Here is a 143,706-nt window from a genome sequence, read left to right as displayed (position 1 = left end):
TACTGGCAATCACACCTGCTTGCCTTACCTGTGTGAACAGCCGCGCAGATTGCCATGCCACGCCCTGAGAGTCGTGCCATGCCCTCATAGCTGTGACACATCCTCAGACTTATGTCATGTTCCTGTTTGCTTGTCCTGTCTGCCATGCTCTCAGAGCCTTCTTTTTACCACCCCTCTGATGGCCAGAGGAAGCCCTGCCCTGTGCCTGCATGGCTAGTGAGAAGGTCCCACTCAGCTATCCCTGCTTCAGTGTCAGAAACTTCTACAGTCAGGGCTTGGTAGCAGAAACCTCTAAGAGTGGAGCAGGAGAGGTAAGCTACATCCTCTCTGAAGTTCACAGTGAATCCCCCACAGCCCCCTTCTTCCCACAGCTAGTTATCTGACCACTTGGCTGGGACTGATTTCAGAGGCTTCCTTCATGTCTCACTTTGGAGACAAGTTTAGGAGAACACTCTGGAATTAATGTTTCCTCTTACAAAAAATGGGCCTCCAACAATCCCTCTCTGCCAATGAGAAGATGAACACTAGTGGATGAAAGTGAAAAAAATCCCAGCCATTTATTGAGAGTGCCAACACGGCATGGGAAAAAAATGAGTAAATGCTATATATTGAATTGTCAGAATCTTACCTGCCCTCCTCCACCCCTCCTCCTCCAAACACACGCATATCCGCACGGTGATGCCTTAAGTTTTAAGTTATCCTGTTCTGCTTAGGTGTGCTTTTCTGTTGTGTTTGGGTAGTGTAGACAAAACAGTTGTATTCCAGTTGGGTACTTAAGGACAACTTCTTCAAACTTCAGGCCCTAAACATAAACAATGTGAAAAGAGGAGGGTGAGCGAGCAAGCAGGCAAGGAGGAAGAAACTTCATTATTTGAGGCTGTTAATTGGACAGTTGACTCCTACATGCAACTGTGGGAGTACAACTAGAGAGCAGAACTGCTAGTACTGCTCAGCTTGTCACTACTGATGTGGATCTGTTAGCCATAGTAGGCCACAAGCCTTGGCAAGAGTGAGTAGGCCCAAACCTTGGCAGAAGAAAGCAGGATTTTGGAGAAGGAATGCAAAAGGTAAGAAGGTGCTTGGTACAGAGTGCTTAGCCTGCAGTTTTTATGGGGATTTACGGGAAATATTGTATCTACCTGGCTAGCTTAGACGAGGCCTAGATTGAGCAATGTTATCTAGTTACAAGTAAGCAATATACCTTAGTTACACGAATATTATTGGTGTGCTATTTTTAGCAACAATAGAAAAAGTATATAAACTTTGCTTTGTGGATCAATAAATGGTTTCATGGCACCTTGCAAATCATGAAGACCCCGTCCCTTCTTTTACACCACTGTCATGCAACTGGACTAAAACCTATAAAAATGTGAGCTCTTGTGACCAAGCTGCCTTTTGCTTCTATCTTGGAGCCATCTGGGCAGGGGCCGCTTCTGTGCCACTGGTACTGCCAGGGTGAGGTCTTTGAAGGTCCCTCAATAAATATCCATTTTATTTTTCTCAACTCTGTCTAGCCTTTCTTCCAGCTTCTCTAGGCATCACTGAAACAAACAAAAAAACCCATCCCAAAATGCCAGGGAAAGAAAAAAAAAACAATGGCTGACCACATGGCAGGGAGGAGGGGGAAAAATGATGATGGCTTTTGTCTCAGGGAAGAAAAATAACCAAAATTTTCAGGCATCAGTTCAGGAAAAAATTAGATTAATCTGGTGAATCTCTGTTGTTGATCTTCTCTTCGCAGCAGATGAAGCTGGTGGTTTTAGGGTCTTGTCTTTCACTGGATCAGCTTTTCTGAGGTCTGGAGCCAGCTAGAGCCAGTGACTGCTCAGGTCCCTACAAGTCCCCTGCTTATCCCATCAATAGACTTCTTCAGCCTCAGACCAAACCAAACTGAACAGTTCAGGAAAAAAACAAGAATAAAGGCCCCCAAAGGATCGTTTTCAGAGTCTCCAAGGACAGGGAAAAGGAAAAAAAATATTTTGCCTGAACTAACAAAAACCCAAGCAACAAAGAGAGCCCAGTCCACCCAGCACCATGGCTGTTTGGGGAGCAAGGCTTTGAAAAGGCCCATGCAAGAACCCTAAGGCTCCCCTCTGCACTGGACCCACCTTAAAGCTACAGCAGCCACTTCTGGGCATAGAGCAGACAATCATGGGGATAGAAAACCACCCCAAGACACTCCACCACCATTTCCGGCCTCCTGACCAACATTCTACTTCAGTATTATTACTACCAGGTAAAACTGAACAGAATTTCAAAGAACAAGACAGGAATGTGGAAAAGATCTGAGGATGGACCAGTTCTCATCTGAGGAAAGGCCAAGACAGCTTGTTCAGACTGCAGAAGAACAGGCCCTGGGAAGAGCTTATTCCCACCCTTCAAGACATCATGATCTACCTGAACCTGATCTACTTGAAGAAGTCCCTACTTATGGCAGGCAGGTTGAACTAGATGACCTTCACAGTGCCAACACAAAAAACAGTTTAAGATCCTATTTTGTTTTCATTGGAAAAGCATCAAGACAGGATATCAGTCTGAAGGGAGGCCACCTGATGCCTTGGAGTGTAACTGATGAGCAAACCTTACACCAGACAACTGTGTTGCCTGCAGACGCTCCACAGTTTACCTGCAGAAGTTCCTTAGTAGCCCCTTGCCTGTCCTAGGCTATTATTTATAATATTAGACATAACCATTGTTTATAATATTAAATCATTTATCTGATAATCTATAGGCAAGAACAAGACCTTGCTTGATTTTGAGATTTCTTCTGTGTTGCACTTCCATTTTAAGAATGTTGCTCATTCTTTCTTTGGTACATAATATGTAGTTTTCAGCATAGCTGCAGGCTTCACTAGCCCTCACCTCTACTCACTCCACAAAATATGATGGGGTGTTACGCTTAGTCCCACTAAATACTGGGTTTTCACCTTGTAGTGGTCAAGAAAAATGCACAGTTGAATTAATAGCTTCACATATAAAACCAGATTTATTTCTGAGCTTAATCGGACTATAGTTCTGCAGTTCAGAGGTGCACCTGATACATCACTACCACTGTGTGCATGCCAAAAAAAACCTCGTAGTGCTTGGGAATGAAACAAATGTGCCAGTGCAAGGGGACTGGGGTGAAACATAAAGAGCTTTTCCTGAATGATTATATGATGTATTTGTTTGACCTTCATGTATTTTATATATATCCCATTTTTGACTTGCATCTGAAAACAATCTGAAATAATTTTGCATACTATGAATTGCAGAAATAGTACAGTGTGCTCTTTCTTTACAGTCTTATCCTCATGGTTCCTCTCCTTCACTTACCCTCCCTGACATGCTGTTCCAGGATAGGCCAATGCCTGCAGTACCTCCCCACGCCAAGCACTGCTGGGATGTACTGCCAGGAGACTGTAAACTTATTGAAAGCACTAAGATCTCAATTTTTACTATCTCACAATCATTCCTCCTGAAAAATACTCCCTGCCATGAGACCTTTCCTGATGTTTGGAAATTCCTCATTTAGAACCAAAGAATCATAGAATTGTTCAAGATGGAAAAGACCACCAAGATCATAAAATCCAGTCTTCCACCAAACATCACAATGTCAGTTAAATCATAGCACTAAAAATATAAATATAAATATAAATATAAATATAAATATAAATATAAATATAAATATAAATATAAATATAAATATAAATATAAATAGAAATAGAAATAGAAATAGAAATAGAAATAGAAATAGAAATAGAAGTAGAAATGTATAAATACATAAATATATAAAAAAAATATATATATAAATTTTTTTAAAGTAAGCAGTATAATCATTAACTCTACCTAAAAAACTTTGTTATCTTAAGCATCCAAAATTATATTCAGCTGCTCAAACTGGGAGTAAAGAATGTAAACTGGGTGAGCTACCAATTCCATCGTTAAATTTCCGGTTATTCCCTTACACCAGGTCGACACTGAGATGGTGGGCCCCGTCGAGCCTGGGGAGGGGCTGAGCAAAGCCAGAGTTGCTGATTGCTTGTCTCACAGTGGCACCGGGTGGTTGTTCATCCTCAGCACAGCTCCAAACAACAGCATCGAGCTTGGGTTGCAGGATGGTTCCAGGTGCAACTGTTGACATGGCTTTTCCATGTCACCCAGTTTGGGAAAACAGGGTGCAAGTGCTCTTTAATTCATGAAATACATTAAATTGGTGCCCAACTTCAACAATCTTAAAAAGCAGATCTCTTGCACATCCTAGTAGGGTGGGGAGTTCTCTCTTGTGAGGCATCTTGCAAATGGCCTCTTCAATGGCACCACGTCCCAGGGTAAGTGCTTCTCGAAGCATTGGCTTTGTTTTTTCGAGGCTCAGGAAGGTCACCTTGCTGCAACCCAAGTGTTACCTCCAGCAGGATGGTTCTACATGAAGTTGTTAGCCAGAGCTTAAGAGAACACCTGGAGGGCAGTCCTGTTAGATGGTAGTGTCTCTATAGATTATAAACGTGCCAAGGTGAATTTTACAATAACTGGAACCAGAGGGTGGTCTTCTGCATGACAAGGTATGGGTTGGTACAGAGAGTACCAGGGAGACTGGGACCCTGATCTTTCCTCAGCTCCTACTCAGGGAGGTGGAGGAATGACAGCATGTTCTTCAGCAGCTGGTCCCTCATGCAGGGACACAGCAGTTTCATGGAGAGGAGGAATGATACTATACAGGTAGCTTTCCATGGGTGTTCAGCTGCAGGTGAAAGGAGTACTTACAACAGTGATTTAGACACTCCAGCAGGTGGTAGACAGAGACAGCATAATCCTTAAAAGGAAAATGTCTTTCCTATTGTGAGGGCCCCAAAACAACCCAGGATTTGAGCTGCAGTGTCACTAAGCACCCTGTACAGGGGGGCAATCACTTCCCTGGTTTTGCTGTTCACAGTATTTCTGACACAGGCTAGGACGCCATTGGCCTTTTGGGCCACGTGGGCATATGGCTGTCTCATGTTCTGCTGGCTGTTGATCAGCACCCCTAGGTCCTTTTCCATGGGGCAACCTTCCTGACTCATTTCTCCACAGCTGGAGGGTTGCCTAGGGTTGCTATGAGTTGTGGCTGAGCACCTGATAGGGCAGGCAGGGGAATCATGCTTGTTCATGTCTTTGTGCTACTGGTGGCAGCAATGCTGACAGGACATTTAATGAATTCTGGTCTTCAACGTGCTTAGAACATAATGGGTGGCTCAGTTGCTGATAGGGCAACTACAGGAACCTCTCAGTTGTGCTGGTGCTTGTGATGTTACATGAGGCAGAGTTCCTCATAGTGCATACATAGGAACCTGGCTTGTGCTGGTGTTTATGTCACTGTTGGATGACATAGTAATACAGTACTACGTAGAACTTGGTCATGCTGGTGCTTGATAATACCACACTTGGCAGAGGAACTGATGGAGAAGGTGAGGGAACAGCTAGACTTCATGTCTTGCCGTACTTCACTTCAGGCTCACTAAAGAGCAACAAACATCACATTAAAATGGTGTGCCTGTGAACTGGAAAACCCAATCTCACATTCAAGTGAGTGAAGGTGCCTTGAAAAATAATTTGAGAAGTGGTTTTGAAACCCAAAGATGCAAGATAGCCAAATTATAGGACAAGATAACAGTGTGAAAGTGAAATCTGTCTTGCCAGGAAAATTACTTCATTCTAAAAATATCACCGTAAGGACATCTAGAGACAATCTGAGTTGTCTCCAAACTGCAGTCACCACTCTTCCCTTGAGCAGTGATGTTGCTTGAGTTTAGAAACACTTTACCTGAGATGAAAAGATTGTTTCTTATCCAAGGTAGAAAGATCCTTCTTCTGGGAATTCCCCACATTCTCCTTCCAACCCTCTTGTAAATGGGCATATTTGCCAATCTTAAGTCAACTGTGATTTTCCTGGATAGCTCCAAATAGAAAATGATTAAAAGGTCCCTACTGAGAAAGTCTACCATCTACTACACAAGCTGTTGCCATGAGGTCCCATATATTCTGTGTATCTAAACGACAGCAGGTAAACAGACCATTGCCCAGTGGATTATAGGTGGTTCACTCTGCTCCCAATCCATGAATGACAGCTTAGGAGACAGCAAAACACTAGAAAAACTGTCATGCTAGTGAGCCGATGTCTATCTTACTATCAGATGCTAGATAGAGAAAAAAACCAGATATTTTTCATGTACATAAAGATCTCCCTTCCCTTCCCTTCCCTTCCCTTCCCTTCCCTTCCCTTCCCTTCCCTTCCCTTCCCTTCCCTTCCCTTCCCTTCCCTTCCCTTCCCTTCCCTTCCCTTCCCTTCCCTTCCCTTCCCTTCCCTTCCCTTCCCTTCCCTTCCCTTCCCTTCCCTTCCCTTCCCTTCCCTTCCCTTCCCTTCCCTTCCCTTCCCTTCCCTTCCCTTCCCTTCCCTTCCCTTCCCTTCCCTTCCCGGAACTTCCCTTCCCGGAACTTCCCTTCCTTCCCTTCCCTTCCCTTCCCTTCCCTTCCCTTCCCTTCCCTTCCCTTCCCTTCCCTTCCCTTCCCTTCCCTTCCCTTCCCTTCCCTTCCCTTCCCTTCCCTTCCCTTCCCTTCCCTTCCCTTCCCTTCCCTGCCCTTCCCTTCCCTTCCCTTCCCTTCCCTTCCCTTCCCTTCCCTTCCCTTCCCTTCCCTTCCCTTCCCTTCCCTTCCCTTCCCTTCCCTTCCCTTCCCTTCCCTTCCCTTCCCTTCCCTTCCCTTCCCTTCCTTCCTTCCCTTCCCTTCCCTTCCCTTCCCTTCCCTTCCCTTCCCTTCCCTTCCCGGAACTTCCCGGAACTTCCCTTCCCTTCCCGGAACTTCCCTTCCCGGAACTTCCCTTCCCGGAACTTCCCTTCCCTTCCCGGAACTTCCCTTCCCTTCCCGGAACTTCCCTTCCCTTCCCTTCCCTTCCCTTCCCTTCCCTTCCCTTCCCTTCCCTTCCCTTCCCTTCCCTGAAACTTCCCTTCCCTTCCCTTCCCTTCCCTTCCCTTCCCTTCCCTTCCCTTCCCTTCCCTTCCCTTCCCTTCCCTTCCCTTCCCTTCCCTTCCCTTCCCTTCCCTTCCCTTCCCTTCCCTTCCCTTCCCTTCCCTTCCCTTCCCTTCCCTTCCCTTCCCTTCCCTTCCCTTCCCTTCCCTTCCCTTCCCTTCCCTTCCCTTCCCTTCCCTTCCCTTCCCTTCCCTTCCCTTCCCTTCCCTTCCCTTCCCTTCCCTTCCCTTCCCTTCCCTAAACTTCCCTTCCCGGAACTTCCCTTCCCTTCCCTTCCCTTCCCTTCCCTTCCCTTCCCTTCCCTTCCCTTCCCTTCCCTTCCCTTCCCTTCCCTTCCCTTCCCTTCCCTTCCCTTCCCTTCCCTTCCCTTCCCTTCCCTTCCCTTCCCTTCCCTTCCCTTCCCTTCCCTTCCCTTCCCTTCCCTTCCCTTCCCTTCCCGGAACTTCCCTTCCCTTCCCGGAACTTCCCTTCCCTTCCCTTCCCGGAGCTTCCCTTCCCTTCCCTTCCCTTCCCTTCCCTTCCCTTCCCTTCCCTTCCCTTCCCTTCCCTTCCCTTCCCTTCCCTTCCCTTCCCTTCCCTTCCCTTCCCTTCCCTTCCCTTCCCTTCCCTTCCCTTCCCTTCCCTTCCCTTCCCTTCCCTTCCCTTCCCTTCCCTTCCCTTCCCTTCCCTTCCCTTCCCTTCCCTTCCCTTCCCGGAGCTTCCCTTCCCTTCCCTTCCCTTCCCTTCCCTTCCCTTCCCTTCCCGGAACTTCCTTCCCGGAACTTCCCTTCCCTTCCCTTCCCTTCCCTTCCCTTCCCTTCCCTTCCCTTCCCTTCCCTTCCCTTCCCTTCCCTTCCCTTCCCTTCCCTTCCCTTCCCTTCCCTTCCCTTCCCTTCCCTTCCCTTCCCTTCCCTTCCCTTCCCTTCCCTTCCCTTCCCTTCCCTTCCCTTCCCTTCCCTTCCCTTCCCTTCCCTTCCCTTCCCTGAAACTTCCCTTCCCTGAAACTTCCCTTCCCTGAAACTTCCCTTCCCTGAAACTTCCCTTCCCTGAAACTTCCCTTCCCTTCCCTTCCCTTCCCTTCCCTTCCCTTCCCTTCCCTTCCCTTCCCTTCCCTTCCCTTCCCTGAAACTTCCCTTCCCTGAAACTTCCCTTCCCTGAAACTTCCCTGAAACTTCCCTTCCCTGAAACTTCCCTGAAACTTCCCTGAAACTTCCCTGAAACTTCCCTGAAACTTCCCTGAAACTTCCCTGAAACTTCCCGGAACTTCCCGGAACTTCCCGGAACTTCCCGGAACTTCCCTTCCCTTCCCTTCCCTTCCTTTCCCGAAAGTTCCCTTCCCTTCCCGGAACTTCCCTTCCCGGAACTTCCCTTCCCTTCCCTTCCCTTCCCTTCCCTTCCCTTCCCTTCCCTTCCCTTCCCTTCCCTTCCCTTCCCTTCCCTTCCCTTCCCTTCCCTTCCCTTCCCTTCCCTTCCCTTCCCTTCCCTTCCCTTCCTTCCCTTCCCTTCCCTTCCCTTCCCTTCCCTTCCCTTCCCTTCCCTTCCCTTCCCTTCCCTTCCCTTCCCTTCCCTTCCCTTCCCTTCCCTTCCCTTCCCTTCCCTTCCCTTCCCTTCCCTTCCCTTCCCTTCCCTTCCCGGAACTTCCCGGAACTTCCCGGAACTTCCCTTCCCTTCCCGGAACTTCCCTTCCCGGAACTTCCCTTCCCGGAACTTCCCTTCCCTTCCCGGAACTTCCCTTCCCTTCCCGGAACTTCCCTTCCCTTCCCTTCCCTTCCCTTCCCTTCCCTTCCCTTCCCTTCCCTTCCCTTCCCTTCCCTTCCCTTCCCTTCCCTTCCCTTCCCTTCCCTTCCCTTCCCTTCCCTTCCCTTCCCTTCCCTTCCCTTCCCTTCCCTTCCCTTCCCTTCCCTTCCCTTCCCTTCCCTTCCCTTCCCTTCCCTTCCCTTCCCTTCCCTTCCCTTCCCTTCCCTTCCCTTCCCTTCCCTAAACTTCCCTTCCCGGAACTTCCCTTCCCGGAACTTCCCTTCCCTTCCCTTCCCTTCCCTTCCCTTCCCTTCCCTTCCCTTCCCTTCCCTTCCCTTCCCTTCCCTTCCCTTCCCTTCCCTTCCCTTCCCTTCCCTTCCCTTCCCTTCCCTTCCCTTCCTTCCCTTCCCTTCCCTTCCCTTCCCTTCCCTTCCCTTCCCTTCCCTTCCCTTCCCTTCCCTTCCCTTCCCTTCCCTTCCCGGAACTTCCCTTCCCGGAACTTCCCTTCCCTTCCCTTCCCGGAGCTTCCCTTCCCTTCCCGGAGCTTCCCTTCCCTTCCCTTCCCTTCCTTCCCTTCCCTTCCCTTCCCTTCCACGAAACTTCCACTTCCTTCCCGGACTTCCCTTCCCTTCCCTTCCCTTCCCTTCCCTTCCCTTCCCTTCCCTTCCCTTCCCTTCCCTTCCCTTCCTTCCTTCCCTTTCCCTTCCCTTCCCTTCCCTTCCCTTTCCCTTCCCTTCCCTTCCCTTCCCTTCCCTTCCCTTCCTTCCTTCCCTTCCCTTCCTCCCTTCCCTTCCACTTCCCTTCCTTCCCTTCCCTTCCCCGAAACTTCCCTTCCCTTCCCTTTCCCTTCCGCTTACCCTTCCCTTCCCTTCCTCCCTTCCCTTCCATTTACCTTCCCTTCCCTTCCCTCCATTCCCTTCACTTCCCTTCCCTTCCCTTCCCTTCCCTTCCCTTCCCTTCCCCTTCCCTTCCTTCCCTTCCCTTCCCTTCCCTTCGCCTTCCCATTCCCTTCCCTTCCTTCCCTTCCCTTCCCTTCCCTTCCCTTCCCTTCCCTTCCCTTCCCTTCCCTTCCCTTCCCTTCCCTTCCCTTCCCTTCCCTTCCCTTCCCTTCCCTTCCCTTCCCTTCCCTTCCCTTCCCTTCCCTTCCCTTCCCTTCCCTTCCCTTCCCTTCCCTTCCCTTCCCTTCCCTTCCCTTCCCTTCCCTTCCCTTCCCTTCCCTTCCCTTCCCTTCCCTTCCCTTCCCTTCCCTTCCCTTCCCTTCCCTTCCCTTCCCTTCCCTTCCCTTCCCTTCCCTTCCCTTCCCTTCCCTTCCCTTCCCGAAACTTCCCTTCCCGAAACTTCCCTTCCCGAAACTTCCCTTCCCTTCCCTTCCCTTCCCGAAACTTCCCTTCCCGAAACTTCCCTTCCCTTCCCGGAACTTCCCTTCCCGGAACTTCCCTTCCCGGAACTTCCCTTCCCGGAACTTCCCTTCCCGGAACTTCCCTTCCCGGAACATCCCTTCCCGGAACTTCCCTTCCCTTCCCGGAACTCCCCTTCCCTTCCCTTCCCAAAACTTCCCTTCCCTTCCCTTCCCTTCCCTTCCCTTCCCTTCCCTTCCCTTCCCTTCCCTTCCCTTCCCTTCCCTTCCCTTCCCTTCCCTTCCCTTCCCTTCCCTTCCCTTCCTTCCCTTCCCTTCCCTTCCTTCCCTTCCCTTCCCTTCCCTTCCCTTCCCTTCCCTTCCCTTCCCTTCCCTTCCCTTCCCTTCCCTTCCCTTCCCTTCCCTTCCCTTCCCTTCCCGGAACTTCCCGGAACTTCCCTTCCCTTCCCGGAACTTCCCTTCCCTTCCCGGAACTTCCCTTCCCTTCCCGGCACTTCCCTTCCCTTCCCTTCCCTTCCCTTCCCTTCCCTTCCCTTCCCTTCCCTTCCCTTCCCTTCCCTTCCCGGAACTTCCCTTCCCTTCCCTTCCCTTCCCTTCCCTTCCCTTCCCTTCCCTTCCCTTCCCTTCCCTTCCCTTCCCTTCCCTTCCCTTCCCTTCCCTTCCCTTCCCTTCCCTTCCCTTCCCTTCCCTTCCCTTCCCTTCCCTTCCCTTCCCTTCCCTTCCCTTCCCTTCCCTTCCCTTCCCTTCCCTTCCCTTCCCTTCCCTTCCCTTCCCTTCCCTTCCCGAAACTTCCCTTCCCGAAACTTCCCTTCCCGAAACTTCCCTTCCCGAAACTTCCCTTCCCTTCCCTTCCCTTCCCGAAACTTCCCTTCCCTTCCCTTCCCTTCCCTTCCCTTCCCTTCCCTTCCCTTCCCTTCCCTTCCCTTCCCTTCCCTTCCCTTCCCTTCCCTTCCCTTCCCTTCCCTTCCCTTCCCTTCCCTTCCCTTCCCTTCCCTTCCCTTCCCTTCCCTTCCCTTCCCTTCCCTTCCCTTCCCTTCCCGAACTTCCCTTCCCTTCCCTTCCCTTCCCTTCCCTTCCCTTCCCTTCCCTTCCCGACCCTTCCCTTCCCTTCCCTTCCCTTCCCTTCCCTTCCCTTCCCTTCCCTTCCCTTCCCTTCCCTTCCCTTCCCTTCCCTTCCCTTCCCTTCCCTTCCCTTCCCTTCCCTTCCCTTCCCTTCCCTTCCCTTCCCTTCCCTTCCCTTCCCTTCCCTTCCCTTCCCTTCCCTTCCCTTCCCGGAACTTCCCTTCCCTGCACTTCCCTTCCCGGAACTTCCCTTCCCTTCCCTTCCCTTCCCTTCCCTTCCCTTCCCTTCCCTTCCCTTCCCTTCCCGGAACTTCCCGGAACTTCCCGGAACTTCCCGGAACTTCCCGGAACTTCCCGGAACTTCCCGGAACTTCCCGGAACTTCCCGGAACTTCCCTTCCTGGAACTTCCCTTCCCTTCCCTTCCCTTCCCTTCCCTTCCCTTCCCTTCCCTTCCCTTCCCTTCCCTTCCCGGAACTTCCCTTCCCTTCCCTTCCCTTCCCTTCCCTTCCCTTCCCTTCCCTTCCCTTCCCTTCCCTTCCCTTCCCTTCCCTTCCCTTCCCTTCCCTTCCCTTCCCTTCCCTTCCCTTCCCTTCCCTTCCCTTCCCTTCCCTTCCCTTCCCTTCCCTTCCCTTCCCTTCCCTTCCCTTCCCTTCCCTTCCCTTCCCTTCCTTCCCTGAAACTTCCCTTCCCTTCCCTGAAACTTCCCTTCCCTTCCCGGAACTTCCCTTCCCGGAACTTCCCGGAACTTCCCGGAACTTCCCGGACCTTCCCTTCCCTTCCCTTCCCGGAACTTCCCTTCCCGGAACTTCCCTTCCCTTCCCTTCCCGGAACTTCCCTTCCCGGAACTTCCCTTCCCTTCCCTTCCCTTCCCTTCCCTTCCCTTCCCTTCCCTTCCCTTCCCTTCCCTTCCCTTCCCCTTCCCTTCCCTTCCCTTCCCTTCCCTTCCCGAAACTTCCCTTCCCTTCCCTTCCCTTCCCGAAACTTCCCATTTCTTCCCGAAACTTCATCCCTTCCCGAAATTCCCTTCCCTTCCCGAACTTCCCTCCTTCCCGAAACTTCCCTTCCCGAAACTTCCCTTCCTTCCCGAACTTCCCTCCCTTCCCTTCCCTGAAACTTCCCTTCCCGAAACTTCCCCTTCCCTTCCCTTCCCTTCCCTTCCCTTCCCTTCCCTTCCCTTCCCTTCCCTTCCCTTCCCTTCCCTTCCCTTCCCTTCCTTCCCTTCCCTTCCCTTTCCCTTCCCTTCCCTTCCCTTCCCGAAACTTCCCTTCCCGAAACTTCCCTTCCCGAAACTTCCCTTCCCGAAACTTCCCTTCCCTTCCCTTCCCTTCCCTTCCCGAAACTTCCCTTCCCGAAACTTCCCTTCCCTTCCCTTCCCTTCCCTTCCCTTCCCTTCCCTTCCCTTCCCTTCCCTTCCCTTCCCTTCCCGAAACTTCCCTTCCCTTCCCTTCCCTTCCCTTCCCTTCCCTTCCCTTCCCTTCCCTTCCCTTCCCTTCCCTTCCCTTCCCTTCCCTTCCCTTCCCTTCCCTTCCCTTCCCTTCCCTTCCCTTCCCTTCCCTTCCCTTCCCTTCCCTTCCCTTCCCTTCCCATTCTCTTCCCTTCCCTTCCCTTCCCTTCCCGGAACTTCCCTTCCCTTCCCTTCCCTTCCCTTCCCTTCCCTTCCCTTCCCTTCCCTTCCCTTCCCGGAACTTCCCTTCCCTTCCCTTCCCTTCCCGGAACTTCCCTTCCCTTCCCTTCCCTTCCCTTCCCTTCCCTTCCCTTCCCTTCCCTTCCCGAAACTTCCCTTCCCGAAACTTCCCTTCCCGAACTTCCCTTCCCTTCCCTTCCCTTCCCTTCCCTTCCCTTCCCTTCCCTTCCCTTCCCTTCCCTTCCCTTCCCTTCCTTCCCTTCCCTTCCCTTCCCTTCCCTTCCCTTCCCTTCCCTTCCCTTCCCTTCCCTTCCCTTCCCTTCCCTTCCCTTCCCTTCCCTTCCCTTCCCTTCCCTTCCCTTCCCTTCCCTTCCCTTCCCGGAACTTCCCTTCCCGGAACTTCCCTTCCCGGAACTTCCCTTCCCTTCCCTTCCCTTCCCGGAACTTCCCTTCCCTTCCCTTCCCGGAACTTCCCTTCCCTTCCCTTCCCTTCCCTTCCCTTCCCTTCCCTTCCCTTCCCTTCCCTTCCCTTCCCTTCCCTTCCCTTCCCTTCCCTTCCCTTCCCTTCCCTTCCCTTCCCTTCCCTTCCCTTCCCTTCCCTTCCCTTCCCTTCCCTTCCCTTCCCTTCCCTTCCCTTCCCTTCCCTTCCCTTCCCTTCCCGGAACTTCCCTTCCCTTCCCTTCCCTTCCCTTCCCTTCCCTTCCCTTCCCTTCCCTTCCCTTCCCTTCCCTTCCCTTCCCTTCCCTTCCCTTCCCTTCCCTTCCCTTCCCTTCCCTTCCCTTCCCTTCCCTTCCCTTCCCTTCCCTTCCCTTCCCTTCCGTTCCCTTCCCTGAAACTTCCCTTCCCTTCCCTGAAACTTCCCTTCCCTTCCCTTCCCTTCCCTTCCCTTCCCTTCCCTTCCCTTCCCTTCCCTTCCCTTCCCTTCCCTTCCCTTCCCTTCCCTTCCCTTCCCTTCCCTTCCCTTCCCTTCCCTTCCCTTCCCTTCCCGGAACTTCCCTTCCCTTCCCGGAACTTCCCTTCCCGGAACTTCCCTTCCCTTCCCTTCCCGAAACTTCCCTGAAACTTCCCTGAAACTTCCCTGAAACTTCCCTGAAACTTCCCTTCCCTTCCCTTCCCTTCCCTTCCCTTCCCTTCCCTTCCCTTCCCTTCCCTTCCCTTCCCTTCCCTTCCCTTCCCTTCCCTTCCCTTCCCTTCCCTTCCCTTCCCTTCCCTTCCCGGAACTTCCCTTCCCGGAACTTCCCTTCCCTTCCCTTCCCTTCCCTTCCCGGAACTTCCCTTCCCTTCCCGGAACTTCCCTTCCCTTCCCTTCCCTTCCCTTCCCTTCCCTTCCCTTCCCTTCCCTTCCCTTCCCTTCCCTTCCCTTCCCTTCCCTTCCCTTCCCTTCCCTTCCCTTCCCTTCCCTTCCCTTCCCGGAACTTCCCTTCCCTTCCCGGAACTTCCCGGAACTTCCCGGAACTTCCCGGAACTTCCCTTCCCTTCCCGGAACTTCCCTTCCCGGAACTTCCCTTCCCTTCCCGGAACTTCCCTTCCCTTCCCTTCCCGGAACTTCCCTTCCCGGAACTTCCCTTCCATTCCCTTCCCGGAACTTCCCTTTCCGAAACTTCCCTTCCCTTCCCTTCCCTTCCCTTCCCCTTCCCTTCTCTTTCCCTTCCCGGAACTTCTCGGAACTTCCCGGAACTTCCCTGCCCGGAACTTCCCTGCCCGGAACTTCCCTTCCCGGAACTTCCCTTTCTGGAACGGCTCAGAGCTGTGGCAGGGAGCAGCCCGGCTTAGGGCTGCGGCACAGAGCAGCTCGGCTCGAGGCTGCAGCCTGGGGCGGCCCGGTTCAAGTTTGCAGCATTCTGACACTTCCGCGTTGGCCTATTTCTGAACTTTTTCCATATATAAGGCACTCCGTGGTATAAGGTACACTTCTTGTTTTGGACCAAACTTTTAATCAAAATTGTGTGGGAGTGGTAACTACCGGTGAAAAAATTGTCACTAAAATCAAATCCTTACACTGAATTCAAAGAAATTATAGTGGAATGATCCATGGCACTTTCCAAAATAATGCAAATTCAAAACAAAATCTAACTTTGATTCATTATTCTAAAAATTATAGTCTCTTTTGGAGAGACAATTTGAATTTCAAGGTAAAGTGGCAGAAGTACTTACAGTAATTTCACGACCATAAGGCGCACTGGACTATAAGGTGCACCCCTCGGGAGACGGCACATTTTGCAACTTTGTAGATCAGATAAGGCGCTCCGGACTATAAGGCGCACCTTTTTGTTGCAGCGAGGCTCTTCCTCCAGCTACCCCCGCGTGCTTCCTGTCCGAGGCCCCGCCTCAACCCGGCAGCCATTGGCTCCCGGGCCTGCCTGTACCCAGCAGGGCCGGGCTATGCCCACCGCTGCTCCGTGCAGCATCCCCAGGGCCCCGTTCTTCCGGGAGTTCCCTGGTGCTCTGGGTGACCCAATGCCGGCAGCCTTGCCCCATGCCGCCGCTGCCCCAATTCCAGCTGCTTGCTCCCTCACCACGTGGCAGCCGCTCCGATTCCGACGACTTTCCTCCTCTCCGCACGGCGGCCGCTCCAATTCTGGCAGCTTTCCCCCTTGCCACGCGGCAGTCGCTGTGATGCCGGCGGCTTTCCCCCTTCCCGCGTGGCAGCTGATCCGAGTCCGGCTTTCGTCCCCCCCGCGCAGCAGCCGCTGTTATTCCGGTGGCTTTCGCCCCCCCCACGCGGTGGCCACTGTGATTCCGGCGGCTTTCGTTCCCCCCGCGCGGTGGCCGATCCGATTCCAGCGGCTTTCGCCCCCCCCGCACGGGGGCCATCCCGATGTCAGCAGCGAGGCCCTGATGCCGGCGGGCCGGCCCCGCGCGAGGGACGCCCCGATGCTGGCGGGCCAGCCCCGCGCAGGGGACACCCCGATGCCGGTGGGCCCGCCCCGCGCTGGGGAGGCCCTGATGCCGGCGAGGACGCCCCGATGCCGGCGGGCCAGCCCCGCGCGGGAGACACCCCGATGCCGGCGGGCCCGCCCCTCGCGAGGGCCATCCCGATGCTGGCGGGCTCGCACTTCCGGGGTGGCAAATGTCACAACTTTGTAGATCAGATAAGGCGCACCAGACTATAAGGCGCACTTCCGGTTTTGGGGGGAGATTTTAGTCAAAAGGGTGCGCCTTATAGTCGTGAAATTACTGTATTTTCTTCTGAAAATATAATTAGATTTTAGGCTTGCCAACAGCCATGTCTTTTATGGTTTTTCTCATGTTTTTAGAAGACATTCCAAAAAGAGGTGAGGAGGTGGTATCATATACTTTTTGTTTATTAATTAGTTAACTTGTGGTTAATTTTGTGTTTTAAAAATCAGTTAAAATAAAGAGATTTGCATTTTAGAAAAGATCTGCTTTGTAACTGTGAATGCAAGATGGTACACTATTTTAGATGCCGTGTTTCTTCTGCTACTTCTTAGCTTTGCCATTTATGAAATATTTTTGAAGTGCCTTTGTAGCTCAGTCTGTGACACATATTTCAGGAAATCCTATTTTTATGTATAGAAATCAAATATGAGAAACTTAAACTACTGAGATTTAACCAATATATCATAGAAATTATCCCATTCTAGTGTACTTTAAGTATACTAGTATACTATAAGCCTGACCAAGAAGATATAAGTTAAGAATAAACGTTCCTGCTAACCTAACACCAAAGGTACCTAAACAGCAGATGTAGGATCAGTATTTATTTTTAAGTTGCTTAAAATGTTTTTTATGGAACATTGGGCTATTAGGGGAAATTACAGGGATTAAACAGTGTGAAAGACTTATTTGCAGAGGGTTTGTTCTTTCTACTGTTGCAGCAGCTGGTGCTTAGTCTTTTGAAGTTCAGCTGTTTTCTAGTACCCCCCAGTATAGTCAACAACAGAAATATTTTAAAGGATTGCAAAGCAAACTAAGATAGAAAATCAGTCACTCAAGGTAAAGGGGAATTTAGTGGGATACTGTGTTTCAATCTCAGAAAGAAATGAGTTGTAGAATTAAAGTGAAACTAAAAAAGGACTTTGAGAGTGAAATAATTTTAAGAACTGAGCCAGAACCAGCCAGGACACAGCGGAAAGCCATACTTCAATACAGCATATGACACTTCCCTTATGCTGAGGTTACTTCAATAATCTTAAAGCCTTTTTTATTTGTAATATTTGGCCCTGCTTTTCTTCTTCCTCAGCAGAATTCTTTGCAGATTCAGAGTTTTGAATATACAGTAATTTCATGACCATAAGGCACACCGGACTATAAGGCGCAACCCCCGGGAGTCGGCAAAATTCGCAACTTTGTAGATCAGATAAGGCACACTGGACTATAAGGCACACTTGTTTTTTTTTGCAGTGAGGCTCTGCCCCCAGCTCCCCCTGCGCAGTTGCTGGACGAGGCCCCACCTCAGCCTGGCAGCCATTGGCCCCCAGGCCTGCCTGTACCCGGCGAGGCCGGGCTATGCATGCTGCTGCTCTGTGCAGCGTCCCTGGGGCTGGGGCATGCCCACCGCTGCTCCGTGGAGTGTCCCCGGGGCCCCACTGCTCCAGGAGTTCCCTGGTGCTCTGGGTGTCACACACCCCCCTGGCGCTCTGGGAACCCCTCACTGCACGGGCACTCCGGGAGTCCTCTGGTCCTCCGGCTGTCCCGCACCCCCCTGGTGCTCCAGGAACCCCGTGCTGCCCATGCGCTCCGGGTGTCCCCTGGTGCTCTGGGAACCCCGCCCTGCATGGGCGGTCCAAGAGTCCCGTGGTGCTCTGGGTGCCCTGATGCTGGCAGGCTCGCCTTGCACTGCCACTGCCCCAATTCCGGCAGCTTCCCCCACCCCGGGCGGCAGCTGCCCCAATGCCGGTGGGCCCGCCCCGCGGGGTTGCCTCCCCAATGCCGGTGGCTTTGCCCCCCTCGCCTGGGCTGCGCCGCCGCTCTTTCCACCCCACATGTGGCCACTGCCCTGATGCCGGCGGGCCCACCCTGTGGGGCCACCTCCCTGATGCTGGTGGGCCTGCGCTGGGCCACGGCTGCCCTGATGCGGGTGGCTTTGCCCCCTCGCCCGGGCTGCGCCACCGCTCTTTCCCCCTCCCCACGTGCGGGCCACCCCGATGCCAGCGAGTCCGCCCTGTGCGGCCACCTCCCCGATGCAGGTGGCTTTGCTCCCCTGCCCAGGCTGTGCCGCCACCCTTTCCCCACCCCATGTAGCTGCTGCCCCGATGCCGGTGGGCTCACCCCAGCCCAGCGTTGGCCTGATGCCACTGCTGGGCGGGATCTGCTTGGTTGGGGACTGTTGCGGGCTCGCACTTCCGGGGTGGCAAATGTTGCAACTTTGTACATCAGATAAGGCGCACCGGACTATAAGGCGCACTTCCGGGTTCTGGGGAAAATTTTAGTCAAAATGGTGCACCTTATAGTTGTGAAATTACTGTACTTTCTGACATTAAATCCTTTAAGAATGATAAATTTACATTTCCAAATAGAAGAATAAGCACTTATTAACCATTGCAGCATTGCCTACACCAGAAACATCAGAAACTACTTAAAAAAATTTAAAAACTGAAAAGTAACTGGAAGGCCAGAACCAGCTAGAACAAGAGCTGACACTTAGATGGGTGAGATATGGCAGATCTCAGCTTGTTCCTGCTGCTGTTTTATGTTTAGAAACTAAAGGAAAACTACAGACATACATTAATTTCCTGGAATCTCTCACTTTCACTGGGTAATTTCACAGTAAGTATAAAGTCAGAAGCTGCCACACATTTAATGTCAATGTCAGATAGTGGAATAAAGGCATTTGGTTTACATTATATCTTAACAGAAGTCTATTGAAGCTGTCAGCTCTTCATCTTTCTTTCCTTTTTTCCTATCTTTTAGTCTCTGCTAGAAGGTAGATATAGAGAAACCATTTACCTATCCATGTTAAAGTATTTTATCAGGATATTGAGAAAAAATGCTTTACCAGATCACCTAGGAAAATCCTAGTTTACTTTTGCATGTCTTTTCCATGCCTGACACTTTCAAAATGTACGCACAACTTTCTTGTAGTGTTTTCTTGTGCACCAGTAAAGCTATTTGAGAAAAGTAACCTGTAGAGGATATCTTGGATTTTTTTTACTGTGAACACAAAGCAGAAATCTTCAGAACAGACTCAAATCTTTAAGGCTGAATAGAAGATATTTTAACTTAGCTGAAAAGAGTCACAAATGGAAAACATAGATTATATATGTCAGGCATACCATATAATTTGTCAGGAGCTGTTCCTTTGAGGTCCCTTTGTGGTATTCCTCTTTTTAAAAACCTTACAACTCTTCCTGGCTTAATAAAAAATCTGCACATTTCCTCAATGTGGTGTTTGTTCTGCTTTCTGGAAGCCTAATGAAGTTATTGAATAAGGCCATACCTTTTACTACTGACTAATGTCCCACAGTTTGCCTATCTACAGAAATTAGTGTGTTGTAAACATAGGTGTGAATTAACTTAATGATAATTGTATTATATCCTTCTCTAGACAGATGTAAAATAAAGATATATTATGCTGATTTCTAAGTCAGGGTTTGGCTGTTATACTGAACATATCCTTTCTTACTGGCTCCACAGTTTGTAGCTAAGCACAATGCCTGCAGACTTTTTTACAGGATATTTTTAGAAGAAACAATTGAGAACTGTAGGATTGCTTGAACTTGATGTCTACACCTCTAGCATGCACAGGAAATGATGGAAATAGAATGGGATGAGTATCTCAGAAATAGAGTAATGAACTTTGCCTGATATTCTCTGATGGTTATGGGTCAGGTTGAACTGCTGGAGGGAACCAACAGGATATTGCTAAAAATTACAGTAATTTCATGATTATAAGCCACACTATTTTGACTAAAATTTTGGTCGGAACCCGGAAGTACGGTTTATAATCAGCTGTGGCTTATATATGGACAAAGAACAAAAAGTTGCTGTTTTAGTTTGGAGGACAGGTGTCTGCTGAGAAAGGCAGGAGCTTCTCTTTGAAACAGAGAATGTAAACCCCCTCCATCCAAATTATTGTAATTTTGAAATCAAGGAGCTTTCAGGCAAAAATATGGGAATTAGGAATAACAGTTCTTCAGTTCTTTACTAGGGAAATTAAAATAGAAATACAGTACTACAAAGAAACAAACAAACCCCAAACTCTGACAAAGTCAGAGTACAACCTGGCACCCTGTCAGGCAGGGTGTTGGCAGCAGTCCCATTAAATGGCGGCTGCAGTCCTCTTGCAGTGACAGATGTGGTTCAGTTGAAGCAGTGTTCCTGTAGAAGGTGCAGTTTCCCTCTAAAGGTCCAGTGGTGATGTGCAGAAATTCAGTTTTCCCCTGGAGTCCACTGGAGAAAGGGCTACCTTAGTGATACCGAAATAACGAGAAAAAAGAACTAATGTAGATATAGCAATAGCAGTAGTTATGCTAAGGCTTAGAAAGCAGCAGTTCACAAGCAGGCCCTAAGAAACAGGCCTGGACAGGCCCTGGGAATGTACTAAGAACCACAAACTAATAATTAAAGGATCTAGTAGGGCATGCAGAACACAGTGAAATAAATAATTAAAGGATCTAGTAGAGCATGCAGAACACAGTGAAATAATAAATGATAAAGGTTAATGTATAATCAATGATAAAGGGTTCTGGTGGTGGGATGACAAGCAAGGGGGATTAAAGGGGGGTAACCTATAGTTTTGAGTAGACAAGCGTGTAGAATTTATGACTTTTAGAAATAATATCTACGAGATTTATGTAACTGTATTGTCTTGAAGAATGTGTACTATTGTATGTAGATCACTTTGTAAAAGGATATAAAAACCTGTCGAAAAAGGGGAACGGTGGGCTCTGACTTTGGACGCTAGTCCTCAGACCCCAGGGCCCTCAATAAAGCACCGCACTAAACAACCTAGTTGTTTCGTGTCTCTCTGTCGGGCAACAGTTTTCTGGCGACCGCGGCAGGACTCCGAGGGCTGCTGGGGCGGTTCGCGTCCTGATCCACTCCACGCCGGCACCGAGTGATTCTCGGGGAGTCATCGGTTCGTGCCCGACCCCGCGCCTGTCGGACAACTGCAGGAGGTAAGCCCGAAGGTGCTTTATTTTTTGTGGTATTGGGTGCCTGCCCGTAAGACGAAGCATCGGCTCCGCTGGGTTGGGCTAAAGACGTCTTGGGTAAAGCCTAGGCGCCGGCTGTAAGACGCGGCGAAAGCTTCGCTGGTCCGGCACTTGTTCCCCCGCGGCGTCGGAGGGTGACAAGTTGGTTGGTTGGTTGGTCTATTCTTCTATTTGCATAGATTTTCTTTCTTTTCCTGTCTATTCTGTTTGGGAATGATGCCTTTGAAAACGTTTAAAACTCTAGCAAGTTCCGGGATAGAAATCCCGGACGATTCGCCTTTGGGCTGTTTATTACAACATTGGAATGCGGGGAATTTTGGTCAAGAACTAAGTAAAAGGAAATTGATTGATTTTTGTAATAATGTGTGGCCTTTATATGAACCCGATGGTATGCAATGGCCTAGAAATGGTACACTGAATCCTGACATTATTACACCTTTGATGCATTTCCTACAAAGTAATGAAAAATGGGATGAAATACCGTATTTAGACCTCTTCTATTATTTGAAAGACAAACCAGAGTGGCAAAAGGAGTGCGGAATCATGGTTTTGAAAACATTAAAGGTGAATTGTGAAGGATGTAAGGGATGGCAGAAAGAGAAGGAATGCTCGGTTAGGTTTTCGGAACCTGAGGAGGATGTTTCTTTGTTGGTAGCCCCTAGTGCCCCTCCAATGGAGGAACGTGACTCTGGAGAAAGTATGCCAGAGGTAGAAAGGGAGGATCGGGAAGCAAAAGTAGAAACCGCAGATATACCACGAACCCCCTTAAGTGAAAGAACTCGGAGAGGGCGGTGGGAGGTAGAAAGAAAGAAAAAGGAAGAGGGTGCTCATTTAATGGTTCCGCTGCGTGAAGCAGTCGGGCCGCATGGGGAACGGGTTGTAGTGAAAGTTCCCTTTTCTCCGAATGATTTGCTAATCTGGAAACAATCAGCGGGGGCGTATCGGGAGGATCCTGAACGGACTGCGCGGGTGGTAAAGATGGTAATTAAGACTCAGAACCCGGACTGGAATGATTTACAAGTTTTGTTAGACACAATAATGGATTCTACTGAAAAGGAAATGGTGTTTAAAGCTATGACAGAGAAAGCACGAGAAATGATTAGGTTACGGCTTGTGGATGGTACAGTAAATGATTTAGTACCTAGGGAAGATCCGGAGTGGGATCCCAACTCGACGGGCGGGTCTCGGAGACTTAAAGCTTATCAGGAATTGTTAACGGAAGGAATACGGAATGGAATACCAAAAACTTTGAATTGGTCTAAGTTGTATTCGGTCAGGCAGGAAAAGAATGAGTCTCCGTCAACCTTTTTAGAGCGGCTTAAGGAGACAGCTCGTAGATACACTAATTTAGAAGTTGAAGGAGAGTCGGGAAAATTACAGCTAGCATTAATTTTTATGGGGCAGTCCCAGGAAGATATTAGAAAGAAACTACAGAAATTGGAGGGAGAAGATACTCGGAATTTAGATAAGCTATTGGAAGTTGCGTGGAAGGTATATAATAATAGGGAAAAAGAAACGGCCAGGAAACAGCAGGCTACTATGTTAGCAGTGTTACAGCAAGCGGCTGGAAACAATATGAGAGGAGGGAGCCGAGGACGTGGACTAAGAGGGGGAAGAGGGATAGCAAGGGGGGGGAGGCTGATGGGTACGGGAGGACTTATGGGTCAATTGAATATGGGAAGAGGAAGAATGCAGCTAGGGATAGATCAATGTGCTCTATGTAAAAATAGAGGGCATTGGAAAAATGAGTGTCCTCTCAACCAAGGAATGGATTTTGGGGGAGGAATTATAGCTAGTGGGGATGGAAATCAGGGAATGATGAATAATACAGGTGCTTTCCCGGGAAATCCACAAGGTGTCGCCCAAGCCTTTATGATGAGGAATTATCAAAATTCAAGTTGACTAGATGAGGACCTGAAAGTAGTAATGGAAGTAGATGGGGAACCGTTAGAATTTAGAGTAGATACGGGGGCATCATACTCAGCTGTTAACACTAAGCTAGGACCTTTGAGTGATTCTACTATCCAAGTAGTGGGGGTTACGGGACAAGTTGAGGAACGAACGTTTTTGCGACCATTAGATATAAAATTTGGGGGGAAAGAATTTGACCATCAATTTTTATATATGCCAAATAGCCCAGAATCGCTATTCGGGAGGGATCTATTGTCAATGTTACAGGCAAAGATAATATTTGAAAAAGGTAGAGTAAGATTGGAATTTCCCGAGGAGAATATTGCTAAGTTGTTCGTAATAAAAGAAGTTGAGGCAGCAGAAATACCACAAGAAATAGAGCAAGCTGTAGTACCATGGGTATGGGAAACAGGAGTACCTGGAAAATCAAAAGCGGCACAACCGGTTGTAATAGAACTAAAGGAAGGAGCCTCCCCAGTAAGGGTAAGACAATATCCTTTGAAATTGGAAGCACGGATAGGAATAGCACCCATGATTGAACAATTTCTTAGCTTGGGAATTTTACAGGAATGTGAGTCAGAATTCAATACTCCGATATTCCCAGTCAGAAAGCCAAATGGTAAGTATAGATTAGTTCAAGATTTAAGAGCAATTAATAACATCACTAAAGATATACACCCAGTTGTAGCTAATCCGTATACATTGTTGACAGCTGTGTCGGAAAAGTTTAAGTGGTTCACAGTGATTGATTTGAAAGATGCATTTTTCTGTATCCCCTTGGCACTTGAAAGTAGGAGATACTTTGCCTTTGAGTGGGAGAACCCAGACACAGGACGCAAGAAGCAGCTCACCTGGACGCGTCTACCACAAGGATTCAAAAACTCACCAACTATTTTTGGAAATCAATTGGCTCGAGAGTTAGAAGAATGGAAGACGACTCAGGTAAAAGAACCACCTTTCTTATTTGCTCTCCTACAATATGTTGATGACATCTTTATAGCTTCCACAGAAAAGGATGTTTGCCTCAGACTCACTATTGGATTACTTAATATGCTGGGACAAGCTGGATACCGAGTATCGAAAGAAAAAGCTCAGCTGGTAAGAACCCAGGTAATTTACCTAGGCTGCGAAATTTCACAAGGGGTGCGAAAGTTAGGAGTTAATCGAATACAAGCAATTTGCACCATACCCACACCACGAAATCCGCAAGAGTTAAGATCCTTTTTGGGCATGGTAGGGTGGTGCCGCTTGTGGATCCCGGAATTTGGACTAAAAGCAAAACCCCTGTATGAGGCAGCCAAAAGCCCTGTGTTTCAGTGGGGACAAACGCAAGAAAAGGCATTCCAGAGTTTGAAACAAGCCTTAAAGGAAGCCCCAGCACTAGGATTGCCAGATCTTACAAAACCTTTTCAACTATATGTAAATGAGAGACAGAGACTGGCAATAGGGGTTCTCACCCAAAAACTGGGCTCATGGAAACGCCCGGTAGGGTACTTCTCAAAACAGCTAGACACTGTAAGCGCCGGATGGCCTGGTTGTCTTAGAGCTGTGGCAGCAACAGTGCTCCTAATTCGGGAAGCCAGAAAATTGACTCTGGGAAAAAGGATGGAAGTATTTGTTCCCCACATGGTCATTGCAGTTTTGGAACAAAAAGGGGGGCATTGGCTCTCGTCAAGCCGCATGTTACAATACCAGGCACTTCTCCGAGAACAGGACGACATTGAATTAAAAACAACTAATCATCTTAATCCAGCAGAATTTCTTAGGAGCAGCAGCCAGGGAGAAGGAGGCGAATTGACGCATGATTGCGTGGAAATCATTGAACAGGTGTATGCCAGCCGGAAAGACCTGAAAGATGAGCCTTTGGAAAATCCGGAATGGGAACTGTTTACAGACGGATCCAGCTTTGTGGAAAACGGAACCAGGTATGCGGGATACGCAGTAGTGACTTTGACACAAATAATAGAAGCTCGAGCCTTAACCCCGGGAACTTCAGCCCAGAAGGCCGAGATACAAGCTCTGGTAAGAGCCTTAGAATTGAGTCAAGGGAAAAGAGTAAATATTTGGACTGATTCAAAATATGCCTTTGGAGTAATACATGTACATGGAGCTCTGTGGAAAGAAAGAGGACTGTTAAATTCTCAAGGATCAGAAATTAAGCACAAAGAACAAATATTAGCACTATTGGAAGCAGTGCATAAACCTCAGGCAGTAGCAGTGATGCATGTAAGAGGACATCAAAATGAAGAAGGAAAAGCGTTCCAAGGAAACCAGTTGGCTGACAGAGTTGCCAAACAGGTTGCCCGAGAGGTATGGACACAATTAGCTTTATTACCAGCGCGATTTAACCCTGCCACTTCTTTTCTTGAGCAGAAACCATGGTATACACATGAAGATGAGAAACTTGCTCAATTTCTCCAGGCCCAGAAGAATGAAAAAGGATGGTATGTCACAGCTGTAGGTCAGGTTGTATTGCCAACAAAGGTAATGAAAACAGTTTTAGAAATCGAACATAACAAGTGCCATTGGGGGGCAGAAGCATTAGTACAATTTTTAAAACATGAGGTGATTTCCAACCAGATGTTAACAATGGCAAAACGGATTAACGCCACGTGTCCAGTCTGTATTAAAAACAATCCAGTGACACGAAGGCAAATACAACTAGGAAAGTTACGAGTAGGGCCGCAACCAGGAGACTATTGGCAAATAGATTTCTCAGAGCTACCAAAAGCACAAGGGTACCGTTATTTACTGGTGTATGTGTGTACTTTTTCAGGGTGGCCGGAAGCTTTCCCATGCAGGACTAACCAGGCAAAGGAAGTAATTAAAACCTTACTACGAGAGATTATTCCTAGATTTGGGATCCCATTAGGAATGTCCTCAGATAGGGGACCTCACTTTGTAGCTGGAGTAGTCCAAGAGGTAGCCAGAGTATTAGGGATAGCTTGGGATCTCCATACGCCCTGGAGACCACAATCTAGCGGCCAGGTAGAACGGATGAATCAGACATTAAAAGGGCAGATTAAGAAAATTTGTCAGGAAGCGAAGATACAGTGGCCTCAGGCACTACCTCTAGCCTTGCTAAGAATCAGGATTAAACCCAGAGAAAGGATAGGAGTAAGTCCATACGAAATTTTGTATGGCAAGCCATATCATGCTGCAACCTACAAAGGGGACCCTCACTTAGTAGGAGATCAAGTATTGCTAAGTTACATTTTGTCTCTAAATAAAGTCCTTACAGCGCTGCGAGGAGCATTGCAGTGGAACCGGCCTCTGCCCTTGGAAAATCCTGTCCATGACATCCAGCCAGGAGATCAAGTATATGTGAAGAACTGGAATACGGAACCCTTGAAAGAAGTATGGGACGGTCCTCACCAGGTGATCATGACTACCTACACGGCAGTGAAAGTCCAAGGGATCGAAAATTGGATTCACTACACTCGAATCAAGAAGGTCCCGCCAAGATGGGAAGTACAGCCTCTGTCAGCAACAAAAATGGTGTTCAGGGCAAGGCCTTAGTTCTTTTAACATTAGTCTGCATAATGCAGGTGGGAGAAGCGTTTGTTAAAATCATAGTTCCGGAGCCAGATGTAATAGTGCCGGAAGGTGCGGGAGTAAATTTAACCTGTCTGTTTTCTAGCAACCAGAGAGCTGGATTAAAAGAAGTAAATGCAGCCTGGAAACAAATCACCACAGACGAAGTATTTACAGAAGGGATCGTGACACTTTGGGATATGGAACAGCAAAGAGGTAGCACCACATTGATGATATCTCATATGCAAGCTGATCAGGTAGGACAATTCTCATGTGTTGTGTGGATTAGAGAAAGCTTTGACTACGGAAAAATAAATGTAGATATTCTAAAAGAGAATAGGAGAGTACGACAGGTGACAGAAGTTGGAAAAACACAACAAGAATTGGGACAAGAAAACTTAATAGTGGGATTAGTTAGAGATTTTGGGCAAGTACAAAATACTACGTCCATCACTGCATGTTTACCTTTACCTAAAGCGGCGGGAGATCCAATACCATGGGGCATCATTCCCGTTGGGGAAATGCCTCCAGAAACCATAAATGGGACAAAAAGATGTAATAAAGTAATGCAGAACCATACTAAGATGATAGAGGAAACCTATACAGTTCGAGAGCAATGGTCATCGCCGGGACAAAGGAGTGAATGCCTAAAATTACCAAATGCAGTTTATTCAAAAATTGGGCGGTTCAAGGATGTAGGATGGTGTTCTTATGACATAAAGAAAAAAAGACAAAAACCAGTCACTGAATATTCTTATGAGATAGTATGTCAAGAAGGGAGGGAAGAATGGGAACAGTGGAAAACGATTTGGGGTCCCAGCTTGTTAGAATCTTACAGCTACATAGGACCAGTACATTGGTGTATCGAATGGTCAGGCCAAAGGGAACAAGAACATTTAAGAATGTTAGGGACTGAAGTGGTAAGACGGGATCGAATGACCCCCACACCTAGCTGGAATTGTAGCAAAATCATCACATGTGATACCCCTGAATCCCAAATTGGTTTAGTGCCAGTCCGGATACTACTAAAATGGGGCTGTGAATGTCAAAGATATAATCATACAATAACAGGAGAAATAAAGGGGGCTTGGAAAGATTGTCAGGCGACTACCGTCAGGAGTCCAGGGCATTCGGTGTGGGTAATGGGGCACGGACAATGGACTACCCATATGCCCATTAACGGCCCAGTCACGCAGATTACGTTAGGGGTCCCTACGCTCTGCCCTCTCTGGAAACAGTCTAAATTAACACAAAGAGAGATACAGTCACGAACAAAGAGAGAAACAAATGAGGTGGCAGAAGAACTAGGAGATGAAGATGAGTGGCATGAACCCTCATCAGGAGTTAAATTTGGATGGGTACTGGAATCCCTGTTTGCACAAATTTCTACATATAGAAACCGGGAGATGCTGTACAAATTATTGGGACAAACTGAGAGGTTAGCCGCAGTTACAAAGAAAGGATTTAGGGATCTAAACTTACAGTTGCAAGCAACAACAAGAATGACAGTCCAAAATAGAATGGCATTAGATTTGCTCTTATTAAAAGAACACGGAGTCTGTGGATACCTCCAAGGAAAGGTTGATCATTGCTGTGTACATATCCCAAATGTCACAGAAGAAGTAGAAAAGGACATAAGTCAATTGGAACAAATTGAAACAAAAGTGCATGAAGTCCAGGAAGAAGCTGAACATAATTGGGTAGGAGCACTATTTAGCTCCCTAGGAATCCAGGTCTCTGGTTGGATATCATCAATTGTACAATATGTAATAATGATTGTATTGATTATTGTAGTCTGCATGATTATGTATAGATGTCTTTTAGGAATGATTGCCAGAGAAGGAACTCATACTCGACGTGTCATGAGAGCACTAACCCGGAAAGAAGTAATCCTACCAAGTCAAAGAGAAGACCCACCATCCTACTTAGAAACCATTACTTGAAGAATTGAGCATCCTTGCAGAAAATCTGAAGAATGCTCAAAAGGGGGGAGTTGATACCGAAATAACGAGAAAAAGAACTAATGTAGATATAGCAATAGCAGTAGTTATGCTAAGGCTTAGAAAGCAGCAGTTCACAAGCAGGCCCTAAGAAACAGGCCTGGACAGGCCCTGGGAATGTACTAAGAACCACAAACTAATAATTAAAGGATCTAGTAGAGCATGCAGAACACAGTGAAATAAATAATTAAAGGATCTAGTAGAGCATGCAGAACACAGTGGAATAATAAATGATAAAGGTTAATGTATAATCAATGATAAAGGGTTCTGGTGGTGGGATGACAAGCAAGGGGGATTAAAGGGGGGTAACCTATAGTTTTGAGTAGACAAGCGTGTAGAATTTATGACTTTTAGAAATAATATCTACGAGATTTATGTAACTGTATTGTCTTGAAGAATGTGTACTATTGTATGTAGATCACTTTGTAAAAGGATATAAAAACCTGTCGAAAAAGGGGAACGATGGGCTCTGACTTTGGACGCTAGTCCTCAGACCCCAGGGCCCTCAATAAAGCACCGCACTAAACAACCTAGTTGTTTCGTGTCTCTCTGTCGGGCAACATTAGTGTCCCAAAACCTCTGTTTTTATCTTGGTAAGAAATGTTGGGCCCTTCCCCCTGGCTGGAGCAACTTCCAATGAAGTGAAGTAATTTTATCAGTCACACAGTGGGACTCAATGGGCCATTAGCAGAAAATGACTCGCTGGAGGAAGATGGGTTGTGAAAAGATAAAGAACAATGCCCCGCCTGGTTTCAATGGATGGCCCATTAGCAGAATATCTCCCACAGAGATAAGGATCACTGCCCCCACCCTCAACAGATGGTGATAGAATAGATACCTTTTATCACATCTATATTGTAACCCGAGACAGTTGTCAACACCTGGACATAATCGTGAAATTACAGTAGGTTCAAACCGAGAGAAACTGACTTTAAATATGTATAAAGAGACTGATGAAACTATTTCTAAATTTTAGATTGAAATGTTTACAGTTTGTCTCAACATATTTAATATGTAAAGTGGTGGAAAAGTTAAAAATGTGACTTGAACATAAAAGTGAGATAGCCTGCATCTCTGAACATCAGGTCACAGCAGGTTCCTGAAAAACACTCAGTGTGCTACATTGACCACTCACTTCACAGTCTAGGTAATGGTGGCATTGTACATTCTGCATCAGGACACTAGTAGCCTGTGTGAGTAGGCTTTGCTAGGAAACTAAAAATATTCTGCTATTAGATTGGAACTCCAAATGTCTGCAAGAGGGAGGCTTCCAATGTAAATTCCAGCGCTGGAACACCTGGCTATTTGATACCTTTAGGTCAGACCTAATCACAGTCGATGTTTACATCACTGGAGACTGTCCCACAGCAGAATTTTCCTTTATCTAACACTGATATCTGTGATCCCATGATGGGATCTTCCAAATAAATTGAACTGGCAGAATCAGAATCAGACCACTGAAATAAGTATCAGCCTATGGAGGACACTGTAAAACTTTCCCCAACTTCTATTAAGAGTATCTTTAAGTACAGTAATTTCACAGCTATAAGGCGCACCGAATTATAAGGCGCACGGGATTATAAAATGCACCTCCAGGTGTCGGCAAATTTCCAAACCTTTTCCATATATAAAGTACACCAGATTATAGGGTGCACTTTTCCTTTTGCAGTGAGGACCCGTGTACAACAAAGTAACCAATAAGTAATGGAATTGTGCTAGCCACGCCAAGCCCCATCGAGACCCGTGGGGCCAAGTGAAACCCGCCAAGATGCACGGGGCTGCATGAGCCCCACCAAGCCCCATGGGACTCTGCAAGCCCAGCCGAGCCCCACTGAGCCCCACTTAGTCCCACTGAGCTGTGTGGCCCCATGTGAGCCCTGCCGAGCCACATGGCCCCATGCGAGCCCCACTGAGCCATGTTGAGCTGTGCAGCCCTGCAAGAGTCCCACCAAGCTGCATGGCTCCGCACGGTTAGCCTTGTTGCTCGCTTCGCAGCTCGCACTTCCAGGTTGTCAGCAAATTTCTGAACTTTGTCCATATATAATCCATACCGGATTATAAGGGTGCACTTCCAGGTTTTCATCAAAATTTTAGGGTGTAAAGGTGTGCCTTATAGTAGTGAAATTACTGTAATTAGTTTTCTTATTTAAATGCATTTCTTTTGGGGCAATCTCAGCTTAGAGATGTTCACAGTAAATGTGGGACTGTGAGTGGGGCTTCAAAAAAAAAAAATCCGTCTCATAATACAGGTTGTATTTCTCACCTACTCAAGTGAGACCCCTTGATCTCAGTGTCCTTCAGACCCAGAGACGCTCACTCATCTTATGACTAGTATTGAATTTTTCTGTGATCTGAGGTCTGGAGCAATTTTGAACAAAGGAAATGTGCACTGTGACCAAATCTGTTCACCAGATGTGATCCAATTTTTTTCTATCAGCTTGAACCACAAACTGTACAGAGCCCTAAAAGTCGAGTAGTGAGCAAAAACAACAAAAAATTATACAGCTTAATTCTCAAGCCACAGCTCTTCTGAACCAAAAAGACAAGTGAGTATTCCTTGCTGGTACACGACAGTATAACGTTTCCAATTTATTAGGCTGACATCAATCACAGTCTAACAACAGGTTACTTTTGTCAAATTACATTAAAAGTTCAGTAGTGAAAGCCCTTGGAGACTGTACACCCAGAAAGGTCATGACACAGTACAATGCACTGCAGTGCAGCAACACAGAACCATTCCTCTAGAAATATACTTCAATAGGAAACACAGAAGATTTTTACTGGGTTTTGTGTAGCAATATCACACTAGAAGCTATAAAAATATCAAATAATTGCCTGTAATATTGTCTGTTGAATGAAAATTCTATCCAACCTAATGCATGATTTTTGATACTGGTAATACTGTTAACTTTTGTCACTTTAAAGATTTTTTTCCAGTTGAAAAGAAGATAAAGTATTAGCAGAGCAAGATATTAACAGTAGCTACTGAAGCAAACACAACAAGTTTGTATTAAAGCATCCTTAAACCCAAATATAAAGTCTTCTGTGAGTCTGGTTAACCAGTTTGGCTGCCATGCAGGAACCCATTTAAGCAGAGAAAATAAAACTAAGACCTGCATGACTCTCGCTGGGGATTTATTGACACTGTGTACTGGAGAATGACATTCAGCTTTTATGTCTGTATAAAATACCTGCATTTGATATAATTATGGATTGTTTATTTTTCTGCAGTATAATTTCGATTTTATTATGTCCGCTTAGGACTTACACAAATTTCAGCATAAAGATAATATTTAAATAGATGATCACCCGCATAGAAATAAAACCCATAAATCTTTGTGTTATTTCCAAGAGACATCGTTCCAGTCCTTACTTCTCCAAAAAGCCCTTTGTATTTGCATCATGTCCAAACAAAACACCAGAACTTAGAAAACTAAGCAGAAATGTCTTCAGTATCTTTACTATTCCTTTAATATCAATGAATTTCCTCTTCATAGTAGAAACAGAATTGAGGACCACAAATGGCATTCCTTTTCAGGCAAAAACCATAATATAATGTTTATTTTGCAGGCAGCCTATGGTGATTTTAGAGCTTTCAGGCACTCAAACAAAGTGAAAATTGTCTGGTTACTCTAAAAAGGATATGCTCAAGTCCTATGAAAATGGGTGGAATAAATGTTCCTTGGGGGACTAAAACCTGGCCTATGAGAGAAGGAGAAATCTGTGGAAAGTCTGAATACCTGTGAAATGACAAATCAAAACCCAAACTGGGAGTTAAATGCCAGTAAAGAAAGATCAATCTGCTACAATTATTTCTATAGAGAATATTTAAAGGAAAGGAAGTTTGAGTACTAGCATATCAGTATCATAGGTATGAAACTGAGAGAGCTTTTGCTTCTAGGTGGTTTAGATAGAGTATAAGTGAGATAATTAGTGTAATTTTCAGCATACTCTTTGAGGAAATGCCTGCAAAGGCTTGAAAACAATTTCCCATCTAGGAATTTTAAGAAGACTTTTTTCTGAAATAAGTATATTACCTCAAAGAAGGATAAAAGGTTTTGATTGGTAGTATATGTAACCCTTCAATTTAATACAGCAATGATGCAAAATTGTTGTCCATTCAAACTTGCAAGCTCTTTTTAATTTAAATTGTGTAATTCATCATTCTGTGACATTCTATTGGCTTCATGGATACTCAAATCTATTTAAATACAGAAAAAAAGAATAAATTGTTATTCCAGGCACATTTCCAACAACCACAGTCTATAAATAAACAATTAAAGGCACCAAGGTTTCACCATAAGCATCCTAACAAATTATATCCCCATTACAAAATGGCTAGCTATGAGCTAAAACCACACTAACTGCAATAATTTTTGAACCTTAATACCAGGGCAGCTGTGCCAACTCCTTACATAAGTCCAAGACCACCTGCCTTTTCAAACAGAAGACTACAAATTGTTATTGCCACCTGCTGTCTCATTGAATACTATGTGTGCAGCAGATATAGTACAGTTAGTGATAGAATGCACCAAGCCAGGCATATCAGGTTTGTGCTCTATTAAGTCTGACCACTGTGAACATAGAAATTCCCAAAGCAATCTCCACCAATATGTTCTGATGCGGTTTTCTCTTTCGGTCCCTGATGGATTTGGCAGGACCAGAGAGTGCTAACATGTAGGTATCTCTCAGAAAACCAACATTTCATCAGCCAAGAAAGACCGGAGACCTCACTTGACAATTTCCACAAGAGTCTTTATTTTCATGCGAAAGGGTGGTCAGCAGGATTCTCTCGGAACAAAGGGCAGGCAGCTATATTTATAGGTTCAGGGAGGATTCAAACTACAACCAATAAAAGTTTATACAAAGAACAGCATCCAATCCAAGTGAGAAGTTCTAAAGGTAAACTGACCAATTAAACATCCTAATTTCTAACCAATTATCTTCTAAAGTGTTAGGAGAGTGACCAAATTCTTAAGGAATTCGGCTCAACCTTGGTATCTAGGATACTTTATCTATTACAGTAAGTTCCAGGGGCCAGGAGCAGGCGGCTTTGGAGAAATTGTATCATCCACAATTCCTCTCTCTGTATTTACTAAAGAGACACTTTTTGGAACTTTCTTGAAGCATTGAGCAAAGCAAGCAAACATAACTAACACAACAATAACTACAATCAAAATGCACAAAATTCCCTTGACCAAAGATGCAGCCCATCCCATCAGTCCCCATTGACCAAAAAGGTCATGGACCCAGTCAAGTGTGGTTTCCTTTTTCACGTCCTTCAGGAGTTTGTGCAGCTTCTGGATGTTGGCATGGATGGATGTGGAGTGGGATGAGAGGTTGAAACAGCACATCCCTTCAAAGTCCTGGCAGCCATGTCCGTGGGCAAGCAGCAGGAAGTCGATTGCAGCACGGTTTTGCAGAGAGGCATGTCTTGTGGTTTCTTCATCCTTCAAGAGGTCACTCAGGGCAGCAGATGTAGCATTGGCCTGCTTACTAAGCCAGCATCCCAAATGATCAATTTCGCCAAGGGCTTTTGCTGCTGCTACCCAGGGTAGAAACAGGGAGACAGTAACTCTTTTGGGTTTGTTACAATTGTACAGTTTAGGGTCGCAACTTTCCTCATATTCAGTGTAGGATCTTTTTTCACGTTTTGATTCACTATCTTTTCTCCAACTGTGCAACACAGTGATGTTTGGGTTGAGGGTAGAAAGCTTGCCGAGGCTACAGGGTCCTCCCTGAAGGTGGGAGGGAATTCTGGCCCAAACTCGATCACCACAGATAAGAAACATTCCTCTGGGCAAGGTTTTGGGGTGGAGAGAGGATTCTGAAAGTGTGTGGGCAGTGTCATTGCACCAATTCGGGGAATTATAAGCTCTGTTAATGGGTGAGATATCTTTTCGGTATGTGTTTTTTGTCAAATCCAAATCGGCAAAATTTTGTTTTGGGCGTCTAAAGTAAAATTTGACACAAAATGTTGCCTTGGAGGACCCCAACAAATCTAATTCTTGGAGCTCCTCCTTCGCATTTGGCAGCATTTTTGTCCACACATCCCAATTGTCCACTGAATTGGGTCTCTTACCTGTGGTGCGAAGGAGTTCTGAGTTATAAATGGGCCAGTCATCTGCTACCAAAGGAATTCCTACTAAACAGGTGGAAAGTGGGTTATCAAGGTAGCCCATGGATAAACACAGATTATCTTGTTTTAGCGTCTTTGCTAAAGTCATCCAAACATTTTGTTTGGGCTGTGGGGCGATCCAGGTGCAGGCATGCGGTGCAGTGGGAAGCATCCAGGCAGCAGTGAGGGCAACACCAACGGAGATGTTTTTCATCTCTGGACATGGGTGTGGCTTCTGATAGGAACACAAGCAAAATTTTTTAACTTTTTAAGTTGGGAGAGGAGGAATAGGGTTTTTTCGTCCCTATCTCCCGCACCTTTTTCGACTTAACTCTAAGGATAGGGGAGCGAGTAAAGGATTAGGGGTTTGCTAAGGGTTATAAAGAGGGAGCAATGGGGTTTTCAGCAGGATTAACAACATCTAAACATCTGTTCTGTTGCCAGGTTAAGTCTGGCATACAATTTGGCTGAACCAGCAGAAGGTTGTTTAGCTTTTTGTTTCATCTGCTGTCGTGTGACAGGACGATCTGTTTTCTGTTGTGTGGGAGCTTTGCGATGTCTCCTTCTCCAGGCCGAGCTGGTCTGGTTTTGAGGAGGTTTGGTGTTTGACTCAGGAGAACTTTTGTCGGTATTTTTTGGTGTGATTTTTGCAGTACCTAGGTACAGTTTTACATTTTTAAGTTCTAAAGGTAAACTGACCAATTAAACATCCTAATTTCTAACCAATTATCTTCCGAAGTGTTAGGAGAGTGACCAAATTCTTAAGGAATTTGGCTCAACCTTGGCATCTAGGATACTTTATCTATTATAGCAAGTTCCAGGGGCCAGGAGCAGAAGGTTTTGGAGAAATTGTATCATCCACATTCTGAGACAAAACCAACTGAGCCAAAAATATTGCATAACCACACAAGAGATTACGTGTTATTTAATAGAATTAAACACAGGACAATGACTTTTTCTATCAGGCATGTATAAGAGGCTTCTCTGTAATCATTTCCACCTTCAAATAAGGTCACAGATAATAACAAATGTCACTGGGAATAAAGAAGATGGTTATAAGTTGGCTTTAACACTACTCAGCATGTTAATGAGGGTTGCAAAACAGCTCTGTCTGGAGGGAACCTGAAGAGATCATCTGGTACCAACTTTCATGGCAAATGGAACCTAGATGAGCTTGCCTAATACCCTACCTACATCTAGAAAACCTCTTGTGATAGATACTCTTCAGTTCTTATCTTCTTGTCCAACCCTTTGATACACCTGGCTTACCTCATATGCATCAAGCAGCACAGCAAAGGCAAGCTTGGTGCATGTCACCGGGGTGGCTGAAGGCAAGACAGTCCCGTTAGTGACAGAGATATCATCCTTTGATTGTAAGCCTGGACATTTAGGTAGTTGATAGAACATCACCGATGTTCTAACAATGGAGATAGAAATCTTCGCAAATTAAACATAAGTAACTTCTATAAGTAATTTTATTGTCCATAAAATAACTGAGACATGATGTGTGTACAACTTCAAAGTTTTCACTTTCCTGCCTCACAATATGTTTCTAGAGTTGCTACCCCATCACTCTAGGGATTCTGTTCAGTGTATGGATGTCCACAGGCTGCAAATACCCAGCACAAAATTTTTGAGCAGTAACTTTTAACAAGGAAGGCGCTTCCTGCCTATCAACTGCTTGAGGCTTCCGAACACAACAAGGGAAAACAAAGGAATGCATTTCAGAGGTGTGTGTTGATGATAAAATGTTCATGTCATGACTTTTTATGAAATGAAGCAGATATTTATGTATTCTTTGCAGATTACTTCATTAATTAAGCTCCTATGTTTGTGGATTCAATACTTACACTAGGATTGCTATGTTCACATAACTTTGAAAGCAAGCCCTACTGCAAAGTTCAACTGTAATATTCAATACAGCATCAGAAACCATACAATCTCCTCTTCTTACATAAATATCTAAACAGAAATAACTCCTCTTATTTTTTAAACTTTTGTTGTATCTTGTGAGGGAATTCAAATTCAAACCAGAACATGGACAAAGAACAAAAAGTTGCTGTTTTAGTTTGGAGGACAGGTGTCTGCTGAGAAAGGCAGGAACTTCTCTTTAAAATGGAGAATGTAAATTCCTCCCTCCAAAGGGCTTTCAGGCAAAAATATGGGAATTAGGAATAACAGTTCCTTACTAGGGAAATTAAAATAGAAATACAGTACTACAAAGAAACAGACGCCAAGCCCCAACAATGAGTACAACCTGACACCCTGTCAGGCAGGGTGTTGGCAGCAGTGCAATTAAATGGTGGCTATAGTACTTTTGTAGTGACAGATGTGATTCAGTTGAAGCAGTGGTCCTGCAGAAGGTGCAGTTTCCCTCCAGAGGTCCAGTGGTGATGTGGAGAAATCCAGCTTCCCTCTGGAGTCCAGTGGAGAAAGGGGCTCCCTTAGTGTCCCAAAATCTCTGTTTTTATCTTGGTAAGAAATGTTGGGCTCTTCCCCCTGGCTGGAGCAACTTCCAATGGGATGAAGTAATTTTATCAGTCACACAACGGGACTCAATGGGCCATTAGCAGAAAATGACTCGCTGAAGGAAGGATGGGCTGTGAAAAGATAAAGAACAATGCTCTGCCTGGTTTCAATGGATGGCCCATTAGCAGAATATCTCCCACAGAGATAAGGATCACTGCCCCCACCCTCAACAGATGGTGATAGAATAGATACCTTTTATCACACTCTGTATTGTAACCCAAGACAGTTGCCAACACCCGGACGTGCAGCTTATATATGGACAAAGAACGAAAAGTTGCTGGCACCCGAAAGTGCGGCTTATAATCAGGTGCGCCTTATAATCGTGAAATTACTTAGTTTAATGACCTTTGTCATGTGGAGACAGCATGGGTGTTACAGAGTGATAAGGATAAGAAACAAAATGAAAATAATTGACATGGAAGAGTGTCTGACAAAATTTCACTGACAGATGTGACCATTGTTTCAGCTGGTGCCATGAAGTCATTGTTGTCTGTTCTTTGTCACATTTCATAGAAAACTGTTCCCTGTGATCAGTGGCTGTGTAGCTCTTCTGAAGAACCAAATCATGTCACATGGCTGGTATCATATTCTTCTTTATCATTGCTCATGAAGGCCATACTATCTCAAAAATGATGAAAGCACCCAGTGTAGAGGCAACACAGTGGGCAAGGTGATGGTGACACTTCAGCAAGTGATACCCTCCTCACTTCTCAGAGCTGGGGGAAGATTTTCTCCATCTCTGACTCAGGATTGAACACTGACAACAAAGCTGAACCCTGTATAACCAATGAGTACAGTTTATGTGATGTCATAGAGATGTCATTGTGTTATATATCACTTTTAATGTATTTCAGCCCACTCTGGTGTAGCTCCACACCAAATACAGCAAAATAGTCAGTGTAAGAGAGGCATGAAATTGAGATTTATGGAGTCAAAACACATCCTTCTTGCCTCATTACAAGAGGTAAGGAAAAATCAAGTTATTTCACTAGGTGGGAATTAAAATGCAATTTATAGAGCAGGAAAAAAGCATAATATTGAGCAACTGTAAGGCAGGTGAGGTAATCATTAACTGATTCTATTATACTCGCTGCTCCCAACATTAAAGTGGCTTCCCTATAATTTAGAATGAATTATGAAAGTATTTCCTGACTACACCTTTCCTAATGATGCAGAGGATGGTGTTCCCATTCACTTTTGCTTTGTCCTGTAGTGAAACACGTCAGATAAGAAAATCAGTAAGCTGCTCCCATTAGCCATTTTGAACAGTGTATCCCACCCTCACAACAGGTAACTCACAGGTAGGCTGGGAAATATAATCAGCTTTGAGCCCATTATGAACAGGTTTGATGAATTGTTTCTCCACAAATGATATCTGCCTGACAAAGTACCTGGCATGGGTGTCTGTGCATTCCTGTCAAGAGGCAGCTTTGCTGGGTAAGGAATTTAGGACTGGTTTTAGAAGGAACTCAGCTGCCAACATTTTCTTTTGGCATCCCTGTGAATTATCCCAGTTTGAAGCCTTTTATAAAGCTACAAAATCCCCTACATGCCCTAAATGCTCATTTCTGAAAAGTGCTGCAGCTTTCTGGGAAAGGTAGGCTCTGAACAGGAAAAAAAAAAACAAACCACATCTACACTTGCACAGCCCTTGCCATGCTATACCATGCACTGTTGGTTTGTGGATGCCCTTTGTGCCTCTCCAGGGAAACTGTGTTTCCCCACAGGGCAACACTGCCACTCATCTGGTGGCTGCAGCATGCTGTGACCCAAACTGCAGCTCCTGCACTCCAGAAATAGCATCCCGCCTCTAGGAGAGGTCAGCTGTGGCTGACTTCTTCATGGCAGCTCTATCTGCTGTGGAGATTTCCAAACATGCCCTGGCTGATTTCTCACTGCTTTTTTAATTCTCTTTGGGAACCATCTCTCAAGAGGCTCTGCATTACCTCCCCACACCGCTGCCCCAGGGCACGAGACAACATCTGCACAGAGCTGTCACCCTGTCACTTCTAACCCTGGAGAATCCTGTATGTGGGTGAAGTTTCCATAAATCACCCATGGGGAAGTTCCTAGACATCCCCTGCTCCAAATTCGTGGCTCAAGGGAGTTATAAATTTGGTATTTGAGATACATCACTGTGCTACAGGGAACGTCTAAGAGGGCTCTTAAGACTGCAAACACACCCAGACTCAGAGCAAGGGTCTTTTCATCTAACAGCAGTTTTCTGAAAGATTCTTGAGAGTAAAGTGTACAAAAATCTTCTAACAGTTCCTACTAATCTCTATAACCAATGTTTTAAGGAGTTCTTGAGGCTGCATACTTATCACAGTATGTAACAGCTCTTTTCTCCATGAGCTTACACAAGTCCCTTCAAATTAATTTTTCTTTTGGGATAAATGCATTATTCTTTTGACAGTGAGGTTTGGGGATTTCATTTTCCTCCCTCATTTTAATATTTTTGGCATGTGTTACAATAAACAGCCATGACATGAGGATGGCAGGTTGTATTGGAGGGCTGGAGCTCAGCTGTGGATCTACAGGACCATTTCTACCCAGACATGTCCTCCCTCCCTGCCTCCTGAGCTCATCTCATGATCAAACCTAGTGTTCTGCTGTGGTAGCCAGCCACTCCTCATCCTCCTTTTCAAAGCTCTCTGGGGGATAGCAGCAAGGGCAGCAGGTAGGGGTGTGCAGTGAGCCCTGTGTGGGGGCAGTGCTCATTGCTCTCAGCAGTCACTGAGACGGTGGTTTATGTGGTCCATAGGTCTGACACAGATATATACAGTAATTATGTCAAGATGGACTGGACTGGCATCACCACCACTCCATTAGGAAGCTTTTCATGCCTTCTTTCAATGAACATCTTTCCAACAACTCTGACTCCTTCCCTCATAGGCAGCTTCACATATTACTGGCTCCTTTTCTTACAGGCAGCTCCACACAGCTCTGACTCCTTCTCTCCTCTCTGCATGACTAGCTAAACCCCAACCTGTCCCTTACCCGGCCACCTAATCCTGTCTGTACCTCACGCAGCATCTTCTTACCTTGTCTGTCTCTTACCTGCTCACAGCACAGCCAGTAGACTCCATCCCAAACTGCAGCAGACTCTTGATCTCAAGCTCTAACTCAAACCAAACTGGTGGCTAGCTAACCCACTCTTTTCTAACACCCAAACTCATCGGGTAGGCACAGATGTTTCCACTCCTTAGCAATCAGTACAGCTGTAATTCATCAGGAGAGACTGCCTTCTGGACTATCCTTTCAACCTATCTTCCTACAGAAATATAAATGCCTGAGATCAAGCATGTGGACTACACACTAGGAAGTGGGAGCAGAAATTAAATGCCCCATATTCTCCCCAGGACTTCCTCTCTAGAGTTCCCCTCCTTCCCCAAGCCATGCCCGTCCCGTCCCGTCCTGCCCTGCTGCTGACCCAGCCCTGGTGTCCCTCTTTTCTCCTGGAGCTTCGTGGCCCTCCGAAACAGGCTGGGTTGGCCCTGGGGCGTGGCAGGGCAGAAAGTGCAGGTAAGGACAGTGCTGACACTGTGAGCTCTGCAGGGGCTCTGACAACTCCCAGGCAGTTCTGATTTTGCTGCTGACATTGCAGCACAGCTTGGTCTGACTGTGACTGGTGCTGTGTGCTTTCCCCTCACTTCTCCTGCTTATGTGGGGTGTCAGGACTGCTCATCTTCCAGCTTTGGCTGCTCTTCTGTTTGGTGGGTGACTTGTTTTCCAGAAATGTCATCCCAGCAATGTCCATGAGCCTAAATTTCACTTTAAAAAAAATTACAGATGGAAATAGTTAACATGGTTTACCAAGATATATATGAAGTATCACAAAGTCTTCCCTTGAGGAAGACTGCATTTCTCTTTAATGCTTTATGTAGAGTTTAAAGTTATAGTAGAGCAGCTCTTTTTATGAGTGGATCTTGTTTTGTTAGGTGATTTACTAACAGAAAAGTGTCAAGAAAAGCCCACTCTCCACAAGCATTCCACAGTAGGTCCTACATGTGTGTGCTTTGAGAAAAGTCTACTCTCTGTTATCTGAACCACAGCTTTGGCCATTTTTTTTTTTTTTGCTGGAGTAGTAGCAACCATCCCTGAAGCACCTCAGATCCAAGAGCTACACAGATGGTAGAAATAGACACAGCAATTCCATTAAAAATAATAATAGTCAATGTGTGGAGGTCACAGGTGAAAATAATATATTGGACTTGTAAGAAAAGGAAAAGACAAGATGTGAATAAGACTGTTCTGGGAGGACATTTAGACAATCACAGAATAAAAATAGCTGGATGAAGAAAGTCCTTCAAAAAATGGAGCTGGCAAAAGAAAGACATATTTTGAAACTGCAACAAAAGAGTGAATTACGTCTATGAGCTGAGAAGCTGAATGACAGTGCCAAGGTCAATGGGATGATAGTCAATAGCAAGAGAGAGAGTTAAGAGTTTTGTCATTCCCTAACTTGGCTATGAGAAGAGAAAGAAACAAAGAAAAGAAAGAGGAAGGAAGAAAGGAAAGAGTTTTGTCCCTGAACACCAAGGAAGCCAAAGAAAAAATAGGAGGGAATAGAGGGATAGGAAATGGGAATAAACAGCACTACAGGCATCAAGAAACAGCAAGATCTGCAAAACTAGAAATACAGTAATATAAAATCAGTGTCCTTTCTTTTCTCTGAGGCACAAGAACAATTTGATTAGGGGGATTTGAGAAACATACAAGAAGTTTTGCAGGAAAAGAAATGTTTCTCTTACAGCTTGAGAAAAATACACATTTCTGAAAAAAACATGGAAGAAAATATCATTGCTGGTGAAACAAGTGGGAGTGAAAAGAGGAAGACATCTGTATTTTTGATAACCATACATTTTAGAAACTAACATTTGTACTTCGGGACATATGGAAAAATCAATGAGAAATACTATAGATATTATATCAAAGACAAATTAATAATTTGAGTTTTCCTTTAGAAAATCTAATGTTTGATTGTGAACCATATTTCTGAGGGCTACACAGCACACAGAGATAATAAAAAGTATTTTCTCTAAAACCCAAAAATGTCTTTAAACATAAGTTCTAGAGAATTAAGGAAGACAGATACATAGATGCACTTGCCTTGAAAATTAGAAATTCCCTAAATCCTCCATTACATTCAAGCAGTAGTTTTAATCTCCAAGCAGGTTGTAGGTTTTTACTTTCCTCTGATGAAAATTAATAAATTTTTCCCCTCCCATTTCACAACAATTCCCAAGGCAGAATCCACAGGAAGGGCATGCAAACACCTTTGGAAGCAGAAGACCATGAGCAGCTCATTGTGTGGCCGTGGTTTCTACTTCACTGAAAGCTGCAGACTGTGTTTCAGGGTGATGATATCACTCCAGATTGTTGGGGAATCTGGAGCACAAGCCTCTGCCCAAAGCAAGGCACTGCCAGTTTGCTGCTGGCCACACCTGTAGCTCTGCCAGGGCAGGTGCTCATACTCTGAAGATCCACCCATGCTTTGGCCTGAGCTAACTCTCCAGATGCTGCCATCCAGGGAAGAGACAGCTCCTTTCCTACCAAAGCATATGAAACATAGTGAGAAAGACATAAATGATGGTTCTGAACATTTTTCATTCTGAAACAATAGTTTTTACCTATATGGAAATACGGAAACTTCAGTGACAGCAGCTGTGGTTTACAAAGAGAAATGGGCTGCAAGATGATGTTAAAGTTTAAAACCTTGTCCTCACCACAAGAAAGAAAAGATCTCACATCTTCCAGAGTGAGGGTCTGCTGTTTTCTACAGGATATGCCTAGGTAAGAGAATATGGCTCCCAACAGCTATCTCCTACAGCTTTCTTTGATCAAGAGGGAAAGTGTGACTCCCATGTTCTTGTACCCACAAGATACAGCATCCACATCTCCCAGACCCTGCAGTCCCAGGGCATCCCTGCTGGACCCTTGTGGCAAGCATGAGTGATGCCACTAGTGGTGCCCAGCTCTGTATAAATGGATTAAGATGGAACTGCACCAGGTAGGTGAAACACTCCAGAAGCACTGGTGTTTGTCCAAAGAACAGGTTTTTTCTCCTTAGAGAGTCATGGGCCACCTGTGGGTGTCTGAGACAGCCTCATCTTCTAAATTTGCCGAGCTCCTGGCTGTAGCTAGTGGATTTTAATAAATTACTGAAGTTCCAGCAAGTCTCACTCTGCAGATTCCCCATGCATGCTGTGATTATCAATCATTGCAATAATCCCATGTACTAGGAAAAGGCATTTGGTACCTCTATTCAACCCTCTATTGAGCAGTATACCTCTGACTGCTTGGATTTACAGCCTCTTGTCTGACTGAAAACAAATTTACATATGTACAGACTCTCCATTTTCCACTAAGCAGAAGATGACTAATTAAATTCATTGTCTGCACTAACGAGATGAGTACTCATGAATTTTCTGCTCATGCTCCAAAAAATACTTTTGAGTGCAGGTATTTAGAAAATACACCTATCTGGACAACTTTCATCCTGTTTGTCAGACCTTTTGACCAATCATTACAATTCTAGGGGATTAAGTTATAAACCTTGAGGATGCTGCCTGTGAGGGAGCAGTGTGCCACTGCCTTTTCCAAACCAGTAGGTCTGCCCTGACAGGGCATCTCTGTGCATCCCTGCTGTCTGTGGTACAGCAGCCTGTCAGAAAAGCTGTAGGCATCTGAGAACACTGCCAGTGAAATGTTGAGTACTCAAATTTATCTTGAGTACTTATGCTGCCTAAGATAAAAACCTTTGCTATCCTTTCAACAGACTGCTGTCAATTAATTTACTACTGAGGCTATCTAAACTTTCAAATAGTGCTGACATTTTCATTATTTGGCAAACTTGCCCTTCATTATCCTCTTTGCCTCTCATCCAGGCTCCATAAGTAACAGCTAATTGAATACATTTCTCAGTGCAAGAAATATTTTAATCTGCAGAGATCAAATAACAGAATACAGTAATTTCAGGATTATAAGCCACACCATTTTGACTAAAATTTTGGCCCAAACCCAAAGTGCAGCTTATAATCAGGTGCGGCTTATATATGGACAAAGAACAAAAAGTTGCTGTTTTAGTTTGGAGGACAGGTGTCTGTTGAGAAAGGCAGGAACTTCTCTTTGAAATGGAGAATGTCAACCTCCTCCATCAAAATTATTAAAATTTTGAAATTAAGGGGCTTTCAGGCAAAAATATGGGAATTAGGAATAACAGTTCTTTACTAGGGAAATTAAAACAGAAATACAGTAGTACAAAGAAACAAACTCCAAACTCTGACAAAGTCAGAGTACAGCCTGACACCCTGTCAGGCAGGGTGTTGGTAGCAGTTTGACTAAATGGTGGCTGCATCCTCCTGCAGTGACAGATGTGATTCAGTTGAAGCAGTGCTCCCGCAGAAGGTGCAGTTTCCCTCCAGAGGTCCAGTGGTGATGTGGAGAAATCCAGCTTCCCTCTGGAGTCCAGTGGAGAAAGGGGCTCCCTTAGTGTCCCAAAACCTCTGTTTTTATCTTGGTAAGAAATGCTGAGCTCTTCCCCCTGGCTGGAGCAACTTCCAATGGGATGCAGTAATTTTATCAGTCACACAGTGGGACTCAATGGGCCATTAGCAGAAAATGACTCGCTGGAGGAAGGATAGATTGTGAAAAGATAAAGAACAATGCTCTGCCTGATTTCAATGGATGGCCCATTAGCAGAGTATCTCCCATGGAAATAAGGATCACTGCCCCCACCCTCAACAGATGGTGATAGAATAGATACCTTTTATCACACTCTGTATTTTAACGTGCGGTTTACAATCAGGTGCGGCTTATATATGGACAAAGAACGAAAAGTTGCTGGCACCCGGAAGTGCGGCTTATACTCAGTGCAGCTTATAATCGTGAAATTACTGTAAATACATTACACATTTTCTTTCCTACCCCTTCTGCGATTTTATAAATGAAACAATACATTACAGCATTTTGCTCAGACTTGTAAAATCTGATAACATTTGAAATAAAGTTTTTAATTATTATTTGTAAATCCATACCTCAAAATATAAGAAATTACAGTATTGGTCTTGCAGACAGAATAAATATAACCTTCTTTAATGCTGCAGAACTTGTGGAATTTTATTCCCTTGACAGCTCTTTCCTTTCAGCTTAATCTCCCAAAACAGTCAGATGACTGGGTTCTCCCTGTATTTCACTAGAAGCATTAGGTTTTCCCTTGCACTTTTTAAAAGCTGGATCTATTTCCCTCAGAATTACTAGATTTGCTATTTGTATGAACTGATGTTTCAAAATTGTGAATCTGAACTCAAGGTTGAAACACATACTTAGGAAAATAAATGTTTTCCATACAACGAAGAACTTCTAGAGAGGATCTCCTTATCTGCTTCCTTTTTTTGCTTTTCCTTTAAAAAGCAATGATACACATCAAACCAAACCCATGAAACACAAAACACTGAAAGATTGTTAGATAAGCAACTAAACAGTTATATTCAGAAGTGCATGCCTGAATAAATCTCTCCCTTTTCTGTAGTACTAGATGTTATTGGACAAACAGAACACTTAAGTAATGACAATTACCCGGTACTGTAGTAAATGTAAAATACAGACAAACACTTAAAAGCTATGGTCTTTCACGTGCAAATGTTATATCTTTACAGTTGCCCTTAAAACTAAATGGGAGAGAAAACTTTGAATACAAAGACCACTAATTTGTTCATCAGTGAGACACAATGGCATTTTTCTGGAAGATAAGCATAACAAAAAAAATCAAAAACCCCAAACCACTGAGGTTTTCTTCTGAAAAATAATGCCTTTGTTTGATGGCATAATCACTGATGAATGACATCTATGTAGAACATCCAGAATACTTTGTGTTTTTACTGAGGATTACAAAGCTGATTAAAGAGCATTCCCAAATAAGGGAATGAGCTAAGACATTAGCTTTAGTAATGCTTTCCTATACTAAGGGACAGTGTGGGGTATGGTTCTGTCAGATTAATGCCAGAGGGTCAGCAGAAAAAAAAACCTAAACGCCTTTATATCAGTCTCTGCTATTTTTCAGTCCACTAACCTTCTATGCAAGAAAAGTCCACATGCCTCCTCCTTACTTCAATGGAGTAGTGTTTTTGTTTGAAAGACAGGTGTTTGCTAAGAGAGGCAGCAGCCTCTCAATGAAATGGAGAATGTAAAGCCTCTCCCTCTAAATTATTATACTTTTGAAATTAAGGGGCTTTCAGGCAAAGATATGGGAAATAGGAATAACAGTTTATTACATAGGAAAATTTAGATAGAAATACAGTATTACAAAGAACAAACCCAAAACACTGACAGAGTCAGAATACAGCCTGACACCCTGTCAGTCAGGGTGCTGGTAGCAGTCCATTTAAATGGTGGCTGCAGTCCTCCTGGAGTGACAGATGTGTTTCAGTTGAAGCAGTGGTCCTGTAGAAGGGTGCAGTTTTCATCTGAAGGTCCAGTGATAATATTGAAAGGTCTGTTTTTTCTCTGGAATCCAGTGGAAAAAAAGGCTGCTTTGGTGTTCCAAATCTCAATTTTTATCTAAGTAGGAAAGGCTTGGCTCCTCCCCCTGGCTGGAGCATTTTTCAGTGGGTTGATGTAATTTTATCAGTCATACAGTGGGACTCGATGGCCCATTAACAGATGATATCTACCTGTTGGTAGCAGTTTGACTAAATGGTGGCTGCATCCTCCTGCAGTGACAGATGTGATTCAGTTGAAGCAGTGCTCCCGCAGAAGGTGCAGTTTCCCTCCGGAGGTCCAGTGGTGATGTGGAGAAATCCAGCTTCCCTCTGGAGTCCAGTGGAGAAAGGGGCTCCCTTAGTGTCCCAAAACCTCTGTTTTTATCTTGGTAAGAAATGCTGAGCTCTTCCCCCTGGTTGGAGCAACTTCCAATGGGATGAAGTAATTTTATCAGTCACACAGCGGGACTCAATGGGCCATTAGCAGAAAATGACTCGCTGAAGGAAGGATGGGCTGTGAAAAGATAAAGAACAATGCTCTGCCTGGTTTCAATGGATGGCCCATTAGCAGAATATCTCCCATGGAGATAAGGATCACAGCCCCCACCCTCAACAGATGGTGATAGAATAGGTACCTTTTTATCACATCCTGTATTGTAACCCAAGACAGTTTGAAAGACAGGTGTCTGTTACGGAAAGGAGGGCTCTCCCTTGAAATGGAGAAAGTAAACCTCCTCCCTCTGAATTAGTATAATTTGAAATTAAGGAGCTTTCAGACAAAGATATGGGGATAGGAACAGCAGTTCTTTACTAGTATGTATAACAAGGCAAACAAAACAACAACAATGACGGAATTAATAACAAACAGAAAGGGAACCCAGTAACAGTCCTTTTTGGCCATGGGCACTTTCTCCCTTGGTGTGTTTCCCGTCACAGCTAGCAGGGGACACTGCTGGCTCCCAGTGGGTGGGAGAGGTGCGATGATCCTCACGCGAGTGCAGGGGACGCTGTGGTGTGAGCTCGGGGAGCACACGGTGGTGCCGGCTGGGCCCAGACAGGAAGGAATGGAAAAGAGAGGTTTTGCTTTATGAACTCTGGGGCAGTGTCAGTCTTTCTGCTCCAGCAGGATGCTCAAGCACAGCAAGCTGGAATGGTAGGGTGCCCTAGCAGGGCAGGTGTGCTGGGTCCAGCAGCAGCAGCAGAAGGCAGCTCCCAGCTGGGCTATGGCAGTGGTAGCATGGACCCTCCTCCTCCGAAGCCAAGAGCAAGCAAGAGAGAGCAAATGCTCCCACTCTCCTTTTACTTACTTCTAAATCTCAAGGTGTGCCCTCCCTCCGAAAGAAACTCCCAAAACCCAGAGAGGTTTCCCCTCCCGTCTCAAGGACTTAGCCATCAGTGCTTCTTAGCATGTCAATAGGAAAAATTCCACAGGAAAAGAGGAAAAGAAAAAAAAAAAACAACCCCCAACAGGCATGGAGTGACAGGACAAGGGGGAATGGCTTTAAATTGTCAGAAGGCAGGGTTACATTAAATATTAGGAAAACATTCTTCGGTGCAAGGGTATTGAAGCCCTGGCAAAGGTTGTCCAGGGAAGCTGTGGTGGTCCCAACCCTGGCAGTGTTCAAGGTCAGGTTAACAAGTCTTGGAGGAACCTAGGATAGTGGAAGATGTCCTTGACCATGGGAGAAGGGTGGAATTAGATGATCTTTGAGTTCCCTTTTAACCCAAACCATTTTGTGGTTCTGTGATTCCATTAATTGCTGAATTAACTTTCCACATTTTTAATAATTTTCAGTATTTCTATTTGCCATATTGGATACACTTGATTATTGATGAGCTGTTCTTCATTTAAAATAAGGATACAGAAAGATGACATAGGTCTCTTAGTGCCATCTTTGAATTAAAAAATAATTATGGCATGGCATAATTATTTAATTCATAATTGTTTAATTCATCATTATACATGATTCTTAGTATCGAATGATATCTTCACATACAGAATGTGTAAATATCACCTGACACAGTTACTCATTTTGCAGATACATTTTATGTGTCTCACATACAAATACTAGTTTCTGTACAGTCAGTATACATTTACTGAAGATTTGATAGCACCATGTAAGCAGATATGTTAAAATGCAATTAGCTTCACACAGATCTGATGTCCAGGATCTGGCTACATCTTCGACAAAGAAACATCTGATACATTAATTAGCATTTTCTCTCCTTGCTTTTCAGTTTTCAATGACACAATCCATGAAGATGTTAATTTAAAAATGGAGATAAAAAAGAATTTTTAATTTTTTTCCCCCCTAGAAACTTACATGAAAATTCTAAATTCAAAGTAACTTCTACTATTATTACTTTATAAGCTTAATTATATAAACATTCCTTGAAAAGACCAACCTATAGCTTACACATATTCTATATTAAGAAATTGGAACTAATAACCACAAACTGAGAAATTATTTTATAGAAACGAGTGAGAACAATGCATTCCTCAACAGTGTTATTAACTGTTTATTTAAAAATTTCAGAGTACACAGCACAAAAAATTACCCAAATTTGAAATGAACTGCAACGGCTGGGTTTATCCTGTGCAGGTTACATCACCGATCTCAGAGAAAGTTTTCTAGGTGTTAAGAGTGTAGTTATATTTTCCTGTTTGTTCATTCTTATCATGCTGTTTTCCTTTCCCTAGCTGCTCTAGAAGCACCTATTGAAACACATTGAAAGGATATCTAAGCAGCTGCAAAAATACAAAGATGTTTTTCAACATGTAGCTTTTGTCCATCAACAGCCAGAGATATACTGCAGAAACCTAAGCTCCATCATTACTGAGAACCATTATGGAAGTTAGATGTAATTTACTAAGCACGCAAATTATTACATGCAAGTGTTTTCATGTTTAAAATTGAAAAAAATAAAAAGCTGTCCTTTGCTACTCAGTTTTTCATTTCTTCCTATGGAAAAAGCTCAATAACTAAAAAATCTGCTTCCAAAGATGAGGATAACTTTAGTGTTGATTAAAACATAGCATAATTGTTCAGTGTATCTATACATGGAGTCAGTATATACAGGTCCATGGGAGAATCCAAACATGCTTTTTATGAAGGCATAAATTACAAACATATGTAAGTATAAATAGTAAGGTTTCTTTTGCATTTAAACACAGACAATAATACTGAATTTTAATAAAAGGATCACAGCCATTAAGGAAGACTGATAGAACAATCATGTAGTACTTTTTTGTATGCTACTAAAGCTAAAGCAGCGTTGGGTTGACAGGGTGTCATGATCTAAAAGCCCAGCCAGCAGCCAAGCCCCAGTCAGCCACTCGCTTACTGCCCCATCAGTAGGACTAGGGAGAGGATTGAAATGGTAAAAGCTGAAAAACTCATGGGCTGAGATATAGACAGTTCAACAGGGAGAGCAAAAACCATGCACACAAGCAAAACAAGGAATCGATCCACTGCTTCCCCAGGGGGGAAGCCATCACCAGGAGGGAGGGCCCCATCACATGTGATAGTGCAAAAATACATGCCATCACGTTGAGTGTTTTCCCTCCTCCTCCTTCTTATCTCTATTTTATCTACTGAGCTGGATGTCACATGATCTGGAATACCACTTTAGTCAGTTGGGGTCACCTGCCCTGGTTGTGTCTCCTCCCAGTCCCCATGCACCTACAACTTCCTTGACAGCATGGCAAGTGTATGAAAAGCAGAAAAACAATATATGTAGCATGTCAGCTATGCAGGTAGGAAGAAATAGCACTCTGTAACAGTTCCTTTTATACCTGTGGGAGTACAAGGGGAAGAACTGGAGTAGCTGGAGCATTCCAGGATCTTCTTATAGGAATGCTGCTTTCTGTCCTATGACAGAATGACTGAAAATTTCTCTCCTGCTATTAATTTCTGAAATAGGATAACACTTTGGAAAAGTGGAAATAAATTGTGGTCAGGCAGTAGAGAGAAGCAGGAAATAAGGAATGAAAGGGAAGAACTTTGTGGTATTTGTATCTACTATCCAAGCAATACCTTCTCTTTTAATAACTGAAATACTGTGTCACACTTTATGTGGCTTTTCACCTGAATAATCAGGGTGTTCAACAGATTTCAAATGTTGTAAAAAACCCTAATTGATTCTCTGACATATCTGTGAAACAGCTTCTTACTTTACCGATGGAGAAGGAATAACCTTGGTCAAATTACTTGCCCAATGACATACAAATCAATGACAAATCCAACCTGAATACCTGAGCTCCTAATCAGGCATACATCTGCCTGGAATGTCTCCCCCCACCACTGTTCTCACAATATGTACTATTAGCTCAAACTAGGTAACAGGTAAATGCACTTTTCAGGCAATCTAGCCTGACACTATTCTGACACAGCAGGGATGAAGAACTGACTGTCCTAGCGTCATTTATACCAGGAATTTCAGAAAAAGATGTATTTGCAGAAGCTTAAGAAGTATCAAGAAAAATATTGTTACATTTGCTCCTTCATCCAAATACATTCATTTAAAAAAACAGTCCCACGAAGGCTTGTAGCTCTAGTTTTGAGTAGTCCTGAGAGGAGAAGGGAGTTGGACTCAATGATCCTTACAGATCACTTCAAGTCCAAGATATTTCAGGATTCTAAAGATGGAGTAGACTTCCAAGGCTTAGGAAGTGACACAAGGTGATGTGTTGAATCTCCAGCATCAAGTGACTTGGGATGGCAACTTTGCCTACAAAGTGAACACAAAAGGCATGTCATCTGCAGAGAGGTAACAACTCAGCTGACATTACTAGGAGCTCTTTCTTTGCACAACCCTTTTCTAATTTAAAACTGTTCTCATCAAAATAAACCTCCTGAAAGAGTGTTGTAGACACATTACCCCCTCCTGAGTGAAATTCTTAGCACAGCTGTCCTTCTAGTCCCCACGCCCTCACCCACATGCTGCTGTCCTGGGAGGCACTTAGAAAAGCTTGCCTCATAAAGGGAATCTTTTAAATGTTTATATTGCATTTCTATATTTAGGCTTATTGCTACGACTACAGTGGCGAGGCTGTGTTAAAATTATTTTGTTTAGAAATCTGTGAGGGGAAGTAGAAAGCAGTAAAGGGAAACCCATAGAGAGAGCAGTCTACAATATTCTTTGGAATTACAATTTCTTAAAGCAGAAAAACAGCAGTAAATGGATGTATTACAATGGAATAAACTGAGGGCTAGAGCCAGCTTCTCTCTTCACTGTGACCCTGGGAAAAAAACCAGCATATTTCCACATATCTTAGTAGTGGAAGTTGAAAGCAGAGTTTGCCCTGAGAAAGAAATATATGAAACAATTTCAGCAGATAAGAAGAGCTGTAAAAGTTGGAGCACTAGTTTGTTTTAGTGGCCTCAGGAAAAATTCACTTAACACTTTTGGGTAATGCAAAGCTTTGAAAACCTGAATGTTTAGATGCCTTCTGAGAATTGTAGAGAAACATGCAAGTGTAAACATGCTGCTACTTGTCATCTCTTTTAACACTGGGGTAAAAAAAAAAAAAAAACCTAAAGATATCTACATATTGTATTGTCTGGTTATTGCAATCACATGATGTATTCTTGATTCCAGAGGTACTTAGGTGTGAAGTCAATCTGATGTACCAAGTAAACCCACTTAAGGGAAAAAAGAATGGTTGATGATGAAGATAGGTATAGGTTTGCAGAAGGCAGGGTTGAGAGCTTGCAAGCTTGAGTAACATGAAAAAAAAATGCAGTTTCATGGAAGTAAAGTACAGAGTAAAGTAGCAATGGAGTCAGAGTTCTTACAAGATAAACCACCAGGATGTATTTGCTAAATTTATTAAGAAAATCCGAATTCTTAAGGTGGAAAATACTACCAGGACCATCGAGGCCAACCATCGATCAACCTAACACTGACAGATTCACCACAAAACCATGTCTTCATGCACCACATCCACATAGTTTTGGAACACTTTCACTGACGGGAAGTCCACTGTTGCCCCAGGAACCTGTTCCAGTGCTTGACCACCCTTTCAGTGAAATATTTTTTCCTAATATCCAGTCTAATCCTCCATTGACAAAACCATTTCCACTTGTATCAATACGTGAAGGGAGGGCATAGTGAGGTGGGGACTGCTGCCTGCAGTGGCAGGACCAGGGGAAAAGACCTAAAACTGAGAACGAGGGGAGATTCAGATTCCACAGAATCATACGGAATAAACTAAGCTGGAAGACACCCAATGGCGTTTCTTCACTGTTAGGGTGGTCAAACATCGGATCAGGTTGCCCAGGGAGGTAACGGAGTCATCACTCCGGGAGGCGTTGGATCTGGCGCTGGATCATACGGGTTCAGAGTCACAGTGCTCATCTTGGGTTGAACTGAATAGAATGGACCCTATTCTAGTCCTGCTCGTTCGCAGAGCCTCGGCCGAAGAACGAGCCCTTTGTTTCCCCGGTCTGCACGCCCGCGCTCAACCGCATACGCCGGCCCGCACGGCCCGGCTAGGGCAGCGCCGCCCGCGCAGGCGCAGAGGTGCCGCGCAAGCGCGGAGCTCCCCAGGCAGGCGGGCGGGACTTCCGCGGGTCGGCCGTGGGCGGAGGGAGCTGCGCGGGGCCCTGCGAAGCGACCCCATCCCCCGCCCAACCCGGCACTGTTCCCGACCCGTTTCCGCCGGGAAGTTTCGTCCACCTCCCGGCTCCGCTGCCTGCCGGGGCTGGGGGGGAGGGGGGGGGCGGGGTGGGGGTAGGGGCAAGCACCCCTTTGTCGCCACCTCCCCGGCGTGAGGCGGCCGGCGAGGCTCAAGATGATGGCGGCCGAGGCCACGGGTGAGGAGGGCGGATCGGGCGCTGCAGCCGGGACAGTGGGAGCCACCGCCGCCGCCGGGGAGTTGGGGCACTGCCCCGCCTTGTGCCGGGGCCGGGCACCAGAGCCGCAAGGCCCCTTCCTGGTCGGCGGCGGCTCCCCAGGCGGGCCGGCTTTGTGCTCGGTTCTGGGGCTGCTGGAGCTGGGCGCGGGGCCAGCCCCTCTGGCGACGACTGGGGCTGCCGATTCCGGCTTCCCCCCGCTGCCGCCGCCGCCGACCCCGTTAGCCGGGGCGCTGGGGACAGTGGACGAGGCAGATTCGCTGGACGGGCCCGAATACGAAGAAGAGGAGGTGGCCATTCCGCTCAACGCGCCCCCCACCAACCAGTGAGTAACCACCGTCCCCGCCTTTATCCTTGTGGTGGGCGAGCGGGTACCGCGCTGCCGGGCCCTCACCGGTAGCCAGGGAAAGTGTGTGTCAAACTCTGCTGGAAGTCTCGAAAAAGTTCTGCGACCTACCCCTTCACTTTCTTTCCGTCCTCCGGTTCCGTTCCAGCAGGAAGTTTTGTTCACGGGGACGCTGCCCGGCGTCTGCGGAGGGCAGCCCACCCACAACCCGGGAGGGTCAGCAGCGGCAACAGGGAGGTCGGGTTTCTTCCTCTTCACCGAGAGCTGATGCTTCGGTACTGAGTGGGATCAGCTCATGGAAAAAGGCGGTTGAGTTTTTTGTAAGTTTTCGTAGCAATACTGCAGGCTGCCAGAGTGAGCTATTCTGATTGTGGTTTAAACTACCTGTTGGGGAGACTTTTCTAGTCACTGGTAGCCCCTTCTCAGTAGAGCAATAAACTTAATATCTGTAAATAGATATAAAAACCCTTAAATAGATATAAAAACCCTATCCATGGCATAAAATACTTTTATTACCATGATATCATTTTATATTGCATTGCTTTCTGCTGGAAAAAAAAAGGGTTACTTATCTTTTTCATTTGATACAGCAACACAGCCAAAGTAATGCCCCCATGTTGGATCTTTTTAAAAATTCAGACAGTCTCGAATAATAGATTTAAAATAAATTAAAATAATTTCTAATTTAAAAAGCGTTAACAGAGATATTTCAATAAATGTTTTAACTGCCTTGCTGCTCAGCCAATTTAAAGTTGTTTTCATTTAGATTATGCTTGGAGAGAGGAGATATTTGGACTAAACTGTGAACTTGTAGTTAGATTTTATTGTATTTATCCTCACATCAGGTTAATTTGGATTCCGGCAGTGCTGGTAATAGAAAGAATCTTGCACTAGAGGCAGTTTATGTTGGAAGAAATATAAAATTAAAATCTATGTGAATTTTGGGTTCTTTTTGTAAGTTCTGTCATAACTTGAGTGACAGAGTTAACTTCTGCATTCTGTTACATGATTTAGGGATTTCAGGAGGCATTGTGATTTTAAATAACTCATAAAATGGTAATACCATAGGATTTCTTTTAAAATTAATCTCTCTTACCTTGACAGGCTTCATAGCAGTCCTCTATCCTTTTAGTTTCTGAACGTTGTGTGAAAGAGTGTAAACATTAAAGCCTTGTTTTCTGAAGACACTGTTTGAATAGTCTTAAACTTGTAGAAGTCCCTAATGAGCTAGAACTAGGATTAGGAAGTTTAGATAGAAGTCTGGGAAATAGAAGCACGTAAAAAACAAAGTTACTTCTTTAGGATTGTGTGCCAAGCATGTGAGGAACAGGATTTTGCTTTTCTGGTTTGTCTCTCTGAAAAGTTCAAAGTGTTTATATCAGACCTGACTAAGTTCCTCAGAGAACTAAGGAAAAAGCCAAAAATCAAGCTTTTTACAGTGTTTTTGTAAAGCAGGGTAATAATTAATGAGTAATTATTTTTTGGTACTTAATTAATTGTTAGTTCTACAATTCTAAATGAATTTTTCAGTCAAAACATTTCTTGTGCAATACTGTAACAATGTGCAAACATCATGGTTAACTTTCAGAAAAGGATATTAAGGTTTCTGGCAAAGAGTACTGGGTAGGGGAAGACTTCAGTCCTGGTTTTGTCTTGGCTGAGAAGGCTACTTACCTTACACAGGACCAGGGCATACCTCTGTAGTTAAATGTTCTTCTGTTGAAGAATGTAATACTGAAACAGACAAGAAGTAAAACACATTTAGAAATTGATTCAGAACTTTGTACTTCCAAATGATTAAGCTTTTTCTTTGTAATTTTTAATCCCTGGTGTGTGACTTTTCCATAAAATATTTAAGTTGTCTGAATTAGAAACCTTCTTCCGTTTTGTTCATCTCTTATTTATGCTATGCGGCATCAGTTTTTACCATTCTCACTTAAGTCATGAAATTGGTATATGTTGATAGTAAATTCTATTCTTTCAGTACTGCTGTTTTATCTTGGAAATGCCCTTTCTTTGTAGTTATACCATCCACTTCCATAGAGTTGAGCTCCTGATTTGTTACCAAAACCAGACATCAGAATTAATCTGTCATCATATATAAGGGAAGCTCCAATATGTGTCTTTGAGAAGACTACCTGCTCATTCAGTTTAAATTTGTATTAAATCTCTCCGGTTAGATGTGATTACAGGACTGCTGTTCCATTTGTTTAAGTGTGATTGTCAGCTCCACCATTGAGCACTTCCTTCTTACTCAGTTTTTATAGAAGAAATACAGGGTGATTTTACAGATAATTCCTCAGTTCTGTCACATGACTGTGTTGGTCTTCATTGCTTGAAGTGTCTTATGTGTACATCTGAAATTTGAGAGTGCTCTGCACTCCTGACCTTGCCATAATAAAAAATTACTGTTCTCCTCTATAAGAATGCAAAGATGTTATTTTATAATAGTAACAACTCACTAAGTTTGCTTTCCAATGGGTATGCATTGTATTTTGGCTACTCTCTCTCCAGAGAGAAATATTTGGTGAATATTGCTGCTGGTTTTTCCAGGTTCAAACTCCAATCTTAGAATAGACATCTAAGAATAAAATAAAACATTCTGCATAAACTTTGGCACAACGTTATCACTTCTCTGAGCTTTTTTTACATATTAAAATAAAACAAGCCCAAAGCAAACAAGAAAACACGAACTAGACAAAATATGACTTCCTGGTCTTCCAAGTTAGGCTGTAAATGTATTACAAATGCTTTTTTAAATGTGAGTGTGCTTTGCAATGGTGTGAAGTTGACATTCTGGCTTTCATAGTAACTAATACGAAAAGATGGGAAATTAAGCACACACAGGTTCTGCACTTCCCAACAGGATGTTATAAATGTGGTTTGTTCAGGGAGGTCCAGGGAGTATGTCTTCTTCTAGTGTATATTCTTTAATATTCAGGAGGATACCAGCATGTAAGACCTTTATTCACTGTCTGAAAATTCCCCACTAGGGTTGATTTTAAAAAATCTTTGATCTGGAGTGAAAATAACTTGAGGCTTCTCTCTATTCTGTGTGTGTTTCTGTGGAACGCGGCATGGTGTGTTTACATTGTAGCTTAATGCTAGGTGGGAGACACAGGATACTATGTAATAAAGTGGGCAGCTCTGCATTTGTTTAGGTTGTATATTCTCTTGCTTTCCCCATTTACAGAGCTCACGTAGTGTAAGGAAATGCCTTTGGATTTAACGAATGAATGCTGATTCGGTTATATATTTGATTTAAAATTTTAATTAACAAAATTATTTTATATCCTAGTGTTGCATTAATGTGGCAGGAGCCATTTCAGTATTACAGCAAAACTGGCATTTTCATATGTTGCTTTTTGAGCAGTGCTTGTCAGTTTGAAATAGAAATCAGTTGAAATCTGAAAGTGATCAACTACACAAAATGAAACAGTCTGTCAAAATACTGTCTGGTTAAAACAAATCTTGCCCAAAGCAGATATATTCTTACAGTCACTCTTGGTGATTATTCGGGCAACATAATAACAAGAAAAAGCACTGAAGATGAAGATGGTAGAGAAATGTTACATATGAATGGATTGCATTAAAGTAGAACATTTTTCTGCCTTATCTTAGACTCAAGTTCTGGTATCTTCACGTAAGTGTTCAAGATGGCAAGCTGTGAGTTCTGCTTTTGTTTCAGTAACTCATGAACAAAATTTTCTGAATACTTGCAGAAGGCATTTTTCCAGACTAATGAATGAAACTGTTGCACTGTAAACTGTGAGGAGGTAATGTTGGTGTGTTCAGTTAGGTTTTTTTAATTAAAAAAATGAAATGTAGTGTCAATAGATTGTACTGTATGAAGTTTCTTTGTTTAACAGTTAATATAGTTAGGATTGAATATTTTCATTTTTAGCTAATTAATTTTTTCATCAGTCCCTGTTATGCGTGGAAGAGAGAACCTTATTTTTCTGAAGTTGATAGGTAATGCACTCTGGGCTACTTCTGGCTGCTTGTGTGGTGTTAGAAGTACTGTCTTAAGTGAGTGGTTAAACACAGCGGAACAACATTGTACCTAACCTGCTACAGGAAGTGAAGCAGTAAGTAAACTGAGTGTGCTAGTTCATAGGTAGATGAAAACTTCAGTTAAATAAAATCAGAAGTAGGATAGCATTTGAAGCCAGAAGTTTGAGTCAGTATTTCTAGTTAACACCAGTAAACAGTGACTGGAGTCTCTTGACCTGCTCTTTAGTTTTTATTTTGTGTTGTAAGTTGAGTCCCATAATATCAGTGTGGGACTTTGGCAGTTCATCTACTAGCCTACCCCATGGAAAGGCAGAATACCATGCTGTGTTTTTTCACCTGTATTTGTGTATATGTTTTGTGATTGTGAGAGGGAAAGGAACACAAATTTTCTGGTGAGGGCTTAGGTCTCTTCAGTGCAGGACTCCATATTTTGATTCAGGCATAAATTCATAAAATTCCATAGTAGTTTTCCAATTTATTTCATACCTTTCTCCCAAACAAAATAAGCATCTTGTTATATGTCTTGCTGGTAGGCACAGTAGGAGGGAGGAGAAGGCATCTTGTTTTAGCATAGTGTTTGTGCTGCACATAAGTATTGCAGAGTTCATTTCTCTGTGTCCCTCCAGAGTATGGTTAGTACCAGTAAAATCTAACAGTACTTGACAGAGTTTATATACTTTACCTACTTTATTAACTTCTTTATGCTATTTAAAGATTGAAGGTGGTCTTAGTAGTTTTTATTTTTATATGAAATACCCACTCTATCACTCTTGATAGTGATAGAGCAGAAAAAAGATTCTGTTATTAAATTAGTTTATCTTTAAATAATAATTAGTGCTGAAGGTGGTGAAGAGTAATCAGCATGGATTTATAAGTCATTGACTTGGGGGAGAAAGTGAGAGAGCTTACCATAACTTTAGCAAAGCTTTGGACACTGTCTTCCATTGTCTCCTTGCAACCAAACTGACAGAGTACAGGTTACGTAAATGTCCATGAGGTGCGTTGAAAGCTAGTTGAATGACTAGGAGCAGAGCATGGTGATCATCAGCTTGAAGTCCAGATAGAGGCAAATTACTAGAGTTATTCCCCAGTAGGGTGCTTCCAGGAGCCAATACTGTGATCTTGATACTTGGACAGAGTGCATGCACCCTTAGCAGATAATGCAAAACTGAAAAGAGGAGTACAGTAGTTTCACGAATACAAACCGCACGGAGTATAAGCCGCACTTCCGGTGTGTTGACAATGTTGATGTCTTTGTCAATAAATAAGCCGCACCCCGAATATTAGCCGCACTTTCGTTCGTAGCGAGAATCCGTGCACAGCTTTCACAAATTTGCTAGTTAGTAACAGGATCGCGGCATAGCGGGGTTTACTGGCTCGGGGCGGGGCCAGGCAGGCTCGACCCGCTCATGGTTACCGACAGGGGCGGGTGGCCTGGCTTGGCGCTACGGCTCGGCTGGGTCGGCCGGGCGGTGCTGCTGCCGCCGCCGCCAGGCTCCCTGGCTCCCTGCTCCCATCTGCACCGCCGCTACCGCCGCCACCAGGCTCCCTGGCTCCCCACTCCCGTCTGCACCGCCGCTGCCGCCGCCACCAGGCTCCCTGGCTCCCCACTCCCGTCTGCACCGCTGCTGCCGCATTTCCTCGCCCTGCGGGCGGTGCTGTCGCCGCTATTGCCAGGCTCCCTGGCTCCCCACTCCCGTCTGCACCGCCGCTGCTGCCTCCGCCAGGCTCCCTGGCTCCCCGCTCTCGTCTGCACCACCGCTGCCGCGTTTGCTCGCCCTGCGGGCGGTGCTGCTGCCGCCGCCAGGCTCCCTGGCTCCCTGCTCCCGTCTGCACCGCCGCTGCCGCGTTTGCTCGCCCTGGTCGGCACTGCAGGCCCCTGCACCGCCGGGCTTCCCCACGCTGCTGGCCCCGGTTCTCCTGGCTCCAGTGGACTGCTAGCCCCGTTTCTGCCGGGCTTCTCCCCGCCACCGGGCAGCCCTGCCCGCCGGGCTTCCTGCTTCTGCTATCCTCCCCTATGCAGTCTGGCTCCCGTGCACTGCCAGCCCTGCTTCTGCCGGGCTTCTCGCCGCCGCCAGGCTTCCTGCTTCTGCTATCCTCCCCTATGCAGTTTGGCTCCCGTGCACTGCCAGCCCTGCTTCTGCCGGGCTTCTCCCCGCCACTGGGCAGCCCTGCCCGCTGGGCTTCCTGCTTCTGCTATCCTCCCCTATGCAGTTTGGCTCCCGTGCACTGCCAGCCCCGCTTCTACTGGGCTCCCCCGCCCTACTGGCCCGGGCTCTGCCGCCCCCCCCCCCTGCCCCGCCCTGCTGGCTCAGGCTCAGCCGCCCGCCCCCAGCACTGCTGGCCCCGCCTCTGCCAGGCTTTCCCACCTCTGCCGGGGCCAGCCGGGCTCCAGCTTGGCTTGGGGCTGCTGCGGGATCTCACTTCCGTGTTGGCAGCTTTTAGAATATTGTTCATATATTAGCCACCCCGAATATTGGCCGCACTTCCGGGTTTCCACCAAAATTTTTATCAAATTGCTGCGGCTTGTATTCGTGAAATTCCTGTAGCTGAAACACCAGGTAGTTGTGCTGACATCCGAAGTGATGTGGACAGGCTAGAGAATTGGGTGGCAGGATATCTTGTGTAGTTAAACAAAGGAAACACAAATCTCTGGCTGGTGAGTAGTAACCCAAGCACGTGGTGGGGCTAAACAGCTGGAAAGCATCTCCGCGGAGAAGCATGTGGGCGTGAGGATGTGAACAAAGCCAGCAGTGTACCTGTGTGAAGAAGAAGACTGATGGTGTCTTGAGTGTCACTGGGAGGAGTATTGTCAGCAGCTTGAGAGGGATGATTGTTCCGCTCTGCTCAGCTCAGCCCTGGTGGGACGTATCAGACATAGTGTTACTCTGTGCAAGGCTGTCAGGGTGATGAAGGTACCGTATGTCAGATAAAGAGATACAGAGAGATCTGGGTCTGTTGAACCTGGAGAAGGGAAAGTTGAGTGGGTCTTAAATATGAGTATAAAAATCATGTGGGAAGGGTTGAGATGAGAGTATCAGGTTGACCTCAGTGGTGTGAGGTGACAAGGCAAGAGGCAATGGAGACAAATGGAAAAACTTGAATTTCCATTTAAATACAACAGGATGGTTTTGTTTGTTTATTTGTTGTTTTGTTTGCAATTTTTTATGGTGAAGGTGGTCAAACAGTGGCAGAGATTGCTCAGGGTGGTTGTGAATCTCCATCATTGAAGATACTCATGATCCAATGGAAGACAGCCCTGAGCAACCAGATGTAGCTGATCCTACCTGAGCTGAGAGTGGAAGGGGGGCAAGGTTGAACTAGATGATCCCCAGTGGTCATCTCAACTCAAGTGATTCTATCCATGTGTATAAACATACTGTTTATAGGTGAGGATCCATGTTACAGGACCTGTTTGCTGAAACCTCCTACTGTAATTAGTCAGGAATAAAGTCAGGACAGTTGCTAATAGGTGAGATTAGTAATGGAAGTACAAGAAATTTTTAGGTTGACAAGAAGAATATTTCATTACTTCCTGTATAGGCACATATCTTAATTTCTCTGGTGAAAGCTCAGGAATCTGCCTTTAAAAAGGTGTTTCTAAAGTAACTAACAGTGCCTCTTAAATATTTAATAATTTGCTTGAAATATCTAGCTATTCATCTGAGGTGTATTTTTATTATAATTATTCACGTGTATAAATTAATGTACCCAGTGCTGCTAGACTCATTTCAAAGCTTCAGTCATATTTCAGGAATGGAGTACTGAGGTTTCCAGGACACTTAGCATACACAGTGTTATGGCAAGTTACAGTCTGATTCTTATGAAGATCAGTCCCAGAAAACTAATTTTTGTGTTCAAATTTCAGTATTTTCAGCTACTTTTCAGCCAACTTCACACTATACCATTTTTTCTGTTGATGTTCTGTTTTTTGCTAAACTGAAATAGCAATAGTTGTTCATACTCAAGTGCTAATAGTTTGTGGGGTTTTGTGAGTATAAAATTTCATCATAGTTGGAATATATAGAATCATAGAATCATAAATCAGCCCTGACTGGGACAGACCTTGAAAATTCTTATTTCCTAGCCTTTTGGGGGACAGGGAGTATAACTGAGATTATCTTGCAACCTGTCCAATCACATCTAGAAAACTTTCAGTGAGATTTTCTTCCTACTGAGGGAAATTGGTTCAGTGAATGATTTTAACTGTTGGAAAATTGTGATGAGATGCCCCTGAGCATTTGCCTCTTCAGAGAGGAGAGGCCTAGCTCATTCATTCCTCATGGGACAGGTCCTGTAACCCTTTGTTCATTTAGTGTCCCTCCTTTTGGTCGTCTCTGGCGTATTCACATTTTTCTTGGATTATGTAGACCAGAACTGGACACAGTACTCCAGCTGCAGCTGCACGACTGGGTGGAGTGGCATGATCACCATTTAGATTTAGCCGACTTATGATAATCAACTCAGGAATCATATGGTAATTATGTGTAGATTTGTGTAGGATGTTGCTCTGAAATTTTGATCTTTTTTATTGTTACTATTTTAAGTCTACCTCTTGCTTTCCCTAAAATTATGCATCCGTGTGTAAATGTTTACCTGTATAAAAGAAATTCTGTTTATGGTTTATTAGGCTTTGTATGGTTATTTTGTAGATAAATGGCATTATATTTTCTGTTTATAAAATTCAGGAATGATCATAAATCAGTTAATTTCTTCTCAATATTGCCATCTGTTAGTAGAGTTAGCCCTAGAGATGTTACAAGATTCAAGGTTGGATACTTGCCTAATACTGAACATGAAGGAATTGCTTGCATTATCTTACTCAAACCAGGTTTTTCCCTCTGTTTTTTTCTTGCATGGATTTTTGTGCTTTCTAAGCATCTATGGATTTTTTTGTTATTTCCATTCTTTAAAATAAAACAAAAACTATGCTAGAGAAATGTCTTTATTCCTCTAAAACCAGCATGATACCATGCTTCTATAGTAATCATCTCAACCTATGTTCCAGTGTAGAAACAGGTGGGATTTTTTTTCTCAGTTTTATGCACAATTTTTTTAATGTTACACTGTGGGATTTTTTCTATATGGATTGTATTCTAGCTTATATACACTGTTGCTCCTAGTGCATGTTGGATGATTTGAATGTGTTCAAATGTTCACAATTCAGGTGACGGTTTGATTTCTAGTGTACAAAAAACTGTCAAGGTTTTCTCATTATAGAAGCAGTTAATCTATCTGTAGATTTGTCACATCTCTTTCTTGAAACAATCCAGCTTGCAGGAGGTGGTGGGAGGGGAGAACAAAACCAAAACCTGTGTTTGATTAGAGGGTGAGGTGCAAGGAGGAGGAGGAAAATGAAAGAGCCTCTGATACATTTAATGGGGGTAATGGCAGACAAATTGAAAAACATCTTAGCAATTCCTTAGTTATTGTCAAGAGTACCTACTCATTGATGTGGCCTTATTGACATTGTTTCAGAACCAATTACTCCAAAAAGGTGTATTTTTCAACTGAGGGCATAGATACCTAGCATGTAAAAATGGAGAGTTTCTTGCTAAGGCCTTTAATGAGTTCCAGAGGTAATTTCCTAATCTGATTCTTCAGTAATAAAAATTCCAGCTATTTCAAGAGGTATTTTTCATGAAGTTTAGCTGTATTTCACTTGCTTGTTGGCGATTCTTGTGAAAATGGGATAGGCAGTCATTCTTCTCAGTGTTGAATAGTATGCCATATGTTGTCGCACCTATGTCTCTTCTAAAGTTACGGCTTTGTTTGCTACAGCAATTGAAACTTTGAGAAGCTTTCTGCCCTTCGTGAAATTATTTAAATGCATTATTCATTTTACTGTAGACTTGCCTTGCTATTTCATGTTTTCATGGTCTCTCTGTGAAGACATACTGAGGTTTTCAGTTCATTCGTTTAGTTCTAGCTCAGAGCTGACAAACTCTGCTGAGTTTTAATGGCTTTTTTGTGCAGGTGTGTGCGAGGCAGAGGTGTGTCCCACAGTTAACAGATTGGCACAGCTAGTGTGCTAAAGACTGCCTGTAATGGTGACTTTCCATGTTAGTTGGCTGGTTCCTAGTCTTGTAGTGCAGCACTGTTCAGTTTTTCCGTGCTGTTTTGGGGAGATTTTTGGAACAGTCGTATAAGAAAAGCAGGATGAGTCTTTGTTAGGCTTACATGGATGTGCTTAAGTGCCTCTTAGAAAAATGCATAGGAAAGCAAAAGGGATGAAAATCTTCATGTTTCTAGAATTGTATGTAACGCTCAGGGTCATGCACACTGGACAAAGAACACTTCCTTGTCTAGAAATTAATTTCAACTGCTTATCTTAAAGGTGCATCCATTCTAGTATATTTGCAGATCTTTCTATGCTAGCAATGTTTTGTGATGTGGAGAACTGCGAAAACTTGGTCAAAAGTTGGTAACTACTGAATAACTAACAAGGTGGAAGAAGGAGATGAATGTAGTAAAATCTAACAGAAATTTAGTTTAGTCATATATCTACAAATTAGTTGCATAGAAAGCAGTATCACACCTTACAGATAGCACAGAAATGGGGAATAAAGTGATAAGAAACAAGGTCTGGATAAAAAATTATAAAACCAGGAGTGCATTTTAGGCTGGGAGAAGCTATAAGACTAATGAAACTTCAGTGGTGAATAGAAGCATTGAATCTTGTCGTGGTTTAAAATCTACTAAGGATAACGTCTGCCAGACAATCTGCCAAAGAAGGTGGAAACCTTCCTGAAAGGGAAAACAACCCTTCCCTCCAAATTACTGTGACTTGAAAACTTACGAGACTTCCAGGCAAAAATGAGGGAAAAGGAGTAATAGTTCTCTACTGGAAAATATGTGTATATATATATATATATATATATATATCAGAACAAACAAATTAGCAGACACCGCCGAAATTCCGAAATTTTCTCATGTTAAGTGCCCCTTTTCCCTTTTTGTGTGGTTATGAGCATGACGGGGCAGGGCACGCAGGTGACTCCTGTGGGGCGACAGGTTCAGTGACGGCCTTGCAGCCGTTAGAGGGTGCTAGCGGGCTCCGGTAAGGCACAGAAGCGCCAGGCGCTGTCTTGTGGCCGACTGGGGCACTCTGATAAAAGAGTGGGACCTTCCCACGTAGTGATGGCTTCCAGCAGCACCCAGGCATTGGCTCCGGGCTCCCTTGCAGCAAGGAATGAGGTTTTGGTCGTACTGCCGAAAACCACGTAAGAATATCTCAGGCCAGCCACACTCACTGTCACCCACGTGGTCCCTCTCCTCAATTGCTGAAGGGAAGGGGCAGTCCTGTCCCTGAGCCCTACAGGATCCCAGGCTGAGTTTACACCTCTTGTGATATTCACTGAGCTGTGGAGGACCCGAGGGAAGACAGACACGTCCTGGCACAAATGACTGTGGGATACCCCCATCACCATGATCCAAGCCCCCAAGACAATCTTCACATGGAAGGCTTGAGAGGAGGATGGTTGATGTTAATCATTAGAATAAGAAGACAAAAACAATAATTCAGGATGTTTTGTTTAATTTTTGTCCCCTGTCTTCATGAAATACCTTGAGATTTTTGTGTCTTTTGATACTGAGGATTTTCCCAGTTCAAAGTAATCTTTTCTCTCTTTGCCTCTAATTGAAACAGAGCTCATAGTCTGAGGTGGTGGCAAAAATCTCTAATGTGTGAAAGGCACTAACGAAATCTGAACTCAGAGGAGCTCTGACCATGATTCCTACAAGTCCTCCATTCTTACTACATGTTTTCTTGAAGCACCATGGTATAAGTTAGAAGAACCTTGAGTGAAGTGAATGTGGCATTTGAAGACTGTTTTTGCTCTGCACTGTAGCTTTTTAAGATGGAAATAGAGAAATCTACAGCTGTTATCAGCATCTATATTTGTACTAAGTTGCTGAAACTCGCTTTTACTCCCCTTCAACACTTCTCTTGCATTCTCTTCTCCCTTACCTACTGTGTTCCTAAGAAAAAAATGTACTGTACAGTAAGAGCAGAATCCTTTAGTAGAGCAGCAAAGCATTTCTCAGACGAAAAAAGGAAATATGTAAATAAAGATTTAGTTGTACAGTGTGACATACTTCCACACATAAGAGCAGCTGCCTTCTTCCGTATGGTACATTCACTATCTGCTACTTCTTTGTGAATGGCTTGTTCCTTGCATGGACCTTGTGATGTTGGGACTGTGTTGGGGGCCAGAAGCTGTAGAGCTATACTGTGAACTTGCTAAAGGGATGCAGTGTAACTGCATTCCTCCTCACAGTGGAAAGGGCTGGCTGGGCCTAATGGGGCTGGTGTGACTACCCAGCAGCTTCCATGGAGCATGGGAAAATATAGGATCATTTGTTTGTGTGTGGACCAGAGGTCACAGCTCTGACTAGTGTAGCTCATTCCATGAGGTTCATGACTTGGCATATGGTTGTCGGCCACTCACTGTAGAAGTGGTATTCTTCTCCCCACCTGGATGTTGCTTCTGTGGATATAGAAGCTCTTTGTGATATTGGGTCTTTGTTCTGTCTGCTTCCTGTAATTAAATTGTGATAGATAGGGTTGGAGTTTTGAACATGCTGGTTTTGAAATAAACTGACAGATAGGAATATTTTCATGCAAGTTTTGGCAGGTTTCCGAAACATGGAAGCCTTTTATTGGTATTCTCTTAGAAGCAAAATAAAGAACAATTACACAAGTTTATTCAAGCACATGAGTTAAACAGGTGAATTGTGATCTATAATTGATAGAACATTTTATAGTTAAATCATTTCATAACATACACTAGCAAAGCTACTTACTCTCAGTGCATGTCATAACAGCAGTGGCATTGTTAGAGTACTAGCTGTGATTCAGAATTATGTTTGCTCAAAACATTGTGTAGGTAGTGGATTGTCAGCATTTAAAAACATGCAAAGCTAATGTTAGAAATATAGAAGTGTTCCTAGGTAGGATTAGGCAAACAAGCAGAGGTGACTGATGAGAAATTAGTTTGACAATTAATGTTTGACAATGATAGAGAACATATATCTAAGTAGTAGTGAATTAGAGCTTTGAGTGCTGGCACTTGTAAGTCAATCACTTGGCAACTTATATATGAATAAGCTAGACAGGTTTTTAGTGTGATACCTTCCTATCCAAACCTTAATTCCTTTCATGAAACTCTTAGTACATCATACATAGCAATTCCTTTTGCATCGATTAACAATCTCTATGGTTAGCATTACTTCTGACTGAAAACATTAAACTTGAAGTTGTTTTGATTGCAAAACATTTAAGTTGTAGATCTTGACTTAGAAAACTTGTAGAGGTGGTTTCTTGTGATGTATTTTTTCGGAATACCTTATTGAAGCTTAAAATCAAAGTATCTGGGGGGTTACTTTATTTCAGTTCAGAAATTATGATAGTCTGTTTATATCCTTCAGAGTTTTCTGTGCTCTATTCTCTGATTATATTAGGAGTATGTGTTTTACTAATTTCTGTTATATTTTCTTTGTACAGCACTATTGGATGGATCTTCCTTTGTAACTGATAATATAGCATGAGATCTTAAAATCTTTCATTAGTGCTTGTTAGATTAGTCAATATTCTTAAATGAGATTGAATACTGTGGTTTTGTAAAAGTCTTTACTGTTTGCTATCAGAGTCCTTGATGATAATGATGGGAAGTTGCAGAGTGTATATTTCTATAATACTGAATACTGGTGATAGCAGGATGGGTTATAAGACAGTGATGTCTTTCAGTGCTCCTAAATTGTATATTGCTTGAATAAACTTTTTATCTATTGATGAAACTCTGCTGTCTGAAAAAATGCAGTGATTTCTGGACAACCATTTTGCGTATTCTAATGGTATTATACAAGTTCGCACTTAAGTGTGTACCCTATCTTTTTAAAGATGTGTGAAAGCTACAGAGCTCTCCTGAGGATATTACGATTTGTTTTATCATTGCTCAATATTGACTACTTTACTGTAGTTTGTATTAAATTTGTTGTTAATGTTTATTTCTGTTACTGGTAGTACAGTGTAATTTGGTACATTAACTAATGCAGAGCGAGCTGTAAAATACAGTGGTTTTTTGCCATCAGAAGGTAACATTTTATGTATAGGCTTAGTGACACTGAATTTAGTTGCACTCAGAAATTAACTTAGTATTTTTATTTTAGAAAACAAATTTTTCCTTAAATGCTTTACCAGGTAATAAATGTCTTCTGGTACACTTGATATGAAAGTGTCGAATGGGACAAAATATATATAGCCTGTTCAGGGTTAAGAGACTGTGATCTCTAATTTGTGGGATATATTAATATATATATTGCTGTTATATGTGTATTGAATGGAAGATTTTCTTCCTTTCCTGGGTCTGTTTTGTGAGAGCAAAGGAAACACTTAAGTTCTAAGGACACACATTGTTGCTCTTTCTTCAGGTGGTATCATGGAAAACTTGACAGAACAATTGCAGAAGAACGTCTTCGACAAGCGGGAAAACCTGGAAGTTACCTTATTCGAGAGAGTGATCGGAGACCAGGTTCATTTGTGCTTTCATTCCTTAGTAAAGCAAATGTCAATCATTTTAGGTGAGAATTAAGTGTTTTATTTTGAATACTGTGATCTATCTACTTTTTGTTTCAGTACACGAATAAAGTCAGCAGTGATTGTATTATAATGCAGTATTTTAGACTCTTTATGCTTTCATTGTACAGCTTTTTACTTGTTTTTTATTGTTTTAAAACATGATGCTGCTTTAAAATTACTTTATACGGTGAAGAATGGAAATGTGAGGGAACCAAAAATATCTGGATAGAGAAGCTTACCTAAAGTGGTTTGAATAGACTTAAAGCACGATGTAGTTTTCATTAGTCAGTCAAGGAGATTGTTTTGTGTCTGTTCCTTAGTAATCATTGTAATTAGCACAGTTAGAGTTCTAGCACATCTGGTTGCTTTCTTAATTTTGAGGGGAGAAAACCCCACCCAAAACAAACAAACACTCATCTGAAACAAACACCACCAAGCAAATTTTTTAAAAAACCACAAAAAAATCCCAAAGCAAAAAACACCAATGGATTTTATATTTAGTAATCAAAAGGTTTGCTGGGAACAGCTTACGGCATTTGTTGTGAGCATTTTCTGACTCCCCTTGCATTGGTATATGCTTATGAGCTTGGATTTAATATCTGAAGAGTCATCTTTGTATGAATTTTACGTTGCTTCTTGGAAGAAACAGCTTAATTCAAATTATGCATAAAAAATCTCTTCTTGAAGCAAATACACAAACGTTAAAGGAAAAAATAAACTGTTTTGTTAGAAGTCTCTGTTTTGTTAATCTACTGAAATGGTTATGTGAGCTTTTTTCCCCATTAGATACCAAATTTTTAGATTGAGTTTAACGAGATACTTTGATTAGTCCAAAGTAATTTCTTAACTTTTAATATAGATGCTAAACTAACTGTAACAAAATGGCTAATTTTTGATGGTTTTTGTTTTCTGCATTGTATAGTCTAGAAGTGTAGTACAGTAATTTCACGACCATAAGGCGCACCGGACTATAAGGCGCACCCCCCGGGAGCCAGCACATTTTGCAACTTTGTAGATCAGATAAGGCGCACCGGACTATAAGGCGCACTTTTTTTTTGCTGCAAAGATCCGTACCACGCGCAACAAAGTAACGAATTAGTAACGAAAACCCGCGATCGTGGAGTTTACTGGCAGGGGCTCAATTTGGAAACATTTTTCACAGATCGGTGTAGACTTTCAAAGGCAACCCCAGGCGCCCTCCCCGTGCAGTGGGCCCTGGCACTCCCGCCCGCCCCCAATGCCAACTGGCTTGGCTCAGCGCAGCCGCGGGGCCACCTCCCCCTTGCGGCTCTGTTCTGCCGTGGTGCTGTTCCCCCTCATGGCTCCGCGAAGCTGCCGTGCCGTTCCCTCGCTCGACTCGGTGCTCCTGCCATGCCGTCTGTCCCTCACTGGGCTCGGCGCCACCACCATGCCGCCTGTCCCCTTGCTCGGCTCGGTGGCGTGGCCGCCCTGCTGCCCGTCGCTCGCTCGGCTCGGCGGCGCCGCCGCCATGCCGCCCATCCCTCGCTCGGCTTGGTGCTCCTGCTTGTGCCACCTGTCCCTCACTCGGCTCGGCGGGGCCGCCGCCATGCTGCCCGTCCCTCGCTCGGCTTGGCACTCCTGCCGTGCCGCCCATCTCAGCGGCGCGGCCACCATGCCGCCCCTCCCTTGCTTCGGCTCGGCGGTGCCACCGCCCTGCGGCCTGTCCCTCGCTCAGATCGGCTCCGCTGCCATGCCGTTCCGCCTTGCGGTTCCGTTGTGGCACCGTGCTGTTCCCCCTCACGGCTCCGTGGAGCAACCCTGCCGCCCGTCCCTTGCTCGGCTCGGTGGCGCCACTGCCCTGCCTCCCATCCCTCGCTCGGCTCGGCGCACTGCAGCCCCATCGGCCCCTATCGGGCTGTGGCCCCGCTACCTCCAGCACCGCAGCCCCGCTGGCCGCGCCTGCCCCTATCAGCTGTGGCGCCACTACCCCCAGCACTGCGGTCCCGTCGGCCCCTATCGGGCTGTGGCCCTGCTGCCTCCAGCACCGCAGCCCTGCTGACCGCGCCTGCCCCTATCAGCTGTGGGGCCGCTGCCCCCAGCACTGCGGTCCCGTCGACCCCTATCGTGCTGTGGCCCCTCGGCTCAGGCCGCCGCGCACAACAAAGTAACAAAGTAGTAATGCCTCCCTGCCCGCGCTGCTCCCCGTGCCTGGGGCCACCTGGGGCTGCCCCCCACCTTCCAGCCCGCGCTGCTCCCCATGCCTGGGACTGCCCAAGGCTACCCTCTGCCTTCCAGCCCGCGTTGCTCCCTGTGCCTGGGGCTGCCCGGGGCCGCCCTCTACCTTCCAGCCCGTGCTGCTCCCCGTGCCTGGGGCTGCCTGGGGCCGCCCTCTGCCTTCCAACCCACGCTGCTCCCCATGCCTGGGGCTGCCCGCGGCTGCCCCACCATGGCTACTCGGTGCTCCCGCGGCGCCGCCCCCCTTGCGGCTCTCACTTCCGGGGTGGCAAATTTCGCAACTTTGTAGATCAGATAAGGCGCACCGGACTATAAGGCGCACTTCCGGGTTTAGGGAAAAATTTTAGTCATAAGGGTGCGCCTTATAGTCGTGAAATTACTGTAATTTGTTAAAGTACTTGCTACTTTGTTCAGTTTATGCCTATTACAAAAGGTGTATGTTGTGCATGATACAGGTAATAATGCTATTGTGTACTCTAGTGCATAATTTCAGTTTTACTGGATGTTCATGCTTATATTTTCCTTCTTTTTGGTGTCTTTTAATTCTGACAAATGTACTGTCTTTTTCTGTGAATCAACACTTTCTTTAGATAAAAAACTGGTGGATCATATAATATATATGAATATTTTTGACAAAATATACATTAGGTTTATTTATATGCTTACAGAGTAGTAATACTGCATTTTACTGAATATAGGCACTGTTTTAAGAATTAAACATGGTCCTAATGTCCTTTTGTAAAAAAAATAGTAGGTAGCAAAACCTTTTCTTATGTCAAGCTTCTGTTTTTTTAAATTAATAGGATTATTGCCATGTGTGGAGACTATTACATTGGTGGGCGTCGCTTTGCTTCACTCTCAGACCTGATCGGTTATTACAGTCATGTGTCCTGCTTGCTGAAAGGGGAAAAGCTGTTATTTCCAGTAGCACCTCCAGAGGCAAGTAAAATAAAAATTCTGAAGGCTAATTTACTAAAATATTGTAACTTTAATCACTATTCAGAATTTTCTTTGGGAAAAAAATTTTACAAAGTTTCCTGTAGTTTTGTATAGACATATGTGGAACTATAAGGAGAATAAAAATGCATTTTTACTGATGCAAAGTAATGATTAAAAAATTTGCTATTTAATAAAAATACGCGATGAAGAAGAGAGAGGTATTGCAGCTATCACACAGTGTGGTAACATCATTTTAAGTAGACAGGTAAAAACAAGAACATACTGATTTATTTGCTAATAAAGAGCATCATTGTAATGTAACCTTCACTGTTCTGTGACATATTTAACAATGGTTTCAAATATGCGTCCTGGAGATCACCAAGGTTTCTTTCACTTACCCATCCTTAAGACAAGAAAGGTAATAAAAATGAAACAAAAATCTGCAAAATATCCCCTGTAACAAAATCTAAAACTTGAAAGATATTTCTCAATGTTAATATTCTGGACATTTCCTCCATTCAAAGTGGAAAAAGAATTAAATAAGCACTCTCTTAGCTAACAACTTACGTGTTTCTATTCGACAGTGGTTTTGAACTTTGGAAATATAAAACTGGCAAGGCCAATATAAGTGATGTTACCAGTTCTTAACCTCAGAATAGCATCATGCTGGGGAGAAAGATTCTACAGTATAGAATATACAGTACACAGTATAGAGAAAAAAACCACTGCTCTCTTTTAAACTGTAGCCTGTGGAAGACAGAAGGAGAGTTCGAGCAATTCTACCTTACACCAAAGTGCCAGAAACTGATGAAATAAGGTATGTTTGAATAACAGTAGTAACTGTGAAGTTCTCAAGAGTGTTTATAAATAGTAGCAATTTAGGTCGGTGTTTCAATGCAAATATTTTCCAGTTGCATCTTAAACTTGACACGGTTAGATTATAGGATTGTATCTCTCTTTTCTTTGGTTGGAAATAAGAATTAGACATTTTGTTCTTAGTGTATTTGTTTGTGTTAATTCTAAGGGAAGGTACATTAGGTACATAGAATTAAAATTAGTAATGTTATAATTTTGTCCTAGTTTGGAGGACAGGTGCCTGCTAAGAAAGGCAGGAGCCTCTTTTTGAAATGGAGAATCTAAACCCCCTCCCTCCAAATTATTATAACTTTGAAATCAAACAGCTCTCAGGCAAAGATATGGGAATTAGGAATAACAGTTCTTTACTAGGGAAATTAAAATAGAAATACAGTGCTACAAAGAAACAGACCCCAAACCCTGACAAAGTCAGAGTACAACCTGACACCCTGTCAACCAGGGTGTTGGCAGCAGTTCAGTTAAATGGTGGCTGTAGTCCTTTTGTAGTGACAGGTGTGGTTAAGTTGAAACGGTGGTCCTGTCGAAGGTGCAGCTTCCTTCCAGAGGTCCAGTGGTGATGTGGAAAAAATCCAGCTTCCCTCTGGAGTTCACTGGAGAAAGGGGCTAGCTTGGTGTCCCCCACACCTCTGTTTTATTTTGGTAAGAAATGTTGGGCCCTTCCCCCTGGCTGGAGCAACTTCTGGTGGGATGGAGTAATTTTATCAGTCACACAGTGGGACTCAATGGGCCATTAACAGAAAATGACTTGCTGGAGGGAGAATGAGTTGTGAAAAGATAAAGAACAATGCCCCACCTGGCTTCAATGGATGGCCCATCAGCAGAACATCTCCTGCGGAGATAAGGATCACCGCCCCCACCCTCAACAGATGGTGATATAATAGATCTTTTATCACACTCTGTATTGTAACCCAAGACAAATTTTGAAATATATTTTTATAAAGCCCTAGATTTTTGCCATAAGGATAAATTTATTGAAGAATTCTATATGGAAATGCCTTACCTGTGTGAAAGAATTGAGCTAGACTTTTTTCTGAACTGCCGCAGATCTATTAGTAGATGTGTAGCTAAGGGAAACAATTCAGATCACTAGAAAGAGAAAGTTGAGACTTGACTAATTAAAATTTAAGAATGGAAGAAGTGAATCTTTCAATAAAAGACCATTTTGTGGTTACTTAGGATTGATTCTGCTTTCTTGAGATAATTTTTTTCCAGTTGGATAAACAGGAGGATATGAAAGTGATTTGTGGCGATTTCTAATTTCTAATTTCTCTAATGAGACAGATTTCATGTAACACACCAGTTGAATTGGGAATTTTCTTAGGTTTAAGATTATTATCTTAAAATGTATAGAAAGATACCAGAGTTTTGTATCCTCATTTGGATGGAAATTTATTCAAAGATTCACTGTCCAGTCTGATAGTTTAAAGGATGATATGAAGACATTTGTTTTTATAATTATGTGTTTTAGTAAGGTGATAGGACTGGGAAGGGACTCTCTAATAGCACATTGCAACTAAGGCTTCCTACTGTGTATGAGAATGAAGAAAAATACCTAGTCTTTTGATACAACACCCTAAGGTCTACTCCACTCTCTGAATACTCTGCAGAGCTAGCCTGGGGTGCTATCATATAGAACAGATGAGATATTAGAGGCTTTCCTCTGGATTTCTTCAGTTTATTGCTAGAGTGGCTTCCATGAGGGAAGGCAGGGAACAAAGGGCCCGAAACAAAGGGGCTCAGGGTTTTTCTATGGGTAAGGAAAGGGGAGGGGAACTTCTTGGCTTCTTTCCAATAGAATTTCAGCTGGTCAGTCCATAGGTTTTACAAGGGTCAGAGAGTTAGAGAGTTGCAGGGAACATTCCATTCTTAAGGCATCAGGGTATAGGGTTACAACAGTCTTTTATATGCCTTATTCTACCTATCAGCTTAAGAGGAAATAGCATTTTATTTTTTGCTATCATAACAAAAATTGTAGGCAATTAAACCTTTTCTTCCTCTTATAGGATAGAACTGAAATGCAATGTTGGTATTTGGGTTTTGAGGTCTTAAATACAGTAAATTCACTAATACAAGCCGCACTGAGTATAAGCCGCATCTCTGTGTATTGGCAAATATTTTGTTCTTTGTCCATAAATAAGCCGCACCTGAATATAAGCCGCTCTGTCGTTCGCAGCGAGGACTCGCGTGCAACAAAGTTGCCAAATACTAACAGAACCGTGGCATGGTGGGGGGTTTACTGGCTCAACTAAGGCTGTGCAGGCTCGGCCCGCTAGGGGCTGTTGACGGGGCCAGGTGGCCCAGCTTGGCCCTGCCGCTCGGGGCTGGCCGCCGCCTCTGGGCTCGCTTGCCCCGGCCCCGCTCCCGCCGTGGCGCCGGCCAGGCACGGAGAGAGCGCCCCGCTCGCACCGTGGCGCCAGCCGGGCACGGAGAGAGCGCCCCGCTCCCGCCGCAGCACCGGCCGGGCACATAGAGAGCGCCCCGCTCCCGCCGCGGCGCCGGCCGGGCACGGAGCACCCCCTGCTCCCGACACGGTGGCGGAGGGCGGGGGCAGAGCTCCCCCCCTCCTCCCCAAGCCGTGGCAATGGCGGCACGGACTCCCCCTCTCCTCCCTGAGCCGCAGCAGTGGCGGCGCGGGCCACCCCCCCCACCCCGAGCCGCGGCAATGGCAGCGCGGGCTCCCCCCCTCCTCCCCGGGCCGCGGCAATGGCGGCGCGGGCCCCCCCTTTCCTCTCCGAGTCATGGCAATGGTGGCGAGGGGACCCCCCCTCCTCCCTGAGCTGCGGCAATGGCGGCGCGGGCCCCCCCTCCTCCCTGAGCCGCGGCAATTGCGGCACGGGGCCCCCCTTCTCTCTCCCGGGCTGCGGCAGAGGAGGGAAGAAGAGAGCTCTCCTGCCTCTCTCCCCGCCCCCCGTGCTACCTGCAGGGAGCCAGGGCAACAGAGTAACACTTTGTAACAATCAGGAAATGCCGGCTTTTACTGGCAGGTGCTTGGCTCGGCGCCCTGGCTGGCACGTCTGGGGTTGTAAATGTCAGAAAATTATTCACATATTAGCCGCCCCTGAGTATTAGCTGCACTTCCGGGTTTCCACCAAAATTTTTGTCAAATTGCTGCGGCTTGTATTCGTGAAATTACTGTAGTTCTCTTCAGAGTATGGCTGAGACCAAAGTTCTCAGTTTGTTCTAAATTGAATTACAGTAGTTTCACGAATACAAGCCGCACCATTTTGACTAAAATTTTACTCCCACACCGGAAATGCGGCTTACACTCAGGAGCGGCTAATATGTGAATAATTTTCTGACATTTACAACCTCAGAAGTGCCAGTCAGGGTGCTGAGCCGAGCACTTGCTAGTAAAAGCCGGCATTTCGTGATTGTTACAAATTGTTACTCTGTTGCGCCGCAGGTGGAGCCTGGCTCCCTACAGGCAGCACGGGGGGCGGGGAGAGAGGCGGGAGAGCTCTCACCTGCCCTCCTCTGCCGCAGCCCGGGGGAGAGACGGGGGGGCCCTGTGCCGCCATCGCCGCGGCTCGGGGAGGCGGCGGGGGCCCTGTGCTGCCATGACCGCGGCCCGGGGTGAAGGCGGGGGCCCTGTACTGCCATGGCCACGGCCCGGCGAGGCGGCGGGGGCCCCGTGCCGCCATTGCCGCAGCTCGGGGGAAGGCGGGGGCCCCATGCCGCCGTGGCTGCGGCTCGGGGAGGCAGCGAGGGGCTCCGTCCCCGTCCGCCTCCGCGGGAGCTGGGGGGAGCTCCGTCTCTGATTGCCACCACGGAGCAGCACCGGGCCAGGGCGAGCGAGCCCAGAGGCGGCGGCCAGCCACGAATGGCCCCACCAAGCTGCAGCGCCGGGCTGGGCCACCTGGCCCCGTCAGCAGCCCCCAGCAGGCCGAGCCTGCACAGCCCGAGCCGAGCCAGTAAACCCCGCCCTGCTGCGATTCTGTTACTAATTGGCAACTTCGTTGCACGCAAGTCCTCGCTTTGAACGACAGAGTGGCTTATACTCAGGTGCGGCTTATTTATGGACAGAAAACAAAATGTTTGCCAACACCCGGCGATGTGGCTTATACTCAGTGTGGCTTGTATTTGTGAATTTACTGTAATATACTCTTGAAGAAATTATGTATTTCATAGAATATTGACTTTGAATTTTAATATCATATTTAATATTTGTTGAGTTTGAAGTATTACTGAGTTAATTTCACAGTATCTTCCATGCAGTAGTTATACAGTGATGATTGGGTTGTCTGTCACCTGTTAAAGCTGAATAGCAGTTGAATTTATTCTTTGTTTTCAATAGTGGTTTGTTGCTATTTTTTTCTGTTAGCCTACTTCAAATGAGTACCATGCCGTAGACATTTGCTATGAAATTTTGAATTGAAATAGTAGTTAATCAGCTTCAACTCTTTATTGCTTTCCTGTACCTTGATGCATCATGAAACATGATCAAAAATTCTGTGCTGCTGTGAAAGGATTGCAAGTGACCTGAGTTTTAACATTTAAGGAGTAACTTAAATTAACTAGTCTTCCAGAAATGACAACTCCCTTGGACGAGGTGCTGGGTCCTGCACTTTGGTTACAATGAAATCCTCTGCAGAGCTACAGGCTGAAGGAAGAGTGCCTAGAAAGCTGCCCAATGGGAAAGGACCTGGGGGGTGCTTGTCACCAGCTGGCTGAAGATGAGCCAGCCGTGCCCAGGAGAATCAATGGCATCCTGACTTGGATCAGCAGTGGTGTAGCCAATAGAATTAAGAAAGAGATTCTTTGCCTGTGCTCAACACTGGTGAGGCCACACCTTGAGTACTATGTCCACTTCTGGGGCACTGAGTTCTGGAATGACATTGAGGTCCTGGAGTGTGTCCAGAGAAGGGTAATTTGAACTGGTGAAGTGTCTGGAGTATAAGTCCTGTTAGAAACAACTGCAGGGCCTCAACCTGAAGAAAAGGAGTCTTAAGGGAGGTCTCATTGTTCTCGACAACTCCTGAAAAGAAGTGTGTAGCCAGGTAGGGTTCAGTCTCTTCTGCCAGGAAACTAGTGACAGGATGAGAGGTCATAATCTTAGATTCCCCTTTAGTCTACAGGGCGGCTGTAGGCTGAACACTAGGGGAAAATTTTTTGCATAAAGGGTGATTAGACATTGAAATGCTAACCAGTTGTGGTGGTGGAATCACTGTTTTGGAAAGTGTTTGAGGGAAGACTGTTAGTGCTGTTTGGTTGACATGTGGTATTTGGTTGTTGGTTGGACTCAGTATCAGATGTCTTTTCCAACCTATTTGATTCTGTGGTTCTCTGATTCTGAATCTTAACACTTCTTATGCTTGTAGTTGATTGCATGGCATCTCTGGTGACTGCTCTATATTCTCTTTGAATCACTTGTCTTCATATGTGAGAACATAATGAATAGGTTTTCCACAACTTAGAACAACTTACATTATACAAGGCAATTTTTCAATGAAAGGAATATTATTCTTATAGACTACTAAGAGTTATTTTACATGAGTTTCATATTTGATCTCTCTTGGTAAAAGAAGAGTATTACTGTATTTTAATATTGCTGTATTATTTTTGTTTTATACATTAGCATACTTTGAAGTTTTCAGCACTGAATTACATATTAGATAGTAAACATTATTCAGAAGTATGAAAACTGGTATATAGTGACCATGTCACTGTGACGAAAAGTACAGTAATTTCACGATTACAAGCCGCACTGACTATAAGCCACATCTCCGGGTGTCGGCAACATTTTTTTCTTTGTCCATACACAAACCGCACCCAATTATCAACCGCTCTGTCTTTCGCGGCGAGGACCCGCATGCAAAGTTGCCAATTAGTAACAGAATCACGGGATTGGGGGGGTTTACTGACTCAGCTCGGGCTGTGAGAGGCTACCTATGGGGCGGGTTGGCCCACCTCAGCGCTGCTGCTCGGCGGGGCCACTTGGGGCCGGCCGCCGCTGAGCTCACTCGCCCCGACCCGGCGCTGCACCGCGGTGGCAGGGGGGCACGGAACCCACCGGCACCTGTGGTGGCAGGAGGGGAAGGAGCACCCCCACTCCCGTGGCAGGCAGGGATGGGAGCCTGCCTACTCCTGCGGCGGTGGCGGCAGGCGAGGATGGGAGCCCCCCACCTTCCCCCCGGGCCGCGGGGATGGCAGCACAGAGTCCCTCGCCTCTCCCCGGGCTGCGGGGCTAGCAGGAGGGAGCCCCACGCCTTCCCCCCGGGCCGTGGAGATGGCAGCACAGGACCCCCCGTCTCTCCCCTGGGCTGCGCTTCCTAAAGGAGGGAATCCCCCGCCTTCCCCCGCTTTCCCCTGCCTTCCCCTCCACCCCCGCACTGCTGGCACTGAGCCGGCTCCACCCGCTGAGAAACAGAGTAACCAATTTGTAACAATCGTGAATAGCTAGGTTTTACTGGCAGTTGCTCGATTCGACACCTCGGTTTGCACTTCTGGGTTTGGAAATGTCAGAAAATTATTCACATATTAGCCGCCCCTGAGTGTAAGCTGCATTTCCAGGGTGGGAGCAAAATTTTAGTCAAAACGGTGTTGCTTGTAATCGTGAAATTACTGTACACATGTGCTTGGAATATCAACTCCTGCCTTTTTGACAAATAGGTCTTCCCATATGTTTTATGGAAACTATACTAAAGAATTAATTGTGTTCTTTAAACTTTATGATTGTATCTCTGATTTAAATCTTGCTGTAACCCTCTTCAGTTTCCTTAAAGGAGACATGTTTATTGTCCATAATGAATTGGAAGATGGCTGGATGTGGGTTACAAACCTACGGACAGATGAACAAGGTCTTATTGTGGAAGACCTGGTAGGAGAAGTGGTAAGTAATTTTTGTATTCAGATTTCTTAAATCTTGATAAAATAACATCAAGCAAAAACTAATGACATTTAATTACCTGTTTTCTAATTATGTACTTTTCTAAACTTAGTAAACTCATCTAGTAGTTTCTAAAATACTACAACAAACCTTTAAGTCTAGTTCATTATCAAAAAATGTTTATTCATGTATTGTTCAAACATAAGTATAAATGAATGGTACTGTAAATTTACTAGGCGTTTCCTTAAAATGTACTGTCCTAGTGAAGAATCATTAAATTTCATTTCTTTCTTTTAATTGCCATGAAATGTTTACTAACTCAACATAATGTAGTTTTGCGTTGTGGTAGGTCTTTCTCTTTATTCAAGGATGAAATTTGGGTTAAAAATTTATGGGTGAGAAGCAAAAAAGGAAAAAAGATAGATATTTTTGGTAGTAACTTCTTACAGAGTACATATGTTTTGCTAATACCAATGTTTCTTGATATCCTTCTCGTAGTTGAACTGTGTCAGGTTGTGAATAGCTAAACAGAAGTGGCGGTACTTGACTGTTGATCTGTAGACTGATAGGTCAGTGGTAATTTAACCTTAGGAAAGCTGAGAAGGTTGAAACTTTCTAAAAAGTTACCACCTCTAAAAGGACTTCAATAATGAAATAATCATCAGAAATAACATTTTTGCTGAATTTTAATTTAATGAATGAAGACGAAAACTTTTCATAGATCTTCAGTAAACCCTCTAGTTAAAAAATGCCTCCGAATTCTAAATGTATTTTTTTTTTCTACAGAAGGTCTTTCTTTTTTTTTTTTTTAATTGAGTTGTATTGTTGTCATTCACTTGATATGTTAATTTTCTCATAGGGACGAGAAGAAGATCCCCATGAAGGCAAAATGTAAGGATTTTTGTTTTGTTGTTTAAAAGCAATCATAATTGTTTGTAAACTTCCACTCTGGGATTTGTAAGTTTTTGAGAAAATGACCAAAGAGATTTGTTTTTTAATCTCATGACTTTATACACTAGCTGCTGCAGATGCAGGGATAATTAACATGAAAAAATCCTGTAATAGGTATGTCTGTTAATAATGGGTATTGCAGTGCTGAAATCTTAGATGAGGCCATGTACGATCACTTTCAGGTGTTTTTCTTGGAGTTGCCTTGGAGATAACAATTCCAAATGCTGCACCAAAGTACTATTAGAACAGTGTCTCTATTTGCCTCGTGGGTGGGAGCATTGACCTTCTGGGGGGTAGGAGGGCTGTGCACAGGAATCTGGAGAGGCTGCGTCAGTGAGGCCAGTGGTATGAGCTCCCACTAGGCCAAGTGATGATTTCTGCCCTTTGATCAGAACAACCCTTGCAATGGTACAGGCTGGGGCAGTGGTTGGAAAGCTGCTCAGCACAAAGGACGTGAGGTGCTGGTCAACATTGGCCAGTGTGTGCCCAGGGGACCAAGAAGGCCAATGGCGTCCTGGCATGCGTCAAGCAATAGTGTGGCCAGCAGGACCAGGGCCGTGAACGTCCCCTTGAACTTGGGGCTGGTGAGGCTGCACCATGAGTTCTAGGTTCAGTTTTGGACTTTCACTCAAGAAAGACATTGAGGTGCTGCAGTGAGTACAGGGAAGGGAAACAGAGCTGGGGAAGCGTCTGAAGCACAAGTCTGATGAGGAGCAACTGATGGAGCTGGCTGGGGATGAGGGAACTCCTGTGGGGCTCAACCTGGAGAAGAGGAGGCTCAGGAAGAATTTCATCATTCTCTACAGATGCCTTAAAGGAGGTTGTAACCAAAAGAGGTCTCTTCTCCCAGGTGACAAATGATAGGACAAGAGGAAACTTGCTCAAGTTGCACCCAGGGAAGATTAGCTATTAAGATTATTAAGATTGGATATGCCTTCACTGGAAAGGTTGTCAAACCCTGGAACAGGCTGCCCAGGGCAATGGTAGAATTACCATTTCTGAAGGGATTTAGAAGGTGTGTAAATTTCACATATGGGGCCATGGTTTAGTGATTGACTTGGCAGTGCTGTGTTAAGGATTAAATGTGATGATCTTAACGGTGTTTTCCAAACCAAAGGATTCTGTGATCCTACTATTCTGTGATTCTTATAACAAAGTTTGAAGAAAAAGTCACATGACTTATGAGTTTCTTTCTATTTGCTTAAATACTTCAAAAATTTTTAAAAATTGAATGCAATTTAGAATCAATAGTGTGTTGATATTTCAGTCTGTTGATAGACTACATTCACAAGTGAATATGAGTGGCAGATAGTTGTGAAAAATGTCTACTGCCTTGATGACTTAATCTGATGTCCTCATTTGTCATGCTGTTATTTTGCTGTTTCCCACTTTCTAAGAGGCTGGTGGCAGAAGGAGGTATTTCAGTGGTCCGTTTGATTTACTGTGTTCTGCAAATCAGTTTGGCTGTATGGATGTCTTCAAATGTGGAAATTTTGTGTTTGGAAAGTAGCTTTTAGGGGATGCATGCAGATTTGATTCTGTTTTTCAGCAGTTGTTTACCTTCCAGAGGAATCCATAATTTAGTATCTGAGGGTAGTATAGAAAGTAAGTTAGAAATTGGGGTCTTTTCTGATAGATAAAAGCACCATATCTTTAGCTTTCCTTTAAATACAAATCAAGTTGCAGCATGCCAGGCTTTTTTGAACGGTGGTAAGTATCAGGTCGAGACTAGCAGAGGCTGTGAACTTCTTTGGGGTACTGCTCTGATACAAGACTCTGGGAAAGTACAAGGTGTGGGATCAAAGCAGTTTGTATTCATTAATCTGACAAAGCTAGATTTTGTTTCCACAGCTCTGGCAAATTTGACTTTGAGATTTTCTGTATATGTTTAACTCCGTTTTAGAGCTTTAGATTTTATGATTCTAGTACCTTACTGTATGACTTTAAATAATGCCTATCAAATTATCTACTTTTCGGACAATTCATCTCATTCTCTAAACACAATTGTATTTGAACATCAACTTCAAGTGTTGGATATTTTTATTGAAAGTAATTTATTTACATGCATATTAGTGTTAGTCTTTTCATGTTGGTAAAAGACAGTCATTAAGAAGCATAGACATTGATTGTCTCATCTATGTGTATTGGGTCTTTTTAAATAAAGAATACTTCATAGGCGCCAGAGCCTTGGATATCACCACAACCAAAAAAGAGAGCTGCTAGTCTTGCTTTCTAATTTTTCTCTTCATTTTTGTTAAGATGGTTCCATGGGAAGATCTCCAAACAAGAAGCTTACAATTTGCTGATGTCAGGTATGTGTATTGTTGATGTGAAATACTGTGATAGTGATATGGCACAAAGTAATCCTGTTAATAATAAACTGTAGCAGAACTTCCTTATATGTATGAAAATATATGAGTGATTTAGATTCCCTAACCCCTCTGGATGCTACTTCAGTAAAACACTACAATAGAAGAAAGCTTTCATGACCATCAGAACTGAGTATATTCTTAAATAAAGTTAATTTAGTAATTTTTAATTTAATTAATTTTTAAATTATTATATGTGGAATCAATTATTTCACTTTCATAAAGCTAGTATTTCTTTAAATGAAAACAGTACTTCTGACCCATTTATTTAATACCCTACTTTAAATACTGGAAGAGAGATCGTGTTATTTTGAAAATGTTACCAAACTTTTTTTTTATATGCTGTTTTAAGAGATGGCAAAGAGGTGGCTAGGTTGCAGGCTACAGCTGAGCCATTTTTCGTTAATTTTGGTGATTTAGTACTAATTCTTCTAGTCTGAGCTCACTACTGGAATTTGCCTTTCTAGAGTTTGTATTTCTTCAAGTGTGCAGTTCTTCCTAGTTTATGTAGAAAGAGATTTAGTAAGGGTCTATATATATCACTAAGAAAATAACACTGATACGATGACTTTTCAGTTGGTCAGGTGTGCAGTTTTCTTGTGAGGCCTTCAGATAATACCCCTGGTGATTATTCACTTTATTTCCGGACCAGTGAAAATATTCAGCGTTTTAAAATATGTCCAACATCAAACAATCAGTTTATGATGGGAGGCCGATACTATAATAGGTGAGTTCTTGTGGCAAAAGGAACTGTGAATATTTTATGCTTGCTTAACTTGCTCCTCACAATTATTTACTACTATGATTTTAAGGTTGTCGTTTCCTTTATACAAAACATTTTCCCTAATTTCCTTTGTAGTTATATCTTACTGAGCAAATTCTTACAGCTTAAATAGCCCAAGTGTAACTTGTTTCTCTTGAAGTATTTGTACTGCTTCTGCCGACCAGTTGCTTCACTCTGTAAATTGTGGTTTGAATGGATCGTGTGGAACCATAAACTGTGTATCTGTAATTAAGAGGTTACTCTATTTGAAGCAGCCTGGAAGCTTCTCCATGCGTTCTTGTCTGTTTGAAAAGGGGAAAATATAAATGCTAATTTTATCTGAGACAGTCAATAGAGTTTTCAAATAATAGAATAGGTATTTACAAGAAAGGGGAAAAACACCTGCTTTATTGGAAAAAGTTACTAAATTGCATTGAAATATGTACATGGTACTTGGAACAGAAATACGGATCAGTTCACTTAGAGTGAATAAACTTAAGATGCATTTCTTTTGCCATTGGTGCAAAAATACAGCAATTTGTAGAAAAAGAAAGAAATAATGATGTGTTTCCCCTTTTGGAAAAAACTATCACTAGACCTCCATTTTTGATAGTATTTTTTTAGAATTGTTGTGTCTGGAAGACTTAAGTAGTGAGAACTCACTTTCCTTCTTAAACACACAGATGTCATTGCCTGCCTTAAAAAAATCAGCATTTTTCCAGTCCACTTAGAACCAGGGCATTCTTACCCCAAAAGTATTTCTGTCAATTCCAGCTTGGTTTCTGATTTGATAGAGGTTCAGCAGTTGGAGTCTGAGAAAATGTCAAGGTCTCCTCAAGTTCAGTGGACTTTTTCGTATGACTTCACTCGTATGGTTCTGTGAGGCTAAGCAGTTGAATCCTTATGGACCTATGCACATTTCATACCCAGGCAGTTTGAATACCTTCTTCATTAATCAGTCTGGCCTCCAGCCATCCTCATTGAAAACTAGGCTAGCTGCAGGGTCAGCCTTTCATAAAGGTTAATGCCAGTTTCCAGTTGCATGGCTTATTAGGAGGCTTATTAGGAGGCTTATTAGGAGGCTGGTAGACCAGGAGCCCCCCCACCCTTGGTGATGTCAAATTAATCATCAAGTTAGAGGAGTTCTTACCAGTCTCAAATGGGTTTGTAGCATTAAATAGTATACTTTCAGGAAGTTACCACATTGTTATTGTTTCAGATTACTTTATAATAATGCTGGATTCATTTGGAGTATAGATTACATTTGTCTGAATGAGATTTTATGCAGCTGAACAGAAAACAAGATGTTAAGATTAAGCAGCAATAAATTATGACAAAGTGCTTTAAGGTTTTTTTTTTAGTATTTTGCTACATAGTTTGCAGAAATCTTCCTCAGTGTGATAGAAAATCTTTATTTTTGTTGCATGTTTGGGAGAATTATCACTACACTCTTAAGCTCACGTTCAGTTCAATTTACTGTGTATATCAGATTGGTAAAGTGCTGGAAGTTCGAACATGTACAGTAATTTCACGATTATAAGCCGCACCATTTTGACTAAAAATTTGGCCCGAACATGAACTGCAGCTTATAATCAGGTGTGGCTTATATATGGACAAAGAACAAAAAGTTGCTGTTTTAGTTTGGAGGACAGGTGTCTGCTGAGAAAGGCAGGAACTTCTCTTTGAAATGGAGAATGTAACCCCCCTCCGTCCAAATTATTAAAATTTTGAAATGAGGAGCTTTCAGGCAAAGATATGGGAATTAGGAATAACAGTTTTTTACTAGGGAAATTAAAATAGAAATACAGTACTACAAAGAAACAAACTCCAAACCCTGACAAAGTCAGAGTACAACCTGACACCCTGTCAGGCAGGGTGTTGGTAGCAGTCCCATTAAATGGTGGTTGCAGTCCTCTTGCAGTGACAGATGTGATTCAGTTGAAGCAGTGCTCTTGTAGAAGGTGCAGTTTCCCTCCAGAGGTCCAGTGGTGATGTGGAGAAATCTGGTTTTCCTCTGGAGTTCACTGGAGAAAGGGGCTACCTTAGTGTCCCAAAACCTCTGTTTTTATTTTGGTAAGAAATGTTGGGCTCTTCCCCCTGTCTGGAGCAACTTCCAATGGGATGCAGTAATTTTATCAGTCACACAGTGGGACTCAATGGGCCATTAGCAGAAAATGACTCGCTGGAGGAAGGATAGATTGTGAAAAGATAAAGAACAATGCCTCACCTGGTTTCAATAGATGGCTCATTAGCAGAATATCTCCTGTAGAGATCTAAGGATCACTGCCCCCACCCTCAACAGATGGTGGTAGAATAGATACCTTTCATCACACTCTGTATTGTAACATGGGGCTTATAATCAGGTGTGGCTTATATATGGACAAAGAACAAAAAGTTGCCGACACCCGGAAGTGCGGCCTATAATCGTGAAATTACTGTAATGAAGAATGCAGCCCTTAGATGCTCCTTCAAGGCTTGGAGTCCTAGTCTATACTAGGTTACTCTAACTACAGAAAGAGATTTTAAATACAACTGTGTTTATTCTTAGCCCCTATTACAAAATTGCAGAAATTTTGGAGGCACCTGCTTTTGTCTTGAGGAGCTCCTAATGGCATTTTTAATCAAGGAAGTAGCTGGTATACTGAAGGTCATTGATTTGATGAGTGAGAAGATTCATGCAATGCTGTTTTATTGATTAGAAAATGTTGGTAGTAGCTATTCAACTGTGAAGTATAATGACTGAGTCATAATTTTTGTAGTGTGACAGTTGAAATTCTTATGTAGAAAACAGCGTATGCAGACAGCATTACAGTAAAAATTGAAATTACTTACTTGATTTCATTAAAACAGAAAGAAAAAATAATCTAATTTTATGTACCTAAAAAATTAAATATTTGTGGGAAGGTAGTTTATTAAGTTGGCACTAGTTCATGGCTTCAGAATGAAACAGAAAAGCCTACCAAGATGCCTTCATATAGCTTGTTTTAGAAGTTTTTGAGACTTACAGTATCAGCTATTGTTCCTATGTTGCACACATACCTTATTAGTATCTGTGAACACACAACTGAGTATGCACGAACTGAGAAGACACACTGACTATATTTTAACTGCTTAATTACATAGCTCTTTTTCTAGATCGATATTTTGCATATAAATTATTAATTTCTATTGATGTCCCTGCTGCTTTTCTTTATGATAGCATAAATTTCAGTAATGCCAAGATAAATTGGAGCAACTTAAATGCCTTGAATTTCAGCTTGTATCTGTCACCACTTCTCTCCTGAGCCTTCCAAGTGCAATTTCAGTCTGAATGTGGTGACTGGAATGAATGCTTCCTTGTAGAGGAGTGTTACTGACTTGGGTATTTAAAATGATAGCTCAGTGATATCAAATCACAATCTGAATAAGCCATGCTACAAATCTTTCCTGTTTTCTTTTCCTGTCCTTCTAGAAAGAGATTGCACTTCACTGAGAATATGTCCTATTCCACTTAGCTAATTACTGTGGGACTTACTTGGAAAATTATTGCCAATGAAATAGCAATTTTCAGCTTGGTTGGAAAGTGGGTGATACACATGTGTGGAAAGTGAAGTGTCCTCATTTGACATTTTAAGCAAGTCATTAAAATATTTTGCAGATTTTAGTATGAATACATTCTGAATACAGTTTTGTGAACTTTCTTGACTTCAGTATATTAGTAAATCTTCATTCCTGCAAATAAGGTTATGATGATTAACACTTTTTTTTTTTTAAATTTTGAGGGAAATTTTTCTGTGGTTTTATGAAAAAACAGATTCTCAAACAGTGGAAAATTCATGTTTTTAACATTTCAATATTCTTTCTCTTACTGGAACAGTATTGCCGACATCATTGAGCACTACAGAAAAGAACAGATTGTTGAAGGATACTACTTAAAAGATCCTGTTCCAATGCAGGTACGATTTAATCTCTTTTATGTTGAAATCACAGACTGAATCATTATCAAATCAATTTATGAACTAAATTACAGCAGAGATAGCAATGGTAGTTAAACAGCATCATCGCCAGTAGTCAGTCATCAACAATTTGTTTTCAGCTCATCTGTTTCTTTTGTTTTATACTCAAATACGTACACTTACTGAAGACTGGCTTGTAGTCAACAGAAAGTATGGTAAGTTCTGTATGTGCCGCTAACTCTTCTTCAGCTCATGCTTTGATTTAGTCCCATTTTATGAGGAACCAGTCTGCCCTCTCTTCTGTGTCTGGGGATTTTCTCCTGTCACAAGAAACCTATACACAGTGAATAGCTTCAGGGATGATTGCAGGGCTGGGACTGCAGCACTTGTTCTGAAGTGCACTGGCCTCATAGGAGAAGTTGATTCTAAGAGATCACCAGTAATAAGCACACCACATCATTTAGCTTTTTATGAACTTATAGCTACTTAGAAAATTTACACACCTGTTTTTATCTTTTTCTGTTCCCGGTATTTCCTATTTCAGTGGAAATGAGAAATTTGCTCTTCGTCTCCTCCCTAAAGAGATTTGCAGTCAATTCATACCCCTCTATGGGATCTTTCTTATTATTATGAGAGCATTTCCTCTGTTCCCCAAGCTAAGCACACAGAAGCTGATCCTGTCTCTCTGTGGTGTTTACATAGTTGCCTTGCTGCATCCAGTTTTGGTGTGAACTCACCTTTCTTCAACATGTACCAGAAAAATTTAGAGTGGTATCATGTTATGCATAATTCCTTTTCCCTCTGGAAAGCACTTAATAAATATACATGTAATTTTCTGTGGTGGGTTGACCCTGGTGAGTTGCTAAGGACCCGCACCTTTGGTTGTGCACTCCCTATTCCTATGGAATGGGGCAAAAGCAAAAAAAAAAACTTCTGGGTTGAGAATACTGTTTTATAAGCAAAAAATACTGTTTTATAAGCAAAGGAGGGAGTAATGCAAAGGCAGTCACTCAGCACCTCTTCCAAGTAGACTGATGCCCAGCTGCTCTGTGAGACCTCTCTGTGCCCACACGCTTATTGCTGATCTTGATATCGCATGACAGGGAATATCCCTGTGATCAACTGCCATCATCTGTCCTGTCTGTCTCTGCTGCCAGCATCTTGTCCAACTCACTGAGGAAGGGGGCAGAGTGGGAAATGGAGAAGGTCTTGAGGCAGGTACTAATCAACAAGAGTCAGAGCACTGGTGTGTTATTGATACCGTTCCAGTCACAAAACCGAAACACAGCTCCTTAGGAGCTGCAATCACAGAAGCTAAGTCCATAGTTGTGAGACCATTATGTTGGCATATTCAACAGTATCGCAGCCCAGTCCTCCAGTGAGTGACTCAGCTGTTCATGTCTTAATTTCTCTAAGTATCGTTGTAACTGCTATGTTGCACTAGGAGATATATACCTTGTTATTGCAATCTTTCTTAATACTGCTTGTTTCCTACTGTTAACTTGTGCTCAGTATTGTGATTGGGTCAGAAAGCAAATAGGAATTCTGAGACTGCTCCTTAGTAAACATCTTTAGTAACTTTCTTCATGCTCCATTATTCCTCTTTAATTATGGCAGTAAGTCTTCATTTTAGCTTTTCATATATGCAAAACTTACAGTTTCTGTATTGATAAACTCTTCATTGACTCATTTTCCATGTGAAAGTACTTCAGATTCTTTTAACCTATCCAGATACACTTGTGACTTTATTTAAAAACTTAGTGCTCAGTGGTGCAGTTAATGTTCAGCTTTGTGTTATCTCCCTTCCACGTAGCACCATGCTCTGTGTTTTTGAGGGGAAAAAGAATTCAACAGTTTAGCATCATTTTAGAGCTGATCTGATGGAATTCCTGTGTCTGATATATTTACGTGAAATATTTGTCACTAGATCTCTTGTTTCGTGCACTACTCCTTGTGCACTTATGTTACAGATGTTATCACATGATTGTGTAAATTATGTTGTGTTACATTATCATTTCATAACATATGGATATACCTTCCATTGTAGGTCCTGTAATTCCTTTTAGTATTACCAAATTATTCTTCATCTTTCTATTGTTATTTTGATAAAAATTGTAATTCTTACAAATATACGCACAGAAAGAAAAGTAGAATATTATGTAAGAACCAGTTCATACATCTCCTTATCTTAGCAATGTCCTTACTACTTTATAGTCTTGCTTTTGTTGGTTTTTTTTTATGGCTGAAGAACTTTTGTTGATCAGGTTACTTAGTAAAGACAGAGCTGGCTTGGGTTTTGATCGTATTTATTACTTGCGTTTCTAGATACTACCTTTTTTTTTGTGTGTAAATTTATCATTTTTTCTGTTTCCTGTTTCTGCTTTCTTATGATGAGTTCTACTCAGTTACAGCATGTGAGTTCTAATGTGCTACTTTGAGATGGTTTTAATTACGATTGGCACCATTTTTATTGCTTCAGGGTTTATCTATGATTACTCAGGCCTAATAAGCTTTGGTAGAAGACAGAAGCTAGATAAACCTTTAAAGACTGGCACAAATTTTAACACAGTGAAATCACAGTGAAAGATAATGGGTTTTTTTTACATGAAAAGAACTTACTATGTCGAAGTTGTTCTGTATTGAAAACTCCTATTTTTTCAGTTTTAGAAATAGGGAAAGAATTACAGTACATTTCTAACAAGTGTACTGTATGAAAAATGAATGCTTTAGTAAAATGAGTGAGAAACCAGTAATAATGGGTTGGTACCATTCAGTAAGATGATCCTGATCTCAGCTTCATAGGATGCATTTTTAATGGCAATTTCTGATCTTAAAGTATGTTCTTCTGATACATTTTCTAGCACCAAGAACAAGTGTTTAATGATACATTGGATGGAAAAGAAATCTACAATACAATTCGTCGGAAAACAAAGGATGCTTTTTATAAAAATATTGTCAAAAAAGGTTATCTTCTGAAAAAAAGTGAGTTATGTTTGCTTCTATGCTTCTATTGTTTTTTAAAAGGAAGGGGAAAAGCCAATAAGGATCATAGAATCCTACAGTATCGTAAATTGGAAGGGCTACCAAAAGCTAAACCACATGACTAAGAGCATGATCTAGATGCTCCTTAAACCCTGACAGGCTGTGAGCATTTCCTGCATCCTCTGTTCTAAGGACCAGCGACCTCCTCAGTGAAGAACTTTTTCCTAAGGTCTAATCTGAACTTTTCCTGATTCAACTTCTTTCCATTTCCTTGTGCCCTACTGTTGGTCACTAGAGAGCAGAGATCAGCACCTCCTAGCTGAATTTAGCTGAGTTTAGTGGTACTAGAAAGAATGAAATTGAAGTAGGCAAAATGTTCTAGAAAGTACGTAAGGAGTATGAAAGATCTCTTTCCTTAAGTGGTAGATGAATAGAACAGTGTAATACACCAAATTACATGCAGCGTGAAAATTTTGGTTGGCAGTTCTGAAAAAATCCATGCAGCACATAAACTAGGCATCCTTGTCAAGATAGCATTCAAAATCATGAAATAAAATATTTTCATGAAGTGTTTGTGCTTAATATGGAACTCGCTAAGTTCTAACAGAGGTTTGAGAGACCTAAATCTGCAGATTCGCTGCAGAGAACAGGTGGTTTAATTTTGTTACTCTAAGTCAGGTTGTATGTTTTCAATCTTAAATATAAAATGCACAGTCAGCCATATAAAGGATATAGTGACTTTTTAGGCTCCTAATGCTGACATAGCATAACATAAAATAAGCACATTGAAAACTGACAGCTTGGAGTATTTCAGTGTAATCTTCAGAATCATTCTGAAGAATTTGCATTTAATAAGTCTTTGAAGTTTTGAGGAAACTAATCCCTTGCAATGTGTTGTATTTCTACTTTTTGAAAAAAATCAGAGTTAATGGTTGCAGAAAAAAAAGATATCAATATCTAAATTTCTGGAAATGACAAGAAGGATAAGTTACAGGTGGTATTCTGTATAGTGACCAAATGCAAAAAAGAAGGTAAGAGTTTATGTATAACCTAATACAAGAGACATTAAAAAAAACCCAAACCACCCCAAACTATACATTCTGAACAGAATAAGGGAAGCATCTCATTTATTGAGAAGGCTTATTGTGAGAAGTGTAAAGGGATGTCATAGAGTAAGGAATGAAATGAGAATGACTTGGAAAAATTAGGCTAAAAGAGACAAATTGGAGTACTTTTTTGTAGAGAGAAGCACATAGTGTATGTGGAATAAATGCAATAAAATCACTCTCCATTATTATCCTATTATTATATCATGATATAATAAATAACTGTTACATTTGTATTATGAAAACAATGTTACTAATAGTTTATTAAGGAGACAGTGGATTTATGATGATTAAAGTGTAAAATAAAGGCTGAAAGTTTTTGCTAAATAGTACTGTGATTTAAGCATTTATTTGTTGCAGAATGCTCTGAATTGATTGTAATTCAAAGAACCTTTCTCTGCAGCAAGTGGAACCAGCCAGATTCTTACATACGGTTGTGCTTGTGGGTTGATTGTGATTTAAATTTACTTATAAAATATTTCCATTACTGTTCTTCAGCTGTATGTTTTAAGGTATTGTAATGCAACCTGTTAAACATTGGTCAGATTTTAGGAATAACTTTCTAATGTCAAGAGTCCAGTTGTTTAAAAAAGTCTAATGAATGGGGTCCACACTGTCACTCTTTGCAATCTGTGTAGATACATGTCTAACACTGAGAGGAACTCACTGTTGGTGCAGCTCAAAGGCACTTGCATAATGCTATTGAAAGCACTGAAAATGTTTGAAGAACCTTTTGCAACTCTGCCTGCATCTATGAAGAGGATCTGATTTTAATCACATATATAAAACTGAATGTGTACACGGATGTTACAACTCAAGCATTATCTGTACTTTGTTCTTCGCTTCGGAATTTGACAGAAACTTTACTGCCCTCTTCTGTTTCCTTAATTTACAAAATTTGCATGTTGTTTTAAACAGTATTGTAACCCTTTGCTTGGTTCTTGTACAGGTAAAGGAAAGAGATGGAAAAACTTGTACTTTATATTAGAGGGAAATGATGCCCAGCTTATTTATTTTGAAAGTGAAAAACGAGCCACAAAACCCAAAGGACTAATAGACCTCAGCGTGTGTTCTGTCTATGGAGTACATGACAGTTTATTTGGCAGGTAGGACATCAGCTTTTTTTAATCCTATTGCATCAAGAAATAGGTAAAGAATTGTTTAAAGTTCTAAAAGTCCTACGTTATTTTGATATTTGAAAGCTAACTTGATTGGAAGTCTGTAGGTGCTTTTCTGTTCAAGAACAAGTACTGTGTAGTATACTAGTTCATATAATTAAACATCCTCAGAGACTAAGTACAGTAATTGTGCAAAAACAGATTTACTTACACATCAAATCTTATTTACTATATTATTTTGATATTCAAAATGGGCTGACCACAAGGGATATGATTATGAGCACGAAAGTTGAGAATCAGAAGTCTTTTAGATATCACTAGAAATTAAGAAGAGAGTTTATGTATTTTTCCATTGGTAGTTACAAAAACAACTCACTGGCCTGTATTATAGAGTTTTTTAGAAGAAATAACTACATTTACTTATTTAATAAGTGACAGAAGTTAAAAATTTTGGTTTTCCTACGGATCTTAATATTTATTGAAAAATTATATATAGTCAACTTCTAGTCACTTCGTGAAAAAACTTACAGACAAATGTTTAAAATTAGTAGCATTTCTTCATCTGCAAAGACTGATGCTTTGTCTATTTGTGGGTTTTTAAAATCTTTATAATAATTTTGAAAAACTCCATCTAACTACTGGAATGAATATTGTTAAAAAAATTACTGAAATGCTTCGTATGTAATTGACAATTAGGCAGGAAAGTTTGATATATATTGTATATCAATAAATATTCTGTTTCTTTTCTTTTAAACAGCTTTTAAGAAACCCTGTATTGTGGGATGGAGCGTAGTTAGGTGCTAGGTGGTACTTAAATGTGTGTAGGACGTCGTGCATGGTTGCAGGAGCTTAGGAAGCTGTTAGTGAGGAAATGCAGCTGAGACAGAGTTCCTCCTGCATTTCAAATAGCTGATAAAAAACTGTCTCTGCCCTTTGCTCAGGAGTACAGTAAAGTCTGTACTTCTGCAGCATTTAAGGTCTAGAGGTTTGTGTCACATGCAGTCAGATGTTTCGTGTATGATCTAGTACACATTTCACTGGTCATGAGATCTGTGGGACACATTGATGTAGGGGATTCCTTAGGTGAATACTGTTTCCTGAAAGAAAAATCTGTAATGTATGATTAAATGGTTGTGAAGTAATGCTGAACCTCTGCTGCTTTTAAACTCTGTAGGAATAATCCTTGTTGACAAGTGTTTTCAGATGGCTGTTTTTTTCCCTTGACTGTAAGACAGCATACACGCTTGTTCAATACACACCATTCTAAAAGTATGTCAATATTCTGAAGCATGTACTGTTTCATTTTATTAAAATGACACAATGCATTTTAAAAAATGCAGTTTTTGAAGATTTGAGATATCTTGTTGAAGATCTTCCTCTTTCTATTTGTGATGGTAACATGTAGATGAACAAAAATTGATGCAATTATTCGCTGCACCTTACAGACAAACAGCGAAATCTGTTAGTTCAGTGTAAACTTTGTTTTGGCACAGATCAAGTGAAGGTGTCCATTAATATGTGAAGATTAATTAAACTTAATTTTTGTTTTTTTTTATTTTTAAGGCCAAACTGTTTTCAGATAGTAGTTCAGCACTTTAGTGAAGAGCATTACATCTTTTACTTTGCAGGCGAAACTCCAGAACAAGCACAGGTGAGATCTTAATTTGCTAAATGTAAGAAAAATAACCTTTTATCTTGTGTTGTTCAGTGATGTTGCTCTTCTGAAACAGTAAACAAATGTATCACAGATATTTAGTGGTTTTATAGGAGGTGTTAAAATCGACAGTAGAAGATCTCTGAGGGGAAAGGTTAGTGCTGAAAATCCAGCACCGGTATTACCTATTTTTCAGGGTTTCAGTTTTGACAAATTCCAGTCAGCTCCCATGTGCAGAACTTGCATTGTTTTTTATTTTCTGTTTCTGGAGAACATATGTTTTTTGACATAGTTCAATTCAGAAGAAAAAATTTACTGTCCAGGTCTTTTCTGTTATAAAACATGGCGTAATAAGTGAGAGTTTTACTTCAGAGTGAAATAAATAAAATGCTAATGCAGGTATATATGCCCAGTGACCAAAGTGAACAGGCAGTCATTGAACTGCCTTTTTCCAGTTATTTGCCATGTATATTAACTGGTAGTCATGCACAGTCTTCAGCCCTGATGCTGCACAGTGTAAGATTTACTGGATTTATATAGTATCTTTAATTGCTGGCTATCTTAACAGCTATGTTCACTGATTAAGAATTGTGGGATAGAAGCCTACTTCTGAGAAATTATTTTACCAACAGATTGTATCTAAAATAACACAGTCTTCTTGTTTAAGAAGAGTTTAAAACTCTGCAAGTTCACTTCTGATGTACATGTTACATTAGAAATTACGCTTTCCACTTGATGTTATTTGAATGAGATGAAAAACTTTTAGAGGACTCATAACAGACAGTATTCACTAGCGCATGAAGTCTGTATAAATATAGTATTTTTGTCCACTGTATACAAAGGAAAGCACAGATTTTCTTGTTTAATGCAAATTGTTAAATTTGCAAAGATGACGTAAGAAATATGTAGTGCTATTTATCATATAACTACCATAATATTGTCATCTTTAAGAAGCAGTACGCTGTATTTTAATTGAGAATATATAAGTAAAATTCCATGCTTCTTAATTAATTTTTGTAATAGCTGTAAAATCTTTTGTTTTCTAAAAAGTACAGTAATTTCATGATTATAAGCTGCACCATTTTGACTAAAATTTTGGTCCGAACCCAAAGTGCAGCTTATAATCAGGTGCGACTTATATATGGACAAAGAACAAAAAGTTGCTGTTTTAGTTTGGAGGACAGGTGTCTGCTGAGAAAGGCAAGAACTTCTCTTTGAAATGGAGAATGTAAAACCCTTCCCTCCAAATTATTATAATTTTGAAATCACGGGGTTTTCAGGCAAAAATATAGGAATTAGGAATGACAGTTCTTCACTACGGAAATTAAAATAGAAATACAGTACTACAAAGAAACAAACTTCAAGCCCTGACAAAGTCAGAGTACAGCCTGACACCCTGTCAGGCAGGGTGTTGGTAGAAGTCCCGTTAATTGGTGGCTGCGTCCTCCTGCAGTGACAGATGTGATTCAGTTGAAACAATCCTCCTGCAGAAGGTGTAGTTTCCCTCTAAAGGTCCAGTGGTGATGTGGAGAAATCCGGTTTTCCTGTGGAGTCCAGTGGAAAAAGGGGCTCCCTTAGTGTCCTAAAACCTCTGCTTTTGTTTTGGTAAGAAATGTTGGGCTCTTTCTCCTGTCTGGAGCAACTTCCAATAGGATGCAATAATTTTATCAGTCACACAGTGGGACTCAATGGGCCATTAGCAGAAATTAACTTTTGGAGGAAGGATGGGTTGTGAAAAGATAAGGAGCAGTGCCCCACCTGGTTTCAATGGATGGCCCATTAGCAGAATATCTCCCACAGAGATAAGGATCACGGCCCCCACCCTCAACAGATGGTGATAGAATAGATACCTTTTATCACACTCTGTATTGTAACATGCGGCTTATAATCAGGTGCGGCTTATGTATGGACATAGAATGAAAAGTTGCTGGCACCCGGAGATGCGGCTTATACTCAGTGCGTCTTATAATCGTGAAATTACTGTAAAAGAATTAAGAATGTGTAGAAGACAGAATATCCTGTTTTATTTCCTGAACATTTGGCTAAATTTGCTTTTGGTGTTGAAACTCCCTAACAAGCTGCTCACTCTGTTTATACACAACACAGTTGTTTCAGCTCAGCTTTCTTTACTTTCTAACATTTCATATAAAAATAGAAACTTGGTGGGGTGTAGCTGAAAGCTTTTCCTTGGAAGGATTTGAAAGCTGAAGTCTAACTCACAAAGCTGGGAATAAATTCAGTACATATTCCTTTATTTTTAAATTGTGAAGGTTGTTGTGAAAAATGATTGAAGCAGTGTTGTGAGGGTTTTAATGACATTGTTAAATTGTATTTTGAGAGTAGATGGCAGTTCTTTGAGATACGGACTGAAGAGAAAGAAGACTGTGGGTCAAAACCTAAATTTTTTGCTTTGCAAGAAGTGTACAGGATTTAATGGTTGGGAGATAGTAGCTAGAGAATGAGGCTATAATGTATCTTCCACCTTCCAAATTAAAACTGGAGAATGTTGGATATATGCTCTGCGTTTCTCTGTTAATTGTTCAGTTTTTGTTTGGAGTATACAGTGTTATGACTGCCATATGGGAGTACTGGAGAGAATAATCAGACCAGTTTGGTCTGTTACAGGTACTTTTTCAGAAGCAAATAAATTTTGCTAAATTTTATATACAATTTGCAATTTCTTGTATTACTACACTGGAAAATTGGCAGAAGTCACACTGTTTAGCCATTAATAATGCTTGATAATTCTAAAAGAAAATGGTTCAGATTTACAAATTATTTGACGTTTTGCTTAGTAAAGATAATACATTTGCTTTAATACTCTGATTTTTATACTGTGGAATGACAAAAAACTTAGGTTTTGCCAAGCCAAAGTGAAAATTCAGATACTTTCTGCAGATATGTCTGTTCCACTCCAAGAAGCTGTGTCTGACTTGGTTTCATTACATTCTTCTGCATCCTTCTCTCTTAGGACTGGATGAAAGCTCTGCAGGTGTTCTGCAGTTTAAGAAAATCCAGTCCAGGAACATCAAATAAACGCCTGCGTCAGGTGAAGCTGATGTTGTGGGGTTGGAGGTGCATGTAGAGGAGCATTTTGTCTCCCCTGTGCAAAATCATGTTCATAAATTTTCTTTTCAACAGTAACAAATCCTGAATAAAAATCTAAAGAAGTCAGCAGCTTTTCAAATATGCCTCACATGGGAAACCGTAAAAATTCATAGAACACATAAACAAAAAAATTTATAAAAATTTTTATGACACATAAAATACTCATTATTTACATTTCATTTAGATACAAATACATGTTATTCAACTAATGATACTCATTTTATGTAATAAATACATGCTGAGCCATGCTTGTCTTAATTTATCTTGGCCTCTTGAAAGTACCATATATACCAGAATTTCAGAGAGGGCAGTCAGTCTTAAATAGCTATGTCTGTAGTGACTGGAGATTAAAGGGAAGTACTTAAAGAATTCCTAATATAATTTAATCTTGGGAAGATTGAATGTCGTTATTTGTTGGAGGCAGTAGAGAAGGGAATAAAAGGGTGAATAAAAAGTAATATACCACAACTGTTTGGTTGTGAATATTAAAGAAGTTTGGATACTTATGAGTAACTTAACTAAATTAGGTGAATTTACAGATAAAGTGACAGGTGCAGTGAGGAGCTTCAGGGTGCTGAAGCAAGGCAATGAGGGAATTTTTTTCTTCAAAAAACCAAGACAGTGCTTATCTGCATAAAAGAATACAATGTAATGTGTTGCACAAGAGAATTTTACATAATATGTTTGGAAAGCACCAAACAATAAACCACTGTATTTGGAATTATTCATGGCTCGTATTCAAAGTGCCAGTCTGCCATTTCAGCAAAATTGTCTGTGCCTGGAAAAGTAGTTATTTGCAAATCCTAATACCTCGAAAATGGGTTTAAAGTAAAAACCCAAGATGCATAAAACATGGGTCTGGATATTTATTTTCAGTAATTATTTGAATGACTTTGTTCTTTGTGCTTCTTAAAAGGTTCTAATACCTTTGGTCTTTGCTCTTCTAATAGAGAGTTTTGTATTCAGTATTCATATATTAACATTAAGCCTCTGCATAGAGGATTAAAAATAATTCATTCATGTGCTTTGTATTTTAGCAACAAAAAATTAATTGTTATTTTTTTCTTTAGGTCAGCAGTCTCATTTTGCATGTAGAAGAAGCTCATACGCTCCCAGTAAAGCATTTTACAAATCCATATTGTAACATCTACCTTAACAGTGTCCAGGTAGCAAAAACACACATCAGGGAAGGACAAAACCCTGTGTGGTCTGAGGAATTTGTCTTTGAGTAAGTCTTCATTATCTTGAATTAGTGAATTTCATTTTTAATTTGTGTTGGATTTAAGATTCTTAACGTGTTTATTGTTTTACAGTATTTTTAAAAATACTGTATATGTGTATATACAGAAGCAACCTTTCAGACAAATTCTGCATGGGCAGAATTTTCTTTAGGCACCTATCTCCTAATATAAGTGGCTGATAGTGATAACTCAGGATTGAAATTAAATTAGGAAAAGCTTAAATGCCTTCCCATGCATAGTATTAATTGAGACTCTCTGTCTTTTCTCCTAGTGATCTTTCATCTGATATTAATAGATTTGAGATAAGTCTTAGTAACAAAACAAAGAAAAGTAAGGATCCAGATATATGTAAGTATTTTTCTGTAAAACATGCTTATGCATTTCAGCATACTGGATACTTTGTGTGGTTATCATTGCTTTTGTCAAGGATTGTCGCAAGGGAATTAAGTAAGATTTTAGGTTCACTAAACTGCGTAGGTATGTTTTCTATGTCTGGTACTGGCTTTCCATTAATGTTTTTATGATGAGAACTTCCATTGATTTTAGTAATAAAATTCACTGTACTTCAGTCTTGTATGTCTGACATAGGTCTGCTCTACAGTACCCATTGCTAGACAATGACTGTGCTTATCAAAATCCAAGAGCAAAGAGAGATTTTCTACATTAGTCTGCTTTATAAAATGTTAAGTTTCATGGAGTCTAATTACATGGAATTTCTTTTCAGGTTTTTGGTTGCTTACAGTGAGATAGCGAAGGGTGCAAGTCTTCATTTTAAAAAATAATCTTGGCAGTCTCTGAAGAAAATTTCCCTTTTTTTCTTTCCATTTTATCTCATCTGTCTTCTTCCCTTATTACCCTTCTTTGGCTTAAATGTGAAGTTACCTCAATATCACTTTGAATGGGAAAGGAGCTGTATTTTCTTTTCCTCGTGTTAGCCAGACAGATGCTTCTTTAATGTGATTTTGTGTTCCAGCAAATCAACAGCAAGGTGATAGAATCTGTCAGCTTTCCTAGAAAAGAAAGGGTTTGAAGAATGTGGATTTGAAGCTGTTAGGTAAAAAAAATATTTTTTTAAGGTCAGGTCTCTTCCCACACAGTGCTTTTAGTTTAGTTTTGTGGTTGTTTTTTTTTTTTTCCCCGTTCATCAAGGTATCTTGTTTCCCAGTATACTTGTTCTGGAGCAGCTTCGGCCTTGTGCCTCCTCTTTGATGCTTGCAGGACAGGATGGCTCTCCCTGCCCTCCTTAAATTTGTTCCAAGGGGTTTTTTTCCTTTATGTTCTGAGCTGTCTGTTCCAAGGCACTTAGAGTATATATAATCTACTGTAGTTGTTTTCAGTTTGCATATATTGTGTTACTGGCCTGTAACTTACGCCAGTGCTAATTTATTGATTTTTGGTTTTCTGGGGTTTATTAAGATCTGTTGGGAAACCTTAGCCGAAGTAGGTTGTGCTGGTTTGGCACTAAAGACAACCCAACTAAGTGATTTTTTTTGAGAGGAGCAGCTAGGCTTCCTCTATGTCTGACAAAATTTCAGATTGGCAAACCAAAACCACTACATGAAATTGGTGTTTCCGCCCAGTTGAACCGAAACTGCGACATCAGTTTCACGATTATAAGCCGCACCATTTTGATTAAAATTTTGGTCCTAAACCAGAAGTGCGGCTTACACTCAGGAGCCGCCAATATATGAACAAAGTTCGGAAGTTTGCCAACCCGGAAGTGCGAGCCCGCAGCAGCCCTGAGCCAAGCCAGAGCCCACACGACCCCGGCGGCGGGGCTGATCTGAGACTGTGATATTCCTCTGCTTTTTTTTTGGTGTTTTCAGTCTTGTGCGGGTGCACGACTGAGCAGCTGTTTAAAGGCAACACGGATCCGTTGGAAATGCTTGCAAAATTACAACACTATTGTTTCTATCTTTTTCCGCTTGTAAATAAAGCTTACAGGGTACACTGCCGCAGTTATTGTCTTTTCCGCTTGGAAATAATGTTTCCAAGGTCGGCACCTGCCAGTAAACCCCGCGATCCTGCAATTCTGTTACTAATTGGCAACTTTGTGAAAGTTTGGTAGGAACGAAAGTGCAGCTTATATTCCGGTGCAGCTCATATATGGATGAAGAACGAAACATTGCCGACACCCGGAAGTGTGGCTTACAATCAGGTGCGGCTTATAATCGTGAAATTGCTGTAGTTTTGAATGGTCTTGCAGAATCTGATTTAATTTCAGATTTCTTTCTCCTCCTCCCATGACAGACTAAAAGGCTATAATTACAGCTGTGACTTTGGTCTTGAATTCATTTGAGCTGGAAAACTGTTTGCATATCTAAACCAAAGCCTTGGTTAGAAAGAGAATCTTAAAAGGCTTATTCTTGAGTGGGATACTTAATAGTTTCTTTGAAAGTATTTTTGTATTTTCCTCCTCTCTGTTTAGACTAAGGAGATGTTGTTAGTGCTGTGTATTCACGTGATGGAAGGCTTCCTGTTGTAGGTCAGGGGCAAGATTGACTGAATATCTTTACTGCAGTTATCTACACTCATACAGCTTAAGCATAATACAGCATAACTCTCATTTTGAGATATAAATTACTCTAAGTCAGCTTGAATGAACATACACCTCTGCTTACATCCTCAGCTCTGTGAAGTATGAGAAGTTCACTGGAATAAAATGAGCTAAACCGTACCTTCTCTGACATATGTTGTATTGCATTGCCAAAACAAACCTGTAACTCTTCAAAAGCAAGATAACTGGTTCCTTTCCTTAACCAACCAGCTTTCCTTTCCTTTTCAGACACAGATATTACCTGTGGAATCCTATGAAGTGGCAGACCTGTACAGCTGCTGCTATTCATATTACCAGTTATTAACTGGGTTAACTCACCTTTTCTGCTTGCTTTTCCTTCCATGTAATGCAGATTGAAGGTCCAAAATTTAATTGTTGGATTCACTGCTTTGTTTCTTCCATTGTAACGCAGAACTTAAATACCAAAATGATACATGAATGAAGGCTACCTTTTCAGTATTTTAAAACATTTCTTGGGTTTTCAGGTCTTTACATTGAACATTACCTATTAAGAATGTTCCATAGTTACTTTAGAGTTTTTTCAAGTATTCCAGATAGTCAGAAATGATACTAAACAGTTCACCATCAATTGCATAAATTCTATTCACTTATTTTTGTTTCTCTAAGGGAAAATTGCCTAAGGACTTACAGTAAATTCACGAATACAAGCCGCACTGAGTATAAGCCGCATCTCTGGGTGTTGGCAAATATTTCGTTTTTTGTCCATAAATAAGCCGCACCCGAGTATAAGCCGCTCTGTCGTTCACAACGAGGACCCGCGTGCAACAAAGTTGCCAAATAGTAACAGAACGGTGGCAAGGCGGGGTTTACTGGCTCGGCTCGGGCTGTGCAGGCTCGACTCGCTAGGGGCGGCTGACGGGGCCAGGTAGCCCAGCCCGGCGCTGCCTCTCGGCGGGGCCACTGGGCTCGGTCACAACGGCCCGGCGCTGCCCTGTAGTGGCAGGCAGGGACAGAGCCCCCCGCTGCCTCCCAGAGCCGCGGCAGGGGCGGCCCAGGTCCCCCTCCTCCTCCCCGGGCCGCAGCAGGGGTGGCCTGGGTCCCCCCGCTCCTCCCTGGGCCGCGGCAATGGCGGCCTGGGTCCCCCGCCGCCTCCCAGAGCTGCGGCAGTGGCGGCCCGGGTCCCCCCCTCCTCGCAGAGCTGCGGCAGGGGCGGCCCGCGTCCCCCCCCTCCTCCCAGAGCCGCGGCAGGGGCGGCCCAGGTCCCCCGCCGCCTCCCAGAGCTGCGGCAGTGGCGGCCCGGGTCCCCCCCTCCTCGCAGAGCTGCGGCAGGGGCGGCCCGGGTCCCCCCCCCTCCTCCCCGGGCCATGGCAATGGCGGCGCGGGGCCCCCCCCCGTCTCTCCCCCGGGCTGTGGTAGAGGAGGGTAGGAGGGAGCTCTCCCTTCTCTCTCCCCACCCCCCGTGCTGCCTGCAGGCAGCCAGGCTCCGCCCGCGGTGCAACAGAGTAGAGATTTGTAACAATCGCAAAATGCCGACTTTGCAGCTGCTCGGGTCGGCACTCTGGCAGGCACTTCTGAGGTTGTAGATGTCAGAAAATTATTCACATATTAGCTGCTCCTGATTATTAGCCACATTTCCAGTTTAGGAGCAAAATCTTAGTCAAATTGGTGCGGCTTGTATTCGTGAAATTACTGTACTCAAATACATATATAATATGACTTAAAATATCCAAAATCCTAGAATTTATTAGTAGACTTCCATCTGCTACTATGGACAGTTGAATTAGTAGGTCTGGAAGGACAGCACCACAGTGTATTGAACTGGAGTGGAGATTCTGATTTGGTTTTGCACTACAGTGACTAATTTCAAGTTAATTCATGTTGAGTAGCAGCATCTTACTGAGAGGAGCCTACCAATTCAATGTAACATTATAAACAGGAAAAACGTCTTACTACTTCAAAGTAATTTATATTAAATTATGATAACAACTCTGCAGTCCTTGTACAGGTGTTTGGTATGAGTTTAAAAAAAAAAACATAAGTAAATCAAGTACAGTAATTTCACGACCATAAGGCGCACCGGACTATAAGGCGCACCCCCAGGAGTCGGCAAAATTCGCAACTTTGTAGATCAGATAAGGCGCACCGGACTATAGGGCGCACTTTTTTTTTTTTGCAGCGAGGCTCCGCCCCCAGCTCCCCCCGCGTGTTTGCTGGACGAGGCCCCGCCTCCATCCGGCTGCCACGGCACTGTGGCCCCGCCCCCACCCGGCAAGCCCGACCCCGCCTCCAGCCAGGAGCCCCGGCCTCGCAGCCCCACAGGCCCCCAGCAGCCCCAGTCGCGCGGGCACCAGGAAGCCCCGGCCTTGCCTCCACCCAGCAGCCCCTGTCCCGTGGCCCCGCGGGCACCTGGAAGCCCCGGTGCTGCCGGCACCCAGCAGCCCCGGTCCCACGGCCCCACGGGCACCCAGCAGCCTCGGCCCCGTGGCCCTGCAGGCATCTGGAAGCCCCGGTTCTGCAGGCACCCAGCAGCCCCTGTCCCGCGGCCCCGCAGGCACCCAGCAGCCCCGATCCCGTGGCCCCGCGGGCACCCAGCAGTCCCGGTCCCGCAGGCACCCGGAAGCCCCGGTCCCGTGGCCCCGCAGGCACCTGGAAGCCCCGGTCCCGCAGCCCCGCGGGCACCCAGCAGCCCCGGTCCCACAGGCACCTGGAAGCCCCTGTCCCGCAGCCGCGCGGGCAGCCAGCAGCCCTGGTGTGCGGCCCCGCGGGCACCCAGCAGCCCCGGTCCCATGGCCCCATGGGCACCCAGCAGCCCCGGCCTCGCAGCCCCGCGGGCACCCAGCAGCCCGGGTCCTGCAGGCAACCAGCGGCCGCAGCCCCGCAGGCACCCAGCAGCCTCGGTGCTGCCGGAACCTGGAAGCCGCGGCCCCGCGGGCACCCAGCAGCCCCAGCCCCACGGCCCCGCAGGCACCTGGAAGCCCCGCTCCCACAGGCACCCAGCAGCCCCGGTCCCATGGCCCCGCGGGCACCCAGCAGCCCCGACCCCGCCTCCAGCCAGCAGCCCCGGCCTTGCAGCCCCGCGGGCACCCAGCAGCCCCGACCCCGCCTCCAGCCAGGAGCCCCGGCCTCGCGGCCTCGCAGCCCTGCAGGCACCCAGCAGCCCCGGTGCTGCCGGAACCTGGAAGCCGCGGCCCCGCGGGCACCCAGCAGCCCCAGTCGGGCAGGCACCCAGCAGCCCCGGCCCCGCAGGCACCCAGCAGCCCCGGTGCTGCCGGAACCTGGAAGCCCCGGCCCCGCGGGCACCCAGCAGCCCCAGTCAGGCAGGCACCCAGCAACCCCGGTCCCGCGGCCCCGCAGGCACCTGGAAGCCCCGCTCCCACGGGCACCCAGCAGCTCTGGTCCCACGGCCCCGCAGGCACCTGGAAGCCCCGCTCCCACGGGCACCCAGCAGCCCCGGTCCCATGGCCCCGCGGGCACCCAGCAGCCCCGACCCCGCCTCCAGCCAGCAGCCCCGGCCTCGCAGCCCCGCGGGCACCCAGCAGCCCCGACCCCGCCTCCAGCCAGGAGCCCCGGCCTCGCGGCCTCGCAGCCCTGCAGGCACCCAGCAGCCCCGGTGCTGCCGGAACCTGGAAGCCGCGGCCCCGCGGGCACCCAGCAGCCCCAGTCGGGCAGGCACCCAGCAGCCCCGGCCCCGCAGGCACCCAGCAGCCCCGGTGCTGCCGGAACCTGGAAGCCCCGAGCCCGCGGGCACCCAGCAACCCCAGTCAGGCAGGCACCCAGCAACCCCGGTCCCGCGGCCCCGCAGGCACCTGGAAGCCCCGCTCCCACGGGCACCCAGCAGCTCCGGTCCCATGGCCCCGCGGGCACCCAGCAGCCGCGACCCCGCCTCCAGCCAGGAGCCCCGGCCTCGCAGCCCCGCGGGCACCCAGCAGCCCCGGTCCCATGGCCCCGCAGGCACCTGGAAGCCCTGGTCCCGCAGGCACCTGGAAGCCCCTGTCCTACAGCCCCGCGGGCACCCAGCAGCCCTGGTCCCGCAGGCACCTGGAAGCCCCGGTGTGCGGCCCCGCGGGCAGCCAGCAGCCCCGGTCCCATGGCCCCGCGGGCACCCAGCAGCCCCGGTCCTCCAGGCACCTGGAAGCCGGGGCCCCGTGGGCACCCAGTAGCCCCGGTCCCGCAGGCTCCCAGCAACCCCAGTCGGGCAGGCACCCAGCAGCCCCGGTCCCACAGCCCCGCGGGCACCCAGCAGCCCCGGTGTGCGGCCCCGTGGGCACCCAGCAGCCCCGGTCCCATGGCCCCGCGGGCACCCAGCAGCCCCGGTCCTCCAGGCACCTGGAAGCCGGGGCCCCGTGGGCACCCAGTAGCCCCGGTCCCGCAGGCTCCCAGCAACCCCAGTCGGGCAGGCACCCAGCAGCCCCGGTCCCATGGCCCCGCGGGCACCCAGCAGCCCCGGTCCCACAGCCCCGCGGGCACCCAGCAGCCCCGGTGTGCGGCCCCGCGGGCACCCAGCAGCCCCGGTCCCATGGCCCCGCGGGCGCCCAGCAGCCCCGGTCAGGCAGGCACCCAGTAGCCTCAGTCCTGCAGGCACCCGGAAGCCCCAGTCCCACGGCCCCGCAGGCACCCGGAAGCCCCGGTCCCGAAGGCACCCAGCAGCCCCAGCCTCGCCTCCACCCAGCGGCCCCGGTCCCGCAGCCCCGCCTCCAGTCAACAGCCCCAGCCCCGCAGGCACCCGGCAGTCCCGGCCCTTCGGCCCCGCCTCCACCCGGCAGCTGCAGTCCCGTGGCCCCGTCTCCACCCAGCAGCCGCGGCCCTGCCGGCTCGCCCCGCGGCTCGCAGCTCTCACTTCCGGGTTTGCAAATTTCCGAACTTTGCACATCAGATAAGGCGCACCGGACTATAAGGCGCACTTCCGGGTTCAGGAGAAAATTTTAGTCAAAAGGGTGCGCCTTATAGTCGTGAAATTACTGTAAATTAATATTATTTTGATTATAGCTAAGAAGTGCTACTGTAAACTCAGGGAAAAACTAAACCCTAATTTATTCTAGGTTCTGTATTTCATTCACCATTGCTCTCACTTGAGGGACACGTGCCTTACATGGGCAAGTAAATAAGAAGAAAAGCACATTGCTTAGTTGTGAATCATGAGCGCTGATACCAAGGAGAAGTACACTAAGAAAGTCAATTTATTATCTAGTCTAATGACACTCCATCCACCCTTGTGATAAGTAGCAGGTGGTGATAGATTGTTTTTCATGCTATTTTACTGATGTAAATGCATTAACTTCTATCAGTTCATCAACTCCAAAGGATATGAAGTAGGCAGCATATAATATGAATGAGGCATTATAAATACAATTTTTTTTATGTTCTAGTGTCAAATTATATCCTGCTATGTATTGCAACAATGGGGCAATGAGAAATCTGCTGGAACTGTTGAAAATTTCTGCAAGGCAGATTGGATGTATTGGCTTTGCAGAAATGTAAAAAAAAAAAAGCTCTCAGTTTTATAGCTTTTTTGTTTTTCATGTGAGGAAAGTAAACACAAACATCTTTGTCATGGAAAGAGCATGCCTGACTGAGAGGTGCAGACTGATAGGTTAAATGTAAAGCTAATTGTGGACTCCTCTTGGAGCATGGTGGCTGTTTCACAGGCACAATGTTGTCTCTGAAAGTGCCTAGGCCTTTCTTTGTGGAAAAAACCCCTCCACTCAGGATCACATGTTCCTGCTCTGGATGGGCCTGTGTCCCCTCACAGCTGCTGTAGCTGTAGCTGTAGCTGCAGTCCAAGTAATTGCTTAGCAATTATAGTGTATCATCATCACCAGGTAATGATTTGACTATTTTTGAGTTGATTTTCATTATCCAGTCAGCAAGTGCTTGGGAACACTTTTTAACCTAATACATATAAACTGTTACTTGGAGTTACTGTAAAACTAATATGTGTGTCAGTGTTTGGGAATACCATAGGAACACTGTAATAATATAAATAGGAGCAGACCCTAATGGTGGTGTCGACCCAAGCTGGAAAGGGAGTAGTGAATTCTAAAGATTTAATCTGTTTTTTAGTTTCGGACTGCTAGCTGAATTTTCAGGGTAGCACTGTTTTACTTACTTCAGTGTTACCAGGAAAGCTATATCAATATTCGTTTGGCATTTTTGAATTGATATGCACATTCTTTTAATGTATACATTCATTTATGTATACATTCTTTACACATTGCCATATATTTCTTCTTCAGTTTACAGGACACAGTTAAAACATTGAAGAGAGAATGAATCCATTAATATATTAATGAAAAACATTTTGTTTACTCTTGCTGGTATTTTTTTCCTGAACTATGACAATGTGCTGAAATGAAACTATTTTTTTATTCAGTAGTAGCACTGTGTTGGTGGAGATAATGTACCTAAACAACATTTTTCTTTCTTTAAGTGTTTATGCGTTGCCAATTAAGCCGATTACAAAAAGGACATGCAACAGATGAGTGGTTTCAACTCAGTTCCCATGTACCATTAAAGGGTATTGAGCCAGGATCTTTGCGTGTTCGAGCTCGATATTCCATGGAGAAGATCATGCCAGAAGAAGAGTACAGTGAGTTTAAAGAGGTATGAACTTAAGTTTAACCATCCGTGGTTTATCTGTCAAAACAAATTTTTTTCACTGGTTGAGAGGGATGTCAGTAACACAGGTTGATGTAATCAAATATTTTTAAGTGACAGCTATATATATATGGATATATAGATATGTAATATCATATTTTTCCAAAACTATAATATGTAAGGAGAAGCTTCTGAATATTTTAAAATTGTTTTTCTTTCAGCTTATACTCCAGAAAGAACTTCATGTAGTCTATGCTTTATCACATGTTTGTGGACAGGATAGAACACTGTTGGCTGGCATTTTACTGAAGATTTTTCTTCATGAAAAGCTCGAGTCCCTGTTGTTACGAACACTAAATGACAGGGAGATAAGCATGGAAGGTACAGCACTAAATCACAAAAAAGCTTACTGGAATTCTGGGCAGGTGGGGAGGAAAGGGTTCTGGTGCTATCCTTGTTTTCTCCTTTAGTTGCAGCTTATGTCAAAGAGTAACCTCTGTTTTTGATGTCTCCTTTTCTCAGTTTTTCTCTTTCCAATTTATTTTTTCAGATGAAGCAACTACCTTGTTCCGTGCCACCACTTTAGCAAGCACACTTATGGAGCAGTATATGAAAGCCACAGCAACAAGTTTTGTTCATCATGCGCTAAAAGACTCCATATTAAAGATCATGGAGAGCAAGCAGTCCTGTGAGGTGATACCTTAAACTGTGTTTTTGAACTTTGTGGTTTGTTGACACAATAATCCATTGGTTGTTAAATGCTGTGTTTACGTAAAATATTAGTTGTAGAGACATTTAATAATCTCTTAGAACTAGACTTTAATTACATCAGAAATACAAGAACTAAATTAATTAAGATATGTTTTTTTCTTGATTATGAGATTTTTTCCCTTGATTTTGGCTTCAAACATTCATAGAACCTACTAAGTTTTTAAATCAAATTTTTAAAAAATTATTTAGCAGGCTTTCGGTAGCTGTAACTGAATATCCTAATTTAGGAACAGTAATTTCATGACTATAAGGCGTGCACCATTTTGACTAAAATGTTGATGGAAACCCAGAAGTGCGCCTTATATATGGACAAATTTCAGAAGTTTACCAACCAGGAAGTGCAAGCTGTGGGGGAGCCAGCAGGGCTGCGGCTGACGGGTGCAGGCGGGGCCATGGCCAGCAGCTGCACGGAGGGAGCCGGTGGCGGATCTTTGCTGCAGAAAAAAAAGTGTGCCTTGTAGTCCGGTGCGTTTTATATGGGCAAAAGTTTGGAAATTTGCCGACACCCGGAAGTGCGCCTTATAATCTGGTGCGCCTTATAGTTGTGAAGTTACTGTAACTCTTGTTAAAGATACTGTAGAAGTCAAGGTCAGAACTTCTGTGGCTTTCCTTTTTTTTGGTCCCTGGTGGTATTTACCAGGACCAGAGAGTGCTAACATTTAGCAGTCTCTCAGAAAGCTCACCTTTAGCCAGCAGAGAAAGACCGGAGGCCTTACTTGACGAGTTCCACAAGAGTCTTTATTTCATGCGAAGGGTGGTCAAGCAGGGATTATCTCAGAACAAAGGGCAGGCAGCCATATTTATAGGTTCAGGGAGGATTCAAACTACAACCAATAAAAGTTTATACAAAGAACAGCATCCAATCTAAGTGAGAAGTTCTGAAGGTGAACTGACCAATTACACAGACTAGTTTCTAACCAATTATCTTCTAAAGTGTTAAGTGAGTGACCAAATTCTTAAGGAATTTGGCTCAACCTTGGTATCTAGGATACCTTATCTATTATAGGAAGTTCCGGAGGCCAGGGGAAGATGGCTTTGGAGGAATTGTATCATCTACAATTTCTCTCTCTGTATTTACTAAAAAGACGTTTTTTGCAACTTTCTTGAAGCATTGAGCAAAGCATGCAAACATAACTAACACAACAACTACAATCAAAATCCACAAAATTCCCTTGACCAAAGATGCAGCCCATACCGTCCATCCCCATCGACCAAAAAGGTCATGGACCCAGTCAAGTGTGGTTTCCTTTTTCACATCCTTCACGAGTTCGTGCAGCTTCTGGATGTTGTGGATGGATGTGGAGTGGGATGAGAGGTTAAAACAGCACATCCCTTCAAAGTCCAGGCAGCCAAGTCCGTGGGCGAGCAGCAGGAAGTCGATTGCAGCACGGTTTTGCAGAGAGGCATGTCTTGTGGTTTCTTCGTCCTTCAAGAGGTCACTCAGGGCAGCAGATGTAACGTTGGCCTGCTTACTAAGCCAGCACCCCAAATGATCAATTTTGCTAAGGGCTTTTGCTGCTGCTACCCAGGGTAGAAACAGGGAGACAGCAGCTCTTTTGGGTTTGTTCCAATTGTACAATTTGTGCAACAGAGTGATGTTTGGGGTGAGGGTAGAAAGCTTGCCGAGGCTATAGGGTCCTCCCTGAAGGTGGGAGGGAATTCTGGCCCAAACTCGATCACCACAGATAAGAAACATTCCTCTAGGCAAGGTTTTGGGGTGGAGAGAGGATTCTGAAAGTGTGTGGGCAGTGTCATTGTACCAATTCGGGGAATTATAAGCTTTGTTAATGGGTGAGATATCTTTTCGGTATGTGTTTTTTGTCAAATCCAAATTGGCAAAATTTTGTTTTGGGCGTCTAAAGTAAAATTTGACACAAAATGTTGCCCTGGAGGACCCCAGCAAGTCCAATTCTTGGGGCTCCTCCTGTGCATTTGGCAGTATTTTTGTCCACACATCCCAGTTGTCCACTGATACCTGTGGTGCGAAGGAGTTCTGAGTTACAGATGGGCCAGTCATCTGCTACCAAAGGAATTCCTACTAAATAGGTGGAAAGTGGATTATCAAGGTAGCCCATGGATAAACACAGATTATCTTGTCTTTGCTAAAGTCACCCAAACATTTTGTTTGGGCTGTGGGGCGATCCAGGCGCAGGCATGCGGTGCAGTGAGAAGCATCCAGGTAGCAGTGAGGGCAACACCAACGGAGATGCTTTTCATTTTTGGACAAAGGTGTGGCTTCTGATAGGAACACAAGCAAATTTTGTTAACTGTAAGTTGGGAGAGGAGGAATAGGGTTTTTTCGTCCCTATCTCACCCCCCCTTTTTTGACTTAACTCTAAGGATAGGGGAGTGGGTATAGGGTTAGGGGTTTGCTAAGGGTTATATAAAGGGAGCAATGGAGTTTTCAGCAGTGTTAACAACATCTAAACATCTGTTCTGTTGCCAGGTTAAGTCTGGCCTACGATTTGGCTGAACCAGCAGAAGGTTGTTTAGCTTTTTGTTTATCTGCTGTCGTGTGACAGGATGATCTGTTTTCTGTTGTGTGGGAGCTCTGCAACGTCTCCTTCTCCAGGCCGAGCTGGTCTGGTTTTGAGGAGGTTTGGTGTTTGACTCAGGAGAACTTTTGTTGGTATTTTTAGATGTGATTTTTGCAGTACCTAGATATGGTTTTACATTTTTCCCTGGGAAGCACCTGGGGCCTGAAGGCAGGGACACACATGCGTATCCCCGCCCCCAGGTGATCAATTGAAAAGGTCCAGAAACTTGGTGTGTTTCTGGGTCTTTCACCAACACTGGTGGTTATTCTGTGAGCTTAGCTTGGGTTGAGTTAGCAAAGTGTGGGAGGATAGGAGGATCAGGCTCCGACACTGAGCAATTGAGGAGGTTGATGACATAGAGAGCCGCAGAGTCTTTTAACTGGAGACAAAATTTCTGTGTCTTTGTGCTGCTGGTTAAGGACTCTTTTGAGAGTTTGGTGGGTTCTTTCTACAGTGGATTGTCCTGTGGGGTTTTCTGGAATTCCCCTAGTGTGTTCAATTCCCCATCCATTGAGGAACCTTTTTAGTTCTTGGGATTTGTAAGTGGGCCCATTATCAGTTTTTATCTTTTTTGGAACCCCCAGAGTAGCAAATGCAAGGAGGAAATGCTTGATAACATGAGTGGCTTTTTCCCCTGCATGAGCTGATGCAAAAATTGCTCCTGAAAATGTGTCAACTGACACGTGCACATATTTTGACTTCCCAAAGGCTGGGAAATGGGTAACATCAGTCTGCCACAGTTGGCAGCTGTTCAATCCTTGGGGATTGACTCCTGTACCCATAGGGGGTATCTGGTAATTTTGGCAGTTTGGGCATGTTGCCACAATAGCTTTTGCCTGATCTTTTGAGAGTTTGAACATCCTGATGAGAGCAGGTGCATTTTGGTAAAAGAATGCATGCGACAGCTTTGCCTGAGCAAAGATGTCAGGAACATTTGCAGATTGAGCTGGCATGGGCAGTGCATCCGCTTTCCGGTTTCCTTCTGTGATGAAACCGGGGAGATCAGTGTGTGATCTCACATCCATAACATGATAGGGTTGTTTTCTGCTATATATCAGTTGAGTCAATTCAGAAATCAATTGGTGTAATTTGGGATTGGAAATTTCTTTGATGAAAGTATGTTCTGCCCTCATGGTTGTATCAGCAACATAGGCAGAATCTGTGACTAGATTAAAGGGTTCATCTTTGAATTTCTCAAAGGCTCTGATGACAGCTGCTAGCTCAGCAATTTGTGGGGACCCATCCACTATCTGGACATCAGATTCCCATTTCTGGGTTTTGGGGTCTTTCCAAGTCATCACAGATTTGTGAGAGGAGCCTGAGCCATCTGTGAAAACTTTCAAAGCTTTGAGGGGTGCTCTGCTTTGGACTAACTTTGGGACTAAATTAAAAACTGCATTTCAATTGAAAAGTTTATGTTTTGGTAAATGGATGGAAATTTGACCTGTGTAACTATCTAGGGCAAACTGGAGACTTTCATTGGTTTGGAGCAAATGCTCTAGATCTCCAGTGGTGAATGGCAGATAAATGCAGGTGAACTCACACCCCGCAAGGGAGTGAAGGTGAGTTCTGGCTTTTCTGATAATTGTGCCATGATTTCTTGAAATTTGGTAACTGTCTTTGTGGGCTGGTTGCTTGTGAAAACCCATTCAAGGATCAACAGAGGGTCTGTGAGTTGAGAATCCCATTGAAAAAGCAGTCCATGGAAATGAGGGGCCTTTCCCAGGATGGCCAACTGGAAAGGCAGGCTAGGCTCGTAGCGATGGGCTTGACGTGAGGACAGGGGTTTCTTGGACCTTGGTGATGGCTTCTCTGGCTTCAGGGGTGATGGTGCGTGGAGAGCAAGTCCTCGTTGCCACGGAGGAGGTTGAAGAGGGGAGTGAGGTCTTCAGTTGTGATTCCCAGCAGGGGGCGTATCCAGCTGATGGATCCGCACAGGCTGTGTAGGTCTGTCAGGGTTTTTGGGTCATCTTGAATGGTGAGCTGCTGGGGAACGATGGTTCTTTCACGGATCTGGAGTCCAAGGTATTTCCACGGGCTGGTATTGTACTTTGTCTTCTCGAATTTCAAATCCTGCTTTTTTGACGGTTTTGATGGTGGAGGTGACTGCTTTGTTCAGGTGCTTCTTCTCTGACACACAAATCAGGATGTCGTCCGTATAGTGGTAAATGATTGCGTCTGGGAATTCTTCTCGGGCTGGGGAGAGGACATGAGCCACATACCATTGGCATATGGTGGGAGAGTTTTTGAGTCCTTGAAGGAGGAAAAGCCAGTGGTACCTTTTAAGAGGAGCTTCTCTGTTAAGAGAGGAAACAGAGAAGGTGAAACGCAGTGCGTCTTGAGGGTGCAGTGGAATGATGAAGATGTCAATGACAGGAGTCCAATCTCGAGGCAGCATCGATGGTGAAGGCAGACCAGGCTGAAGGGGACCCATTTGCTTGAGGATATTATTTATCTTGCAGAGGTCATGCAGAAGTCTCCAACTGTTGGTCCCAGGTTTTCGCAGAACAAAGACTGGAGAGCTGCAAGGGCTTGTGGTCTTGGTGATGTGGCCTTTGGCAAGTTGTTCTTGACCTTAGAAAGGGACCATTGTTCTGTCCAAACAGGCTGACTACTTTTCCAGGTGAGGGGTGGAGTTTCAGGACATGCGCTTTCCAACAATGGTCCCAAATAAAAATCCTGGCAATGAACTCTGAGGGAAGCACCCCATTGGAATAGGGCATCTCTGCCCCATAGGGTGATGAGGGCCCTTACCATGAACGGGCTGATGGTGGCCAACTTGCCTTCAGGGCTTTCGGTGATGACGTTGTGCTTGTGCTGCATGGACACAGCGACACCACCAATGCCTGAGATCATACCTGCCTCTGGTTGCAGTGGCCAATTGGCTGGCCACTCCGAGTGAGTGATGATGGTCACATCAGCACCTGTATCCAGCATTCCTGGTCGATTGATTCTTTCTCCTTTGCAGAAAAGGTTGCATTCGAGCATGGTCTTGTTCGTTCCCATGATTTGCGTCCACAAAATTGTGGGGTTGAGTGGAATCTGCTCTACGTAGTTTTTTGGCAGCAGGAAAGCTTGCGTGACTGAAGTTTTCTGTGGGAGATAGAAGGGAATGTCTACACATTTAAGTTGAACAAAGATCTCTTGCCCAGGTGAAACAGACTGTATTTCAGGCAAAACAAAAACCTGTGATGGGCCATGGAAGGTGTCACGTAGAATCAAAATGTCCCAGGGACCGTCGGCTGGTCCACGCTTTCCTATGGGAACACGGTAAAAGTTCTTATCTGTAAAGTTCAAAGATAAATTGTTTACCAGCTGGCGCCTGGTTCGTTCCCATCTGTAACGCTCTGTATGTTGGATCTACTTGATGTAGTCTGGAGTCCCCTGTGTCGGTGGGTTGAAGTGTCTCCCTGTTTTCACAGGAGGGTTGGGGTGGAAAGCAGCTTTTGATTTGTTGTCAAAGTGCAGGGCTGCTGCCGCACTCTTGGAGGAGGTTTTTTTGGTACTGTTGGTTCTTTTGTTGTTTCTGCGGTTTCTGGAAATTATTATTAGGGTTTGGGGAAGCTAATTTTTCTGCGCAGTCTTTTACAAAGTATCCAATTTCTCCTCAGTAAAAGCAGGGAGCATTTTGTTTGGAATTCACCACTGCAAAAACATCTGAGTCTCCCTGTGAAATCCCTTTAGAAACTGCCAGGACTACTGTGTTTTCTGTGGATGTGTGTTTTGTTCAGCTTTCCACCATTTGTTCAGTGGTTGGCTCTGTGTCTATGAGCAGAGCTCTTAAAATAGATTTGCATTGTTCATTTGCATTGCACAAGGCAAGTTTTCTGAGCAATTCTTTTTGTGCCTCAGAACTAACAATCTGTTTTTCCAGGGCATCCTTACGTCTGTCTACAAATTTTATGAAACTGTCATCCACACCTTGTTTTATAGTAGAGAAATGCAAGGTAGGTTTTGAGTCATCAGGGGTTAGAAGGAATGAGGTTTTTGCTGCATTAGCTGTTTCTGGCAGAACCTGTTCAGGGAGTGTGTCAATTTGTTTTGACGGTTTCTCAAATTCACCTTCACCAGCAAGCTGTTGGATGGTGTATTTTGTCCCATTTGGAATCTTACCATATTTATCAACTAATAGTAGTAAATGTTTTTTCGAGTGTCTTTCCCACAACATGAATTCAGCTGAAGTGAGGAGACATCTGGATAGGTTTTTCAGATCATGTGGAATTAGGGTGTGTCCAGAAAAGGTAGCATCTAAAGAATTTTAAAAATTTGAGATGCCCTGCCGTGTTCTGAAGCCAATTTGGACAAATCATTAATATATTTTGGGTTGAAATTGTGCCACTCTGCTTCTTGTTGAGCCCCAGGATTCCTGCTTTTCTTATAAGTAACTGGAAAAGCAGAAATTTTTTGGGCCATTTTCCACTGATCTGAATTTGCAGCTTGAAATTGGACAGCAGTCCATGGGTCAGGTTTATTTGCATTCAAGGCAGTTGTTTCAGAAACGGTGTGGTATGAATAGGAAATGGCAGCAATGTTCATTGCTCATAGAGGATTCTGTCATTTGGTTGAGTGGGGGGGACAGTGGGATGTATGTGTTCAGGGGGATGTGTGGCTTGTGAGATGAGAGCTGGGTAAGGTTGGTGATGTGACATGGTTTGAGCTGTAGGTGGCACTGCCTGGGGAGGGGAGCTGGGACTCAGTGGGTGCCCAGGGCAGGCTTGGGAGCACTTACTGTGCATGTGCAGGGGAGCGGGGACAATGGTGTGCGATGCAGACGGGGAGAGAGTGGCGGGGCTCGTTGTGTGGGCTGGGGGGCATAGAGGGGCTTGGTGAGGGGGGAAAAAGGCACCTGTGACTTGGGAGGGGGGTGAGGGGCTGTGGTGAATGGCTGTGGGGGACTCAGAGCAGGTTGGGTGAGGGGGGATGATGTCACAGGCTGCGCGGCTGGCACTGCGCATGCATGTGTCTCAGCAATGGCTGTAGCGTGGTGGGGCAGCTCGGGCAGGGGCGGCGCAATGGTGGCGGTTACGGGAGGGAATGCAATCGGCACGGGGGGACGCGAGGGTGGCGGAGCAGAGGCAGGGAGGGGCGGTTCAGGCACGGCGCAGCGGTGGTGAGGGGCGCGGACGCAAGAGGAATTGCCAACGGGATGGATGCAGGGACAGGAGCTGCAGCGGGTGTGGTGGGGGAGGCAAACGGGACTGGGGGGGCATGGGCACAGCAAAGGCGGGCAGGGGAGGGGCAGGGGCTGGCAGGGCAGAGGGGAACGGCACAGCAGGTACAGGGGGGGCGGGGGACGGCGCGTGTACTGGGTGAACGGCAGAGGGCTGTGAGGGAGCAGGGAGAGCAGGAGGAGGGGGTGCGGGCACTGAGGAGGGGAGCTCTATAGAATTTGGGGGAGTAGGGGATGGCTGTGCAGCTGCTGGGGGAGAGGGGGAACAGGCGGGTGCTGAAAGGGCTGTTGGAGCTGGCTGTACTGGGGGAGGGGTGGTTTTAGGGGTGCTAGGGGAGGGGGAAGGGGGTTTTTCATGGTCAGGATGCGGGGGGAAGGGATCGGGGAAGGAGAGACGGGCTGGGACAGAGCTGGGATCATTTTGAGTGGGAGGAATTTGATTTTTAACTGCATGTACTATATGTTAAAATAAAGGAATAAATGAAGAAACATGAAGTTTGCCTTGAGTTTTTAAGAGATAGATGTGAGTACCGATAGCATCTAAGAAGGAGGGTGAAGTGATAGTTTCAGAGTTAGAGTGAGGAAATTCAGCAGAAAGCCATTTAATGAAATGTTTTAGGTTAGATTTAGAAAGGTGTCCTTCTGAGAAAGTGAAATTGTTAGAAGAAAGCAGATTGGAGATTTTTAGGAAAAGATCTTTCTCAATATGGGAAAGCTTGGGATTTGTGAGTTTGTTTCCCATATTTTTGCAAACCAGCAGAAAAAAGAGGAAAAAAAAATTCAAACAAAACAAAAATCCCTGAAAGTGACCCAGAGTTTGCCGCGTGGGTGTTAGAAAGGGCAAACTGAGAATACTCACAAATTGTTCAGTTAACAGGGTCGAGCTGCTGCTGGTTTGTGCTGACGTCGTCAGGTCTCAGCTCCGGATTTCTGAGGTTGTCCGACATTCCTTCAGGAGATGCTGCTCTTTTTACAACAAAGAGCAGGTTCTGAAGGGTGCTGACGACTGGAAGACGGATCAGTTCCAAGAACTGCCATTCATCAGTGTGAAAACTCAGTTTTCAGGCACTGTTTGAGGCGCCACAAATGTGGCTTTCCTTTTTTTGGTCCCTGGTGGTATTTACCAGGACCAGAGAGTGCTAACATTTAGCAGTCTCTCAGAAAGCTCACCTTTAGCCAGCAGAGAAAGACCGGAGGCCTTACTTGACGAGTTCCACAAGAGTCTTTATTTCATGCGAAGGGTGGTCAAGCAGGGATTATCTCAGAACAAAGGGCAGGCAGCCATATTTATAGGTTCAGGGAGGATTCAAACTACAACCAATAAAAGTTTATACAAAGAACAGCATCCAATCTAAGTGAGAAGTTCTGAAGGTGAACTGACCAATTACACAGACTAGTTTCTAACCAATTATCTTCTAAAGTGTTAGGAGAGTGACCAAATTCTTAAGGAATTTGGCTCAACCTTGGTATCTAGGATACCTTATCTATTATAGGAAGTTCCAGGGGCCAGGAAGATGGCTTTGGAGGAATTGTATCATCCACAAACTTCTGCTTTAATTGCAAAATTCCTGATATTATATGGTTGTTACTGATCCTGAAACTCTTTTAAAAATGACCCTCCTAACTCCTGTGTTTTACTTCAACTTCATTGTGGAAAAGATGAGAGTCATCAGAAATTTGGATTGAGAGAGACAAAAAAGTCACGCGGATGAAAAGTGGTGAATATCCAAGCTGATAAAAGCCAGTTATGTGCATTAGAGCTTAAAACTGTTGCTTCACATTTACTGACAAGCCACTGAAAGATGCCTGAATTCTCTAAGGGACTTATAGAGCAGCAGAATATTTAATTTGCTTTGAAATACTGTTCAGTGTGTAATATTCAGTAACTATACATATATGTAGTTGAAGAAATCTAATCTTTTTCTGTTTTAGTTAAATCCTTCGAAGTTAGAAAAAAATGAAGATGTGAACACTAATTTGGCACATCTACTGAGTATACTTTCAGAATTGGTGGAGAAGATATTCATGGCTGCAGAGATACTGCCCCCGTAAGTTTGCACTTCTCTGTTTTGATTTATATTTGAAAATTCCCATTTCCATTAATTACAATGCACCTTAAAATGATGTTCTTACTGAGTTATCTTAGTGTTGCTGTATAGACACAGAGGAAAATAGATAGGGGGAAAATAACACTTCTGGGAATTAGTAATGTTTTACAAAAGCCTCTGGTTTTCTTTTAAAGGAGAAGCTACAACACTTAGGGACAAAACAGTAATAAAATAACAATCTCATGTTTTTACAAAAAGGTAGAAAACAGCAGTAGTTAGAAGATAATAACATATTTGTCAGTCTCCTCTGAGAGAAGATGGAATTATTAACAGCATATTAAAAATACAGGTAGATAGTAATAGTGATACCATGTTATGCCTGTTTTTGTCGGCTAGGGAAATGCAGAGGCCATTTTTCCCTCGCTTCTTTCAATTGCTAATGTAACTTGTTTTCATATCTCACATTTGAATCATCTAATAAATAGTGGATAACACAGAATCTCCTTCCATAGTGTCATTAGCTTTTAAAGTATAAGAAACCCTCAATTTTGAGTAACTGGAATAGCATGGAATTTTCTTTTGTGTTTGTGCTGGCAAGTTTAGCGTGAAAGTTGCAGTCCTTTTAAGTATATGATGCAGTGATCAACATTTTCTGAAATTAATACACCAGAAATGTCCTTTTTTTTTTAATGGGAGAGGATTGTTGCTGTGGTGTTTAACTTTTTAGCTTTTTTCATTATGCATCATGTATGGAAAGAATAGTTTTTGTTTAGTTAAGAGAGAAACAAAAGGAAAAGCCTACCCTCAAAATGGTCTTTTTTCAAAAAGGGAATACTACCTAAGGGAACAGTACAAAACATTTAATGCACATCTGAATGATCACAGAATTGCACAGAATGTATTTTCGCTGTCATTTATTTTAAAACAACAATTTAAATATATATATATTATAATAATGATATATATAATTATATATTATTTTAGAACATTATTTTTATAAATTTGTTAGCTTTAACTAGGATTTGATTTATAATTTGAAGACTTGTCTAAGATGATAGTTCTGCATCAAGTAGGAGATTACTCTAGGTTGTTTTCCAACCAGCTTTTTTGATTCTGTAAGCTTATTTGAATGGGTAATTTGCTACTATTTCTGCAGGACATTGAGGTATATTTATGGGTGCCTACAGAAGTCTGTTCAAAACAAATGGCCAGCTAATACTACCATGAGAACCAGAGTTGTTAGGTAAGTAACTTGTCAACCTTATTCTGGAAATAGTTTTTTCAAGCCTTGTTGTAGACATACTTCAGTGTGCTTATCTATGTTTCTTTCACTGACAAAACTGTAAGTTCATACTGCAGTGTTTAAGATACTTATGATGATGAAGCACAATGTCCCAGTTAAAGATTGAGTTTTCTGGATTCTTGGTCTTGTTCTTAGAGCTTTGATAGAATAAAATGATGTAGTATAGAGGTCAGTATAGCTTTACTTAATGGTTTTAACTTGAAATTTATATTACTACAGTCCAATCATGCTGAAATATTCTGGAGCTCCTCTGAAAATGCTGCTGGAGGTTACAGAATGTAGCTCTTCTGAACTCACACCAGCTAACAAAATTCCAATTTACATTATTAAACAAGCGCAATACAAAAGTTCTAACTCTGTTGCCAGGGCAGATCAAACAAAAACTTTTGACAAAGCTGTGGTGTTGACACTTTTTCTACACGTGGCAGGGATTTTAAGGGTATCAGAGCCACAGCTTTCCTTTTTGTGGTGTCAGGCAGTTGTATAGTTGCAGAGGTTAATCTCCCATTGAGGGATCTTAAGAGCATTTGTCTTTGGCTTGTATTGATCATTTTGACACCAGAAGCTTTATGTGTTTCATACTGTGAAGCGGCATTGCCTTCAAATGGAGACTGCTCCTACTCTGAGAGCTCCTTTTACTCTGAGGGACTAAGCTGCAGGAAGGCTGTCAAGGTCAGTAGTGAATTCCTTGTCTCTGGCTGTTCCTCCCCAGCTCCAATGAGGACCATGTGGTTTTCCACAGTGGACACACAGCTCACTTTCAGAGTTCTCCCAATGGTCTCCACTAGATGCTAAAAATACTTTATCACTTGCTTTTTTGGTGTTCCATTTTCACAAGTGGCTACTAGAGATTTCTCTCTGAAATCCAGTTTCACAGCCTTCAGTGATGTTTATTACCTTTTATTACACTGTTATTGGTTTAAGAATGATTCAGTATTCAGAGCCAGATGGACAGTTTTTTGATATCTGGATATCTTCTCTAATCATATCAGTCAGAATGTGCTACCATTTGTCTCTGGTTTAAAACTCCCATAGATATTTGCTCATTCCTAATTTAGGCAGGTTGACATAGGTAAGGAGCATCAGATCATCCCTGTCAGCAGGGTCTCTACTAGATGTGTACCTGTTGAATTTGACAGATGTGTTGGCTGTCAAATTTAGACACTCTTAAGAGTGATTGGTTTATGTGCCATTACTTCAAAATTAATTACTGACTCATAGCTTTGAATTCTCACCACAGAAAGTATTTTAGCTTAACCTCTAGCCAATAACTTTTTTCTTACCAGCCCATAACTTGTGTTTCTTAGAGAGGTAAGATACATTTATAACAGAACATTCTAGATGTCTTGAACTTACAGAAGGTGCATCCAACTCACTACTGTTTGTCACTTCAAAGAAAAGTAGACATTTCTCTGTGTACTTTAGAACAGGCAAGGTTCCCTTCTTCCTTTCATTAGGAGGCTCTGGTATTGCTGTGGTGAAATTCAACCTGCTGGTGATGTCCACAGACAAAATTACAAATATTTTAGATTTATTTAATTGGTCTGTATCTCACTTCATTGTACAGCAATTAGCTGGAGTCGAGGTTAACCTGAGTGATGATTTTTACCTCTGGTATTAACAGGAAAACAGATTTTCTTCATGCTGCTGAACCCTATTCTGGGTTCTTGTTGAATGAATTCCTAGTTTTGCAGTTAGAACACAGCACTCTTTTTCCAGCTTTTAAAATGGCAGCAATTCTTTCATGGTGCAAAGTGGTAGATCACTTATTTTTCTACTGAAGTATACTATCATCTGGATAGTGGATCAGCTGAAGCTGACCTAAAGGTGTGTTCTGCCAAGAGAGATCTTTTTGCCCATCCATTTCTGTGGTCCAGCTTACAGTGGTTTGGGGAAGTGGGTAGCTGTGGGATGAATGACAGTAGCAGACAATGGAGAATTTTTGGGAGGTCAGAGACCACCAACGGTAGCTCCGTTTTGAAGCAAGCATGGTCTGGGATTGGCTTCAATATTACTTGGCAATTAATTTCTTCCTACACAATTTCAACAGTTCACCTTTATTGGGAAATCAATGTGCCTCTTCTTTCACATTTCATTGCAGTTCATAGAATCATAGCATGATGATCTTAATTGGTATTTTAACACAGCACAGGCTTGTTTCTTGATGTTTGTCTCAACAAGATCCCACATTAACTTTATTCCTCAAAGACTACACAATTTTACATTATTTTTCTAATGGTTTTGAACAAAATACAATTTTATTTCATTTCAGTGGCTTTGTTTTTCTTCGACTGATTTGTCCTGCTATCCTGAACCCAAGGATGTTTAATATCATCTCAGGTGACTATGTGCCTCGGATCGAATCTATACTTTATGCAGCAGGAGACATGAAATCACAGTAGTATCTAATATAGCAATAGAGGAAGGTTTTTGAATGCTGTGTTTCAAGTCAAATTATCATCCACTTCATTTGGCTGACTTGTCCTTAGGGTATATGCTTTTCACCCTCAAAGTCTTGATTGTCGATACCCCCAAAATAATTTAAAGTCCAAAAACCATCCAGTGTGATATTTAATAATAAATTTTTGAGTCAAGTCTAGCATTGTTTAATCTATTTTAGCACTGTGAAAAATGTAATTATGAGAACTTCAGATGTCACTTTCAATACAGTGCAATGCCAGAGTTAATAGCTGAATGCAATGGTATCTCTGAAATGCATGAGATTTATAAAGTTGGTATGTGCCTACAGAGTTTGAAATACATTTGTGCACCTGGAAAATTATTCTTGAACAATTTGAATGTCCTGCTTAAATGGTTTCTAGCCATTAGAGTATGGTTTGACTTATTAAATACAGTTATCTTAGATGTAGAATCCTAAAGATGAGAGAGGGATCGCCTGCAGAAAGGGTGAAAACTAGGAGATACAGGATATAATAAAAAAAATCTGGTTCAGAAATCTTTTTTCTTTATTCAAAGACAGTTTTTAAGACAATGTGGGTATTTTCTACCATCAGTCTTTAAAACTGTACTAAATGAGAAGGACTGTGTCAACGAAGTTCCTTTCTCTCACACAGTAATCATTTCTGTACATGCTTTGGAGAAGGCACTTGAGAAATATGGCAGGAATGAGTGATAATTTCTCTGGCATTTTATTATCTTTGGGTAGTTTGCAAGTCAGGTACCTCCTAACTTGGGTTGCACTGTGACTGCAGGTGTAAAGAACTACTTAAAAATTTGAGTAATGCCTCTGAGCTTGTCCATTACAATCCTGCTGAGTTACCTCCAGCTAGTATTCTTGATTACTTTTACGGGAAACTTACAGACTGTATAACCTGTCAGTGGAATGTTTTCAACCACGCCTTTTACTTTAACTGGAGAGAAAAGTAATTTTGTGGGATACTGCTGGGTAGCATCACTTGTTGAAAAAGGAAGTTCTAACTGACTTAAGTGGTTAATGTAAAGTGTTTATAGTCACAATGATTACAGACGAGAGTTTCATGGAAATACATGCCACGATTGCATGTAACATTCACTCTGTTTTCCTGCTGCCAGTAACATAAAAGTGTAACTTGACAGTTCCACTTATATGAGTATAAGCAGATAAGGAAAATGTAAACTTTTTTCTTTTTTTTAATGTCAAAGGTAAATGTTTTAATAAGAAAACCACCTTTCAATAAAACTCCTCAAGTTTTGAGCAAATGGTTATCATTTCATCTAACTCTTAGTAACACTTATATTGCCTTCTTGTTCAGTGTGCTATTATTACAGAAAATAAGATTATCAGATTAACATGGCTTTTGGACAATTACAAAAGCAGTATATTTTACTTTACCAAGTGACATCTGTCACATGAAGTTATTTTATATTAAGAAAGAATCTATAAAAAGATGAATGGGAATAGAATTTATTCTCATGTGACTGCTGTTAAATTTAAAATGTAATGGCAAGTGACTCTCTGCTTTCCTGCCAGATTCTCCTTCCCCCACTGCTGCAAGAACACTGACGCTGGTCGCCAAGTCTGTGCAGAATTTAGCAAATCTAGTTGAATTTGGAGCTAAGGTGAATATAGTTTTACATACAGAGAACAACCTAGAACTGTGTTTCCAGTACACTTTTCACGTGTTCCTGTTCAATGCATGCAAAAAATTTGTTGCTTTTTTCTTACTTCTCTTCTTCCACTTTGACCCTGCATTTATCACTTGTTAAACTGGTGTTTTCTGTGGTAGACCTTTTCAAAGCTCTCCTGTTTATACTATCATACTTCTAGACATAATGAATGAAAGCTGTAAGTCAAGTGTACCTATTGCACAAATAAACCCAAGCTTTCAATAAAGTCTCTGTTAAAACACTAAGAGAATGCCAGCAGTGACTGGTCTCAATTTCCAGGCTGAAACATTGCTAAAAATAAATCTGTTGACTTAAGCATAATTAATACGACTTCGGGCTGGCATGAGAAAGTTGTTTCTCTGACACACAGAACTTGGAATGTAAGAGTTAATGACAAAACAGGAAGAAGGCACTTGTTCCTGATGATACCTCTGAACAGAGAGCATCTGTTCACTGCAAACAGGTATTTAGAGACACTCACCTTGATGCAAGTTTGTATCAATACGGATGTGTAAGAAAAATTTTGAATCACAGGTTCTCAATCTTCTGAATACAAGAAAATACCAAATTCTGTATTCTTTTGACTGGCTGCACACCAGATATTAGAAATATACTAGAAAAAGTTATTATTCCAATTTACATATGCGTTTTGCAGTGTCATTTGCCTGACTGCACTGTGTTTGCCTCAGATGTGACAATTATCTTGGCACTGATTTGTTAATTAATACTTTTTAAAATTACAAGGAACCATATATGGAAGGGGTAAATCCATTCATCAAGAGCAACAAACATCGTATGATCATGTTCTTGGATGAACTTGGGGTAAGTGGTTAAAAAATAATTGCTCGTTACATAGCAGAATTGTAAATCAAAAATTTTTACAGCTCTTTTTAACTAGCTCAGCAGTGCATCAGCTCTGACATAATTCTGAATGCTTTTATCTGAGTACATTTTTTAATACATATTTAAAAATTGCTGGTCTGTCATACAAAATTAAAACCATCAAGTGTCTTTTTAAGACTTTAATAATTTAGTGCTTCTAATTAATTTAAGACTTAATTAATTTAGTGTAAATGTGAGAAGCTGAAATAGATTCTATAGCTATGAGATTAGAGCTATTAAGCAAAAATACAAACCTTTCACAAACATGTTTTTAAACCAGAAGGTTTTATATATAACTTGTCACATGGTTTTGACCAGAGACTGAAAAGCATTTTTCTTTAAAAAATATTAGGCTGAATTTCAGTTATCACTGGCAAAAGCTTTACTGTGCACATTCTACACATTTTAGTTCGAAAGTGAACTGCTGTCACTGTGTCCTTTTAAAATGTGACTATTTTGTGTGTGTGATAGCTGCAACAGGAGTTAGGTTATCATGCTTTTTATATATGTATTTTAAATGCAATAATTCATTTTATAAAGTGAAATAAAGACTGTGCTAAGCATCCTGAATGAATCCCTTAGAAGTGACTAGAAGACATCTCAGAATACTTAAATACAAATTGCATTTGGGTAGGTTCCAGATGTCATCCTTTTCTGATTAAATTGCAACTTCTGCATATTATGATATATGGATTTTCTTTATATGACAGAATTTATATGATGTGTCTGATAACTGTTGGTTTGAAAATACCTGTTGGATTATTCTGCTGTTTTTAATTGCAGCATTATTGGTTTATCATCAGTTTAATGAGTTACTTGATAGGTAACAGCAGATTTTGCTGAATTTTGTTGCTTTTCTCTCATTTAGATTAAAAGCTCCTAATGGATGGATTTCCCCTTCATTTAGAGGGTTTCAGTCTCCATGTGCTATAGGTTTCTTGCATGGTTAAAGTTAGAGCAGTATTACATCTTGTAGTAAGAATCCTCCTAGCACTACAAATTGCAGTATGAGAACACATGCCTGTGAAGAGGAGAAAATAAACAGATAATTCATAACAGAAAGATGGACTGGAGGTATAGCTGGAAAGACCAAAGTTGGTCTTGACACCCTAAATCTGCTGTCTTCTACTTTGTTGAAGAATGTTCCTGAGCTTCCAGACACTGCAGAACACTCTCGAACTGACCTCTCCCGTGACCTGGCAGCCTTGCATGAGATCTGTGTGGCACACTCAGATGAACTCCGGACACTAAGCAATGAACGAGGAGTGATGCAGGTGAGTTAACACAAAGAAATCACAGGTAGGGGTGCTGTGTCCTGAGTTACTCCTCAATACTGGAATTCATTTGTGGTATTTCTGTTGCAATATGACTGATACTGTATTTCACCAGGAGGTTGTTAGCACTGAAGGAAATACTTAATCCATAGTTTTGTTCCGTCATGCAACAAAACCAACTAGGTTGGGGTGGTTTTTTTAAATTTCTAATGGAAGCGTTAAACTAACAAAATTACAGTAATTTCACAAATACAAGCCGCAGCAATTTGACAGAAATTTTGGTGGAAACCCGGAAGTGCAGCTAATACTCAGGGGCGGCTAATATGTGAATAATTTTCTGACATTTACAACCCCAGACGTGCCAGCCAGGGCGCCAAGCCAAGCACCTGCCAGTAAAAGCCGGCATTTCGCGATTGTTACAAAGCATTACTCTGTTGCCCTGGCTCCCTGCAGGCAGCATGGGGGGTGGGGAGAGAGGCAGGAGAGCTCTCTTCTTCCCTTCTCTGCTGCAGCCCGGGGGAGAGACGGGGGGACCCCGTGCCGCCATTGCCACGGCTCGGGGAGGAGGTGGGGACCCCGTGCCGCCATTGCCGCGGCTCGGGGAGGAGGAAGAGGGGGCCCACGCCGCCATTGCTGCGGCTCGGGGAGGAGGGGGGGAGCCCGCGCTGCCATTGCCGTGGCTCGGGGAGGAGGGGGGGAGCCCGTGCCACCATTGCCACGGCTCGGGGGGGGGGGGGGGAGCTGCGCTGCCATTACCGCGGCTCGGGGAGGAGGTGGGGACCCCGTGCCGCCATTGCCGCGGCTCGGGGAGGAGGAAGAGGGGGCCCACGCCGCCATTGCTGCGGCTCGGGGAGGAGGGGGGGAGCCCGCGCTGCCATTGCCGTGGCGCGGGGAGGAGGGGGGGAGCCCGTGCCACCATTGCCACGGCTCGGGGGGGGGGGGGGGAGCTGCGCTGCCATTACCGCGGCTCGGGGAGGGGGGGCTCTGCCCCCACCCTCCGCCGCCGTGGCGGGAGCAGAGGGTGCTCCCCGTGCCCGGCCGGTGCCGTGGCGTGAGCGGGGCGCGCTCTCTGTGCCCAGCCGCGGTGGGAGCGGGGCCAGGGTGAGCGAACCCAGAGGCGGCGGCCAGCCCTGAGCAGCACCACCGAGCTGGGCCACCTGGCCCCGTCAGCAGCCCCTAGCGGGCCGAGCCTGCACAGCCTTAGTTGAGCCAGTAAACCCCGCGCCATGCCGCGATTCTGTTAGTATTTGGCAACTTTATTGCACACGGGTCCTCGCTGCGAACGAGAGAGCGGCTTATACTCAGGTGTGGCTTATTTATGGACAAAGAACGAAATATTTGCCAACACCCAGAGATGCGGCTTATACTCAGTGCGGCTTGTATTCGTGAATTTACTGAATTTACTGAATTCGTGAATACTGTCTCCTGGGTCTTAGTTTTCAGATCTGGATTTTTTTTCAATTGATAACCAAATTCGCTTTCTTTAGCTTTCTATTAATACCGCATTTCTGCTTCCTAGTTTGCCAGTACAGCGGTATGCTTGGCAAACTCTCCTGGCAAGCTGTAAGTGTGTAGCTGTGCACTTCCTCAGCCTTCCTGTTGACCACAAAGAAGCAAGAAGATCCATAGGAGGAGAGGCAAAGTCCGTAACATTTTAAGACTACCCTTACTAGCTAGGGAATCAGTCATTTTCTCTTTTTAGTAATATATTTAAACTACTGAGTTGCGGGTCTCATAGGCTGATGCTGAAAATATGCTGCTCAGGGAGGCCTTTTCTGTCTCCAGTAGCTAACGTAGTTTCACTGACTCACTCTCTTTTCACAGCATGTTCTTAAGAAGCTTTTGGCCATTACTGAACTGCTACAACAAAAACAAAATCAGTATTCGGTGTCTAACAACATCAGGTAGCAGCCCTCTAGCTGAATTCTGCATGGATCCAACATGCCCAACATGGCAACTCTCACCAGTATCACTATCTTCTTGCTCTTGCCAAAAATAGCACACCCTGTCACATTCTCAGTGATGTGTGAACTATGCAAAAACAAAACAAAGATCCTGTTGGTGAATGATTCTACCAGCAGCTTTTTTTAAGCTATCTGTGTGGGACATTTGCACTTTTTTTTTCCCCACTTGGAAACAATGAAATTTCACAACCTCTGAGCCTTGGTGTACAAGTTCACCTTCTACAGAGAAAATGCTGTGACTGTGTCTAGGACATTGAAATTTTCAGCATCTCTGATTGCCAAAGTGTTTGCTGTCTGACTGGAAAAGAATTTTATCAACTGACATGAGAAGAAAGGTGTTGTTCTGACAACCACCTATAACTGGATAACATTTCTTACTGTAATTTCTGACTGGTTACAATAATTACGACTTTTGACTGTTTTAACCACTTTTAACTTGTATTTACAATTTCCAGAATTTGATGTTATGGTAGGAACAACCTTTACTGTACACTTTTTATACCATGCTGTTTCACTTGCTGGAATGATGTTGAAAGAGAATATGCAGAACGGGTCTCGTCAGCTTTATTTTTTTGATGTACCACTGATTCAGTCTGAATAGTTCTTCCATCAAGAACTGTATATCCAGATAAATCACAATGCTTTTGTAAAATGTTTACAACAGTAAATAATTTGAATTCAGCAAATTTATTGATCATTATATCAGACATGCATGCATTCATTAAACCATTTTATAAAATAGGTATTGTTTGGTCTTTTTTTGTACTGTAAGTCTACCATAATTATTATTAGTGAAAAGTAAGTTTTTATAATAAATCAAGCTGCATATCTCAAACTCTATGGAAATTGGCTTACTCTGGCTGCTATGGTAATTTTTCAGTGTCTGCAATGGTGATGTACTTTGAAGTGTTCAAACTGTGTCACTTTTTGAGCATGAGTCCTCAGACAGCATTACCTTGTCCCTATGCCTTAATTTGTACATCATTGGGTGAGAAAGTAGATGTTAAAACATCTTGGGTAGGTTGAGATTTAATAAAAAGAAGTTCTTCCCTTTGAGTAGGGGGAGACACTGATAGAGTGCCAGAGAAGCCAGGGATGCCCTAGTCTTGGGAAGTGTTGAAGGGCATGTTGGATGAGGCTTGGAGCAACCTTGTCTAGTAGAAGGTGTCCCTGCCCATCACACTGCCATAAACTGTTTAAAAAATTAAATAGTAAAATGTACTGTTGATTTAGAGGGTATATTTAATCATCACCATGTGTTACAGTCTAGGCAGTGATAGGGAATAAAAGGATTCACTGACAAGACTAATGAGATAACCACTTAAATAAGTCTATCATACAAAAACTGTTGTAAACATTTACAATACCTATAGTGTTTTTCCTGTCTATCAGAACTGCCAAATCACTGTCACATAAAATCAGAGAGTTTGCTTTTGCATCTTTGTTGTAGTATTATAGTGGCTCTTGCTGAATTGCCCTGGTCTCCAGCTGGAACAGCTTCTGGAAGGTGAGAGCTCCCAGATGTCACATGTATAGCACCGGGAAAACACATGCTCTTCCCTAGTGACAATACACCTGTTTGCAAGACCTTGTTACTAGAGAAGTCTTTTCTTAGATTGTCCCATAACCTTGTCATGCCAGTATCAAACTGCATCTCAGAAGAGTAAGTAATTAAGTTTTCATTTTGTCCTACTTAGATCTTTAACAGAGTGTATAAAAGGGATTATTTTGTGGATTTAGTTGCTTTGGTATAGGCATGGTAAAAATACACACTGGAAGACAGAGCTGCCTACCTAATTTACTTGTTACACACAAAATACAGCAAAGAGAATGAAACTAGGGAGCACCCAAAGCTACATCTAAGGTGTGTGTATTATAGAACACTAACAATGTATGAAAAGGAAATAAATCAGCTAATGCTCTTAACACTACACTGCAACCACATCAAACTGTTTCTGAACCAAAAACAAGGGCCAGATTTCTTGAAGCAAATCTTGCTGGTATTGGACCTGTAATGGATGAGTGTTTAATAGAACCACAACTTATTCTTTTATGAAAATAAAAGGCTTTACTGCCAGGGTAAGAACTAACAGCATTAAGAGCTTATGACACATAATAAGGAACCTGGGGCAGGTAGAGTCACACCTGACACCAGAGAGTAGTTCCTCCAGTGGTTGAAGTCCATCTTCCTTCAAAGTAATGCTGAATCCACAAGATCGTCATCAGTCCACTCTTCCTAGAGGAAGGGAAAAACACAACACCTTGAGCAAAATGTGTGTGTAGTGAGTTCCTTACGGTCTGGATTTAAGAAATTACAGAGAGATTCCATGAACAGAAGACTAAAAAAATATTTTTAAATTGGGGCAAGTCAGGCCTTTAATTTTAAAGCTAGTTATCCATACCTATGCTTAGTCACAGGCACAGAGTCATGTTAGCAGCCCCTTTTTAGCACCTGACATAAAGAAACATGAGCTTTATGTTGGATAATTATGTAGAGATTTCCAAAACGGCTCATACTGCACCTTCTACTACTGTCTTGTGCTTTTCATGGCTTTGGCAACTGAGTCACACCTGTGGTCAGCCATTGCCTTGTATGTTTTTTCTATCATTTCAAACTGATGATCTCACCATACCACTTCTGGCTTTCTTACTGATACTAACCTTCAGCCGCAAACAATTAAATCCAGGAGCATCTTAGAAATAGATCAGAATTGACTGTGGACTTGCAGACTACAGTCTAAGATAATTATAGGATTAATGAAGCCATGTTTGCACACTCTGGAAGCTTTTAAAAAGTTAAGAACACTTTCTCCTTTATGTCCTGGTCAGCTCAGATCTGCTCTTTCATGTGATGATTATTCAGAAGTAAAATTACACAACAAGTGAAGAGTTTTCCAAGTGCCTGTTTTATGGAGTTGCCAATTTCATTTGAAGACTGGCATTTGGATAAAAACTAATCAAAAGTTTTTGCAGCAATAAAATTATAAATTAAGTTCAAGTCCCACATATTGTTAGAACATACTTTCAATGCCGATTTTATTATAATCTTGTTCAAATATTTTTTTAGATTTTGACACTACAGCATCAACCTACTATAATAATCTCCAATAGCAAATAACACAAATCTTGTCTTTTATCTTCAGATTTTGATAGGTGACCTGCATCAAATGTTAGCACGTTTTTCCAAATGCCACACTTAGTGTGTCTTAGACTATCAGTATTCAGTGTCTTTAGTATCATGATCAGTCCAGTTAAGAAATGTTCTTTACCTCTGCCAGCATGGACTCTCTCCCATTTCCTGTCCACATTACAAACAAAACTCTGGAAGGTGTTCAACTCAGATGTGAAGGACAACCTTAATATTGTTTTTATTTTTTGAGTCACCCTTGTCAGTTTATCCCCACCTTATTGATACCTGGTCTTAAAATGCAAAGTACTAGCTACCCGTCTGTAATTCATGCAGCCTTGTAAACAAATGTTCTGACATAACTTTAGTCCAACACTCCCACTGCTTTGAGCAAGAAACCAAATAAAGTAAATAAAAACTTTCAAAGCACAAGAAACAGCAGGAAGCATGGTCTGCACAGGCAAGTATGAAATCTGGCTCATTTAAAGTGGGAAAAAAAAAGTTGAAAAAGGTTCAGTCTGAGCAACAAGTAAAATTATGTTACAGATGCGCAAATTTATCTTAGTAGCTGTGGCACTTTGGTCACGGCATTAAGAATAAAAAAAAAACAGGAAAAACTTGTACAACAGGTTTACTGACCTCATCCATTTTACATTTCTTTGTGACATATTCATCATCTTCATAACCTTTCCTCTTCTTTCTAGCACAGAAGAAAACTGAAATGCTTAGGTATTTTTCTAAGTTAAAACTCTTTATTTGACCCCAGGATTACATTACGGACGTGCCTGTTCCATAAAAAAAAATAGCAAAGCCTTGGCATGCAGCTTGCTGTAAATTCAGGGTGCATATTGAAATGAAATGGGCAGAATAGAAAAACCAGGAAGTCTTTGCCATCCACATAGTTCTTAAGAAATATTAAGCCTTTATAACATTCTTGTTTTAATCACCTGATTTTACAACCCTTAGTTCTCATTACATACAACATTAAGTGGTCACACCTTAGAAGCCACCCTGTATTCCAGTTTTGTGTTATAAAATTATCAGCTTGCCATTCAAATCAGCACAACAGTACCTATTCATGTATTACTGAAAGCAGTATTTTGAGTCTTCAGTCTCAGCTTCAGTAGATACAGCAAGCAGACAAACACTGTGTAACATTTAAGGATTTTCATTTTCCATCACTCACACAGGTAAGAAGATGAAGTTTAACACATCCAAGATATACTTACATATTTGCATGAAATGAAAGGTCCAAGCTGTGACACTTCTCTAACTTCTGTTTTAGAGCAGCAACCTCTTCAGGCCTCGGCAGTTCATATTTTCTAATGAGATTTTTCATGCCTAAAATGGCAACAACACAGCTGTAAGCTGTGATAATATCCAGATATATATATACATATATATAGAGATAATTTCTGCTCTGCCTTCTTGGGTTGGGTCTACATGGCAAGATGTTGGTACTGAGGGGCCTACAGGGGTGGTTTCTATGAGAAGCTGCTAGAGGGTTCCCCCAGGCACAACAGAGACAGTGCCAGATGGCTCCAAGATGTATCCACCACTGGCCAAGGAAAAGCCTATTAAATAACAGTGGATGTGCATCTGTGATAACAGATTTGAAGGAAAAAAATGCAAACTCTGGTGGCAACACTAATGGCTGCTGGAAAGAGGAATGAGAATACATGATAACACCTACACCCTACATCTACCAGGGTCAGTGTGGAAGATGAGGAAGGAAGTGCTCCAGGCACTGGAACAGATTCCCCTGCACCATATGGTACAGACCATGGTGAAGCAGCTGCGCCCCTGCATGGAGGTCAACAGGAGCGTGGAGTAAGCAGATGCACCTGGCAGCCTGTAGAGGAGGTGACTTAGAAGCAGGTGGATGTGCCCAAAGGAGGCTGTGACCCTTTGGAATACCATGCTACGTAGGGAAGAGGAACCCAGGTTTGCTGGCAAGATTTGTGACCCCATGGGAGATCTGCACTGAAGCAGTCTATTCCTGAAGGGCTGCATACCATGTAATGAACCCACATTAAAGCAGTTCATGAACAACTGTAGCATGTGGGAAGGACTCATGTAAAAATTTGTAGAGGACTGTTTCTAGTGTGGGGAGGGACCCCACATTGCAGCAGGGGAATAATGTGAGGAGGAAGGAGCAATAGAAACATATGGTAAACTGACTACAGTCCCCCTGCACTGAAGGGAGACAATTCAGGAGTGAATTTAGAAAGTGAATCCAGAAAGATGGGAGGGGTGGGGGAAAGGTCTTTTTAAGATTGGGATTTTACTTCTAATTACCCTACTCTGATTTGATTGGTGATTAATTTCCCCCAGTTGTGTCTGTTTTGCCCATGACAGTGACTGGTGAATGACCTCTCTCTGCCCTTTTTGTAGCCCATAAACTTGTTATTTTCTTTTCTCTGCCCTGCCTAGCTAGGGAGGTCAGTGATAGGTGGCTTTGGTGGTCACTTGGCATCAAGCTGGGGTCAACCCACCACACATGTGAATCACACAACCCTATCCAGTCTCCAATGTGGCCAAGTATTGTTTATGTCTCATAGTCAGGCTCGAGCCAACAGTTCATCCCTACCTCCCTAATGTAACTACAGTGCAAAAAGTCCCCAGCAGCACCAACTACAAATTTCCTTAAGGCAGAGTTCACATTACTCTGCTAACAAGCTTCAAAATACACAGGTATTTTTTCCAATCAACACTGCCCCTGCTGTCCTAAAAAAAACAAACAAAATAAATCAGTTCTAGTCTTTATAAAATGCAAATTAAATTTACGAGTTTTTTTCTCTGCTGCCAGTACTCTGTAGAAGTCATTTACAAATGCTTGAAAAATCTCCTTCCAACCATCTTATGTTTACAGAAGAGCTGCCTTTGGGCTAAAGCTACCATCCGCAATAACAGAAGTGAAGAGTAAGTGATCCCAGCATTCCTTTCCATCTCAGCAATGGAAGTCTGAAGACTAGATTTGTTAGACGACAAGAAAGTAAAGGACATCTTAAGTTTTATAAAATAAAGGTAAATTGAATTTGTAGACCCTGGTTACTTGCATAGTGCATTCACTGCTCATGTCAGCGAGCCCAATTTCACCACTCCTATCTGAAGTGCGCACATTAGTATAATGCATTCCATAACTGATTACTTTCTGGGAATTTGATATCACATCCTTTTAATTTAAATACAAAAAGGTAACCATCAGTGTACTACACTGCTTTTAGCTTAGCTAAACATGGTAATATTCTTAATATTTGTAAAATATATACACACACACATAGGTATTTCTCACACTAGTAAAGCTAAGCATCTTCTGAAACTTAGCTGCAAAATAGGTGTGCAGTTCCGGCATATCACATTAATAATTTACCTTACAAAAGGTATCTTCAGGTGGTAGTAGTTATATGCAGGCTTTGCCTGAAGCTATAATGTTTAAGATATAGTGACTTAAAAAGCAATTTAGTTCTGTCATACAGAAATCATTATCTAGTTCTCAAAATAGATTTCTCACCTTTGAATCAGTGGCTAGCACTTAACTGACTCTAGCACTTAAGTACTGAAAGCATCAGGCAGGTCCTCTGCCTGTTAATATAAACAAATTAATTAATTTGGTTAATTTATTTTTTCATTTTGTCTCTCGTTTCCCCTTCCATCCACATGCTGGGTAATTCATTCTACTGTCTGCAGTTTACTTATGCATGCCTTAAGGTGAAAAGAACCATTTGAAGCACACCTTTCTATCTAAAGCTTTTGTAATTTGGAAAAAGATGGCTTTTCCTCCTTTCAAGATATTCTTTATCATACTTTTCCAATGTTTACTTACATTTCATGTCATCTAGTAATCTGGATAAGGTTGATCTGTTTTCTTTCAGTGTAAGACTTTCTGATAAATAGCTGCAAAGAGACATGGAAGAATAAATTTTTAAAGTGTCATAATAATTTGTCACAATTACTGTGAGTTAATAAAAAGTGTATTATTTATTACTAACATCCCCTGGAGCTTTATCATTAGATAAGTAAAGAACTCCTTGTTTTAAGCTTTTCATTTAAGTGCTATAAAGTGACAAAAAAAACAAATCTGTCACACTAAGAAGGTGACAAAAATATTCCTCCAGCCACTTAGAAATAACACTGCCAAATTAGACATTTCTAAGCCTCAGGAAGCTAAGTGAAATTAATTTTAAGATTCTATAACACCATGACACTATTGTACAATATGCCCACAGGACAAACAAACGCTACAGTGGTTTTCAGATTAACCAACACCAGAGCTTGCAACACAGGCCTGCTGCTTCTGGCAGCTGAAAGCTATTACTAAATACTGTCTTGCATGAGCCTGTGGGTTCCTTCCTCTTCCCGATGAGACCAAACTTCTCTTAAGTAATAACACTAATGCACATTGCCTGGATAAGGACATGAGCAATCCTCCTCATCAACACCCACAACAACCAAGGAGTTCTATCTCTTGCCCCATGACAGCAACAGGTTTTCCAATTCCCATGTGTTCTGTACCACCTCTGCAGCTGCACACAGGTCCACAGACCATCGGCTGCACCATCAGCTTCTTTCATGTCTGGCAGCAAAAACTCACATCAAACAGTAAATAACAAGGTTACAACAACTGTACGCTGCAGACAGGTAACAAAGACTTGAATTCTTCCTGAATGTACAAAGTTTAGACACATTGAATGACGCATTATCTACAAATTATTTTAATTATTTTTGCAAGCATGGTTTTTTGAATTTTGGCACTAGCAGTACAGAATGCAGATCTAGGAATAAGTTCAAGTTTCAAGTTAAAGTAAGCACCTGAATGTTTTTACACAAATCTGAGAAGACAATGAATCCTGCAGACAATACTCTCAACACTCCTTTTTTTTAGAACTAGAGAGATTTAGAACAGATTGAAGATTTTATTTCAGAAGAACTTTTTGGATTTAGAGCAGGTGTTCAATCCAGATACAAAATGCTCACAGGCAGTGGCATGGTATCATAACATGGCAGGTACAGCTTCTTAAAGCAACCACCTCAGCTGTTCATCTGAAGAAAAGTATATGTTTTGTCCATAAGAGAACTAAATCAAACAAACTACACATTTCAGTGAAGGTACCAAAGTGTTTGATAACACCTGTGCAAACACCAGTGGCAAGGACACAGAAGAGAAAGAAAAGATTGATTTAAAGCAACACCTTAGCCCTGGTTCATATCCATGGAAACTGAACAGTTGCAGCAGCCAAATACAGCACGTTACAGCATGCCCATTAGCTGTCAGTTCAGTGTAATTTCAGTTGACTTTCAGTTTCCAACACATTTCTACCTTCTTCCCTGTGTAACCCTTAAATTGAGTCTGAAAATCATATGCTGTTTTAATTAAGGCAAAGTCATCAGGGGCTTTTTTTAACTTCTTCCGAAGGAATACAAAAACCAGACAGCAACCTACGGCTTTCATCACCTACTTGTGAGAATGAACAGTACCACTACCATTCTAAAACATAAGAGACAAGTGCTATCAATCAGTAAATACACAATTCTAGTAGTTAAGAAGGTCTAGAGCAAAACAATTTTATACAAGAAGTGAATAAACTGCTTAAAACACGCATAAAGGAAAGAAATACTACCTTTCCATATTAATTCCTGCTCTTGAGCCACTAGACAATATGGCAGTGAGAGCGATCTGTGAGGGTGTAAAGAGTAGATATGCATCTGTCAGAGCCACTCGGTTAAGAAAGTCATCAGCTGTTTTTCTCAACACTTCAGGATTTTCCAGCACTGGATAGCGAGTCTAAAAAGTAATTGTTTAGGAAAATAAGCAGCTGTTCGTCATTCCTGTTCATGAGCTCAGAACACAATTCAACAGTATTTTATAAAGCTAAAACACAGCAGACTATATTTTATTCCAAAAATATCCTAAATAACTTAAAGACCTTAAAGACTACAAGTAAAACAACTATCTTTCAGGTATTTGTCTCACTATAGAAATTAGATCTTTTAACACAAAAGAAAGATCAAAAGGCACAAAAGGAAGTAAAGTTTTTTAAGACAATGTGTAACAGACTTTTATTACTTTACTACACAGAGCACATAGCATATTGGAGAGTTTTACCTTAATATCAATTAGAAATCCCTCAAATGGCCTGTATGGATTATGGATGATGAGATGGAAGTTCAGTTGCTGAATAAGAAGCAGTTCATATTCCAATATTTGTTCAAGAGCTTTTTCCTGTCCAAGAGGACTTTCTCGAAGGTTACCAACAAACTGTGCACTGGATACATTAAATTCATCTACTTTACAGGCCAAAAATGCACATGTTAGCCTTGAGGAGGGAAAAAACCAGAAAAGCAAACAATTGACACATGCAACATCCATTCTCCTACAAGAATTCTGCTCACAAAATTTGTGTGTATTTAAAACAACATGTTCTGAACACAGCAAAAGGATAGTGAAACTGACCATATTTTGTCTTTATTCCTACTTAAGCTCTCAGATTTTCTTTCATTCTTTCTTGGTTTTTTCAGTCTTTATAAATATAAAGATCATTTCTCTAATATTCTATTTGATAGAGTAACTGAAGAAGGGTTGATAACTCACATTATTATCCGCGGATGATGTTCCATCACTGAGTTATTGAGGTAAAAACGTTTGAAATACATGCAAGCTGTTCCCTAAATAGAAAAAAAATGGGGAGGGGAAAAAATAAAAATGGATTAAGAAAAAAATAAATTAGTATATTAAAAAAACCCCACAAAACAGGCAAGTTTTGATATTTACTACAAGCACGCGTGATCACTGAGGCACTAAGACATATATAGCCATTTTATGTCATTAAATATTTCAAAGTCTTTCTTTTTGCCTGCAAGAACTCTACACCACGACTGTCATACCAAATAATTTTTTTTTCATTTTTAGACATGTTTTGGAAGACAATGCTTAAAAATTCAACAGTATCTTTATGAAAAGAAAAAAAAATTAGTATTAAAATGTAATTTAAAAATAAAAGGCTGAAAAAAATCATCCTGTAAGCTACAAGCAATCCTAACCATTTGACTTTTTACATCACTAAATTCTGCAGCATGTTTATCAGCATGAAAGCTAATGCTTTCCAAAATGAGTGTCTGCAGGGGCTACTTCTGGCTTCACAGAACATGCCTAGCACTAACTGCCATCTTTCAAAGGCATCCTCAAGCATGGCACACTTTACCATACCTGCTAGAAAAAGGGAGGACTAACAAGGGACAGTGTAAATCATACATCTTAATAGCTTAGAGAGAGGCACAATTTCACTCCATTTTTCAGCCCTAAGACTGCACTTCTCCCTTCTGAAATATGCTTTCCTACATTCAAGACAAGTAAGTTCAAGGTAATTTTGTTCTTCTTTGTACGTTAATATTTTACCAGTACATGATTTAATATAATTGCCAGTACATAATTTTGTGGTCAGAGAAGCATTAATGCTGGAGAAACATCTGAATGACAGGCCAAATTTGGGACCGTCTCCTTTAACTACTAGATTGTTTCATGGTGTCATCAAACATTATCACCAAACATCTACAACTATTTTGTTTCTACTCTTTGCTAAAGCGAAACAAAACTATTCAGTAACCCCAGCAAGTTTAAGAGCCACAGGCGAAAACGAAACAAAAAAAGACACAAAGCGGCCACAGACTGCAGTGCTAGCAGAGAGAAAAGAGGTCTTAAAGACATCCGCGTTCTCAAGAACAATCCAAGCAAGCAGTAAGCAAAGGAATAAGGGGGGCGGAGGCTGCGGCTCCGTCCTCGCCTCGCTTACCACTACGGACCGCGGCATCGCGGGCTTGAACGCGGCGCAGAAGTCTAGCATCCTCTTCTCGTAGTACTTGCATAGTGCCAGCTCCTCGTGCGGCTCCAGCAGCACCGGGTCGCCCTGCGGCACCTTGGGAAAAGCAAAGCTGTGCCTGAGTTCGCCGCGGTTTGCACCCTGCCGCTCCGCTCCGTCCCGCAACCTCTACGGCCCCGCGCACCTTTCCACTGGCCGCCGCCCTGGCCCGGGCCCGGCGGTTCCCCTCAGCGCGGCGCCGCGCCAGCTCCTCCTCGCTGCGGAAAGTCCAATGCCGACGCTGCGTGCTGCTGTGGAACATGGCTCTGCAACAGGGCCGCACCGCGCGCGGCACGCCGGGAGCTACCTCCGCGGGCGGGGCGGACCTGGTACACTCCCTGGTGCCAGAGGTTTCCGTTTCCTTTCCCAAACTGCTTCTAAAGGAAGGACTCTGGCGAAAGAGGGTGTCTTAAACTTTTGCAGAATAGCAGTACTCTCGTGTTTATCTTTCGGTTTTATTCATGTAAACTTGCAAGTTTACATTGCATTTGTGCAGCCTCACCTGGAGTGCTGGGGGCAGTTTTGGGCAACACAGTATAAGTCATTGAACTATTAAAGAACATCCAAAGGAGGGCCACGAGGATGATGAAGGGTCTAGAGGGAAAGGCGTATGACGAGTGGCTGAGGTCTGTACAGCCTGGATAAGAGGAGACTGGAGGGAGACCTCAATGCAGTTACAGTTTCCTCATGTCAGGAAAATTAATTCACAAACACTAGAGGTTTATGTCCAAAAAGGAGAGAGAGGAGGCCCTTTTGCTTTATTCGAATAAAGGGAAAGGCCATGGGGCATTTCCCTGGGGTCTCTCAGATTTTTGGAAGACGGAGCTGATGTGCGGAAAGCACTCTATAACTCACAGAAATAAGTTATAAGAGTAGGTATGTATTTATTCAGCGCTGGGTGCATGGGGGATTGCTCCTCCAAAAGCATGCACACCTTTGGCGACCTGCGCCTCGCCTTTTATTCTCTACAAACTAGGAATATACAATTCGCCTAATACATATTCATTGCCTATCCCCGCTTCATATGGAAATTAGTTTCACGCCTCTTTGCGACTGCGCATTATTCCTTTTTGGGTCGCTCTGGTGGTCTTGGGGGTCTTTAGATGAAGTAAAGTAGTCTTCCTCCCAGTTTGAACTTTTCACCTTGTATTCTTGCGCATGCTCTCTTCTTAGTCCTTTGGTCAATTTCCAGACTTAGATATCAGTTTTCTCTTCCCAGGGACCCCCTCATCCTGTGGGTCTTTGTTCTTCTATTTTAATCTGCCAACTTCATCCTGCAGCTTGGCTGCTCTTCCTGTTTTGCAAGCACCATGAATTATAGCTGACACTATAGTTTCGTCAGTCCCCTTTTCAATCAAAATCTTTCTAAATATTTAATTCTTAAATCTGAATTTCTCTATTTCACAGCCTCCTTTTTATCCAATTTTCCCGGCCGCATTTCTCTCTCTCTTTCCCCATTGGCTGAGGTACTTGAGAGGCACAGACTTCCTGGAATGCTTGATACCTAAAATTTCCCTCTAATGTATAACCCTCCCTTTTAATTTTTAATTCTTACGGAATTCATAGTTTTCCCCCCCATTGTTTCTTTCATCTTCCTATACCCGGTTTCATTTCTACAGTTTGTTTTTAAAGGCAAATGTCTTTTTCCATTCATCAATCAGTGCAATCAATCCCATTGTTTCTTCTATCTCTCAGTGCTAGTCTTATCTACCAGCAGACCCACAGTTTGTTTGTAAAGACAATCCAGCATTCCTCTCACTCATGAGGGAAGAGGAGAGGCAGGCACTTTGCTCTATGGTGCTCAGAGACAGGACTCGACTAAATGGCATGAAGTTAAGTCAGGAGAGGTTTAGGTTGGATATCGTGAAAAAGTTTTTGACCCACAGGGAAGTGGTCACATCACCAAGCCTGGTGGCTTCAAGAAGTGTTTGGACAATGCTCACAGGCCCATGCTGTGATTCTTGGGGTGTCCTGTGCAGGCCAGGAACTAGACTCGATGATTGTGGTGGGTCTCTGCCAAGTCAGCATATTATGTGATTCTGCTCCCTTAGGTTCCCTCAGTAGTCTCTTGCTCTCCCCAGGTAACTGTTATATATAAAATGCAATTAGGCTTTTAAGGAAGCAGCATTTCATAGCCTCCGTGCTTCAGCTGGAAATTTTAGATATTACAGTAATTTCACGATTACAAGCTGCACCGATTATAAGCCATATTTCCGGTGTGTCAGCAACATTGATGTCTTTGTCAACAGACAAGCCGCACCCAATTATTAGCCACACTTTTGTTCGCGGTGAACTTTCACAAAGTCGTCATTTAGTAACAGAATCACGGGATTGCCAGGGCTTACTGGCAGGTGCTGACCTTGGAAACATTATTTCCAAGTGAAAAAAGACACAGACCATAGCTGCGGCAGCGTACCCTGCAAGTTTTATTTAAAAGCCGAAAAATACACGAACAATAGTGTGGTCATTTTGCGAGCATTCCCAACAGATCCGTGTTGCCTTTAAACAGCTGCTCAGCCGCATGGGTGAGCAGCCGAACTCTGAGCGGAGCCGCTCCTCCATGCCGGCACAGCCACCCCGCTCATCTGCGCAAGCACAGCCACACCCCCTCCGCGTGAGCCCAGCATCTCCCCTCCTCTGCGTGAGCCCAGCACCCCACCCCTCCACGTGAGCCCAGCCAGCTGCGCAGCCGCAAAAGACTGAGAACACTTTAAAAAATACTGAGAAATATCACACACTTTTATTAAACTTTTAAACAGCTTCATTTTTCACTCATCAGCCGCTTCATCAGCGGCTTCATCTTCCATGAAATCTTTGAACTCTTCATCCTCCATATCGGAAATCAGCAGTTGGGCTATGGGGGCATCCAGCAAACCTGAACCAGTATCGCCCATATCTTCACCATCAGAGTTACCACTTTCGGTACTCTCGATGGCATTGCTGGTCAGTCCAGGAATGATGTCAGCTTTGGCGAACCCTCGGATGATAGTTGTAGTAGTTACTTTACCCCAGGCATCCAGTATCCACTTGCAGACTGTAGCGTAACTTGCTCTGCACAGCCTCCCAGTGTTGCTGTAGGAATGCTCACCTTCCACCATCCAGGTTTCCCACAGAAGTCGCATTTTAGCCTTGAAGGAACGAATAATACCTATGTCCAGAGGCTGCACTTCTTTGGTCAAACCACCCGGTATTACAGCACGCTCCGAGTTAATCTTTTTCACCATGGCTTTCACGCTATCGGTTTTGTGCGCACACATGGAATCAGAGATCAGCAGTCCTGTCAGCGGATGAAAGAATCCACCCGGTCTGCCAGCATAAACTTCCGTCAGCCAAATCTTCATTACCTGTTCATCCATCCACCCTTTTGGATTAACAGCAACCTTTATTCCCTTTGGAAATTTGTCTTTAGTGAGGGTTTTTCTTTTAAAAATCACCATGGGGCGTAATTTCTGCCCATCTGACAAAACGCCGAGGACGACTGTAAACGACGTCTTTTTGTTCCCTGTCGTTCTTATCAGTACCGTCGGTGTTCCGGTGTGCTCCACAGTTCACGTCAACGGCATATCGAATGTCAGGGGGACTTCGTCCATGTTGATTATACAATGTGGCTGTATATTTTTTTCAGAGATCTTGCTTTTGCAGTAACTCTGGAAGGTGGCTAACTTTTCCTTGTAGTCCATTGGCAACTGCTGGCACACTGTGGTCCTTGTACGGATAGAGAGCTGCCATCGCTTCATGAAATGGAAGCACTAAGATGCTCCTGCTTTAAATTCTTCTATATGCACTTGATTTGCAATTGCTTTGGCTTGTATCCAAATGGCGACAGTTGCTAAGCTTCGGCCAGCTGCCCTTTGCTCAGAAATCCAGTGGTAAAGTCTGTCTTCCAGCCCTGGCCATCTTGCTTTATGGCCACAGAAACTCTTCTTTGTCTTTCTTGTAAGACGAAGTTCTTCTTCCTGCTGTCTTCATCTGCGTATCATGCATTCATTAATGCTGAATTCTCTAGCTGCAGGTCTATTCCCATGTTCTTCTGCATAGTCAATTGTTTTCAATTTAAACCCAGCTTCGCACGCTAGTCTCTTCTCCGCAGCCATGCCGAGGGAAGAAGTCGCCGAGGGAAGAAGTCACCGAGGGAAGAAGTCACCGAGGGAAGAAGTCGCCGAGGGAAGAAGTCGCCAAGGGAAGAACTCGCCGATGGAAGAAGACGCCGAGGGAAGAAGTTGCCAAGGGAACTCACCGAGGGAACTCGCCATGATAATACTCCCCACCCTGCCAGTAACGCCGTCATCCACAGGCAGGCAATAAGCTGTTCTCTGATTGGTTCATCATTGGAACACCGGGAAACCATGGATTTCAAACCATTTCTGCTCGGGACAGGACCAGCACGGTACCAGGTAAGGGCAGATATCACATTTTTGTTACTATATTAGCCACCCTGGATTACTAGCTGCACTTCCGGGTTTCCACCAAAACTTTGGTCAAAATGGTGTGGCTTGTAATTGTGAAATTACTGAACTATGTAGTATCTAATATTTGTATTTGAAGTATGTGAGGAAAGTATATTAAACATACTTTTGTGGACAGTCACAGGACTTGTAGTTAAAAGTATTATGTTCTTTTAAACAGAGTTCATGCAGCAGTCGGGGAAAATTCTTTTAACCTTAGCACAATATTGTTTGATCCCTAGCTGCGATTAATGCTTTGTTTTGTATCATATAGTGCTTACTACAAATGTCGGGGTAAATGTGGCTTTGTGTTAACTCAGTATCTGTGACTAATAAGCTTTGTGCTAGTTAGTGTGGGAAATTATATATCTTTCCTCATGATTTTTCTAATTCATTCTTTTAATTATCTCTTCTAATTAATTGTTTTGGTTATTCTGAAGCAGTGTATTTTTCCACTCTGTCATATGCCACTGTAGCCAGGATTTAGCAAGGCTGTCATAAGCTGGTATAGTGGGAAGATAGTTTAGGAAAATTACTGAAACTAAGTTTTGCTAAAACAAGTGTAATCAACACTCTGATATGTGTCAATGATCTCAGACCTAAAAGGATGTTAACAAAGTCTTGGAGAGTGATCTGTGGTTGAAACTGCACACAAGTAATGCAAAATTCATGAACCCCAAGGACATTTTGCAGGAACTCAAGATAAAGAAAAAACTAACAAAGTCAGTTCAGCAATTTTACTGAAACCTTCTCTGTTTGGATAAAAGATAATAAAAAGTCTGAAAAATCAGAATTAGCATGAGAAGTGAGAAAACAAA

General features: G+C 43.3%; 3 protein-coding genes across 4 annotated transcripts; 2 read left to right on the top strand and 1 right to left on the bottom strand.

Moving 5' to 3' along the window:
* The first annotated feature begins 20,637 nt into the window (after positions 1-20,637).
* On the top strand, positions 20,638-26,178 carry LOC117011497. The gene is made up of 3 exons (XM_033086907.2): positions 20,638-20,822; positions 23,564-25,079; positions 26,002-26,178. The coding sequence occupies exons 2-3, from the start codon at positions 23,820-23,822 to the stop codon at positions 26,095-26,097; spliced, it is 1,356 nt and encodes a 451-aa protein (XP_032942798.1). The 5' UTR covers positions 20,638-20,822; positions 23,564-23,819; the 3' UTR covers positions 26,098-26,178.
* Positions 26,179-53,181: 27,003 nt separating this feature from the next.
* On the top strand, positions 53,182-128,201 carry RASA1 (RAS p21 protein activator 1). Its single transcript, XM_033086903.2, has 25 exons — positions 53,182-53,614; positions 68,081-68,230; positions 71,228-71,363; positions 72,110-72,180; positions 78,951-79,068; positions 79,925-79,956; positions 82,276-82,328; positions 82,962-83,112; positions 87,005-87,083; positions 89,945-90,065; positions 92,121-92,277; positions 93,853-93,940; positions 96,915-96,992; positions 98,122-98,279; positions 98,564-98,640; positions 107,238-107,410; positions 107,626-107,785; positions 107,955-108,097; positions 117,815-117,930; positions 119,087-119,173; positions 121,506-121,573; positions 123,204-123,292; positions 124,085-124,162; positions 125,362-125,496; positions 127,321-128,201. Exons 1-25 carry the CDS (start codon positions 53,229-53,231, stop codon positions 127,402-127,404), a joined length of 2,988 nt encoding a protein of 995 aa, XP_032942794.1. The 5' UTR covers positions 53,182-53,228; the 3' UTR covers positions 127,405-128,201.
* On the bottom strand, positions 128,129-138,736 carry CCNH (cyclin H). Of its 2 annotated transcripts, XM_033086904.2 has the most exons (9): positions 138,589-138,735; positions 138,378-138,500; positions 137,180-137,253; positions 136,694-136,904; positions 136,209-136,372; positions 134,414-134,484; positions 131,817-131,928; positions 131,227-131,287; positions 128,129-129,696 (listed from the first exon to the last, which is right to left on the bottom strand). In XM_033086904.2, exons 1-9 carry the CDS (start codon positions 138,703-138,705, stop codon positions 129,652-129,654), a joined length of 978 nt encoding a protein of 325 aa, XP_032942795.1. In that variant the 5' UTR covers positions 138,706-138,735; the 3' UTR covers positions 128,129-129,651. The 2 variants fall into 2 exon arrangements, with proteins under 2 accessions (XP_032942795.1, XP_032942796.1); XM_033086905.2 differs by lacking the exon at positions 131,227-131,287 and having other exon boundaries at positions 138,589-138,736.
* Positions 138,737-143,706: the final 4,970 nt, after the last annotated feature.

Source organism: Catharus ustulatus, unplaced genomic scaffold, assembly GCF_009819885.2.
Source record: "Catharus ustulatus isolate bCatUst1 unplaced genomic scaffold, bCatUst1.pri.v2 scaffold_68_arrow_ctg1, whole genome shotgun sequence".
Classification (NCBI taxonomy): Eukaryota; Metazoa; Chordata; class Aves; order Passeriformes; family Turdidae; genus Catharus; species Catharus ustulatus.
Note: the sequence above shows the minus strand (reverse complement) of the source record. Positions and strands in the feature narration are given on the sequence as shown.

Excerpts from the sequence above, each read along its gene's own strand:
- LOC117011497 (XM_033086907.2), top strand. The coding sequence starts at position 23,820 with ATGCTGGGACAAGCTGGATACCGAGTATCGAAAGAAAAAGCTCAGCTG. Across the intron at positions 25,080-26,001 it reads CCAAACAGGTTGCCCGAGAG|TCCTTACAGCGCTGCGAGGA; the intron begins GTATGGACACAA and ends CTCTAAATAAAG.
- RASA1 (XM_033086903.2), top strand. The coding sequence starts at position 53,229 with ATGATGGCGGCCGAGGCCACGGGTGAGGAGGGCGGATCGGGCGCTGCA. Across the intron at positions 117,931-119,086 it reads GCTGCAGAGATACTGCCCCC|GACATTGAGGTATATTTATG; the intron begins GTAAGTTTGCAC and ends CTATTTCTGCAG. Across the intron at positions 123,293-124,084 it reads TAGTTGAATTTGGAGCTAAG|GAACCATATATGGAAGGGGT; the intron begins GTGAATATAGTT and ends TAAAATTACAAG.
- CCNH (XM_033086904.2), bottom strand. The coding sequence starts at position 138,705 with ATGTTCCACAGCAGCACGCAGCGTCGGCATTGGACTTTCCGCAGCGAG. Across the intron at positions 136,905-137,179 it reads CATCATCCGCGGATAATAAT|GCTAACATGTGCATTTTTGG; the intron begins GTGAGTTATCAA and ends TCCCTCCTCAAG. Across the intron at positions 134,485-136,208 it reads GCAGGAATTAATATGGAAAG|CTATTTATCAGAAAGTCTTA; the intron begins GTAGTATTTCTT and ends GTCTCTTTGCAG.